Source organism: Xyrauchen texanus, chromosome 18, assembly GCF_025860055.1.
Source record: "Xyrauchen texanus isolate HMW12.3.18 chromosome 18, RBS_HiC_50CHRs, whole genome shotgun sequence".
NCBI classification, from domain to species: Eukaryota; Metazoa; Chordata; class Actinopteri; order Cypriniformes; family Catostomidae; genus Xyrauchen; species Xyrauchen texanus.
This window is the reverse complement of record NC_068293.1, coordinates 10,079,482-10,213,098: the sequence shown is the minus strand read 5'-3', so window position 1 is coordinate 10,213,098 and position 133,617 is coordinate 10,079,482. Positions and strand designations below refer to the sequence as shown.

At 38.4% G+C, this 133,617-nt stretch overlaps 3 protein-coding genes across 6 annotated transcripts; 2 read left to right on the top strand and 1 right to left on the bottom strand.

Annotated features, from left to right (window-relative positions):
• The first annotated feature begins 34,303 nt into the window (after positions 1–34,303).
• LOC127659252 (BTB/POZ domain-containing protein KCTD4-like) lies at positions 34,304–35,834 on the top strand. Its single transcript, XM_052148990.1, has one exon. The coding sequence runs from the start codon at positions 34,420–34,422 to the stop codon at positions 35,194–35,196; it is 777 nt and encodes a 258-aa protein (XP_052004950.1). The 5' UTR covers positions 34,304–34,419; the 3' UTR covers positions 35,197–35,834.
• Positions 35,835–59,079: 23,245 nt separating this feature from the next.
• Positions 59,080–127,053, top strand: LOC127659111 (TSC22 domain family protein 1-like). 4 transcript variants are annotated; one of them, XM_052148764.1, is made up of 3 exons: positions 59,080–62,189; positions 124,768–124,819; positions 125,451–127,053. In XM_052148764.1, the coding sequence occupies exons 1-3, from the start codon at positions 59,593–59,595 to the stop codon at positions 125,706–125,708; spliced, it is 2,907 nt and encodes a 968-aa protein (XP_052004724.1). In that variant the 5' UTR covers positions 59,080–59,592; the 3' UTR covers positions 125,709–127,053. The 4 variants fall into 4 exon arrangements, with proteins under 4 accessions (XP_052004724.1, XP_052004725.1, XP_052004726.1 ...); XM_052148766.1 differs by lacking the exon at positions 59,080–62,189 and adding an exon at positions 113,349–113,654; XM_052148767.1 differs by lacking the exon at positions 59,080–62,189 and adding an exon at positions 123,945–124,271.
• Positions 127,054–127,779: 726 nt separating this feature from the next.
• On the bottom strand, positions 127,780–132,095 carry LOC127659291 (stress-associated endoplasmic reticulum protein 2). Its single transcript, XM_052149040.1, has 3 exons — positions 131,919–132,095; positions 128,133–128,205; positions 127,780–127,997 (listed from the first exon to the last, which is right to left on the bottom strand). Exons 1-3 carry the CDS (start codon positions 132,000–132,002, stop codon positions 127,957–127,959), a joined length of 198 nt encoding a protein of 65 aa, XP_052005000.1. The 5' UTR covers positions 132,003–132,095; the 3' UTR covers positions 127,780–127,956.
• Between the last annotated feature and the right edge of the window lie 1,522 nt (positions 132,096–133,617).

Below are 133,617 nucleotides of genomic sequence, written 5' to 3'. Positions count from 1 at the left end.
ACTCAACAAATAGCATCAGTTTGGGGCGGGACTATCTGTTTGGTCAACCAATGGCTAACAGGGGGAGTGTTAGGCGACAGCTGTTTAAACACAATACTTTTTGCAGTTCTGTTTGGTGCCAAAAAAGTACAGAAATTACACACTTTACCATTAATTATTGTGACAATTACAATATCATTGCTTATGCTTTTATATAAAAATTCTATAATCCCTATGTGAAGCTCAAGGTGATCTGGGGACCCAAAATTCTTGCTTCTTTTAAACCACTTTTAGCTTTAAGACTGCCTGCCTAAATACCCAGAGCCAAAATATGCTGAGATCCACCTACTCAACAACATGAGGACTCTTTACATACATGTGGAATGCACATGCAGAAAAATGCATATTTGCACAGCACTGTTAAATTAGTACCGTGAACATGTGGTTTTTAGAAATGCTGGCAGCTGGCATTGCAGTAAATCAAAGTGAAACATAGACCTTATACATGGGCTTATGTCAACACTGATGAGTGTTGAAAATCAGCCTTAAGAATATCCCATCATCATTTCTGCTGATTCCACCTGCAGAGCTCATGCCCACCCAAAGTGTAATGAGAGCACATACCTCACACTTAATGACAGTTTAGTTTCCCCCTATTTCACACTGTGCAATAAAAGCCTAATGATGCCATCAAATATTTAACACCAGATAGTGGCCATTCTTTATTTAATACGCAAATAACTAAATGGAGATGATAATTTGTCCATATTGCATTTAAGATGTCAACAATAGATTTTGTGTTAGATATCAAATATGATATTATATGCAGGTGTTAAAGAGTCACATATTTGGAAGCATAATAATATGCTTCCTAATAGAGCTTCCAATCGTATAATAGTGTTTTGGATATTCATGAGGTAAAGGGTAAGAGGAAGTCAAGTAAGTGTGATGGAGCACATTCAGCTTTGGAATCTTTCAGTCTTCACATGTTTGGCTCTAATTACTAATTTGTCATTTGGCTGATGATTTTAGCCAAATTGACCTCCAGAACTCTAATCGCAAGGACAGTCCCCTTGGAGCAACCTGGGTTTCAGGTGATGGTCGTGATTTAGTCCTGTGGGATTTGAACATACAACCTTTCATTTACCAGCACTGATTTTTATCCATTAAACTACAACACCCTCACTAGGACAGCGTTAATATATTATAATGAAATAGTCAGCATTCGCCTGCATTAACTCTTAAAGGAATATTCCAGGTTCACTTCAAGTTAAGCTCAATTGACAGCATTTGTGCCATAAAGTTGATTACCACAAAAATTAATTTAGAATTGTCCCTCCGTTTCTTTAGAAAAACTAAACATGATGTTCTGATCCCTCAATATGTGTAGGAACCTTTTCAATGGAAGTATATGGGATTTTTTTGTTAATATTTTGTCCACCATACAGAACTCTATATTCTGAAATAAATTTAGTTTAGAATAAAAACCATGAATCTTTATTTGTTTCAAACAGATACAGTTTGTAAGTATTCTAATTATATGCTTTTTTCTCAAAATAAAGATAAACTGTATTTCTATTGAAACAGAATAGTACCACCATAGATGTATTGGTGGCGCTCTCTCTTTTTGTGTTTAACCTTTAGCAATATAATAAATAAAAAAGGTGCTGTACTTCTACTGCACTCCAAAACAGAAGGCTTAAAAGCGACCAATTCCTGATTGCAGCTTGTAGCATTATGGCTAGTTACTTTTATGCTAGTCTTACCAGGACTGTGCATACTTGAGGAGCTCTATTGTCACAAAATCATCTTTGCTCCATTTGTTACAAAACACAAAGAACAGATGTACCAACTTGTACAACAGTACTTTACCCCATGCATGTTCATTTATTAATTAGATTGGTTCATTTAATGATGTCAAAAAAAGTACAGAAAATGTGAAGAAAAAAAAGAAAACAAAAGGCTGCAGGCCTTATATAGTTTACTTGATAAACAATGTTAGTGAGCAATGTAATGATGAGCAACGTCAACGAAGACCTCATATAGGGTCCAAATCTAGTTTCTAGGACAAACAAATACAGATGAGACTTATTATATTCTTAGTCTGGTACAATAACTAGTTTAACTTTTGAATTAAGGTCAACAAGAGTACATACAGTATGAAATATAAACTGGCCACATTGAGTGAAATACACTATAATTAACTCACAGGCCTGACAGTTGTGGACAGCAATCAGTCTCTGATCATAAAAATCTACAAATATCATCCTTTAGGAAAAAGACAAAGACAAACGCACACTTAAAAAAAGAAGAGAAAGAAAGGGAAAGATTCACAGCAGAACATGTTGAAAGGAAGAGTATGATGAGTCTGAAAGAAGCAGCAAAGCAGACAGGTTCCCCACCCTTCACATTCTCACCAGGACACACAAACGCTTTTCTCATTCCCTTCTTTAGGGCCACTTCCTAACTTGCATGCTATGGTGAGAAAAACTATTGTTTAGAAATAAAGGAATATTCCAGGTTCAGTACAAGTTAAGCTCAATCGACAGCATTTGTGGTATAATATTGATTACCACAAAACATTTATTTAGACTCATCCCTCCTTTTCTTTAAAAAATGAAAATGTGGGTTACAGTGATGCACTTACAATGGAAGTGAATGGGGGCCAATTTTTGAACATTAACATACTCACTTTTGCAAAAGTATAGTGACGAGGCATAAATAATATGCATGTTACATGATTTTATTGTGATAAAATAATGTACTAACCTTTTCTGTGTAAAATTAAAGCCAATTTTACAACATCATTGCCATGATGATGTAATGTCAACAAACCCTAAAACGACAAATAAATTCAATTTAAACAACTTTACAGCTCATTGGTTTTGTAAATGTGCTTTTATAAAATGATAAGCTTCAAATTTCTGCATTTAAACCCTTAAAAAATATTCCATTCACTTCTATTGTAAGTGCCACACTGTAAGTGCCTCACTCACTTTTTACAGAAAAGGAGGGACGAGTTGAAAGTGATTTTAGTGGTAATCAACATTATGCCACAAATGCTGTCGATTGAGCTTAACTTGTATTGAACCCTGAATATTCCTTTAATAACACTTTGAGTGACCTGAATCAATTGACCTGTTTCAGTGACATCACGTTTTCCTCACAACCACCATATTTGTGACCATCAGCAGAAGGAAACAATGGTGGTGAATGGTAAAACACCTGAGTAAAAAAAATAAAATAATCACAAATTCCTTTAGATCCATGCCAAGATAGCATAAATGTTGCCAAATTGAACTCACAGACATTTAAAGATATTTTATCCATGTTTTTGCGTGTGCAAATACACACACACACCGGTACATCACCGTAAACATCACTCAGAAGTTACAAATGTTTTTATGTTGTTTTCTGGTCTGATTTAGGGTGTGTTCACACTTAGCAGTTTTGGTTAGATTAAAACGAACTCTGGTACGATTGCTCTGTTAGTGCAGTTCATTTGACAAGTGTGAACGCTGTCACCCGAACCTTGCTGCACACCAAACAAGCGGACCGAGACTTGAAAAAGTGGGTCTCGGTCCGCTTCCAAATGAACTCCTGTGCGGTTCGATTGATATATGAACACAACTTGGACCAAAGATGTCTAAACGGACCAAAAACAAGAAGTAATTTGCCTACTGACCTCAAGCATACCTGGTTCTTCTCATCATAGGAGCTATGTTGCCCATTATAGTTCGGGAACGCCGTCAGCCGTCCTTGCAGCATATCTTCGTTTGTGTGTGCAATGGAGGAATTCCTGACACTGTTTTGACTCCTTTACACATTTTATTAGCTCTTGGTTTGTTCTCAGCTGGTAAAAATTCCACCATATATAAATATTTGAATATAACGGGTGCATTTCACCCAGCAGCCAGCATAGTTTTGGATGATCGGCAATTTCCTTCAGAAAATATACGTCATAAAAGCTGACCAAGCAGGTTGTGACTTTTTCCTGATGCCTTTGATTTTGAATCGTTAGGTTCGATGTTAAAAATGCCAGTGTGAACGCTAAGCGAACCAGGGCTAAATGGATCATTTTCTTTTTTAAGTCCGGACCAAGAGAACCAAACTACAAATGTGAACACACCCTTAGTCACAGTATTAAAAAAGGCCTGTATTGATTCTGTCTGTATGAATGTAAGAGCTGCTTTTAACACCTGAAGAAGGCTTTTGTCGCATCCCACAGGTATATGGAATTTTGGTCACAAACATGGCAGTGCAGTCATACAGTGACATCACATGAAACAGGTCAATATACTGTAAACACAGGAGAAAAATGATTCCTATTGCTCCACATTTAACATTCCTAAATTGTATTCCAAATCAATGCTCTGTCTCTTTTTATAAACGATGGAAAGATATGTTGAATCAGACTTTTTCCAAGAACATTTATTTCTTGCCTGCGATGGACTGGCGACCTGTCCAGGGTGTCCCCCGCCTTTCGCCCAATGTTAGCTGGGATAGGCTCCAGCCCCCCGACCCTGTATACAGGATAAGCGGTTGACGATGGATGGATGGATGGGATTTATTTCTTGCAAGATCATCTCATTCTAAGCAGATTTAAAATACCTGCCCAGTCCTAAACATGTTATTCCAATTTCTATCCATCTTATCCTTGTCACAAGTGTGAATGTTAATGTGGAAATCTGAGTGGGGCTCTAGAGTCCAATACAAAGTCTCCTCCCGCAAAACTCAGTTTAACATTCCAACTGAGACTCCAGTTCTCTCCATAAGCAGTCTGTCCACAGGTCTGTGGCTTCTAATTTAGATACAGACACACGGAAAGAGTTATTCATCCAAATATGTGAGCTCTGGTGGTCTGGACGTGGTCAACTCTTACCAGCATTATAGGAAGCCCTGAGAAGGATTCCTCTTTCCTCCCTAGAGCTGAAGATCAAACATTTTCATTAGTGGTGGTTTAATCACTGTGACTCACGGTCAACCGATGAGAGGAAGCGATTCATTAGGAACTCTGCTGCCATTTGAAGGCTGCCACCTCTTTTTCTTCTGCTCGTGTCTAAACACAATTGTGGTCTGCTGATGGATGAAGTGAGCAGGTGGAAGGCAGTGTAGAACATAGCACAACATGCTGATTCATCAACTGGAACTTTCAGTTCACTCTCTCTTGATTGTCTTAAATCTAACCATCTTCTACTATCAAACCAGCTTGATCTCATGAAAATTATGAGACTGTGGTGACATTTTTGCAAAATGACATTATGTGGACCTACCTCATTACCCTAAACCTTAAACCTAACAGACAGTGTCATAAAAAGCAATTGTGACATGAAAAATGCAATTGCAAATGCAACCACGTCATTTTGTGGTGCTTCGATGACACTTTTGCCTCACATGTTGACTCGGGTGCTCATCAGAACTCGGCAAACGCTATCAGCTGATCTAATTTGTGTGAGACAGAATAAAAGTCATAGTTGTTATAGCGCCTAGTGTTTATTTCACCCAGGTTGTATCACAAAGTTAGGTTTAAAGGGGCTATATCTTACATTTTTCTTCCACTAATCCACTAATAATGTTAGTAGGGTATATTTCTGCCAAAAACAGTCACAATTTGGCTTCTCGTGACCATTTTTCCCCTTCCCTTGGACAGGATGTATTACTTTGATGCTGCCTTTATGTTCTTTTTGGAGCTTCAAAGTTCTGGCCAAAATTCACATGCACTGTATGGACCTACAGAGCTGAAATATTCTTCTAAAAATCTTAATTTGTGTTCTGCAGAAGAAAGAAAGTCATACACATCTGGGATGTCATGAGAGTGAGTAAAATTATAAGAGAATTTTCATTTTTGGGTAAACTATCCCGTTAACAAAGTCTCTGAACAATGCATGAGCACTGTTAGAACTAGCCAAGGGCTAGAACAACAGATTGGAGCATATGCATAGCTAAAATATTTCTCCACTTTAATAAGAGATTAGTGGGCACCCTCCACCTGTTTCTAGAGTTCAGGGGCTTGGCAACGGGTAGAGTGGGCTCAGTGAGCGAGTGCAGCTCCTACATCTGTTTGGCACGTTGTACTATTCAATCACAGTGCCGGGCCACAAGATTCTTGTGTTCACAATGAGATCATTGTGTCCTTCAGAGCCTAAAGCAGCCCTCAATAACCACCACAGCAAAGTAAACAAACTTAGGGGAATGTAAATTCACAACACCACCACATTTTTTAAATCTACTTACAAAGGCCAATTACATTGGAGGCTCAAAAGGGAAAAACAACTTCCATTGGCTGGTAGAGATGAATGGTACTAGACAGGGTCCAAAATGAACTTTTTGCTACAGCTTTCAACTTACAGTCGAAAAATAATTCATACCAGCCATGATGAGATGAGATGGATGCTGTTTCTGGGTAAAACTGCACCTGTCACAAAAATGTAAAGAAGACCCATTGTGATTTTGCGCTTTATATTTATTGTCCCTGGTCTTATAAATAAAGTCCTGCAATTACTTTGAAGAGTTTTTCATATTTCAACACAATGAACTTGGGAGAAAAAAACTTTAGGTATTCTCGAGATAAAAGTTTTTTTTTTTAGCTAAAAGTTGTTTGATGATGCACTAATTCTCTCATGATGGATGTTTTCTTTTGTAGACAGTTTGTACTGTACGTCTTTGATTTAAAAGGTTGAATTCTCTCATAATTTACTAATTCATCTCAAGCCCTCCCAGATGTGTGACATTCTTTCTACTGCTGAACACAATCAAAGGTTTTTAGAAGAATATCTTAGCTCTGTAAGTTCATAGAACTTGACCAGAATTTTGAGGCTCCAAAAAGGACATAAAAGCAGCATATAATTCATCCATAATGCTCCAGTAGGTAAATCCATGACCTCAGAAGCGATATAACAGTGTGGGTGAGAAACAGATCAACATTTAAGTCCTTTTTTACTCTAAATCTCCACTTTAACTTTCACTTTCAGATCATTAATTTGACTGATGGGGAGGGGGTGTCCCCTTAGTTTTTTTTTACTGTCCGACTGGCCGTGAAGTCTGGTCTCTCAAGCTCAAAAAAGGGCTAAAAAAATAACCACACTAAAAGTAATTGATGCACCTCAATTTGAAGTCTTCTGAGCCCACACAGTCACTTTTTTTCATTCTTCTTTGAGCTTGACAGACAAAGAAAGTTATACAGGTTTGGAGCCATATTACGATGAGAAAATAATGACAGATGTTCAATTTTTTAGGAGAACTGCTCCTTTAATTTTAGATCCTGACTATAATTGAAGGTTTGGGGCAAAAGTGGAAGCACAGTGCATGCCATAAAATAAAAGTCCATATTCATGATTTTTGACACAGACCCGTGCAGACAGGAGTACCAGACAGGCATCTGAAATCATTTAGAGGTTGTGGCTGAACAGCACTGAGGTATGAAGCAGTCAGAGGAATGCTGCATTGACCTTGACTACACTTTCTCACATAAAGCTCATACACCCCATGACTCAACACAGGTAAGACAAGGAGAGAGTAGAACTCCACTGTAATGTGATCATTCATCACAGGCATGTAATATATAGCACAGTCATTCATCACTGGCTTCCTGAAAACCTCCAAGGGAAAGAGGTTGAGACCATTGACCAGGCCATGCTGGATTACAGCAGCTTTAAGGTACAAGCAGCATGACATATAAATTAAGCCAAGTAGAAATATATAGCTAATTCAGATGACAATGACAAGAACAATATCCATGAATTGCTTCACCTGTTGATAGACAATTTTACCAGAATGAGAGTCACCACTATTCATTCCACAATGTTGAATATAAAACAAATGCATAAGTACAGTCAACCCTGATGTTGGCCAAATTTGTTCATTTATACCATTGTTCAAATTTTATAACATTGTTTCCCATTTTTAAAATAGTTAACTTCACAAATGAAACAAAAAAGTCTTAATTATTCACTTTCTTTCTTCCATGGAATGCAAAGGTGATTTTTTTCAAGAATATCCTGGCTGTTTTTTCCATATAATGAAGGTGAAGGGGAAAAGTTGCTCCAAAATAGCAAAAAGTACCATAAAGTATTTTAAAACTCCATTTGACTTGTGCACTATATTCCAAGTTTTCAGAAGAGATATGATAGCTTTGTGTGACACACTGCATCAGGTTTCACATCAATAACATCAAGCAACATTGATTCCCACTAGTCTTGTGAACCAGATGTCATATGAGATAAACCTGATCAGACGTCAAATCTAATGCGACTCGTCTATAGGTGCCATATTAGATTTGAGAGCTTTTCATAAATTAATGATTACATTTTTGTTTGTTCCTCATATAAAAGTATTGTATAATTTAAGTAGGGCTGTCGATTTAACACTTTAAATTAATGTGATTAATTAAATTAAAAAATATAATGTAAAAAACATTATGCAACAAATTATGCTCCCAACCTGTATGTGAATTCAGTAATAAGGAATGTTCTTTTGTTCTGAGCAAGTCAAGCTTGATGTACCAACTTGATGGAGTAGGGGGCAGTCAGCCCTCCAGCTGTTCAGACAACGTGCCTCGTCAAACCAAGGAACAGGCAGCTCAGACTTCCACAGATGGCGTGCTCTTGCACAGTTGGACAGAGCGCGACAGAATACAGGGATATTGAGACGAGTTATTCAAAGTTTCAAACTATGTTTAAGGAGGCACTGAAAACTAGTGAGACGTGACAACCCAATTTTGACGTTCCAAAAGCGTTCGTCTGATGCAAGAGTAAACAGCTCATCAATTAAAAATAGAGCAAATAGAGGGAATTAGGGTTATGTTCAATGACATGGAAATAAAACAAACAATATTTTCACTTTAAAGCCCCTTTGTATTGTATTAATGCTATAAGATGTAATGTATTTGAATAATCTGAATTACTATAATTATTAGGCATATCTAGTATATTTATAATTGTTTTAATTATTCTAAATTACCTTTCTATGGGGGCCTTTCTCAGTAAACATTTCAATGTGATGAATTACAATTAATTCAATAATCAATTCTGACAATCCTAAATTACAGAAGACTTAGAATAGAGCCCACAAATCAAATTTTATGATACATTTACAGTGCTTTTTTTTCATTTTGCAGCTTGCCAGAAACCTGTCCCCATTCACATCCATTATATGGAAAATTGCATCCAGTATATATTTCAACATTTCACCTTTTGTGTTCTAAATAAGAAAGAGAGTCATAAGGGTTTGGATTACATGAGGGTGAGTAAATGATGATGCAAACCAACCCTTTAATACTGAGTGGTTAAACGGTACCATGCCTGTATCAGTGTGCTGAGTGGGTGGTGGGGTCTCTTTTCCTCTCCTTGTCACTGACCTGCTGCTTTCTGACGGCCCCATGAAGGGTTGAATCAGCCTAAATCTACAAACTGCCAATGCTCTCCCACAGTGGTCCCACACTCCACCCTACTCCTACAAACACAACAATTGTCAACTAACTGAGTTAGAACAGACGCTGAGGTTCATGCAGGAAGTGATCCGTCAAAATCCTGTCTTGTCCCCAATTAGGCTCATCAGCTGAACCGGCCCTTAACCATTCAGCATGTGAATTTAATAGTGCAATTCATGTAACCCTAAACAGGTCTGTTGACTTACAAAATAATTTGTTCTCTCATATTACTGAAGGCATGGGCCTGATTGAACAACATATTATTGTATATCAATCTATCTTTCAGGCAAGGCTTTGTCAAGCATGACTAGCTGAGTTCAATGACCCTAAAGAATAACTGTTGCTAACCACACTAATATATTCTCATTTCATAACCCACGCTGCCACCTGCTTTAATGGAAATTAACACAGTCGTGAGAGTCAGGGAGGGCCGACATGACAGGAAGGAGGCACCTCACATATGTAAAATGTCTCGATGACGACAGGCCTCTTAAACAAGTGTCAATCAGTTGCTCTTGGAGCCAAGAGGAAGCCGAGTAGGTGAGGTGGGTGTGTGCAGAGCTGGGCCGGGGCTCTTGTCGCTCAGACTAAGATAAGCCCAGCAGGGGAGCTGATCCAGACCCTATCCCAACCCAGCAGGCCAGGCAAACTCGCAACAGCCTCTCAGTGGGTAAGCCAAGCCCTAAACAAGCAAACCTGCCAGGCCTCTGAGAAATCAACCCTGTTGCTGTCGAAGACTGAAACTGGATGGCAAGAAAATAGCGAGGTGAATAAGGGACAATGGAATTAGCTTCCAATTTGTATTACTTCCCCTATGGATTGAGATGTCTTATCCTGTTAGGAGCTCCCCTCTGCTGAGCGACACATCCCTGCTTTGAGGCATGAGAGGGATAAGCAGCCTAAAGCCCTTGTTATCCTGCTTTTTTCTCAAAGAGATTACATTCTTATCCGTGGTGCGGATTTTGGGTGGCGTGCGCATGTGGACTGGTGCTTCCCATGCTTGACTGACACCGGGACCCAGGAGACGTCAACTCTTCAGGACACATCAGCTGTCACGTCACAACTCTCCTCAGGTGCCGAGGGTTCTTTACGACACTCAGGAATCTACATTTTACGGCAGCTTCTGTCTGGTTTTAGCGCATCAGCTGGAGACAGGGGCACGAGGCAGGTGTAATAAAGAAGGGCCGAGAGAGATCGGCCCATCTGAAGAGAGTGAGTGAATGGAGGGGAATGCACTCTCTTGTGCGTCAGGGGGCAGTATGAGTGGAATGTGCGAGTGATAAAGAGCCTTGGCGGATTGTTTCTGTTTGGCTCATGCCACAATGGCGTCTTTGACAGCTGAGAGAACAGCGCTTTTGTGGGGCCCTGCCAGTGACACTACACATTGTTGTGAATGCTCTGCATAGCCGGCATTCTCCATCGGGCCTTGCTCTGTGCTCAAGGCTCATCAAGAATTCCTTCTTCTTTCTCTCGCACTTCTTTTTGTGTGGCTGTACATTGTGTTGGCAGCTACTGTGGAGGCTGACGGACTAGCACAGAATGCGGGCTCCTGCTGATGACCTCATTCAGACATGAACAGTACTGTAAAACATGGGCTGATGTGGTGCAACTCTAGAGATCAGATACTATTTCCAACAAATTACCATGGGGTCACCAAATGATGTTAAATCTTGGGTGTGAAAATTGTCTTTTTTTTTATAGGGGGGAAATCGAACAGTATCAGGGTTGCACACAAAATGTTTGACATATTTAAACAGTAGCCTACCTTTTTATATTAAAATGTAATTAATAATACATTTACTAAAAATTATTATTTTAATTATTGGATACAGTTAAGATGGTCAAGACCTCTCAGGTGGGACATGCCAAAATCAACCTACTTTTCATGCAATGTGAATTTTATGTTAACATATATAATAGTTTGCACAACAACAAAAAAAACTAAATGACCTTATGTTAAATAAGAGAGTATAGATTAGGCAAAAGGTCCTACAGGACCTAAAATGTTCACTTTCCCCATAAATTAATATACATTTTCCCTAAAATCTTGATATTGACAAAGAAATGCTCTTTGAAGTGCTATGCATGTACTAGGATTTGTGCCACTAATATTTATTTTTTTATGTATGGGCACACCAAAGTGTACCGTGTTTGAGAGAAATGCCAGACCCATTGGAGCATTTCTAGAACATCTCTGCATGCAGTGTTTCTCATTTTGCTATGTAGAAAATTAAGCTCTGTGTTCATGCTGCATCCACATCTGCCGAATGGGAAAACAGGATGAGTAACAAAATGTGGATACATTTAAACCAGTCCACAACATTGGGAAGTAGTGCAAAACACTTCAATGTCCTAATGCTTCCTTTATAACGTCTCTGGTTTTATAATATCTCAGGATATTACTGAGTTGAAGTAGATCCCCAGTCCAACCATGAGGGGCAAAACTAATTGAGTTTCCATCTCATGTCTTTTGAGTGGATTTGATTACGCACACACAGACATTTACCATTGTTCCTTATTACCTTTTCAATAAATGATGTTTAAAGTGATGCACAGTACATCTGTGAGTGGGTAGTTGATGCATATGTCCATGGGCATATTTTCATCAACGTCAAGACTTTAGGTTAAAATGTACATAAAAGTATACCTTTTTTAACTTTTTTTTTTTTTTTTGCTTAGTTCATTTTAAATGGTCCTGAGTTGTGACAGATACATTTTTAAAAGTACAAATAATCCATGTAGTCTCTTATTTAATATGCAAAATAATAATAAGGACCAAGGCCTCTGAATACAACCTTAATGAGAGTTTGTAGTGAATCGACTCTTCCCTGCTCTTGTGGGAAGACTAAACATTGTGCAAATTGAACGCCTGCCAACAGAGCTGACATTATCGCAGACTGAACCCTGTCCAAGAGGGCATGGTAATGAGGCTGAGATTGGGCCGGTTTCATGCCCTTTCACCATGCAACAGAAAACAAGCTGAAACGTGTGCCATGTTCCAGGGCCCATCCCTTTGTCCAACAACTTTCACTTGTCAATCTGCCTAGCATCTCCGCCTGTGTTCCAGAGAAGAAAGAAAGTCCTCCACCAGAATTGTCATTTTTAAGTGAACTATACCTTTAAATTCTTGCAGCACTCTCAGCATATTCTTTCAATTAGAAATTGATGCAATCTTCCACATCTGAGCATTAAGTTCATTACATGGTAACAAAATTAACAGATAATTGACATAACACCATGATCAATACACACATTAAGTGCAAACAAGTGTTTTCACACACACATGCATGTTCAATCAGACCTAATCAAAGCGCTCAAGCCTGGCAAACTCACACTTCCAGCTGGTAGTGCCAGCTTGCTGATAGGCACATTGTTTGATCTTTTATATTGTGCAGCTGTAACCTGAATCTGCTCTTATTTAGAGTGTTTATATCTCCTTCACACTCGTTCCCTGACATTTGGCACAGATGTGACAGATAACGCACACGAAAGACTTCATTGGCACCAGAAAAGTAAAAATCCCAAAGCAAACAAAAATGCCATTTTGTTTATTTTCATCTTTGTTCTCCAAACCAGAATTCTTCTAGGAGGACGTAATCAAAGCTATTATCTCATTGAATAGGATGTATATTGTTTAGAACAAGATTAAATATGAAACACTGTTAACCCCTGTTCTAAAGATGTCATGCTTGTTAATGAACATAATCCTCAAGAGGCTGTGTGTTACAGAGATTTTACCCTTGCTAAAAAGCACGAGTCAACTACAATATGATAAAATACACCAATTTTCAATAAATACTTTCATGTGTTAATACTATTAAATAAATAAGAATAAACACATTTTTAGCCAAGTTATATAGTTGATTAGTCTGACAGCAGCCTGTAGACTGTTTCTGGTTTCCAAGCAATATTGATATAATTATATATATATATATATATATATATATATATATATATATATATATATAAATTATACAGTACTGTAATGTAATATTTTTCTTGTATTGATTTGAGGTTAAATATGACCAAGACATTTTATTGACAGGTTTTATGAGACCACAGTGTACTCCTAAATGATGACAAAATAATCTTTTAGCAGATATACTAATTAAAATTTTACAGTCTTTCTCTTCTGGGTGAACGGACCAAAAAAACAGAGTGTCCAAAAAAAATTCTCTCCAGAAAGATAATGCCCCTCACCCTAATACCACCTGCCTCTGAATAGCAATACTTGTCAGATTAGCAAAAATCTACCTGCAATTAACAAGTAGCTAATCGTGGTTCTCAGCTGTTGTGTAAACTAAACGTTATAGGCTGTTAACAAAGGACAAGCCTTTTGGCATGCGACACATCTTAACTTTTTATTTCTAAAGCAGCTATTTCTTTTTACATCAAAACAGAAAAGTCAAGTTTTTCATGGGGTCTTTAAGCATCTCAGATCACAAAGTATTCTCCAATTTTCAAAACATTGAACAGCTTTTATTGCATTCGTAGGAAGAAAAGCTGCATCCACATTCAAATTTGTTTTGGCTAAAAGTCAGACAAACTGATGGAATTGATTTAGTTGATTGTGTGTGTTTTTTTTTTAAATGGCCACCAGAACCACCCAGCAGCTTGTAATCACCTTGACATTACATCCCCTCAGATACACATGATGATGTGCTAATGTTCCACTCCTTTCCCATCCTCCAAAAGCTGAATGGCCCTTACCAAAGATAAGAGCATGCATGCTCCATTAAACCTTAGGGCTGCCCTGGGACTTTCTGGAATAGTTCCAAGACGACTTTGTTAAATGTATCACCCCCCTGCCATGGGAATTAAATAATGAAAGGAATTAATTGTTGTGGCCCACCTGGGATTTGGCTTTTTTATGGCAGAGTGTCTGTTTCTGCATGGGTGACTTTTTATTTGCTATAAGACGTGTAAGACAGTATATGGAGGGATGGGAACAGTCGTTAAGACATGCCCTGAAGAGGGCCGGAGATGAAGAGGCATGCTTGGCCAATGCTTAAAGGAATAGTTCACCCAAAAAGATGAAAAGCCTGCAGTTCTAAGCTCATCTGATTTTTCAGTAACACTTTAAATTAATGTTGCCTAATATAAATGGATTTATTAATGACTAATAATTTGTTTATAAATGCATTATCATTCATTGATAGACATTTATAACACCATGCATAAAAAGGAAATCCTGCCATTTTACCTCACATGTTATAAATGGTAAATGGTGTGCGAACACACACACACTCACCAATGATGGCAGAGCTACCATGCAAGGCGCTGGCCTGCCATTGGGATTAACTTGGGGTTCAGTGTCTTGCCCAAGGACACTTCGGCATGTGGAGTCATGTGGGCTGGGAATCAAACTGCCAACCCTGCGATTAGTGGCCGACCTGCTCTACCACATGGGCCACAGCCTCCCCCTAAATACTTAATAACACCTATCCAATGAAAATGTACTTTAATGTAAAGTGGACACATGTGAGGCGTTTATTAAGAGTGGCCAACTTTAGAAATCTGTATATATAAAGTTCAGTATAGTTTAATGGCCATCAGGCTTTGTTAAATAAATGCTGTGAATGAGCATGAAGACATGATAAGTATTTTTGCAGAGGACTTTGGGTAAGTTGGGACACCACTTGTAGCAGCACCATTCTTTTGACATTAACATGACAAGAAAAAGTATGTCAAGACATTACAGTAATTAATACGCACAAAGTGGAATGTAGCAAAATTACATAAGCATTACTTTTAATCTCACTACAATAGTCTATGTTTGCTTCAATGCGACATAAATCATAGACCATAGGGCAATTTATGTTTTGATTAATGTAAGTATGAATAATTGTATTTATTAAGCATTAATTACATGTTAGTTCAAATACAAATTATTTGGCAAGGTTACCAGGATTGATTTTATATATGTTGCTATAACTGCTTATCAATGCCTTTGTAATGCATTTGCAAAATACTTATTAGCCATTAATAAACCCCTGTATAAACCCTTAAAAAAGGGAAGTGTTAGCAATTTTGTTTCAGTCTTTCCGTAGAACACAAAAGAAGATTTCTAAAAAACAAATGACCAGGCTGCTCTTTATTATACAATGAAAGTGAATGGTGACCACAGCTGTCAAGGAGGTTTTCATGGCAAGATTTCAGAGAATAACGAGAGTGTTCAGTCTCTTCCTCCCACAAAGCTTTCATATGCTTTAGACTTGGAATATGCCACATGGGTAGGACTACTTTTATGGCGCATTTTGGAGTTTGAAAGCCTCTGGTCCCCATTCACTTTCATTGTATGGAAAAGAGCAGCTCAGACATTCTGCTAAATATGCCCTTATGTGTTCCCCGAAGATAAAAATGAGAGTGAGTAAATGATGACAGAATATTTGCTGTGAACTATCCCTGTAAGGTTACAGTGGGAGAGGCTGAGGAGTATATCTCCACTGGTGCCTACAGTACACTTTGCCAAAGGGCATCGCAAAGCTGGCCGTACAACAAGATCATCAACAGCAGTGTCCTCCCTTAAGCAGAAAAAATAGCTATCTGAGAAAAATTATGGACTTAACCGTTAAGATTCATAATGGAAAATTGCACAAGTGTGATAATGGCTATTCTTAGAAGAGTTTCTCCTTATTTCATACTCCTCATAGCTGCTTGGATATGATGGGAGGAGAATGATGAAGATCAGCAGTACCTGCCTCCCATCTGTCTGGGTGTCCCTGAGAACCTGCTATCCGGCCCAGTTGTCTCAAATCAGTGTTGGCCCTGAGCCCACCACACATTCCACAACTTCCAGACAGCTCCAACTTTATTTTCAAGCAAATCGGCATCAGCCCTCTCACATGACATTCCCAAAAAAGGCACTGCAGCCCCAGACTACCCTGATTCTCTATATGACTTAACCATTGAGGAATTAAAACAATACGAGTTATGTCAACTCCATTAGAGGAAAGGGACCGAAGTCCCCAGTACACTAATTATACAAGTTAAAGGGATAGTACACTCTGTCATCATAACCCTCTTGTCGTTTCAAACCACTATGACTTTCTTCCGTGGAAACTGCTTAATGAATGAGTGCAATTCCTTGAGGTGTACATTATATCCTGCAGATCCAGCTGTCTGGTAATTTGACACTTGCTAAAACAATTCTGAATTCACAGGTTGTGGTTACAACAAATAAGATTTTAATTTAGCCATCAGTACTTACTCTAAAATAGCTCATCACTCAGTCAGTCTTGTTTAATTTTTGTGCACTTGAGAAGCCACAGCAGGATTCCGACAATTCTTTGATTCATTTATTTAAGAGTAGCCTACTAAGAGACACTGTAAACATCTAAAATAGCTTGAGAGCTCTTTCTCAGAGCCAAAATTCATTTTCTGGCACAGATACAAGATGAGTGCACCTGTCATTCACATGATTTCCATATGTATCTTTAAAATACTCAATCCAAAACCAGGTGTGTGCTGACTGGAAATGTACAAATGTGTTATTTTATCAGTTCAAGACAGATTTCCAGAGCAAATGTAATGACTCTGATGAGTGAATCATACTCACCGTAGTTAATAATATAATGCATTTAGCATTCGTGCACTGTACCAATGATTAGCCTCATATAAAATCCCATGATTTTAAAGTTTAACACTATAGCCTTTCTAAAGTCACTTTGTATTTCTGTGATTAAAATAGCATTTTATAAAAGTCCCTTACAGCTTAAGGGTATATGCTATGCATTAAAATATTAATATTTCAATTAAATACAGTAAAATTACTGTCATAAATATAACACAGCAGCATTAATGAACATCCAATATGCATAAAATTGGTCCAAGTAAATCTTTAAAATCCTTTAATATTGCTTAATAAAACTTTAATTTTCCAAATTCTGCATGAGTGCTCAGCGTGATTCCCAGTGAGGCACGATTTTATGCCGTCTGCAGAACGTTTGAGCTTCAAGCAGGATTTTGACTGCATGTACAGTCAGAGTTTATATGATGATGGTGAGAAATCGCTCATTGTCTTATCCCCTGTTTGAAGACTTTAATTGCACTGGGCAACTATGTCCCACTGCAACTCATTAGCATATGCAGCATTTCTCTGAGGACACACAAACCAACACCGAGTGAGGAACAATAATGTTAATCAAAAAGTGTTTGTAAGCATTTTTACTGTAACTGAGCCACTTATTGTTGTATCAAGGGGCAACAAATAATTGTATAGGCAGCTGAACATGTTGGTGATTTGAGAATTTGATTCCTTTTCTTGTTATCTCTAAGTCCTTGTGGACATGCAATGGGGTGTCATGAAATGACTGGTACTTATTGTTACCTACAATGATTTCACTGTCAAAACATTGCAAATCTATTGTAAGTGAAAAAAGCTAAGTTCACATAAAAGCAGGGGATGATCATTTATCATTTTCTGAACAAGTCAAATGACTATGCTACTTACAAGTGCAGATATTATTTGTAAAGGCCCACTATCCATACATTTTAAGGGATCCAGTCCAACTGTATTGGTTACAGATGTGAAATTCCTTTTTTAAGAGGCTCATTCAGCTTTATGCTCTCTATGTAAGTTCTGTAATGTGCTACTGCCCTCATCTGGCTTGTAGTGCTGCTTACATGAATGAGAAATGCAGATTGTGTTTTGTTATCTGTTATCTGAACACAACCCCCCCCCATACAAAACCATAGGGTCCATTTACTTTATCTGTATCCCGAGGGAAAGTAAAATTGGTTGCAAATGACTTAATTTTGCCCAGACACTAATTAGACCAAAAGGGCCAACATTAATCTTTAGTCCCCCCCCAAAACAAATTCTTTCAGCTTTAGATTACAGTAGATTGCACTTACTGTAGTATATAAATTATTGTAGTATTGAGGGGATGGTTGATTATTAACATTATTGAAAGCAGTAGTCTTGTAACGTGTCAGCTGAGGTTTATCTACAGGTGTATATAAGATTTCATTCTTAATTCAGTTACTACAGTGAGTGTTGGGATCCAATGTGGCATGATCTGTCCCATAGCTTGTTGAATAGCACCACCTGCCGAAGCTCAGGGCACAGGCAGGCCTACAAAACACAAAGTAACTGAGGACTTTTGGGGCTTTAGCATTTTATTGCTCGAAGTTCCAAACACACTTCTCCAAAACAAGGTTTTTGTCAAGTGATGTAAGATGTCATGCGTCCATGGAGGATTGCGCAATATACTATTTTACTGCTTTGAGAGTTTAAGAGACAACGGATTTTAAAACTGAATGCAGAATCTAGATTGTGTTTATTCAACTGCCTAAAATGTCTAGTTAAAAATATACAATATCTTTAAAAAAAAAAAAAAAATGCAATACATTTATGGTGCATTGTAAGGTGTAAGGTGGGCCATAATACCCTCCGGGTGGACCAAACAGTTGGAGTGCTTGGTGGACGTGATTTTCCCCTAACCTAACCCATACCCTAACCCTAACCATGTGTGGAAGTGGAATAACCCCGCCTCTTCTGGAGATTCAGCACCCATTTGAAGATCTCTGGCCTGCAGCTATACTTATTTTGAATGACTTACAAAGACTTCATATCAGGTACACCAAACTATAACTACAATCATTAATGCATTTGAAGATTATCTGCAGAGAGTTAAATTAGGCATAATGTATGGAGCTAAGACACTGACTAATTTGAATGTGATTTTTTGTAATTGTGTCATTTGTACTTTTAAACAGTAGATTTGTTATTTTATGTTATAAATATTCTGATTAAAAAATTACAGGTTATACTAAGCAAATTCTCAGACCATACCAATCCAAGTGAACAAATAGAAAAAACGAACTTTTAATTTAAACAAATTAAGTTTGAAACTTTCATTATTCGTTTTAACCACTTCATGCGTTGATACATTTTATAATTATACGTTTTACTTTTTCTAAATTATGACTTCAGACATGATTGTTTTGAATAAATTATTTAACCAATTTTCTATTTTTCCATTGTTGTTTCTTTCAATTTGTGCAGTGGGCTGTACCATTTTGGGCTGCTTACAGCCAGAGATAGTTTAGCCTGAGACTAATCACTTGCATTGATAAGAACAGGAGAAATTTTAACACCTAATATGGTGGACGAAGACAAGACGAAGTCCCACCTTAGAAGTAAAAAGGCCCATCACCATTTAGAATCAAACATCGCAACTCGAATACGTGCAAATACATTTGCTGGACCGGTCTGAAAAATATAGGTTTTTTTAAGAGTGATCTGAGGTAAAAAAGCACAATTTATGATACAATTGTTGTCAGATTTTACTGCTGATTTTAAATGTTTGTTTTTAATCATAATAATGACCAGCCTTTTTGGAAAATTCGATCTTTCCCATTAAAGTATATAAGAGCTGTACTTTTATACAGCTTGTATCTATAGAAAATAGCTGCCCGGGAGCGTTCCTAAGATGGCCACTGAGTGACCTGACTTGCCTTGAATGGACATTGAGAAGTATTTTAATAGGCTAGCCCAGGGGTCAGCAACCTAAGGCACGCATGCCACCATTGACACATGGAGGGATTATCACTGGCAATTGCCAATTGGGCAATAGCGAGAGAGTGGACAAACAGACCACATGATCAAATGTGTCACTCTATCAGCCACTTTGAGTCCATTTACTAAGCATACTCAAGATAAACGATGGTAATCTTTCCTGAATTGCTACTTTTAAATGTAGGGTTAGTGGTATTTTCTTATATGTTAAGGCCTTTATACAGAGCTTCCTCACAATTTACCAGGTCAGTTTCTCCTTGTAAGATATTCAATCCTAACTGGAAAAAAAACTTGTCGCTCATGGGGGCCTTCACGGGAGAAAATAATGTGCAGAAGTCTCGAACAAATTGACATGCTCATGTGGTAAAATGGCTGTGAGGAATAGATCATTGGGCTGTACTGCAGATTAAAGTGTTTTTGGATTGTTCCACTGACAAAACATTGATAAAATATCTGTACAAGAACAATCAGTATACAAAAAAAGATGTGATCTAGGAGCTTTATACAGCTTTATACCGGTCATGCCAATGAAGAGACTGTAGGTCTTTCCCTTACAGCCACGTTGTCACTCCCATTAAAACTGAAAGATGGCGCATGTGTGAATAAGGTGTCTGAATGTCGTTCCTCTGGGAATCTTTCCTCTCTTATATATTAAACTTAAATATTAATAAACATCATTTTTATTGTAGGTGTAAAGTTGAGCTGACACCATTTATCGATATTAATATGAATCTCAATCTGGTGTTCAAATGTTTCTTCTTGTTGCTATTCATTATTTTAATCATATTTTTAATTACTTTTAATTATTAGTGACATGGCATGCCAAACAAAATGTAAAACAAAAACAAAAATCAGAAGATTAAAAAAATACAATTTTAAAAAATACACCACAAAAACACTGTTGACAAAATACTCAAGGATAGTTCACCCAAAAATGCAAGCGATATAATAGGTGTGGGTGAGAAACAGATCAAAATGTAAGTCCTTTTTTACCCTAACACCGGGTTCACACATCCTCCGTGAGCAGGACGTGAGCGAGGCGTGAGCAGCGCGTTTTCGTTTCGGCGCCCATACTAACAGATGACACTGTTTCACTGCAAGTGTGAGTCACAAGGTGACGCATCCCAGAAGCGTCCCAGACGCTAGATAATTTTGGCGTTGAGCCTATTTTTGCTGCGTGGCTCTCGTTAAGCTCAGGAGCTCTGGGTGCAGTACATCACTAAAATAATCAGGATATTATAGAAAAGACTCAAAAGCAAAAAACATTATTCAAACCAAACCTATAGTACACTACAATTTATATGTCTGCATGCAAGTAAACTCAATAAAATAACTTAATAAAGGAAAGAATTAATAAACTGCCAGACCTTTTGCCATTCTGTGTAGGTGTATAGACACAACATTAACCGATCACAACCAAGTGTTCTGAAAAAGATGAAGTGCATGAGACTGCCCGCTGGTGTCCTTGAAGCAACAATAACCTCAGCTTATTATGACTTTATTAAATAAAAAATGGGCATAGGACCCCATAGATAACTTTATGTGCAGAGACGCTGCTGTTTCTCGCGGAAGAGACAGCCAATGTGAACGTCCATCGCGACCGCACTGATTGCGCCTCGCTCACGTCACGCTCATGGAGGATGTGTGAACCTGCCTTAAATCTCCACGTTCACTTTTACACCTGAAAGTGAATTTGAATGTGGAGATTTAGATTAAAAAGGGCTTAAATACTGTTCTGTTTCTCACCCACACCTATCATATCGCTTCTGCGGATATAGATTTTAATCACCGCGGTCATATGGGTTACTTTTATGTTGACTTTATGTGCTTTTTGGAGCTTCAAGATTTTGGCACCCATTCACTTGCATTGTAAGGACCTACAGAGCTGAGATATTATTTTAAAAATCTTCTTTTGTGTTCTGCTAAAGAAAGAAAGTCATGCACATCTGGGATGGCAGGAGGGGGAGTTAATGATAAGAGAATTTTCATTTTTGGGTGAACTATCTCTTTAAGTCAGTGTCCTAGCCCCATTATGGTGGTCCATAATATCTAGAAGGAATATGAAGTTTGCTAAACTTTAGCTGGTTTGTAGAGATGATTGAACTCCTTGATGACCTGAGGTGAAGTCATCTATAGATGCTTGACACCATTTTATCAACAAAGTGATAAATTGGGCCAAGCGAGAACTGCTTTGGACCTGAAATCAGGAATATTTTAAAGTGTTTACTTTACACTTGTTGATAAATGATCATGCATCTGATTATGGGGGATGACTCATTGAACGAATGGTCTATGTAATAACTAACTGACACTTAACCACCCTCCTTTTCCTCACTTAGATGGGCTGTAGAACACAGGATATACATGGATCTCTCATTGGGGTCAGTACATCAGATGAGAGCAGGTGGATGGATACTTTTAAATGAAAATGCATTCAAATGTATTAGAGACGGCTGTTACCTGTACCATCAAGGACTGCATTAGCAATGCGAGTGTTCATAAATTAGTTATGTCAAAAGCCCTTGTGCCTCATCGTATATACACATTACACCTGATATTACCCCTGTTTGGCTCATATGATGGTGAATAAGCTTAATACTGTACTTTATGTTTGCAAAAGTAAAGCCAAGAAGCCAAAAAGATAATAAATAATTCAAAGGATTGTAAGGTATGATGATTTAAACTTTATCTTAAATACACATTTATTGTAAATCGTTTGTCAATATGGAGTAGATGTCAAAAAGTTAACACGGTAAAGATGAGCAATGATGAATACAAACTGCTGAGGTCACGACCAGTAGGCTACTCCTATATAATAGCGTGTAATATCTAAGCACACGATTTCTTTTCAGGTTTAAAGGTTAAGTTCTGAAGGCTCTATTTTGACTCATGTTTCCTCACCAGTTTTCCACTAGCTCAACTATAAGTCCAAATGGAATGGTGGTGAATCAGCCCAACCTGAAGAAAAATAAAAGCATTTGTTTGAGGGCCAAAAAGAATGAAAAATGTATGAAGGTGGTGATGGGATAAAAAATTCACACCTACAGCACCTACCACACATGGCTTTCACACATCAGATAGGGCTTGGAAAGAAAGCCCAGATGAAAAGCAATGTTAATGCACAATTTCAGTATATATATATATAGATATATATCTATATATATATATATAGCATATATTAGATAATTATATAATTGTCAAATGCTTTGTTCTCCCACTATTATAAATTACCAGTTTCATAATAAACATTTAAGGATGTGACTGTTGTGTGAAGAGATTGCTTTATGTTTGTTATGAAGAAATAAATTACTTTGTGGTCATAATGATAATCGTAATGCATCAGCACAACCTCTCCCTCAACGTCAGTTAAATCAAGGACACAGAGAACACCGCCCCATCACCATCAATGGAGCACTGGTGGAGAGAGTCAGCAGCTTAAAGTTCCTCGGTGTCTACATCACTGAGGAACTCACATGGTCCGTCCACACTGAGGCCATTGTGAAGAAGGCTCACCAGCGACTCTTCTTCCTAAACGGCTGAGGAAGTTTGGAATGAACCACCACATCCTCACACGGTTCAACACCAGTACTGCAGAGAGCATAAACCGCACCTGCCCACAACCGCAAAGTCCTGCAAAGGGTGGTGCAAACTGCCAGACACATCATCGGAGGTGAGCTTCCCTCCCTCCAGGACACATATAACAGGCAATGTGTGAAAAAAGCTTGGAGGATCATCAGAGACTCCAGCCCCCTGAGTCATGGTCTACTCTCACTGTTACCATCAGGCAGGTGGTATCGCAGCATCAGGACCCGCACCAGCTGAATCCATGACAGCTTCTTACCCCAAGCAATCAGACTTTTGAACACTTGATCTCTCATGATCAATAATCAGCACTGCACTTTATTAATCTCACACTGGACTCTCATAAATTATACTCTCTCACACTGGCAACTGACTAACCGACAGCCTGAATGTCAATACAGCCCAGTAAATCTGATGTTTATTGTAGATTTGTACAGTCTTATTACTGTCATGACTGCTATGTTGCTCGGAACTGCACCCAAGACTTTCACCCACTGCTGCACTTGTAAAACTAGTAACAAAGTGACGAAGTCAATTATCAAGGATCTATGCATTTTTATTTCACTATGTTATTAATATGGTTCTGTGACCATAGTGCAGAAGTGCTCTTTACTCCAGTATATGCAAATTACAGTATTCATTTCATAATGCTCTCAGACAAACACTTCAGTCTTATGCAGCCCAAGAAAAAGTATCCTGCTGAATATTACAAAAACATATAAATTATTATAATTCTGTTCTTCCTGAATGAACAAGTACTCAGAGATCAAAAAAGATCTGGCACAGAAAGAAACAATATGTGGGAGAAATAACTCAACCTAGCATTATATGAGCAGGAAACAAATATTCTGCATTATTCCATCTTTTCCTCCTCTTCCTCCTGTCCTTCCTCATAGTGGTAATACTCTGGCTTCAGGTCCCAAGTGCTCTTATGAGGCCCTTTGGAATTGTACACTCCAATTTCTCTTAAAATCGCCTTCAAATAAATCTAGAGGAAAGGTAAATCTATAGGCTACCAGAATCCAATCAAGCATTGAACTCATTACTGTGAAGTTTGTAATTCTGCATCACTAGTGGAACCAAATGGAATAGCAAAAACAGCTTTTCTGAATACTTACCCCATCTAACAAACAGAGAGTTCCACTCCCACTGTGGTAGGTAGAAATGTACTTATGTCAATTTTTGTACTCTGTTCTGTTAAGTTTCTTTCACTTATACAGTTATGATTTATCTTACTTCAATCACATTTATATTTCGCCAGTCTTTCTGAGGCAGTGATTAAGGGGCATGTATTCAAAGGAACATCAAGCTCACTTATATAAAGTCTGATAATACAATCAACCATGCATAGCCTCCAACACCAAACATATAGAGAATATTTATGCTTTCTTGTTGTCGGTTCATTATTACCAATTTATAATGTCTGTAATTAAGATGATTGCAAATGCAAATTTAGAAGATTAAAAATTACTAACTAATGCTGCATTCCATTCCACTTGAAAAGTCAGAATTTCCAACTTCCCACTAGGAAAAGTGCAATGGAACGCCCCTTGAAGTTGGGCTTCCAACTTGGAAACTCGTGCAGAACTCTTCAAATCTGATTTCGCCGAGATGCAGGTGCGTGACTTCACACAAACTTGTTGGAACCCAGAAATGTGCTAAGTTAGTGATTAACATTCACTTTTATTAAATAAAATCAATTAATGAGTCAAAGTTCCTACTTTACATGATATTCAAGCTTGTTTAACAAATGATTGCAGAGACAGGTGTACACAAGATAGTAAATTCATATTTTATAATCGTAAACCTGTAGCACAAATGCTCGCAATGTAGCATTGTTTATCAATTGGGTTGCTAGGAGACATCTTTGGTGACAGCCAAACACCTTCTAAGCAAACAGGAGTGTTGCAGTTTTCTTTCCTTATACGTCATCGTCTGAGCATCTTGCAATGGAATGCCTTTATGGACAGAGATTGAATATATGAAGTAGGAATTTACCACACTTTTATTGGAATGCAGCATAACATCAACAGAACACATTTCAGGTTTGCATCAGGGCATAAGCTCTTAAACATATCAAATTGTGTTTTTATAGCATGTCCTAACAATGTGCAATATGACAAGTTTCCAACAACAAGCAATTTGTCCAAACTGAATGGGAAAATGGTGCACAGTGTGACACAATCACAGCCTAGCAGAAGCTGTTTGATATTTAATGTACAGTTATGGAGTGGGATTTTAAACCAATGAGACTTCATGGTGGGAGGGGCTACCCAGTTCAACGGCACATAAATATAAACCAAGTGATGAATCAAATGGACAATTCAAGATTTACATGGGAAAGAGCTTTTAGTGATTTTCACTTTATCAGGTCACAACTAGTTAGGAGTTTACACTCAGCTGGTCAATCTCCACTGGTTGCTTTGTGATTTCTACCAGGTATTTAATGTTGTAGTCCTGATGCTTCTAAAAGGCAGAGAAGAGCATTTCCAGAACCTTCTGCTTGTCAGCTGTTGCATGCTTGCCTTCTGCTTTCTTTCTTTTTATCATATTCCACATAAGCAAAATGTTTTAATCTCACTGTATTTCAACCATCATCTCTCTCACATCGAGCATGCACTTACATTATGGCTGTGGTTGGACACAGTTTTGTAGTTGGTTGTAACAGCTTACTCAATATTCTGGGACAAACAAAGAGGTTTGATGGATTCTTCAAACTGCTGCCTGGGAATAAAAACAAATAATGTATTTGACAGGATCAGATTATTCTGATTGAAGACAGAAGCTCATGTTAGCTCGCTACACAACCATGCTTCCAAGAGCCAGCTTGCCTGAACAACAAGGACATTTGATTTGGTTATTCTTTACACAGAATTAGAAGAGTAGCTCAGCCTAAAATGAAAATTCTGTCCTCATATACTCACCGAAATGGTGTTCCAAACTGGAGTTACTTTTTTCCAGTGAATACAAAATGAATACATTTTTATAGAACATCCGGGTTGATCTTTTCCATTCATAATGAAAGTGAATGGGGATTGGGTCTGGCAAGCTCCAAAATTAAAGATTTAGTTTTTTTAAAGTGGTCCATATAACTTACATTCCAAATCTTCTGAAGCTACATAATGGCTATTTTATATAAGGAACCGAGATAATTTAAGTATTTATTCACTGAAAATCATCCTCTCTGTCAGAGGCTTTGGGGCTTGCTTATTCACTCCACAAGTTCACCACAGAAAAGACTGCCGGCTGAGTTTTACAGCCCTCATATTTATAGCCAGCTGTTGAACACTACATGTTCTGGCCTGTAGGCGGGACTTTTGTCACTCAGTAAGTTTCAACAATCTGTCATTGTTTCAAAGAACTGATGAGGTAATATGCATGAGTAACCATGCACTATCCAATGTTCAGTGAAATTGAGATCTTATGTCTAACTTCTATGCTTAATAATAGTTCTCAGTTTATAATGTGACCAGACAAGTTAATAGTTTGAGCTTTTACATTATTTGGAGGACAGAACTGGTGTAACTGACTCAGGTTTGTAGGCCTCCTTGCTCGCACACACTTTTTCAGTTCTGCCCACAAATTTTCGATCAGATTGAGGTCAGGACTTTGTGATGGCCACTCCAATACCTTCACTTTGTTGTCCTTAAGTCATTTTGCCACAACTTTGGAGGTATACTTGAAGTCATTGTCCATTTGGAAGACCAATTTGTGACTGAGCTTTAAGTTCTTGGGTTATGTTGCTTCAATGTATCCACATTATTTTTCTGCCTCATGATGCCATATATTTTGTGAAGTGCACCAGGCCCTCCTGCAGCAAATCACCCCCACAACATGATTCTGCCACCCCTATGCTTCACGGTGGTTGGTTTATTGCCCTCATGCCATCAGTATTGGTTTATATGTATGTTTTTTACTGTTATTTTTTTAAAAATGTTTTTTGTTTTCCATTTTTATTAAGGCATATTGTTCATTAAATTTTTTTCCCAAAAGAAGAGCATAGTTTGTAGAAGTTATCTTATTTTGAAGCCGTTCTTGGTGATGTTTGTCAATAAAACAAAATATAAGATTCATATAGGTGTCATACATGTTATTTTTAAAATACATTTTAATTTATTAGTAACTGGGTACTTGTCTTTAGTGGGTCGAAGTACTTGAGAGTTGGTCATTTACCTGGTCAGCTGGCACAGTCTGTTGTGATTGGTCAACTGCTTAGAGAGTGTGTAGGAACCATAACCGAGTTTCAGCTCCCGAGGCTTCCTGAGCAGCTGCAAACACTATATTAACTACGGCAACAATGGTGTCGGTTTTGCCGTACCAGTTCTAGCACGAGTCTGATAATGAAAGTTTGGGAGAACAAGCTGATCAACCCGAATCACCTTCGCAAGCACGACTTGAGCAGGATGTTTCAAAGTGGTACATTTTTATTTTGTTGCTCTCTTACATTTCAAGTTAGCAGTGGACTACCGTGGATAACGTCCGTAACATTGCAGCTTGTAATTATAAGTAAACCTCCACACTTTAACACTGATAAAGACTCTTTGAGATTATAGTAAGAACGACAAACAATCTGCATAATTCTACACAATTGTAAGTAAAAGTGGGCCTGCAGATGATTAGCAAAACTATTTTAACACAATAACTTTAGCTAGAAGGTTAACAGAGGCCTACAACTGCGCACTGGGTGCATACCATAGTTACAACACAAAACTCCACATTTGAACTCTCGGTAGCAGATAAATCCACAAATAATCAAGCATACTTACAAGTTGTTATCTTGAAGCACAAGATTGTCCCAACAAATTGGGAACTTCCCCATCTTTCAGGAGTAACCATCTTAAAAATCTGGCATTGAACTCTGCACGGTTCAGGAAGCAGTCCTCATTAAAATGAAGCAAACACAACAAAAGGTTGTGGTTGTACTACTGAGGAATAGTGGTAAAAATGAATTTTAACCACTGATTCTTCAATTCGTCTGACTTTGGAAGTCCATACAAAGGGGGTTTGCTTTCGCAGTGAAGAAAACAGCATCTTCTCGACATGGTGACAACACTAACCCAACTCATCCTGGCCTTGGCTATAACTACCTTTCTTTGAGGGCAGGCCAAAGTAGCCATTAGGTGAGCAATAAGCAAATGTGTTACATAGTGTCATAGCTAAGTCACAGAAGTAATGGCTGGACTGCAAACCAAACGTTTCAGGCAGTTCAGCAGCAGTGTTTTCTGTGGGAGAGAGTGACTCCCTTTGGCATGGACTTTGTGCTTTGTAACTTTGCAGATATTTTACATGCACACACAGCTATTTTACACACTAAAGCAAAGGTAAAATCCCCAAAAGCATAAAAGGGCCTCTTTAAGTTTTGCAAGTATTCATGTTTAAATTATGTAAAGTGAGGAAACCACACCCTTTCATCAAATGTATGATTTCTTTCAAATCAAGAAAGAGGGTAATGACCACTGATTAATAATATAATAACAGTGAAGACACTTCGCTGTCATATCGCTATGCCCAAACATTCCAGTGTGCCTATTGACTTAATAGAAAATCATCTAATTTCATTGAGTAAACATTAGTCATTCAATTGTCAATTTTATATCTGAAATCTGCCTGTTCATCCCTACTACGCAAATGTCCTAGACATGTACATATTTGTTTAAAGTTTCTTCACAGTCCGAGCAAGTTATGTGTATCTATATAAAACAGTCTACCTCTAACAAACTTCTGTGGCGAATAGATCAGCTGAATGTAAACAAGTTCCCTGAAACTGAGGTAATATCCAAACAGACATTTTCAGATGCATTTATTGCAAATTTCCAAGTGTTTGTTCAGAGTTACTTGTTTTATGTTTTCATTAAAAAAGCAGTCACTTGAATAAGACACTCTCTAGAGAGTGAGGGAGACACGCAAAGCAAAACTGGTTAAAATTTTAATTGAAAATTAAAAAACACCTTTCTGTTTTTACTGTCAACTTTATTGATTTTTAGGGTGCTTTTTCATTTGAGCTTGGCAGACCTCTTTCAATTTTATTATATTCAAAAGTACAAATTCCCCTTTTGAGTTTGAAAACTGAGTTTGAGTTAGAAGTGTTTGTAATGAAGGATAGGAACGATTCCAATAACATTACACAGCTCACACACAATTGTTGCATGCTTAACACTATGATTCAGTACAAATGATAGGCACAAATGTGTTCATTTTGTGCCCAGCACAACTAATTGCTCCACTTGGCACAAAATGTTCATGTACTTCAAAAGTAAGCCCTCTTTAATGGAGCGTTGGCACAAAAAGCCCCCGTTTACAAATTGAACTTGACATTTAAAAATGTATGATTAAGCCAGGTTGTTTGTATGCCTTTGTCCTCCTGAAGTGTTAAAACAGAGGTTTGGTCAACCAGCAATGACCGATTGTACAACTGACGTTGTATTGCTCTGCCATCCCATTTATTTGCACACTTTGAAGTCATCTTTATGGCTCAGCTTGCTCCCATTGATTGTATTAATTGTACAGCAATGTCTGTAATACATTGCGGCTATTGTCCCAGAGACCTTTTAAAAGGGCATAAATATTTCACTCACAAAATCCATCAGAGCTTTACTAATGCACACAATTATTGTCAATTATTGCCAGATGAGTGTTGGAGCACTTGTTTGAGTAAGTCCATAAAAAATGCCCACTTATGTTTTACAACTTCAACAAAGCATCAATTTTACTTGCAATTACCTAGAGGCTATGAAGAGGGGTCAGAGCAATCCAAGACCTCAAGGTTCACATCTCCTCCCTAAACATCACGTGACCCCTGCATCTTACGAGCCCTGCAACATTACATAAGTATTTCCAGAGGAACAATATTCAGATCAGCGGGAGATGCATTAACATGCTCTGAATGAAGTAGGACTGTTTGGGGGTGGCGTGAGTTGCTCAACCTGTTGGTGGGCTGTAGATCCGCTGCTGAGATGATAGCGAGGTTACAGGGGTCAGTCTTCCACCTCCTCAAAAGATCCCACCAGACTGCCTTCCACAGATGCAGAGAAAAAGAGCAGTAACATCCATGGCCCTCATCAGGACACAGCCTCTCTTCCTCCACTTACACACCCACCTGCAGCCTCAGCTTCGTTCCCCAGATGCCTCTTCATCAGCATTGAGCACAAAAAAGAGTCTTTTCAATGCCTCAAGGTCTCTTAAGCTCATCACTCACCCCAGCCCCTGTTGATTTGATCATTTTTGTCTCCTGGCAGCTTTCGGCTCAATTTTACAACACCGTAGCATTTAATTTATGCTTTTCGATTAAGATTTTTCATTAGTTGTGACACTCATGGCTTGTGAGTAAGAATAAGTGTCATTCATTCAACACTGAAATTTGTTAGGTGCCATAACGCTGTGAAGTTTTGCCAAAGCAGAATAACAGCCGTAATCTTTTTAAATAATGTCTGTGGCACAATTTCTCCCTGCTCTACCTCAGTTGGCTCTTAGTTAAATTTTTTATGAACTTGATAAATCAGAATTGATAAATAAAAATTTTGCACAGATAGTAAACAAGTGCATTTATGTTTTTTCTCTTATGGTTGCCAATCTAAGAATTCAACACTAAATAACGTGTCATTTTACAGTCATGGGTGTAGTAAATACACTACAAGGCAACTACAAGTATGTGGACAACTGGATACCCCATTTCTCTGAAGAGCAATGTGCTAGATAAGCATTCACACCACCCTTTACTGCTGTATAGATTCAGCTCTTCTGTTAAGGTCTTCCACTAGATGTTGGAACATGGTTGTGAGGATTTGCTTACATTCAGACACAATATCATCAGGCACTAGTGTTGTGCATTTGGCATTCCAATTCATCCCAAAGGTGTTTCCTAAGCCTATTTACAAGCACACCAACACACTGATTACAACCCAAAATAAGCTTATTTAAAAAAACAGACAAAGCATGAAATCTGCTTTTTTATGATATTTGTAATATTCATGTTGTTCTCAGCATTTGACGACAAAAAGTGAAGAGGCATGCGCACAATACATGCACACATCATATAAGCAGGTAAGAATGCCGTTTAAAGTGTTTACATGTGATGCAAATTAGGTGTAATTGGCAAAAATCTACCCATGTTGATTTGTTTATTGACCGTTTATGACCTTACACCAATAAAGGAACGCACTTTAAATATGTTTACATGTCCACACACGTTAAGAAAAATTAGTGTTAGAACATGCATGTAAATGCACTCAGTGGTGTCCTGATCTGGACATTGTGCAGGCCAGGAAACTCTTTTACAGCAGACTCAGGCAGAGTCGGAATGGCATTTTACACATCCTACTCTGACTACTTCTGCCATATGTGTCTATGGCAAAAATAGTATTAGTAGTATTAGTAGTATGGTAGTATGCGAATTCCGACTTGTTCACAACATGCTGGAACAGAAAAGGACCCTCCCCAAACTGTTGCCACAAAGTTGGAAACTCACAATTCTCGAGAATGGTATTGTTTGCTGTAACAAATGGCATTTGTCTTCACCGAAATCATTGGAAAAGCCAAATCCTTTAATTAGGGGTCCGCACTTACATTTGATCATGCAGTTTGACGTCCATAAATATGCACAAAAAGCACTCATTGAGAATAATTCACAGGCTAAAAGCACAGCATTTGCTCCATGTCGCCTCCATTGATTGACTCTGCATTTGTCAATACGTCATATACTTTTGGCAGAGTATAAATAGAGTCTCTCTCATTTATGAGCTCTGATCTACATTAGCTTGCTTGCGCAACTTCTCCACTGGTAAACTAAAATGAATTTGGGCCTCCTCAAGTTGCTCAAACAAGTTAAATAATTAAAATAAAAGCAGATATGTGGAAAAGCAGGTCAGCCTCCCACTCTTCTTTCTGTTTAATGCCTTTTTGCAATTCAAATGTAGCTTAATAAACCCAGCAATTACATGGTGATTGAAACCATGACTGAGCCAGTCTCTATGACGTAATCAGCCGTATAGGACTATAATGAACTGTCACTGAATCTATAATCAGATAGCTACGTGCATGTGCGTCACTTTGTTTAAAAAAGTGGTGGGTACAGCGGAGCTGGAACAATTTGTGTTGTTTATGTGGCTAAGCTCATGCATATTAATTAGGCTATCTTCAAATATTTTAATATGATCCTTTATTGCCTTTATTAAAAAATAATATTGATTCAGTGATCAGGGTTATTTTTGTGTGTATCACTAAGTTAGCTGGATTTAGCTGTTGGGCATTTGGCACAATCCTTTATTGTTCTGTTCTTCGAAGCTCATCTTGGAGTTGCTGTCACAGCAACAGGTCTGGATGTTCAAATTTTTTAATAAATCAATTTGTAGCTGCATGTTAATAGAAGTATATCAGGAGCAGAGATTAATTTATTCACATTTTGTTTTTGTTTTTTCTTTCTTTCCCTGAAACATATCGCTATCAGAAAAGCATTAAATTAGAGTGTACGTCTGACAGCGTTTACGCCACAGATGACAACCAAGACAACCACTCAGACAAAAACATGAAAAATAATGACTTCCAGTTCCAGATCTCGTTATAATGCACACTAGCAATATACAAACTCTTGAGCCATTTCAAAAAGCATTGGGGATGGTAAATGATGGCTTGTCTATCTGGTATTTTACCATTTATATTCAGTGAGTCCTTCACCGAGAAAGTGATAAGAATGTGTCTTGGGTGAATAGACCCTATTTAAACAACCTGATAATTAAAATCAAACTGACCCCAACACGCTGGCTGCAAGTTAGCCTCCAGCCCATCTCAGCTCACAGTGATGTACATGACACAAACATTGGCTCAGATGGGTCCATCTCCCCTGGTCTGATGTTACTGTATCGAGTTGATTCGAGTCAACTGATGAGATGCCAACTTAACATGGCATACTTCAAGAATGAATGGCAGGCTGTGTTAGTGTTAGTGATATGACTCAAAGAGATGTTGCAGCAATTCTACTGCTGTTTAAGGGCATTTCTTCCTTGAGACAGACAAAGGCTCAGGCTTGTTTCTGCAGGACAGCCCACCTTAAGATGGGGCTATAATAAGAATGACCAATATTATTAAGAATCTCTATTCCAGGTTCTCATCCCAGGTTGGATTACTTGGTGGCACAGCACCATACGTCTCGGTTTCATGTCTAACACCCTTAAAGATGGCTTGAGGCCAATTACGGAGACAGTACATTACACATACAACATTGATAACTGGGTTGCTCAAAGCAAACGCAACCTTTCTCCCCCAAAGAGAGTGAGAACACTTCAATGCATTCATCCCTTTTGAAATGAAGAACCAACAAATCATTTACATAAATACACCTACATTGTATTTCATATACTCATAATTTACCGATAATGCTGCCAATTGTCTGCACAATACACAGACAGCTCTCCAGAGAAATGACTTCACAAGATAGACATGAAAACATCTCACACTTCTCACGGTTTCATTTGAGGTAGTTCATTATGTGGGATCCCTGTGATTTGGCCCTCTCGGTGAGTTCACGTGCCGCCACCCGACGAGGAGCCCTTTCATCACAGGGCAGCAGCACTAATTGCCGAGCCAGAGTCAGAAAAGGCGCTGAAGTGGAAAGGTGATTAAATTCAGCATTTAGAGTGCAGGGCAGCGAGCAGCACGCTTTCTCTTTCCTGAGCCCACACCACTGACGCAGTAAAGCCCACCCTTAACACCCCCCTCCTACTGCAAGTGTAAGAGTGCATGCGCACACATATATGTATGTGTGCGTGAGTGGCTGTGAAAGGCTCAGACACTGCTGGAAGCGCACACTGCTCCCGTGCTCCATGCCAGCACTGCTCAGCTGCACTCCTATTTGTTCGCCCGCCCGCTCACACACACGCTCCACACACACTCCATCAGGCTGGGTGTGAGGAACGGCATGGAATGGAATCTCAGAAGGATGGAGAGCGAACTGAGACAGATCAACCCAGACTTGCTGCAGCCCAGCAAGAGCTTTAAGAAACCTTCCTCAGGCACCATCACCATCAACGTGGGGGGCTACATGTACGCGGCACAACGGCAGACCCTGTCCAAGCACCCTGGCTCTTTGTTGGAGGAGATTGTGACTGGGAAGAAGCCTGTGGTGCATGTGGACTCCATGGGCAACACCTTCATTGACCGCGATGGCCCCATCTTCCGGCACGTCTTAAATTTCTTGCGTTTGGGTCAGCTGGTACTGCCCGATGACTTCAAGGAAGCAGGGCTGCTCCGGCGCGAGGCCGACTTCTACCGGCTGAGCGAGCTGGCCCAAGCCTTGCAGGACTGGGAGCAACAGAAGGCCACGCAACGAGAGCCCGCCTTCCTTGAGGTGACGGACAGCCATGAGCGCTCCCAGGGTCTGAGGATCTACTGCAGCGACACCAGCATCATCGAGAAGGTGAAGAATCGCCTGGTGCAGATCTCCAAGAGTCGGCTAGATGGATTTCCGGAGGAGTTCGAGGTGTCGTCCAACATCATTCAGTTCCGGCATTTCATCAAATCGGAGCAAGGCTCTCGGCTTGTGTTGAAGCAGGACAGCACGTTTTTGTGCACACTAGAGTGCCTGAAGCTGGAGACGGTGATGCTTGCCCTGAAAGGAGGCTTTCGTCTACTTACCAGTCTAGACAGCAGTCGTGGCTCAGTGGTTCAGTGCGAGGCTCTGCATTTTGTCAAGTGACCCAACCAGAACTGTCACCACTCACCACATGACCTACTGGAAACCATCTGCAAACACCAGCGTCTTCAACCGACAACCTGTTCTGAAATCCTCCACTCTGCTTCTACATGACATGCTCCAACTAACAGCACTGAAAAACAAGAGACGATGTGTATTGTGGGGTTTGTTTTGTGTTTTGTTTTTTTCTGTTTGCAAGTTGTTTTTACCAGAAGATGAGCATTTTATAATGTTGATGATGCTTGCAGAGTACTGTACAATCAAAAGGCTGAATGCAAGTGCAATGATCATTTCATTTGTAAGCAAATGTTGTGATTTCTGGCAATTTGATGAAGTGTTGTGAACAATAGGTTGTAATTTTGAGTCTGTGAGCATCATAAAAAAAAGCCACAATATAACTTATTCAAATTATTATTTAAATGTTTATGTTTATAAATAAGACTATGATTCATAATCTAGGTGACAATCTAGACTGCAACACTTTGGTTTTGTCTGTGTAACTGTGTTAATTCTTATGGCTGTGCAATGTTACTTGACAAATTACAGTATGCTGTATGAATATAGCTGCATTTATTTTTTCTTATATGCTGTGAAGTCAGCTTGTATGAGACCACTGTCCTTAATTAAAAGTTTTCAATATTATGCAGTAAAACATGACCTACAAAGCTCTTTTTAATAGTTGTCCAATTTCCTCCAGCATTGATCCAAATTCTAAAGGGTATGAGTGCAATTTTAGAGCACATGACATACATAAATATCAATCACAGATATTTCAGTATGACTGCACTGCTTCTGAAAAAAAACATCTGAAACAAATCAAAGATGTCTTCATTTACTCACCCTCATGTCTTTTTAGGAGATTTTATGTAGAATGGCTGACTCATTTACCATTCACTTTCATTCCATAGAAACATATGCAATAAAAGTGTGACACTAGTGGCTGAGACTAGCATGCTACCAAATATCTCCTTAGTGTTCCACAGAAGAAATACGTGTTTAAAAACCTATGAGGGTAAGTACATTTTTTTTATTTACCTCATGTTTAAATCAGGCAAAAACACATTTAATTGGAGTTACGTAAATCAGAATGAAGAATATTTATGAAAATAAATATGGGATTGTATCAAGATTAGAACAGATTATTCAACCAGACAGTTTTGCAACCAACACATCCGTACTGCAGTCAAGAGCAAAACATCTCTGTTTGACACACAGCTAAATTAAGTTACAGTTACAAGTTGCCCCTTTCAGAGGCGAGGCAATGGCGGACATATGGTTACACTCACTTTGGATTAGCTGACATCTCCACACACTAGCATCCATCTGTTTTCATCAAATCTGGCATGCAATCTCCCACTAAAATGAATCAGAAGCACATTTCTGACATGGGGACACAGAAACATCTTCAATCACCAGTTGGTTGTGTGGACATCAAAAATAGGGTCCTTTTTAATTGCAGATATCAGTCATTCATTTTTGATGAGACACAGCAGGGCTTATTAGTCGTCATCTCTGGCTGATGTGTTTCAAACCCAGTACCAGCAGGGAACTGGAAACCTTGCAGGAGGGTGCTGGCAAGAGGGAGCATTTATTTAAAATGGAAGAAGCCTATTATCAGCTGAAATATTCATGGATTGGTCTCACATACAATTGTTGCCAGGCAAATGAGACTCCTACATACCACAAAGACGCCAAAGATTTTCATCAAGTGCTCCCAAGGAAACATGACTAATGGCTCCTTCTGAAACTGATCAACATTAACAGCCAGGCTAACATGTGACTTCCAAAACCGTCTGCCCTGAAGAGACCAATTTCTCACTAACCGAGAAAATATTGAAGAGAAAATAATTAAATTCCTTGGTATGTACTTAATCAAAGTGTGAGCTTGAATGGTGGCACGCCGCAATGTTCAAACAAATCAAAATGGGCAAAAGTCAAAGCCATCTGTAAAAGGAAGGCACAGTTGGATAAATCAAAGCAATGCAGAGTTTCAGAGAGAGGAGGAAAAGAAAAATGCATGCGTCCAAGGCTGAGCCGAACAAAATGAAGCACAAATAAAATGCCTTCAATTGAACATGTACCTTGACACTTGCAAAAAGTTGGACATTTTAAAAATCACGAAGATATTGTACATGTATCTACACAAATCAACACAAGCCTTTTGATATTTGCTCATCGTTTGTCCAAAATTATGTCCATTGACAGCATTTGCTTAATTATCATTCATAAAGTATTTTAGATTCTCATTTACTAAAGATGTATCAACCCATATGTTACAGTATCACTAAGATTCATATTAACAAACAGTGAAACTACTGATTTCAAAATAAACATATTTGCCACCTAGTGTTAAGTACAGTGAAATAAATGCTTAAATGACTAATAATCTTTAATTAAATAATAATGCACTAAACATGGCTACATATATGCAACTGAGAAAAAATAAATCAACTCTTCTTTACCTCCAACATTCAGCCCTGATTACCATGGTCACGTGATTCTTTTGTGCAAACTCAAAGGCAACATTTCTATTTCAAGCCACATATGGAAAGCTGCACAACTGTACACTAAGAAAAAAAACATTTGAGACTTTCAAAAGAGTAGTGAATGTGTGTACAATGGTGTCCAACTCTTTGGGTCTAACTTATCCTGGCAACAAGCTTTAAGTGCCATGACAATCAAGTCAAGCTGCCTCTCTTCAACCTTGTGGAGGACTTTGTGGAGTTAACAAGTAAGAAAAAAAAGTCAGACCATGACAGCTTATCAAATTCTCAGCATCTCCTCCACACATCACAGCACCTGGTACATACACTGCTGCTTTCTGACAGACCGACTGCTCACAAAAGAACATGGATAATTCTTTGGAAAGCTTTTACTAAGCGCCCTTTCTCTCAAAACGAGTAGGTAGGAGAAGTTTTTACATTTTCAATTTACGCTGCCAAAGTCCTTTTCTTACTAAGCAATTTAATATTTTTTAAATATCCTTTACATACATTTTAGAAGCAAAATTACAAAAATATAAGTCTTGTTTTCAGAGAAATCTAACAAAATGTACTGAAGTTTAGTGAAGTAAAGAATAGTTTGCCCAAAAATGAAAATTCTCTCATCATTTACTCATCCCAGACTTACTTTTTTCTTCAGAACACAAAAAAGATTTTTAGAAGAAAATTGAAGATGCAAGTGAATGATGGCGAGAACTTCTAAGGTTTCAAGGCGGCATGAAAGTATTCATACGACTCCAGTGGAAGTGATATAATAGGTTTGGGTAAGAAAAAGATACATATTTAAGTCCTTTTTACTATAAATCTACACTTTGTTTTTGGCTTTGTGCATATCACCATCTACTTGGCAGGGAGGAGAATTTATAGTAAAAAAGGTCTTCAATATTGATCTGTTTCTCACCCACAGCTATCATATCATTTCAGAAAATATGGATTAAAACACTGGAGTCATACAGATTAATTTATTCTGCCTTTATGCCCTTTTTGGACCTTCACAGTTCTTGTTCTTATATACCAGAATATACAGTATATTCAGTAAATATAATGGGTTAAGTACAATTTGCCTAAATCAAAAAGGAAAACAAGTTTATTTGACTAAATTGTGTTAGATGTCTCTTAAAAACAAGACTTAATATTTGTCAGTTTGCTTCAAGTAAATTTATCTTGTTTTAAGGATGTTGTATACCAATGAAAAACCTAAAACATGATACATTTCTGTGCAGAGTCCCTCACGTAAATCAGTGAGCGAAAAGCTAAAGACACATGTATCCATGTCTGAATCACATGTTTTAACCAAAAGAGCCATTAAACATGACTCTTGCCCTCTGCTTGCCAGTTCTCCTGAAGCGTTCAGAACTAAAAATAAATTGATGTGAAGAGCAGTTCAATGCAATCACTGTTCATGACCTTAGATGCAGGGTTTTTTAGTTTGGCCTTTAAGACACAGACAAACAAACACGTCCTTCTGCTCCCTAGTTGCACAATATGACCTCAGTCCCTCAAACAGCTCCTCCATATCCTTTTCAATACCAATGACAAAAAATAAATAAATACACAGCAGCCAAATGTTTGGAATAATGTACAGATTTTGCTCTTTTGGTAAGAAATTGGTACTTGTATTCGCATTTATTATTAAAGTGGCATTCAACTCATCATCTCCATTCAAAACAATGATTGACTGGACACCATGCGAAGAGCAGATGTGTAAACGGCGAGCTCTGCACACTTTGCTAGTTTTTTTATTATTTTCATTTTATAATCCGGTGAAATTCGATTCACCCAGCTCTGGGTGCTCTTTGAGGTAAACATGGCACAGAATTCAGAATCCTCAGGCTCTGGAGACATTAAAAGACACTTACGTGCTCAAGCCAAAAACTCTGATGGGCCTGCAGACCAGGGACTCGATTTAGATGGTGCGGCTGGGGATATTCAGTCAACTGTCCAACATGTAGGTGATGCTGACGAAAGTTGTTGCTGCCTTGGAGGATCTTGCTCTAATATGTCGATCGAGTCATCGGAAAGAGAAACATCCCCTAATCTGTTCGCAACCAAAATAGACCTGGAAGACATCATGAAAAAACTGGATGATTTTGAAAATAGGAGCCGAAGGAACAACATACCAGGTTGGAACACCTGAACATGAAAAAGACAGAGATATGTTGAAATTCCAGGATGAGCTCTTCCCGAGTTTGCTGGACATAACAGGTTATAAGCTGAAAATCGAGCGAGCTCACAGAGCCCTGGCTTGCAGACCCACTGAGGGAGACAGGCCCTGATCAATTCTAGCCAAATTTCTGAGATCATCCGATAAAGATCTCATGTTGTGCCAGGCGAGGAGCAAATGAAAGGTTTCTTGGAAGAATCACAATATTTTCTTGTTCCCGGACTTCGCGAATTCGACAAGAGAGAAACACAATATGTTCAAGGAATATATGAAACTCGTACATCAACAGAAGATCGCTTTTGCACTTGCCAGCCAAACTGAGAATAGACACCAAGGATTGCCGCAAAGTATTTTTATGCCCAACACAAGCACCCGCACAAGCACTGTCCTTCATAGAAACAATGGGTGAGTTCTTAGTGCTTATGTCTCCTGTTGGCTGGAGTTTGTTTTTGTGGAGTATTTTTGTGGGACATTGGAATAATTACGTCATCTGCTGCACTCATAAACAGCCGGCTCACTGAACACTTTCTCCACGTGGAGTGTGAACGGGTTGGGGCACCCCATAAAAAGAAGGAAGGAAAAATATCTCAAATAGATTAAAGATAAATTAGGGAGATTCGTTATTGTTTAAGCAGAAATTCAGGGACAAAGGATGGATTTGGCTATATTTACGCACCTAACGTTGATGATCAGGGCTTTTTTATTGATCTTGAAGGGATGTTGCAAGCCGCTGGCACCACTCATGATATAATATTGGGAGGAGACTTTAATCTTTTGATGGACTCAGTCCTTGATCATAGTGAAGCAAAAGTGTTCCCCCAATAGCAACAATGATGCTTCAAAGGATGTGTACAATTCTTGGTCTTGTAGATATTTGGCAACTTTTGAACCCATCTGGTAGGGACTATATATTTTTTTCATCAGTCCACAAGATTTATTCTAGAATACATTTATATATATATATATATAAATCCCACATTTCATGTATTGTTGATTGCTCAACTGGAAACATCTTAGTCTCAGATCACGTCCTGGTGAGTTTAGAAAAAAATTAAATCATATAGTTGGCACTTTAATGTATCCCTGTTGCAAAATCCTGATTTCCAACAAATGTTAAAGACTGAAATCAATGTTTATATGGAGACCAACTGGCCCTCAGTATCTTCTGTGGGCATAGCTTGGGAGGCACTTAAGGTGGTTCTTAGGGGTTAGATTATACAATATGCCTAATTTACAAAAAAATCCAAAGCACGAGAACTTGTGGAATTGGAAGGGAATAAAAAGTGCTGAGGCAGAGCTGAAACGCCAAGTGTCATCTGATGGCCTCAAGAGAATTGAACCAAGTGAAATACAGATATAATGTAGAAGTAGTTTGTCGTGGAAAGTGGAGTTTTGGTTATTCAGGGCAAGGCTCGGGGGACAAAGCAGGGAAGCTTATGGCTAGATATATAAAGCAGAGAGAGCCTTTCTCTACCATTCCCTCAGTGAAATCTGCTGGTGGGGAAATTTGTACCTCTGCCATTGATATTAATAATGCCTTTGACGAATTCTATATTGATCTTTATAGTTCCACATCTTCGTCTACTGATGAAGATATTAGAACATTTGTGAAACCATTAAAACTCCTTAAATTAACAACTGAACAAAAAATTATCTGGATTCTGAGATAACCTTAGGAGCTTGATGAGGTAATTAAGGCCTTACCTACAGGGAAGGGCCAGATGGCTTTGCTACTGATTTATTTAGATCTTATGCTACATAACTGGCTCCACTTTTGCTAGAAGTTTATACGGGTACAAGCGAGTTTAACATTTTCTTTGACCCTTTAATAAAAAGCTTTTCGAGGGATGTGGACAGGTGGGCTTCATTCAATTTATCGATGATTGGGAAGGTTAATGTTATTAAAAAGATCTGTATTCCAAAATTCAACTACCTGCTACAGTCACTCCCTATAAGATTCCCTCTCTCTTATTTCAAGCAATTTGATAGCATAGCAAAGTCCTTCATTAGGAATAGTAAACGTTCCAGACTACATTTCATCAAATTACATCGGCGACTGACAAGGTGGGATAGGCCTACCCAAGATTTTGTTTTATTATTATGTGTTCGTCTCAGTCATTTGGCTCATTTATCAATTCCAACTGAAAGAGCCCCTCCCTGGTTTTCTATTGAACGGGAAGTCCTTGCCCATCATGTCTGCATCTAGAGATGCAAGGGTGAACCTTATGCAATTTTAAGATTTTACATAGATTTGATTGGACCCCTCTCTAGATTATATAGGCTTGGTCTTGGACACATCTACCTGCTGGCGATGCCAATTAGAATTTAGAGACTTGGTTAAAGGTTCAGAATTATTTGTGACGTTTTGGGCATTCAAATTTTACTTTGCCCCGGACTTTGTATTTTGGGTGATGGGGCAGTTATAAATTTGGGGGACAAATATGTAAATAATTGGGTTCTGACTAGCATGATGATTGGCAGACAAATTAATTTAAGGGGTTGGAAGTCAGACCAGTTGGGGAGGGTGGTGGCTTTTGAGGAGATGACAGATAGAAGGCTGGGACTAGAGGACCTGTTTTTCAGGAAGTGGGGTAGGTATTTGGTGGTTTTGGGGAACTCTAGGGAAAGGGATGAGAAAAGAGAAATTTAGTTTAATTATGCATGTTTATTATATATTGTATTTTTTATTCATTTGATATATTTGTATTATTTAATGTGAACACAGTGGTGTTCTTTGGGGTTGGGTGGGCTTGGTGTTTGGGGAGGGATATTAGCGAGGGTAAAAAGTAAAATGTTGATTCGGTGTGTATATGTTGTTTTATTCTCTGTTGTGTTATTTTCTTTGAATCAATAGAAAAAATTTAATTACAAAAAAAATACAATGATTGACTGATGAGATTCTAGAGAAAGCTGTTTCTTTTTTGCCATTTTTTACCTAATATTGACCTTAAGACATGCCAGTCTATTGAACACAGTGGCAACTCAAAAACAAACACAAAGACAATGTTTAATTTAACAAACCAAATAGCTTTCAACTGTGTTTGATACAATGGCAAGTGATTTTCTAGTACCAAATTAGCAATTTAGTATGATTACTCAAGGATAAGGTGTTGGAGTGATGGCTGCTGGAAATAGGGCCTGTCTAGATTTTATAAAAAATTACTTTTTTCAAAATGTGCTTGTGCTGTTTTTTACATCAGTAATGTCTGGACTATACTTTGTGATCAGTTGAATGCCACTTTGGTGAATTAAAGTACCAATTTCCTACTGAAGCAGCTAAATCTGTACATTATTCCAAACTTTTGGCTGCCAGTGTAATACCAAAGTAGAGTGTTTAAGCCTTGCATTATCCGATAAAAGATTTTCATAACCTGAACTATGTCAATTCATAACTTACTGAGAAAAAGGCACTGCCACCCTTCCACCCCCAGAAAAAGCTTTTATCTGTACAAGCAGAGTCTCTATTCATGGCCAACTTCTGTGGCTAACCTGTTGCTTAGCAACCGCTTAATCAATACCTGGGGCTTGTGAGCGCTAAACAGACGACTGAGGGAAAAAAAATCATAAGTGAACAAAAGCGCAGAACACAATGATTGCAATTCCACACTTAGCATGTGTGAATTTCAGTCAGGCTGCAATTATTATGTTGTGCACATGAGCTGCACTGTTATACAGTAGTTACATATTAATGCAATCAGATTACAAAACAACATGTTTCATCTATGAAAAGTAAATGGCCTTTGAAGACTGCAAGTTTATGTGACTTTAAGATCCTGGGCAAACAGGCTTTGTTCAGTTTACCTAAAAATGATGGCAAAATGCACAGAAGTTTTGGGTCTTCTAAGGTGTTTGTTTGGTGATATTTCTCCTGTTCATGCTCATCCCTGAAATTCTTCAACTTGGAGAACTCTGCTAGTTGAACAGTGTTGATGATTGATTAAAACTAATCGCGGCTATGGTTTGGATAGACTGATCTCAGCATGAAATCGAAAATCGTAAGTAAGGGGTCTCCCATACTGCAGACGCAACACACTTCCAGTCATGCCACAGGGAAAGGTAAACACAACAGAGCCGATGCAAAGATGTCTGGAGCTTGCCAGTGAGTTGGCATAATATGGCCTAGAGTACTGGAATTAATGGAAACAACATATTGACCTCCCGTGTGATTATGTTGGGTTCGATGTGGCTTTTTAAATTTTTTTACCCCAATTAACACATTTTAAAACAATGCCACGCATTGTGTAAATGCAAGCCATGTTCGCCTAAGGTGATTCAGTTCATTCAGGAGAAAATGTTTTGTTCCCTTTACAAAAAGCTTCACTATGATGCTGCGCTTTTGCTAAGCGATACGGGGAACACGTCTCAGTGTGACCAGCTGTGAATATGTATGCAACATGTCAATGAACATTGACTGGAATTTATAGCCTCTGCTGATGTAATCATTGGACGCACCTGGCGCAGTGGCTATAAATAGATGCATCACCGGTGCATCATCACACATTTCGTCTTCAGAGCCATTCTGTGATGTGTGCTTTCACAATCTGTCAAACTTTCTTTCCTCTGTTAGGAGTTAGATTCTGTTAGGCAGTGTGCAGTTGATACCTTTTCTCCTTTCTGTTTCCTCTGAAAGAAAAGAATATATATATATATATATATATATATATATATATATATATATATATATATATCGGTCGGTAAAAAAAAAAAATGACTGAGAATCAAGCCAAACGGTGCATGTTTCCCTGTCTCCGCTCTATGCCTGAGACGGACACGCCTCAGTTTTGTTTCATTTGTTTGGGGGAAGAGCATGCTGCTCTTGCGTTGGGGCAGAGCGGGTGCGAGCATTGTGATCTGCTTTCGGGCAAAATCCTTCGCGCTCGCCTCGCTCATTTCCGGGAGTCAGCGCCCACACTTCATTCGTGGGGCTCTCGCATGGATCTGGCGGAGGAGCGAGAGACGGGTTTGTCCCTTTCGCTCACTCTCTCCTCAGATCCAGCCGGTCCTTCCCGTGATCTTGAAGTGTGCTACGGCGCCTCTTCAGTTCATGAGGAAGACCGTGACTCATTTGGTTCAGCGGAGATAGAGCTATCCACCTCCGGGCATTCCGGGTTTGATAAATCAACAGAGGAATTGCTCGACGTGGTTACTCATGCTGTGGCCAAGCTTAAAATAGACTGGCCACGACAACAAGAGACCCCCAAACACTCCAAATTGGAAGATAGATTTTTGTCTGGTGGCCGGGGGAAGGGAATGCCTCATCAGTCCCTTCCCTTCTTTAATGACCTCCATGACGAGCTTTCTCGTTCATGGAGGAGACCTTATACTTCCCGTATTCACGTGCCCTCAACGGCGATATATTCGACTATCGTGGGTGCTAAGGCACGGGGGTATTCGATGATGCCGCCGGTTGAAGAGACTCTTGCGGGTTATCTCTCACCAGGCTCGGCATCATCAATGAAAAGAACTTCACTCCCCACGAAGCTGTGCAGGACCACCTCCACGCTAGTGGGGAAGGCGTATCAAGCGGCGGGTCAGGCTGGCATACCAGCTGCCCTGCACACCATGGCGGTCTTGCAGGCATACCAGGCTGATCTGCTTAAGGACCTGAGTGCAGGTTCCGCGCTCGACGAGGAAGCATTTTCTGAGCTTCGTCAAGCTACGGACCTGTCTCTTCGTGCGACCAAGAAGACAGCCCGTGCTATTGGCCGGTCTATGTTCGCATTGGTCAGCACGGAGAGACATTTATGGCTCAACCTATCAGGCATCAAGGACAAAGATAAAACTTTTCACCTTGATGCCCCAATTTCGCCTTCTGGGCTTTTCGGAGACGCTATGACTACGTTATCTCCAGGTTTCAGGAGGCAAAAAAGCCATGAGGAAGCGTTTGGGCAATTCTTCCCTCGCCGCACTCAGGGGGCGGGGCCATCGGCCACCCAGTCCCACCCCGGTGCTCTTAGAAGAGAGGCTCAAAAACAGAGCGTGGCGAGTCGTGCTCCCCCTTGTCAGGACTGGGGACAGGCTCGTCGCCCCCGACAGCCTCCAAAGCAAGACCTCAGGGCAGTTATCTCAAGGAGGAAAAAACCCTGAGTGTCTTGCACTTAACCCGGTGGGGGTAGCTCCCCTCGGGACGGGGCGTGTGTCCTATTCACTACGCCCCTCCCGGTACCCTCACGAATCCTCTCCTTCCCCGCCGCCTTTGGTGTTTTAGGAAGCAGAGGTTTCTAACTAAAAGTTGGGTGTACCGCTGTTCATGCCTTATTTCAGGACTCGGAACACCTGACATCCCCTCAACAGGAAGTTCTGAGATTAGTATCCATCCTAGAAAGCCTGGCAGCGTGGAAACTTCTGCCTGGTATTTCTATGTGGGCTCTAAGAACAGTAGAAAGAGGCTACAGAATTCAATTCTCTTGCCATCCTCCGTGTTTCAATGCCGTGGTCACCACTTCCGTGGAACCGGATTAGTCATGTCTACTGTAAGAAAAAAAATAAAAAATGCAAATCTCCTGGTTAAAGGGGCCATAGAATGTGTTCCCCTTCCAGAGAGAGAGTCAGGTTATTACACCATATACTTCCTGGTTCCCATGGAGGGTGAGGGGTTGCGTCTGGCATTAGCCCTTAAATCCTGAACTACCCAGTCTGGGTGTTCAAGTCCAAGATGCTGCCTATCAAGACGATCGTGTCACAAGCCCAACATCACGTTTGGCTGGTCACCATCGATCTTATGACGCACTTCTTCACTTAGAAGTTCTGCCGCAACACAGGAAGATCCTGAGGTTCGCTTTCGGGGGCGAAGACTTCCAGTATCGGGTTCTTCCATTCGGCCTAGCCCTCTTAACCCGCACATTCACGAATGCATGATGCAGGCCGGCTCCTTTGCGACTCCGGGGCATCCGCATTCTGAATTACATAGACAACTGGCTGATCCTAGCACAGTTCCAGCAACTGGCAGTTCAGCACAGTGATACCGTCTTAGCTCATCTAGTTTCTATGGGGTTGAGGCTCAACGCCATGAAAAGTGTCCTCTCTCCCACTCAGAACACTGTCCATTGTGTATGGTGTTCGATCACTATGCGGGCACAACTGTCTCCCGCTAGAATCGAGTCCATTCAGTATACCCTGAGCAAAGTCAGGCTAGGTCAAGGTTCTACTAGGTCTCAAGGCAACTGCGGCCTCTGTGATCCCTCTGGACCTTCTGCATAAGACCGTTTTTGTTGTGGTTCAAAGCCAGGGGATTTCTTCCAAGGGCCAAACCCCCTAGGCTAATAAGGGTTACGCGCCTCGGGCTTCGTTCCCTTTCTATGTGGTTCAGACCCCGGTTTTCTACCTTGGGTCCCACTCTAGGTGTGTCTTGTTGTCGCAGGCTGCTAACGACAAACGCCTCCCTGGCCGGGCTGGGTAGCGGCCTTAAGTGGTCAGTCCAGCTTAAGGGGATAGGAGGGTCGTCAGCTCGGTTGTCACAGTCACTGTCTCGAGTTGATGGCTGTATTTCTGGCCCTGAAATACTTCCTCTGAGGCTGCCATGTCTTTGTGCGGGTGGGTAATACAGCGGTAGCCTCTCACATAAATCATCAGGGAAATCCACGTTCTTGTCAGCTGTATTTCTGACGCGTCGGATTCTCCTTAGGGCCCAGGGTAAGCTCCTGTCACACAGGGCAGTTATATCCCTGGATGCCCGTATGTGGGAGCAGATTTACTGTCTAGATAGAAAATACCAACGGGGGAGTGAAAACTCCACCCTAAGGTAGTAGTTGGCCAGAGTTCGCCAGCAAGAGGTGTTTTGCTTCTTACTGATAACACCGCGCTGGCCGAACAGGGCTTGGTTCTCGGAGCTAATCTCTTCCCTCGATGGCTCGCCTTGGCGATTCTGAACAGGAAGGATCCTCTATCTCAGGCACAGGGCAATATTTCATCCATGCCCCAAATTGTGGAATCTTTCATGTTCGGCCCCTAAGGGTACCAACTGAAGGACACAGGGCTTTCTCCTGAGGTTATCGAGACCATTTTAAATGCCGGGCTTTTTCCACTTGGAACAAGTTTGGGTGAGATCTTAGGGCAGAAGAGGACCTCTTCGCCTCTATGAATAGCGCAGTGTCTCCTCTACTTCTCCCTGAGTCACCCAGCCCCCCCTTATGTCTGGAAGTTAAGACACATACTTTGGTAGTTTGGTAGACCTCTGACTCTCAAGAGGGTTTTTCTTATGGCAATTACGTCTCTAAGGAGACTTGGGTACCTACAGGCTCTGTCTCTTTTGCCGGCCTGTTTTGAGTTGCCCCAGGTAGGACCAAAAGCATTCTTTGCACCCTCACCCTGACTACCTGCTCAAGGTGCCTTTCGCGACCCTTGGCCAGTCATTCTCTACCCCTGCCGGAGCAGCTAAAGACTACTCAGACTTTGTCCAGTCTGTGCCCTTCAGAATTATGTTCACCGCATTTGCTAGTGGCGTAAAGTCAGGGCAGCAGTTCTTCACTTTGAAGCCGTGACCGGGTTGTCACTTTGGGTGAGGGACCTTACTGCCCGGGCCTACAGGTAGCGGTCAAGCTCCATGAGTAGGTTTTAGGGCGCACTCTACCAGAGGGCTCTCCTCCTCTAAAGCCTTGGCTAGAAGTCTCCCTCTGCAGCAAGTTTGTGGTGCGGCAGGTTGGTCCTCTCCGCGCACATTCATTCAACTTTTATAGTTTGGATGTTCTTGCCACTCTGGGCTCTTATGCCCTTGAGTTGACAATGAACAAGTTTGTGATGCCGAAGGCTGGTCCTCTCCGCACACATTAATCAAATTTTATGGTTTAGATGTTTATGCTACTCCGGGCTCTTACGTCCTTGATTCGACATCTCAAGCTCATGTCTGAGACCTCTCGCGTTCTTGTGAGCACACCACAACTGTAGGGGTCCGGACAGCCCCAGTGCGGTGGCGTGGGTACTGCGTTCCCCGTAGCGCTTAGCAAAAGCGCAGCATCATAGTGAAGCTTTTTGTAAAGGGAACGTCTCGGGTTACATGTGTAACCCTTGTTCCCTGAAAAAAGCGGAACGAGATGCTGCACTTCTTTGCCGCACTGGCACGTCCCAGGACTGCTCTTCAGACGAAATATCTGATGATGCACCAGTGACGCATCTATTTATAGCCACTGCGCCAGGTGCGTCCAATGATTACATCAGCAGAGGCTATAAATTCCAGTCAATGTTCATTGACGTGTTGCATACATATTCACAGCTGGTCACACTGAGACGTGTTCCCCGTAGCGCTTAGCAAAAGCGCAGCATCCCGCTTTTTTCAGGGAACAAGGGTTACACATGCAACCCGAGACGTTTCGTTCATTGTATACTGTAAATTAGTCTTAGTAATATGGTTTGTGATACAGAATTACACACTTCACCTTTAAACGTGCATTCAGTAAGTTTTTGTTTATGCCGTCTTGGACTTACAGTGACACCTAGGATTGTGAATGAAGCATCATTCAAACGTAACAGTTTTCAGTTCACGATGCCAATGTAGTAATTCACTATTCACAATCAGCCATGCTTAATTTAATCCATAAGTGAAAGTGTCCAATAGCAGTTACTTAGATTAAGCAAGTAATATTCAGCAGGTCATTTGATCCTAACATGGCAGCCCCCATGAGGAGACCCTATCCATGTAGAATAAAACAGCTTTTATAAGGTTACTGATATGACTATCTAATGTGAGTGCTCATGATTTTATACATGTTTCAGTTGTATAATACATCTACGACGCTAACATACACCCATTTCTAATGGATGATGTCTTGGCCTGGAAGAGAGGTCATCAGGTGGTCCCCAAACTTCTCTGGGTGTTTCGACCCTTAACCACAACACCCTCCAGTTGGCGGGTCGGCAGTGACTGGCCAGGTCACTGCCCCTCTCTTCCAGGCTTCCAGCTTGTGTCCTCTCTCTTATGCCAGAGCCAACAGGAGGCTCTCGCTGATGCTTCTCCCAGCCTACGAACTGCTGCTTTCCTCAAGTGGCCTCTCAGTCCAACCTTTGTCAATAAGTTCCACACAGATTGGGCTGGGAACCCTCGACACCCAACCTCCACCGTCATCAGCCATGTTGTCCACCCTTTGTCCCGGCAGTCTTGGACAAGTTGCTGGTATTTGGCTTTTTTCCTCTCTGCAGCTTCCTTACAGCCCTCTTCCCCACGGCACCGGCAACTCCACCAGGATGATTTTCTTTCCCTCTGGAGACCACATGATGACGTCGGGCCTTAGAGTTGTGGCCAGTACCACCTCGGGGAAGTGGAGTTTCCTCCCGAGGTCAACCTCTATTTCCCATCCCTGGGCTGTCTGCAGAAGATTCTGCCTGGCTTGGCTGTGGACGACAGCCAAGCCAAAATTACAATACATTTCTGTAGAAGAAAAACTTTTCTAATAAGGAAGAAATTACTGAGTGCTCCTTTAATTCATGAGATGTACACAAAACTGTTTTTTTACGCAATATTTACTAAAAATCGCAAAACAATATTTATAATTAAAATAAAATGTGACACTCTGTGGAAAAACATTAGGTTAATTGACTAATCTGGCACGACTAATCGACAAAGTTTGATAATCTCAAAATCGCCACATATCTACCAGGGCTGCGTTTCCCAAAAGCATTGCAAGCTTAAGTTGATCATATAGTCAATTTGCACCAATAGTTTCCACGATCTACTTAGGCTTATGATGCTTTTGGGAAATGCAGCCCAGGTCAGTATATAGTTATAAAAAAAATTTAAATTGCTTACAACTATCCATTCACCTTTAATCTTGGACTGAAATGTGTTACAATTATAAATTAAAATACCTTAGTGCATCAATTTCATAATACTAATCACCAATCACAGTGTCAGAGACAATTCTTACACTCACCTGAACTCTCTGTAAAGACAGCGAGGGTCTGAGCTCTCATCTTCTGTATGGTGAAGGGGTGTTCCCTGGGGTCATGCACTGATGAAACATTCTCACCAGAGCACTCAACAACTGTCAGCTCCTTGTTCAGACTGAACGTCACCTGAGGATATAATCAATCAGTCTCTCCATAAACAATGGCACATCAAATGTTCTCTCTCCTCAGCCAGGTGTCAGAAAGGATTCTGATCATTGTAACAATGCAAATCAATAGTGACATCTTAATAAAGATGTGGAGCAAACATAAGACCTAAGTGAAAGTGTCTTTAGAAATATTAATAAAATCTTAACACAGTCTTCCCTTGAGCTCTTGAAGAAAGAAAAGTGTACGGGTGGAAATATTTCATACAAAAACAATTACATTTGTAAGCAATTGAAAATAGACCTTACTTGCCGATTTTAAGTTTACCTACTTCTCCATGTCCAAAAGCTTTAGCCCACTGCCATGAAAGGTATTTGGGAACCGAGAGGAAAGTGAATACACCTCTATTTTCTGTTCCAATGGCATCTCTGTTCAAGCACCTGTCTTTAACACCTACTATACTTTACATTTTCTGAAGATGTTAGTGTTGCTTGCCCATGCAAAACTGACCACCCCATGGTGTGGCTATTTGTTACTATGGTGTTATGTGTGGTTTTTAGCATGCTGTTATGCAGTTGCTAGGGTGTTCTAAATAGTTACTGTGGTGTTGCTAGTCAAAAGAGCCCACAACCAATTCTCAAATGATATTCTGGTCCATAGAAGGATGAGATTATCTGCTCCACATTATCCTGAACTTCATTTAGTGTAAGGGGCTGTTCACACATATTAATTGTATGGTCTCTCTGAACTGTTTTTCTTTTCCTTTGTAAACATGAACTAGGTGGATGTCTTTGACTGTTTCACAACGTCACAGTGTTTCTTATTTCAGCATCTCACGGAGAAGCTATGCATTTTTTTTATTATAATTTTTTTCCCTCACAAATATAACTAAGAGTTTTCTCAAAGGATATTCTGGCTCAATCGACAGCATTTGTGGCATAATGTAGATGAAACTGCTGTGCGATGAACATGCGCTACAGACACTTTTCATGGGTGCACACCGTCTCCGTGTCAACAACTGCATCTCCTGCTGAAAGCGTTTACACATGCTCCTCCCGCGAACACGGATAGGTGAAAATGGGGTGGCAGATGCTGCAAGCTGGGACCGCTGGGAGCTGTGGGCCCCTGAGCTTCAGCCCGTGTAAGCCTGTGCATTAATGCGCCCCTGCTTACAATGGAAGTGAACGGGTGGCCAATTTTGGAGGCTTTAAAAGCAGAAATGCATTTAAAATTTGATAAAAGGACTTGTTCTGTTAAAACTTGTGTAATATTTTATTTGATTAAATCACGATTTTTGTTGTCATTTTAGGGTTTTATGGTTACGTCGTCATGGCAACGAAGTTGTATAATTGAATATATCTCAGTAAGCAATTTTATCACACTAAAACTGTTAATACGCACATTGTTTACATCTCGTGAGTATTTTAATGTTTACGGATTTATTTCTGTGAAAATCAGCATTATGCTACAAATGCTGCTGATTGAATTTAACTCGTGTTGAATTTTAAGGGAGAGGTCTGGCCAAGTACTTCTAAAACGCGTCTCGACACACTTGCGTTCTATTCGCTGCAGTTGTCGTTTTCAGCACAAGAACACTTTCGGTTTGAACGGCCCCTAAATGTAGGCTACGGGATTTCCTTTCGCCTTTTTATTGTGCTTAGAAAAGTAAGTGCACCTCTCCTTAACAAGCTGCACGATTTGAACCATTCGTGTAATGTAGCCTGAGAGTCTCACAAGTTTAAGTTTTAGTATTATGGGTTTAAAAAAAAAACTGATCCGACGTCTCGTCCTTTGTCTGACATGATAAGTAAGCCCTTATTGAACTACAGAAAACATCCCTTTGGTTTAAAAAATAAAAATAAAAATGCTGTAAACAACATCCAGTTGACTCCATTAACTTGCTGGATATCTGAGAGACTTATATATATATATATGTATGCACCTCCATCTAGTGGTCATGTAAAAAATGAATTCTGCATTGTATTGGAATTAATATGTTAGTAGTTTCATGGATAGTTCGCTTAAAAAATTAAAATGCATTTACTCACTCTCATAACATTCCAGATATGTATGACTTTCTTTCTTCTGCAGAACACGAATTAAGAATATTTCAGCTCTTTTTGTCCATACAATGCAAGTGAATGGTGGCCAGAACATTGAAGCTCAAAAAAGCACATATAGGCAGCATAAAAGTAGGCCTAATCCATACGACTCCAGTTTTAAATCCATGTCTTCAGAAGTGATATGTTAGGTGTGGGTGAGAAACATATCAATATACTGTCTATAGCCTATAAGTCCATATTTTCTATACCTTTGACCAGTCCTGACCAGTAGTTGGCTGAATGTGAAAGTGAAAGTCACTTCCATACTAGACTGTTGAAGTTAAAATTAAAGTGTAAATTTACACAATTTATAGACTTAAATATTGATCTGTTTCTCACACACACACCTATCATATCACCTCAGAAGAAATAGATTTAACCACTGGAGTCATATGGATTATTTTTATGCTGTCTTTATGTGTTTTTTTTTTGGACCTTCTTAGTTCTGGTCACCATTCACTTTCATTATGAGGGACAAGAGAGCTGAGATATTTTTTGAAAATCGTTGTGTTATTCAGAAGAAAGTCATGCACATCTGGAATGGCATGAGGACAGGGCCGTCCTTAGGGTGGTGCGACAGTTGTGGTCCCCCCGGAGATCGCTATCACGGCCTGGTCCACGAACACTCTCTCCCCCAGAGTATATTATAAGAGAATTTCATTTTTTGGGGGGTGAACTGTACCTTTGATATTAAAAAATAACTATAACTAAGCTTAAAGTGAATATTTGGCTTTTTTTTTTTAATCTTATGTCGGTATAGGCTACATAAAGTAATATAGGCCTAACTATAGTATATCACACATCCTTAAACACGTGTGATGATAATCCATTTTTTGAATATATTTTCATTCCTCTTTTTTAACCCATTTTAATTTTTTTATGCAAGCAATTTGTCTTGATGGGAACCACAACTTTAAAATCAATATTAACATTCCAATATTCATCCATACGTTGTTGAATGGCTTTTCTATAACACAAAATAATATAATATGTAAATTCTTATTTCTTTCCTAATTTTGACTTACTTAATATGAACGTTTTGTTATGGTTTCATATGTGAAGTTAAATCTTACGAAGCAGCCACTAGATGAAGCTGTTTGACACTCTTTTATGTTTCCATAGTTTTCAAACGCTGGTCCTGTTTCTTAATGCTTTAGATCAAAACTCATTTTGAGAGTTTTTCCTGTATACTGTATGTACAGTCAAATCGCAAGTTGAACCTACTAAGGGACCACGAGTGACATGTATATACGTGACAGATAGAACCAAAGAGACTGAGAGACAATTTTTCACATCACATTGAAGGAGACTGTCAAAGAGTTAATAATTTAATATGTCAAGTATCTTACAATTTCTGTTTTTTATTTATGTAATCTTGTTTCAATTCAAGATATATCTACCTATTCACCTTGGACACAAATGGTTTATACAAAGTTAGGCTCTCTGAGGCCAAAATGCATTTCTTTCACCACATGTTCATATTTCTTATGAATTCAAATCTTCTCTGAAACGGGTAGCTTCAGGTAGATTACTTGCATATTGGACAGTGCTGAAATGTTGGGACAGCTGTCCTTGCTCACACTCTGAAGGACATCATCTCATGGGGTAGAGGACAATGGAATGAGCTGCATTCGTTTAGACACACAATTATGACTGGGCATTTTCAGATCACAACAATCAAAGTTATGTTTGAAACACTGTGAATAAGTTAACCAAACTTTGCATTACAAAAATATGTTTGAGTTACCCAGCAGGCTACACAGAATAGGAGAATTTGTCAGGTTTGCAAGCGAAAAGGATAATGTCATTTAATGCCTCTAATCCTTCACTTGCCTTGCCTATTCACGTGCCCCATAAATACACTGGCTCAAGTTAATAAACTTGTAAAACCTGCTTGAGCATGCTTGCATATTTATCAGTAACTTTCCATGCAATTAAGAAGTTATTTAGCTGATCATCTTCATAATTTCATAATTGACCATTGTTTACACCTTACACTTCCTTGAAAAGCCTGATGAATAAGACTTCAGACACTGCTTCCTTGGCCTCAAACAATTGAATAGCACACTATTAAGGAACACTATCAGTGGTTTTGTGTGCAAGATGCTTTGTCTTTAAGGTTCCTCAAGAAATGTGTGAAACTAAAGGCATTAAAACCAGGTGCATTTCTTCATTGCAACAGGAAGCATGTCCAGGCCTTTTGATGACTTTGAAAGGGGATAAGAATATCAAGCCACACACTGTCAAATGTAGTCAGGTAGACTTTCCCTCTTAGACACATTATGCAGGAGTGTAATAAACCTATTTACCAGGTGCTCCATGAATTGTTTCATCTCTACAGAGGATACATCAAAAGGAAGCAAAACTTGCTCAGCATATTTTACCTTCTAATTATTGCTGTGATATCATCTATTTTTGTTTTAACGTTTGTCCCAGATTGCCACTTATTTACAAAACAATTGGCCCTTAGTATTAAAGACCCTATGGAATGGCTTGACAAGTGTGTTGTACATACTGTGTTGATGTATTTCCTTTTGAAACAGGGTCTTTGGTTGCCAACTTTTCGTCATATTAGTCCCGGACACTTTAGCATGTTGAGCAGTTCAATAAGGGACATTTCCGTCAGGGACCATCTCTAGTGATTCGTTGTCCGACCAGGGGGACCCCTTGACCATTTCTTTGTCTGACTGGGGTAGGGTTGGAAGTGAGGTTCCCCTTGAGCATTTTGCCACTTCAATTCAGGACACAATGCTTTCAATGTGGGACGTTTGTCCAAAATACGAGATGTCCCAGCTAATACAAGACAGTTGGCAACCATATAAGGGCAGGTCAAATTGAGGGGTTCACCCCTTTTTTTAAATAACGAAAAGCCTTTAGTTTACTTCACAGCTGTGAACCATGATTTGTTATTGCTGTTGGTAGTCAGAGACAGGTGCTATTTTGGGGGAGGGACATTCTCCTCCAAAGAGCATTTTATTTTGAAACATTTGGATTCACTCCTGAGAGCCAGATGTCATTAATATTTATAATAATATTTTTGCTCTGTTTTCCTGGAAGAGAGAGAATGTGAATTTTAAACACATTTGTTACATGGCGCTCTGGAATACTCAATTCTGTTTGGTCAATGGTGCCATCTAGTGGTCTGATATCTTTGAGTAACAGCCGCATATCCAGGGATTTAGATGTATCAGACCGGTCATCTGGGGATTGCGTGTCATCTTTCCTGCTCCTATCACTGTTTGATCTCCACAAGTAAGCTTATTAATCATTTTAAGTCAAATGAAAGTTTCATGTGCATTTACTTATTTATTTGGCAAGTAGTCTCGTAATAAGATGCATAATGAGGAGTCAGACGGTCTTTATTTACTTACTAAACGACACAAGGTGGACTTCAGCTATTCAGTGTATTCTCACATAATTACATACATTTAATTTCAATGCAAATCAACCATTTATGTTCATTTATTTATTTATTTGGTTAGTAGCATGTAAACAGAGGGATAATTTACAGTCAACTGGTTGTTAACATAAAATAAATCCCTTCAGAGTAATGCAAGAACTTTTATTCCCATTTATTTTATGATAAAAACTGTCTGACTGTACATTATCCCTTACATATCTGCTCAAAGTTACTTTTGTCAACTTTTGGGACTGCCAGTACACTAGCATGTATATAGCCAAGGCTAACAGACATACATAACAGACATATTTTTCCTGCTATACCTTAAGACCTAAATGTTTACGCTCTTCAATAACGGCATTTTTGCAAAGTCTCCATTACATTTTCAAAAGTTTGCACAACAATCTGCACTTAGGTCACACTGAAATGATTAAGGACAATGTAAAAAAATTACTTTAGCTTCCCTCTCTTAACGTTAGGATTATTAGTTTTCATTTAAATGGGCCTTAAATAATACTACATAGAACAATGACTATTCTCATAAAGGATCACATTTTATATATGTATACACATGTATATCACCAAAGATACCTCTTTTAATAAGTGTTTACAAAATCAAAGCAGACTCCAGTGTATAAATTGACCATTATTGTTCCGGAGCACAATAGCTCTCTGTGTTTTTTGTTGTGGAGTGCCAGTGTACTTTAAAGCTGCTGACAGCACCAGACGCTTACATTGCAATCAGCTCTCACTGGCTCTCTCCCTCTCCAATTTGTATGGATGGGCACAGCCTGTCTGCCTGGTCTGGACATCAGGGCACATGCCCATTTTGGGACTATTAGACCCCATTTCCTGACACTTAATATGTTACATTACAATCCCTCATTCAATTCCAAATTTATGAGCACAGGTTTGGCAAGGGCATAGTGTCAAACCTTTCTAAAGATACTTACACCTTAAATTAGCAATTTGTGGATGTTTGCCATAATAAAAGACAGGATGACATGTAAGATGTCTATGGCCTTGTCAGTCTGTGTTTGACAGACACAGATTGCATATCCCCACACACTGCATATTATTCCCTATTAGAAAAAGCAGCTGTTATATTAGGATGCCAAGAAGCTAATCTTAAGTAAAGACCTTGAATATATGGAATATTTCTGAATATGATGGTTGCTTTGAAAGGCCACATGAAATACACATATATTTTGATGCACACTTGATCATCAACCCTACACATTATAATATAATAAAATAGTCAAACACATTATGTATACCCAATCCAAAATGTAATCTTTTTCTCTGCTTTCATCATAGTAACCTAGTTTTAATTATTGGCTATTAATATCTAATTTAGTAATTGTTATAATAAATGTTTTCACCAACAGTTATGTGTTACATACAGTTTCACAACTCAGCAGCCATAATGGCAAATCATTAGAGATATACATGTCTGGTGTTATACTTTTGACTTTATTCTCCTCCATACAACAAATATTCTATTTTCATTGTTGCAGCTGCCGTAAGCTAAATATAGCTGTATCAGTGCACATGAGGTACATTCCTCATCGTAATGCATTAACCTAGTTTTCTTTGTTTGACATAAAACACATATTGGATATATATGTGTATAAGTCCACCTGGAGTTAAAATGATTGTATAATGCATGGCCTATACAAGGTTATCGTGACTTTAATGTAAAACACCTGAATTAGACACATAATCTATTCTGTGTATGTGTGCTGGAACTCCCCAAACAGAGGAGGCTGACAATCAGTATGTGAAATAATTGTATCACTGCGGATGTGTTTTGTTTTTGTTCTTTTCTATCCGTGGAAATATCTGGCTCCTCTTTCAGTGTAGCTGTTTTGTAGAAACAGAACGAATCTCTGGACTATGTTGACAAAATTGTTGTCAAAAGGTCTGTTTACATCTTGTTGATTTAGCCCTGTAAAAGGCTACATGTAATAACACAAGCTAAAATTCTCTCTCAATTTTTTTTTTTTTTAAATAAAGATCACAAGCTTAAAACTATTTCTTTTGAATTTATACAATGAATTTTAGCATCCATAAAATCCTAATCCTGTAACACGAAGTATACATAATGGTTTTATCAGGCTCTGAAAACTGCCTATTTTGTACAGCCCTGTCTAGTGTCCGTACATCCCTCAATTATTGTCAAATAATAATAACTTCTGCGGACAAATTATGTTATTCGGAGTGTTTTCTGCCACAACACAAATAATGGAGGCTATAATAAGAAGCAGCTCTCAACAACGTAGCTTTTTTCGGTTCCATTCGGCATTTTACGGAACTTTTCGCCAGCCGTCTCTGTGAAACCCACCTCCCCCCGACATGGCAATGTGTTGAAGGTAACCCCCCAGCAGCCTAAGTCTCACGAGAATCTCCTTCACTGTTTCTGGGGTTAGTTTTATGTTTAGATTTAGTGGTAAGTTTAAGGTTTGGTTTTGATTTAGCGGTCGGGGTAGGTGTAGGGTTCTACGGGACTCCAAGTAAACACAGTGTGTGAACGTCGTATGCGGCTCTCGCGAGACTTTAACTGAATCGGCGGTTACCTTCTAGACACGACCGCCCATCATCCACAGACTCGCTCGGCTTTATGTCTGGCCGATGTGAACGTAAACTGCCATGCGCGGTGGCCATGTTATCGTGCCCTCCTCCCTCTTTCGGGGGACTCGTCAGAGGCTCATAGCACTAGCACAGGCTACATTACAAGGAGGCAGCTGGTGAATAGGATCAGAGTGGGAGAGAGAGAGAAAGGGAGAGAGAGTCATACCGCTAACACCGGACTAAAACAAAAGAAAGGACGTGATGGAATAAAGCAGGACCGCGCAGAGTCGCTCGGCTTCTCACTGTCATCTGACACCGGCTGAAGGACTTTGTTTTGGCTGATTTCGCGCTTTGATGACAGCTAGACAACAATTCAAAATGCGCCTGGCTTTTTGAACTGTGATGGTGAGAGACTCTGCCGTTGTAACGTTGGATATCGTTCGCCCTGCTTATCTCGTGGCCGGCTGTGTCGATTTCATCACGTTTAAACTTCACGGACATGCTGTGTTGAAGTGTTTTTCGAGGATATACGCTTAAAAAGAGCGGCTGAAGCCAATCCGTGTCAGCTAGCTGGCTAGCGGCTGTTAACTTAGCATTGACATTAGCCTGGTCCTCATGGTGGACATTTAAACATCTCAAGCGGAATTATCTTGGCAGTTATTGGAAAGTGCTGGTTATATGTGGAAATTACTCGTGTGGAGTAAAGTTCCTTCTGAAAAAGAGCTATTAAACACGGCGGTTCTCTTAGGCTGTATTTATACCTCTGGCAGAGACTATCCTCTCGACATGAATCACCACGACCGATCTGGGGACTCTGCTAGTGCCCGAAAAATGGTTCACCCGGCGAGACGGGAGAGCAGCAGCAGCAACACGGTGGGTGGTTCCTCCTCAATGATAGCTTCGTGTAGCACCAGCCTTAACAGCAATAACTTGATGCTGGGGGATGATTACTCACCACATGTGCTGATTCAGTCTCAAACAACGGCCACATCCTCACTTGGGCCTCAGAACCCTCCTCAAAGCCTGACTATTCCTTTACAGTCAACCCTGTTACCCCAAACCCTGCCCACAGCAGTGACACAGATGAAGAAGAAAAGTGGCTTTCAGATCACCAGCGTTACCCCTGCTCAGACATCTGTCAGCACCAACAACAGCATTGCAGAAGACACAGAGAGTTGTGATGACCTGGACGAGTCCCACACTGAGGATCTGTCCTCTTCTGAGATCTTGGATGTGTCCCTGTCACGGGCTAACAATGTTGGAGGACCGGAAAGGAGCTCCTCGGAGGAAACACTCAATAACTTTCATGAAGCTGAGACCCCAGGGGCCATGTCACCCAACCAACCACCCATCCCCACCCAAGCACATCCACATGGCACTATGGTAAATGGAACTGTTCACCACCATCATCATCACCAGCATAATCATGTGCATCATCTCATTCCCTCTGGAAAAGCCCTTCCTGCAGTGGTAGGTGCCAGTGGGACACAGATCGGAATACCTTTGGGTATTAAATTGACGTCAGCTGAGACCTCAAGTTCTGGAGCTTTAGCCAGCACAGGCCAGAAAATGCCTTCAAATGTGGTGGAAATGATCAAGAATGCCTCTGTTGGGACAACCAGTGTCATCTGTCAGCCTTTGGCTACTGTTGCCTTGGGAACTGGAATGATCTCTGTGGCGTCAGGTGCCAGTACTGTAACAAGTAATGTCTGTATGTTAAATTCCACCAGCGTGCCTGCTTTGGGTGTCATCGGCACCAATAGTAGCACTGTAAATTACTCCCCTGGTTTGAATAGTGTTAGTAACCAAAAGTCAAACTTGACACAGATTCAGTGTGGAGTAATTGGCGTGGGCATCACCACGGCAACTGCTGCTACCACTTCAACAGGTGCAGGGCAGGTGGGGCCAGCTGTCATGGGCCAGCATGCCATATCTGCCCCCTCTGTCCCTCTGGTGAACGCCCAGCCTCAACAGGCCCAAGTGCCTACTCCTGCCTCCACCAGCTCACGTTTCAGAGTGGTTAAATTGGACTCTACCTCTGAGCCTTTTAAGAAAGGTAGATGGATGTGCACTGAGTATTACGACAAGGAGGCCCCTGAGAACGCCCCCAGCACCAGAACAGTGGAAAGCAGCCGCCAGTTTGTGCCTGAGAGTGTGGTGTGCCCGGAGAGAGATTGTGTTAGTGGGAGCTCGGCCAGCCATTACACTGAGAGCCTGTGCAGTGGCGAGACAAGTGGCCCCTCAGCTGTGCAGCAGACCTTCCAGCAGCCCCCCTCTCAAATGCATGACTACCCATTTCCTAGCGTGTCCATGTCCCAGATGCAACCACAGGATGTAGTGAATGCTCATCTTAAGACTAATGCAGGAGCCCCAATGCCAGTGAGCATTCAACAACCAGCAGGGTCGCAGACCAATATTGGGCTTTCGTCTACCGCTGTGCCCCCTCATATGCCCAAGCTGACATATGCCCAGGCAGCACAATCATCTCCTGCTCAAGCTCTGCCTGTTGTCACCCAGCAACAGATGGGCTACCCGCCCACATCGCTGCCAGCTGCACCAGCCCAGGTTGTACCAGCAGGCAGCCTGCAACCTGACTTCCCACAATCCAAGCAGATCATGAGCTCTGTGGCACCTGGACCATCACAAACCTTACCCCACCTGGCTACATCCATCCCACCTGCAGCAGTGTTGGGGAACGGTCGGCTAAAAGCAACTTCACAGCAACCTGTGGGCACTGTGCAATCCCCTGCTCTTGCTCAGCCACTTCCTCAAGGACTTCTGGTGCCACAACAGACACCTGCCCCCCAGAGAGTCCAGGCACCCACTGGCGGTGTCATGCCACAGCTGGTGCAGTCTGCCGGGACCGGTCTTATCCAGCAGTCCCAGGGGCAGCAACTCACCTCTCATCCCTCCATGGAACAGCAATCACATCTCAGTGGTCAAGGCCATGGCCCACAGTTTGTGCCAGCTGTGACTTCCAGCCTGTCCACATCAGGCGTGCCTCATAACATTCAGAATGATCCCCAGTCAAGTTTGATGCAAAATGGCTCAAAAGAGGCAGGGCCGGGGCCCACCATGATGCCCACGTCGCTTGAGGATGCCCAGCTTCTTCTGTTACAGCACCAGGCCCTGCTCATGCAATCTAAGCCAGCCGGTGGTGAAAGTGTCTCCCAGGCTGGCACCTTGCTTGGTCAAGAGGGATGCAGTGGAGTCGATGTCCTTTCAGCCTCGGCCAGTCTGCTGAAGAGCTTACCTGTAGATGGAGAGGAAGATGGGTAAGTTTTAGACACATTTTAAAATCTTATACTCTGCTTTCCATTCATTTACCTTTGTAATGAAATTACAGTATTTAACAGCTTTGTTAAAAATGATGCATGCAGGCATTCAGAGGTATAGCTTAATCTAGTGCTACACACATAAGTGGTGGTGCTCATTACATATCACAGCAGGCAGTTCTGTACACTGTTGAGAAGAACTATAGACTTCCACTGTGGAGCTATAAGTGTGGTCTTCTGTATAGAAAAAATTAAATATGTTGCCATGCTTTATAAAGGTTCTCTGACTGCACTTAAAAGGATAGTTCACCCAAAATTGAAACTGATTTAATAATTTACTCACTCTGATGTTGTTCCAGACTTGTATGACTTCTGTGGAGCATAAAAAGAGATAAATGTTAGTATCAGTCACCATTCACTTTTATTGTATATTTTTTTTCCATAAAATGAAAGTGAACGTTGACTGAGGCTAACATTCTGCCCAACATCTCATTTTGTGTTCAATGTTAGAAATACAGGTTAGGAACAAATTATGGTGAGTAAATGAATATAGAATGTGAATTTTTGGGTGAACTATCGTGGTTAGAAGAGTGGCCTCAACCCCTAATCATTAAAGCCAATCTATTATGCATTATGGGACTAAATGCTGACTATAATAATAGGTTGATTCAAAAGATTACGAATTTGATAACTGATATTTTTGATAAGATTGCTTATAAGCTTTAACATGGTTAAATCCAAAAGAGATCAGTGATTTATTGTCTGTTTCAGTTGTTGGGTTGACTTGATTTTGTGCAGATATAGCTGTATACACTTTTAGAGGTGTGGTAGACCACAACAGCAAATTGACATACTAAAAATATTTTCTCATCTCCAATCATAACTCTGTTGAGCTTACGGGAGCCTCATACATATAGAGAGTATGAAACTGTCTTCAATCTAGTTCTCTTGGCTTTTGTCTTCTGTTACTCCAAGTGCAAAAGTCCTTAATACAGTATGAAACCAAGCTCCGTATTTACTGTAAATGTCGTAAAACTTAAATCATTAAGATTTTATTGCAGTGCCAATACAGAAATATGTTTGCACGTGTTAAGGTTTGTCTTAAATTGTTTTGAAGAAACAGATTATCATGTTTATTTATACTGTGATATGTTTGCGTTCTTCAGAAATGAAGTTTCCTGTGCTTAACAGAGTTTGTCTGACAGATGTCTCTGGGATGACAGAGTGCTTTGTGAATGACACTCCTTAATGAAACGCACAGATTTGTCACAGTGCACACATCATTCTGGCACCAAATGTTTATTCAGGTGTTAAATCCTACTGTAAAAGATTTTTCTTTAATACCTGGCTTTACTGTAATGTATAACACTAGCTATTTTTCCATCCAAGTTGCAAGTTTAATTTATGCTAAAACCATAATATTGCACAAACAAGGTACAAATCAAGCAGCGTTTCCATCCCATGTGTTTAAAAGAACAAAATCACTTCCGGATAAATTGTAGCCACCGTGACTCTCTTATTAATAAAATACTCACGCTTTAGAACACGCAGACAACACACTTGAAAGAACTTGTCACATGTCTGGGAGCGACGGTGCGTCACACCGTTTGGAAGCACTGTGTGTGTGCGTCCCTCCTTCCTTATGTCTTTGCTGTGCGGAACTTTAATATATTTTTCACCTGTTCTTTGGCACAATTTAAGTTTGTATTTTTCCTCTACAAACTCAAAGCAGGCTTTGGATTTTCTAGACAGAGCGACATTTCAGATGCAATGATTGGTTTGCTGGTTAGTCCAGTTATGAACGAGTTATTCAGTCACATTACCTTTTTGTTGCGCATCTTTTATTCCAAGTTCAATAGGAGTGTATTCAGCAAATGTGATTCCATCATAGTTTGTTTGCATTTCTAGTTATTTAATTAAAAATATATTTACCACAAGCGAGCGTATACGTTTCTTTTATGCACATTTTAGAGATTTTATTCGTATCTTAGTGTATCCATACAGCAGTTTTTATGTGATATTCCAAAACATATTTCTTTCTAAAAATCGTGTATATCTTTTGAGGATATTTGGTTTGTATTTAATAGGACAGTGAGCAACAGCTTGCCTGTTAAGTCATTAAAATGATCAGGCCCAATAGGTCTATCATATTTAAAGTTCAAGCATCCTCTTTTGTAAGTCGCTTTGGATAAAAGTGTCTGCCAAATGAATAAATGTAAATGTAAGCATGCAATTTACATGCAATATGAAAAAATAACACACCTGTTGGCATCAAGTTGGTCTTCTAAGAGTGGTTTTCCTGTGGGAATTGTAAAGCTCATTTTGTTAGGTTGTGTGTAACATAGCTGTCCATTTTGACCTGTTGTCATATTTTTTGGTGTGATTGGATGCAGGACTGTATCTCTGATTTCAAGAGAGCCAGCCATTTGAAATATGACACACTGATCGCACAGTGAAATTTGGAGTAGGTTGACTTTTCTTTTGCTAAAATATGCCACTGGCCAAAGCATGTTGAGCATATGGGCTTGTGTGACCTCAATTTTCCGAGTGTAATGTCTACGTAGGGGCACCAAAAGCAAGTTGTGAAGCGAGTTACTTCCTGGTTTTAAAACGAGATCTGAAACCTCCCATGCTGCTAATGCAACAAGCTTTCAGTCACACCACAGGGGAAAGTAAACACTGGGAGCTGATGCAAAAATGTTTGAGATGGTGCTTGTCGGTGAGATGGCGCTTGTCGGTGTGTCGGCATAATGTGGCCGATCCTAGGATACTGGAACTCTAGAAAACATGACGAATTCCTGTGTGATCATGTTGAATATGACATAGAAAGAGCCTTTTGCTCCTCATTGAGCAAACTATTCGATTTCAACTAGATTTTTCATTTTTGAATGTCTATCAGCCAGAACTGTTTTGGTGTTGAGCATGAGATCACCATAACAGATGAGATCATTTCGTTTTAATAACAAATTATGTTTGAGTTTTTTTACATGCGTAGGTTATTGTGTTGACCGGCAGCCTCGTATTGAAAGATTATCTTCTTCCTATTGCTTTTTTGGATCGTAATCTGCTCTTGGCACTGATAAAAGCGACACAGGAGTCTCTCAATGAATCACTCATTGTGTGAAGATAAAGTAGATTATCTCTCCAATTAATGACCTTGTGGAATGGGAGAGAAGAGGAAATGTTTTCACTGATTGGGCCATAGCAGATAATGTGGCAGAATTTAAAGCGGCAGTACAGAGCTTGACCATGTGTACTGTACTTTCTCTTTTGGTCCCGTAACAATTGTGCTTTTCACTGCTTTTCCAGTCTCTACAATAATAGTTTGTCCATATATTGAATTTTAATGTAATTTACCCTAATGTCATTTCAAAACCCCTTTTTGTTTCTTCTGTGAAACAAAAGGAAAAGTGTTCGACTGAATGTCCAAACCTCTTTTTTGTATATATGTATGTATATATATATATATATATATATATATATATATATATATATATATATATATAAAGAGAAGATCACAACATACAATGTAAAAAGGGTCCCTGTATAATTCACTGCATTAGCTGAGAGAGTATTAATTTCAAATGTAAGCAAAATGGACATTATAACTGAAATATACCCAAATGTATCAATCTAATCAAATAAAGAGCTTGTGCATAGGACTTGAATCAAGCTTGAATTGAGATTTAAAAGCTACAGCAGAGAGTTAGGTTTTCAGCCAAAACATTTTGTCTCCTTACAACTAGCTGTCAGATGGCTTCAGAACAATTCCTATGGAGTACTATAATTGTAAATGTACTATAATTTGTTTAGTTTTTTGGAGCTTTGCATATAAATCGATTTACATTTTTTGTTGTATGAAAAAAGCATGAGGGTGAGGAAATGGGGACACAATTTTTTTATTTTTTTGGGTGAAATTTCCCTGTAGTTTTTAGCCATATTATTAGAATTGTCACACTTAGGAATTAGGGATTTGCACGAGTAGTCAAATATTTGAATATTCGTTCTGCAATAATTATTAGAATAGTAAAAATACTATTAGAATTTTGCAACGTTTTGTTTTGCTGGCCATGTATACAGTGAGATACATGTTAAATCCTGAACACACAAACTAAAACTGGCAGTTATAACATAATACACTGGGTGGTGTTGTTGAGTGTGGACACAAGTTGATCACGTATGTTGAGCAAACGGTTCTGTCAGTACGTTCAGATGGACACCAAAAACGCGGGTTACTGTGAGAAAGCTGGGTTCCTGTTTAAATGTACTGGATAAGTGGTGTACACTTTACTCTTGTATATGTGCTGCTCATCAGAAAGCAGTGCCCCATCAACGTAATCCCCGCAATGCTTGTGTAAACACCAAATATGGCATTCGCGAAAGACTTTGCTAGCTGAGGTATGGGACATTCCATCATTTAAACAAAGTTGTGTATAAATGAGTATAGTTTACCAAACACATGGATATGCTTGTTTTTCTCGACAAAAGCATGACATAAGATACAATATAAACATAAAAACTATTATATGCTGAGTGTTTGTACTCTTCCTGTACGTTAAATTCGTCAGTCTACTTCATTAGCTGTTAAATAAATGAATACAAATAAAAACAAACAGGAAATGTATAAGCTTGTTTTGAATCTAATTAGAAACTTTTTTCTTTTTTTTTTTAATGGTGATGCAACCGTTATGACTAAAAATATAATTTTACAACATCTCTTTCTCATTAATTACCTTAATTTAAATAATAGAATATTTGAATATTAGTTTTTTATGAGCTTAAATATTCGAATACCAAATTATTGATGAATGCCCATCCCTATTAGGAATATCACAAAATATCAACTTATCGGTTATTGATCGTGACATTATTTCATTGATAGGTTTTTGAGACATTGGTACATTAGCTGACATTTACCATATTTTCCGGAATACATGTCGTGGTTTTTCATCACCTGAAAGGCTCTGAGACTTATAGTCTGAAGCGACTTATGCATTATTGAGATGTAACTGATGTTGGCTTGTCAGATGAAAACACAATTCATGGAGACGGTAGAAGCATTTTAAATATTTTGTCCATTTTAAGATTACTGTTCTAACAAACATTAGACCATTGTCAAATGCAACTTCTTACATGCTCACAACATGTTTCACAGTGGTGTAGTGGTGCCAGGGGAAGTGGGTGTACTCTTTATTTATTTATTTATTTATATAATTTATGCCCCCCATTTTTTTTTTTAAAGCAGCCCGGCAAAGGATGAACGCTCTGTGTTATAAACAGTGACATGTAAGACTAGTCGTACATATTTAGTTCACCCAAAAATGGATCAATAGTATTTGCACACTGTTACTTCACTTCTGCTGCTTGACTTCACGGAGTAAGGATCATTATGAAATAAATATTAGCCACAGAAGAGGTGCATATTTTGCAATAAATACTGGCCCAAAGACTATAGGAAGAGACAACTACATAATTATGAATTTTGCGTGAACTATTCCTTATTCCTAATCCTTAGTCCATCCACACATGAAAATTGGACAACTGTTCTCTAACCTTGCAGGTAGTCTATGCTTTTCTTTACTGATTGCTAGATTAATATTTTAATAAATGATCTTCTCTTAAACACAAACTAATGTACAAAAACAAAGTGTGCACTGCAGGGCATTATTCTGCAACAAAAATAGCCCTGTTTTAACTGGTAATCTCCATTTTACAGTCCAACAATAATTTCATTTTAATAATGAAAATTAGGGGTCACGATTGTGAAATTTGGCTGACAATTAATTGTCAAACAAATAATTGTGATTATGACTACGATTACTGGTTTAGGACTAGGATGATTAATTGTCTGTTTTTAGGTGTTTCATGAATATGATGATTAATTAGCATACAAACTCACTATGTGTGCTGCATGCACACAACAAAGTCATTTATACAAATTTAGCTTGTCACATAATAAAATAAGGGTATGATTTCCTTTTCAGGCTTCAAAAATGTATGAATGACAGTCAAATAAAATTATTAAAATAATATTTTAATTATCAAAATATGAAACTACACAACTCTACCACTGGCAAGTGAAATGTTAATTTCATTATTGAAAGTGCGGCATCATTTTATGATGCCTCACTTTACTTGTTGCCAGTAGCTAATAACAGACGTTTTTTGGTCTCTCAGTGAGTAATTTACTCGCATATGTGAGTGATTTATTCGCAATATAGAGGGCTGAGTTAACTTTACTTACCTCAAAGATTTATCGTCATCCTCAACCAAATAACGGACGGAATACTCCAGTGCATATATCTGCGAGTGCGTGAGTTTACAGCAACGGGCGAGGATCTGACTGGTGCACACACGAGAGAGAGAGCGCAAAACACAGCCTTTTATTTGATATTATTATGAAACTGAGAAGTGCAAAAATTATTTTTGATTAGAAGTGTACAAATGTTTTCGGTTCATTAAGAGACCTTGGCGGGGCAAATTAGACTAGTCAATTAATGGGGGAAACTGCGATTGCATTAGTTACTCATGTGGGTATACGCTGCATACCTACTTATACACTGCACTACGTCCCTGATGTTTCATCACACTCGTATTAAAAACTTTCAGTCAGTGAACCGGATAATTAATACATTGCTAAGAGGGTTGCAAATATAAAAAAATCCAGTTGCTGATGTTAATGAATGTATCGAATAAAACAGGCTCACAGACTAAAAGCTGTTTATTTGTGCACCGCATAGAGTTACTGATGTTATAAGCAGATGTGACATGCTTGATGCGTTTCTTTCATAAAACATAAAACATTTTTGAGAAACTGTTACACACGATTACTTAAAGCAAATTTAAAATAATCCCAAAAACATGTGATATGAGTGATTCTGAGGTACTGTAATTTTCATGGATAGAGTTTGACATCTGCTGAAGGGAGGTCTGGCGTCTGCTTCCGAATCATAGTGGCAGACTAATGCAACCCCCGTCAGTGCCACTTATACAAAGATGCGACCGTGTTTTTTTTTTTTCTCTTATCAATGCGATTGTGACCCTAGTCTAGGTGTGACTTTATTTCCAGAAAATTTGGAAAATGAGAAGCCTAATTTGTGTGCTTTCCAGTTTACTGTCAGTTGGCTTCCGTTTAATGTAGTCTGGCCATATTGCTTTGGGAGACCACTAGGGGATGATGCTAGTTGAGTATAGGACTGTGCACAGGTATCACACACATTAGGACATGCCGATACGGTGATATGCACTGATATCTAGAGTACAGGATGGCCAATATAAATGCCTATAAACATTTCATATATAATATAACAGCAAATCAAATGTACACAAAGTGAAACACACTTATTTTATGCAATATTTACTCAAATTTGTATAAAATTGGGAGAAAAAAAAACTTAAAAGGGAAGTGTTGAAGTCCCACCTGGTCAAATTCACATTGAGTGTGGGAAAAAAAACAGATACGTCGCACTGACTGAGATTACATGCGGCAGGCACTAGTACCCAGGAGCAGCCATCCACCTTCCATTCAGCCGCTCACATATCAGACTTGCTCCATGAAGAACATTACCTTAGAAAATATGCATCACTATGTTTTGTAACTCTTATGCTGTATACAAATAAACAGCTTTTAGTCTGAGTAATGAACAATGTGTATGTTGTATTCTATTAATTCATTAATGTTAGAGACTGTCTATCTATGGATATTTTTGACATAACCCTGTTTGATATGGATTAATTATCTGGTTCCCTGACCAAATGTTTTTACTACAAGTGTGATGAAACATAATTTTTTGGGCATGCGAGGAGTTTCTTTTGACAGTGGACTAGTTTGTTAGAACAGTAATGTTATGATTGGACATTTAAACTGGTTGCATAAAGTACTATGTAAAGGCAAAATATTCTAAATTGGCCACTTAAAAACGCTTTTACTGTCACTATGACTGTTTTAGCATGTGTGTTTTGGAGTGTGTGCATTTGAGCGGCCAACATCAAATACATATAAATTATGTATATAAGACACTTCGGACTATAAGTCGCAGGACCTTTGAGATAATGAAAAGAAAAACTTGTCAAAGTTGTGTTGAGAAAAATCTATGAAGAGACAAAAGACTTTTGTTCAACGAGTAGCCTTATTTATTGGTGGTCGACCGATATATTGGCAAGGCCGATATTCAGCATTTTTTATTATGTGCATCGGCCGAGAAATGTTCTAGTTTGGCCGTTTTCTTTTCTTGAGGGCATCGAAAATTGTCTGCTAGCATGTGAAGCGACTGATATATGTAAACGACCAGTCACGGTTAGTTTTTTTTTTTGTTACTTGCATTGTGTTACTTAAATAAAAGACCGGTGTGCAACACAGTGACATTTAAACGGTCTGCATATCAGAGCCGCGGTGGACACATTTGAGCTCATAATGTTAAAGTGCTCGCCTGTTTCATTCTCCCTCTCTCTCCTCAACAGTTCCCTGTAACTTTAACTGTCTTGTCCAATGAGAAAAAGGCAAATGTCAATAAGACAAATATGCGCATATCTGATTTAAACAAACATAATAAACCAACCTCACACCAAACTTCAGCAGATCCAGCAGCCTGTGGAGCACTCATTCATTTCTAGTACCTCCTAAAGCACGTATTATATCAGCCTCTCCTCAAAAGTTCCCTGTATTGTTTAATGATAAAATGAAAATATCAATACAATATCAATGTGTGTGTGTGTGTGTGTGTGTGTGTGTGTGTGTGTGTGTGTGTGTGTGTGTGTGTGTGTGTGTGTGTTTTTTTTTTTATTAAACAGAAATCAAAAGAAACCGCTATTTACCATGAAAAATACAATATAATATTTTAGATTCTGTTTTTTTTTTATTTATTTTTTTAACAAAGTCAAAGTTTTGTGTGAAATTGAGCAAATATAGTGCTAAATAAGAGCAATTTTATGTTTCTTATTTACTATATTATATTGTGTTACGTATCGGCCTATCGGTCACCCTGCTCTCTGGATATCGGCATCGGCCATTACAAAAACCCATATTGTTCGACCACTATTTATATTTGAGAATACGCCGATATAGATGGAGATCGGTAGTCATCGGGAAAATTTTGATTTCGATACATGAAAAAGGCATCAATCCAAAACCACAAAGTCACTCTTCAAATGTAATCTTAGAAAAGAGCCTGTACTTTGAAGTCTTTTTTTTTTTTTTTTTTTTTTTTTGCCTAAAGAAAGCTCTTTGTTTGCACTTCTCATTTTTAAGATAATGTAATTCAGAACCTGTCCCTCCAACCCTGAGAGCAGAGCGCATAGCAAAAGTACTTTAGGGACTGAAAGCTAATAGGGACAGAGACTGCATGAGGTCAGCTGAACTGGTTTCTCAAACATATTCGAAACAGGCATTTGCGCTTGTCTCATCTCTTTTTAGGTTTGAAGTCTGCTGGCTTTCATTCTCTTTCTCAAAGGTGACAACATACGATCCACTTGCTACATCGCTTGATTACTGAAGTTATTTTCAGATAAATGATGTTCTCAACTCTAACAGGAATAGTTCAGTAGTTGTGTTTTTAATAATAGTTTGCCGCTGTTCAGTGCCGTTCATTTGTCCAGGCATGATTTCAATTGTTGATGCCAAATTGGACAGCTGCTACTCAACACATTCCCATGTAAACATTTCATTATTATGAAGCCTTACGTCTCTACACAAAGCATAAAGGGAAGCACCAGGGCACAGCAACACATTTATTACTTATAAAAGCATATTTGCCAAGTGGATATATTTTCATCTGGCCCATTTAGCCAGCACACCTTGTGTGCTATAACAGCAGAATGGAGTGCACTCCAAGCAAAACAACCTAACTTAATTTTTATTGGTTTAATAATGTTTGTTCAGCAGTGAGGGGAATTGGCTGTTTGCTTGTTTTGTTTCATGATTGTTTGCTCTATTATCTACTGATATTATTCTAAAAGTAACAGAATTATTGTAATACAATAGTTTAAAAGAGAGCATATTCTTTTTTTTTTTTTATGTAGATTTTTCATTATCAGTCAATCATCATCTTCCCAATTCAACACGCTCAATAGCTGAATGATTAAAGGACTGAATAATTTTGTTTTACGTTAAAAAGAGAGGTTATATGTTCATAGCACATATAAAAAAAAAAAATAAAAAAACATTTTTATCTTCCCAACTTTAACACACTCGTTATCTGTCACAAAATGCATTCTTTAAATATTCAGTCTTTTTATTTAAAGGTCAGTCCTGTGTTGCCTGATTAAATTGGCCAGATTTGGAATCCAGATTGTTGCTCTGAAATTAAAAGGCTCTCCAACCAAAGCTGTTATTCATGCATCAGCTACGATCTTTAGAAGGTTTTATCCCTTCCTATTTTGGCTTTCTAAGAGCAGTCTGCACGCGAGTCAGCAGAGTTGGAAAGCTGCCTCGCGCTGTGGTTTCAGACTGGCCAGGAAATTTTGTGTGCACCCTTGAACATGTGCCCATGTCATGCTCTTGCTCTGTTAAACATGTACAATGAGATTTCCTCTACTTGTATCACCAGGCTGGATGGAGTGAAATGAGGTCACCGTGGAAAACATTGCGGCCAATGCACAAGCAAATGTTCTCACCTCGGTTTTTTAATTTCACAGCTTGACTTGACCTGTATGTTATTAATCTCAGATAAAAGCAAATCTGATGTTATTTTATCTGTTTTATTTAGTAGTAGTATGATCACTGTAAGCTTGAAATTCAATGAGAGAATTTTTCAAATATCAAATAACCATGTGTTAATGGCTATTTGTGAATTAACCAGTGAATGATTTTTTTTTTTGTTTGATTTTGAATTTTCTCCCCAATTTGGAATGCCTAGTTCCCAATGTGCTCTTAAGTTCTTGTGTTGGCGTAGCAACCATGAAGAGGTTACTCCATGTGGCTCTACCCTCCCTAGCAACCGGGCCAATTTGGTTGCTTGGGAGACCTGGCTGGGGTCACTCATTTGAACTCACAACTCCAGGGGTGGTAGTCAACATCTTTCCTTGCTGAGCTTCCCAGGTCCCCAATAAACCAGTGAATTAAGTACTTCACAAATTATTGCACATCAGTGGAATACACAACCTTTCACATTACTTCATGTTTTCTTTTGCTCTCACCTGCACATTACTGTTTGGCTTGCCTCAACTCTACTCTCTTTACTTTTCTGAGCTTGCATTTCTGCTGCAGTTTAGTGCCTCCTTAGCGTGAGTGGGATTATAGGCTGATTGTCATAGTTGTGCCGCATTTACTGCCGTGACATCATCTTAAACATGACACAAACTGACCAAAACAATAACACAACAGCTAGCTGTTAGCTACTAGCTCATTGTGCTGCATAAAGCAGTTGTTGCATTGTGATTTTACACAAGTGTAACAGTTAAATTGTCCTGGTTGTATTAGAAGCAAGCTTCCAGTAGCTGGTCAACTAAATAAAGTGAAGTTTTCAAGCAGAGTATAGAGTTAACGTAACAAAACGTACCATCCTCCATCGTTGCTGAGTCCAGGGCACTCTCCCTGCCATTACTCGCCGGTTTAGATAAGTGTCCATTTGGTCACCACTTTTCCTTGATGGTTCTGTAGTCAAGAAAACAAGTTTTTTTTTAAAAATGTTTTATACTTTTTCCTACACTGTTGGTTGGTCCGGTGGTAGCCGTGTGCATCCAACAGCTGAGACACTTCCTCCGAAACATTTTCGTTTCGCTCATTGCTAACGAGTGAACCATCTGCACCTCGTTTTTTGACCATGGCGGGGTTTTGCGCACAGCCATTTTTTTTTTTCACAATTCGAAAGTCGCGTGAACAAATTATACTGCTATCGCTGTTACTAACTTTAAAACTAGCGGGTTGGTGTCATGTGTCGGAAATCCAGTGACGCTGGTAGTGACGATTCTCCCTCACCAATCAGTGATCGGCAGGATTTTTCGTCACATTTAGTTTGGAACCTCGTCCGAGGTGGTACTAAAAAAAGTATCAGGTAACAGGTACTATCCACAGTGGAAAACCCCAAAAAAGCGAGCAGAGTCAAGTTGAGTCGAGCTGTACCGTACAGTGGAAAAGTCCCATAAATCTCTAGCGAAACACGTAACGTTGCACAAGACGGTCATACCAGCCAGCTCTGCTGTCTATACAGTTCACATTTATTTGATTGCTTTATAGTGCTCACCATTAACTTTAACAGACTGTATAAATGGCCCTGTCAGATGAGTGATTGTTCATAGTTGACAGTTTAAATTTCTGGAGCAAACTGTTTTTCCACCAGCACCTTACCTGCTTCAATAGGGCCTGTTCCATCTGTGCGGAGTGTCTTATCTCATCCCTACCACAAACGAAATGTGTGACAAAGATTATCTGCCAGTCAAGTTCTCACCTCTGCACAATTTTAAAATCCTAATACCAGCTAACAAGCAAACAGCTTGTGCATAAATAAATGGCAGCAGCAATCCAGAGATGCCGGAGTCTAGATCATCAATCATTTGGGTGCCACTCCCCTACATGGCAATGACCGTTATAAGAATAGTTCACCTAAAAATTTAATTGTCATAATTTACTTGCCTTTATGTCATACCAGACCCCACTGTAGTGTCATGCATCAAGGGCTAAGCAAGTGCTCAAGCATTAGAGCATGTGGGATTTTGTGCATGCTGCAATTTAAAAAGATTGGCTCTGGATTAATTTATGATCGTCCAATAGCTGATCACACATTTAAGACTAAAATCATCAGAACGCTCAGTGCACCACACATTTTTATTATTTACTATATTGTTTATATATATTTTTTAATTATTTTATATAATTGAATTATTATAAATGTAAATAATTTGCTGCAAGTCCCTCATACTTTTCTTGATTTGACATTTACCCCAACCTCTACAGAATATTAATTCTTTATTTTCTGCCATGTAGTCTAATAAAACCAAAACAAATATACTTTGGTTTCTAATCCCTTTTTATTGACATATTACTTATAATAGTTTAAGCAAAATTTAAATCTCCATTGACCACTAATCTGAAAAGTTGTTTTGTGGAACACATCCCACTGTGATGTTTCTCTGAACCTCAGAAACATGCAGAGGGCAAAAGAGTAATATCTCTAATTTTATTTATTTATTGATTGCTTTAGTTTCTGCCAGTCTTTGAATTTTTTCGAAGTGCTCAGGCTGATGCGTGACTCTAAAGGGGGTCGCATGTGATGCTTCTGGCAGATGACATATCTCTAGACCTGTCACGATAACTACTTTTGTTGGACGATATATTGTCCCAGAAATAATTGCCATAAACGATATTATTGTCATTTTAAGACCATTTTTATGCCACTGATATAATGCTAATATAGTAGCATAATAATGCAAGTACACCCTTTAAAAGAGCAGTTAACCTTTATAATTTTATATTTGATAATTTTCATTCTTAAGAAAATTCAGACATTGGAATTAGAATGTCATAAAAATTAAATATCTTAAAACATAAATAAAATAAAGCGCACAACCAAAACAATAAATAAAATAAACTCTTGGGCTCCGTTAATAAATATTGCACAAAACGTTTTCGATTTGGCATGAGTCATTCATTCCTTAACAGGCAATATACTCCAATCCAGTTTCTCAATGGTTAGGACCTTTGCAAAGCAACAACATGTTAGATATATGTAACAACAAATGTTTGCAGCATATTTTTAATTGCTGGTTTTTCAACCGTGCTGAATGGCTGCATCTCTTTGGCTTTATAGTGAGTTACGCTATCTGTGAGCATGCTCCATTTTGTGCTGTAATGTTTATAATTGCACTGTCGGGCAAAGGCATACGTAATACTTGAAAACTGGAGGAGATGGGTATGTTTTAGATTCACTTTTATGTTAGTTGTGTTGCAACTGTGTTGTAACAAAGTCGACATATCAAATGTTATTTTGCTCACAACCATACACAGTATGGCGTGTAGTGAAATGCTTATTACGACTGTCCGTGACATAAAATTGAAATGTTCCCACACCGGAGCTGTGGAATGCATTATTTATTTGGATTTATTTTTCCAAACTTTCTTGCTGGAATTATGCAGTCATCGAAAAACTCCTATTAGCCTCGAGTAATGCTTAATCTTCACCTGTCACTGTCCACTGCATGTGTGGAGGAGCTGCCTGTCTGAGCCCTGCCTCCTACAACGGAGAGCAGATGAGAGGACCGAAGCAGCATGACTGGCTAAAATGTTAGTGACATTCATTCTTATGTAAACAAAATGCATTTCAACACAATAGGCAATTTTGACGTCTGCAAAAATTATCGAGGTCATGTACATATATCGTACAATAAGTTTATAATGTAATTATCATGACAGGCCTAGACATAGTGTGTTCTACAAGCAGGCTTTAGACTTCTTGTACATGTTCTTTGTTGCAATGCTCCTTGTAGGCGGGAATGACCTTTTATGCAAAAGTGCAAATGGTTTAAAAGTTGTTGTTGCATATAATTTTTAAATGCGACTATAACTGTTGCACTGGACAGCTACATTTATGAATTTTGCTTTTTTTTTTTAATAATTTTGGAGCACGTGCGTGTGTGTGTATATCTCCTTCAACATGAACATCAGTGCCATGCCATCTTATTGAGTTGCCCCTATTTGATGTGATCTCCTCTGATGGAAAGGTATGCTCCGGTCACCATGGGGTTTGTCATCATTCTCTCATCACTTTTTCCAGAGTAAGTCTCTAATGTGGGGAGGCTGAATGAGTGCTAGGCTCTGTATTTAGCATACAGCATGCTGCTGTGGGCCATTAGCACTGAGTCATTGTTTCATCCACGCTGCCAGTGTCGCCTGGCCACCAGCCATCTTGCTCTTTCTGTGCAAACCCCCACATGCTTGCCCATCCCTGTCGTCTCCATCGGTGTGCCCGCTCGCCAGAGCTGCCAACGAGCTGCTATAGCAACTGACAGCCTTAAAACCCCTAATATAGCCCTCCCAGAGCCATGAATTGTCTTCATCACTCTCGCACTGCCTCTTGGAACAGCTCTTATTCAGCAGGGGCTACGAGTTGTTCATGCACCTTCGTGCTGGAAATAAGAATAAAAATAAAAAAACGTCAGTATTATTATTTGCTTTGTTGTTTGTGGAGTAATGGCAGAATACATGCAAAGTGATGCTTTGTTTTAGTTAGTGTTACAGTTTGCCAGAATGGCAGTTTCTGTGCTCTGTCATATTTTCTTTTCTTTTTTTTTCAAGGGAGCATGAATAAAGAACAGATCCCTACAGAGGGGCTCTTTTGGGCCACATCTATGCTTGCTCCTGTCTTGGACACAGTGGAAAAATACAGAAGAAAGTAGTGTGTTGATATTTAGCTATATCAAGACTCAACAATAAGGATGGCTTGGTGCCAATGTGAGTGTTTGGGGCTAGTTGGTGGGACTGTAACTGGCCTCATGAGGACAGGGTTATCTTGCATTCTTTGATTACATGCCTTGCAAACTAAGCATTTTGCACAAAATAAAAATCATATATAAATGTTTTGATAGATTTTGCTATTACGATTTTTTATTTGATTTTGGTCAATGTTATCAAATTTTTCATACATTTACATTTAAAAATATCAGTGGTCAATTCAGAAGGGAAAAATATATATCTGTATACTTGATAGATTTTTTGTGGAGTCGACTAGTCTTATAAGAAACCAACCTTCAGGAAACCGTAAAAAAAAAGTTTTATAAACTATGTTCAGGAGGATCAAGGTAATTTGAAATGACCAATCTCATCACCAGAGTAAGTGTAGGCCTATATAAACAGCCAATTGCCTCTACATGGTGTAGATTCTTCCGGCATTCGGCCCTGTCCACGAATAGACCTAGGAACTGACTCAGATCATCAGATGAAACTTTGCTGCAAAGGATTCGCCTTCATCAGAACAGCTCTTCCATCCAAACTCTCATTATTCAACAGAAGCTACCACAGCAGCTCGTTTGTTTTTTCAGTATTGACCGCTACCATGTTGTTTTATTTTTACTCTCTTTCTATGCTCCATTCGCCAAAGCAGTTTGTAGCGTGAAGTTGCTTCCGCAAACCGGCTGCTTCTGCACTGTATGTCAAACAGCTCCCTGTGACTGCTCATATGTTCGTTCTCCTATCTAAATTTCCCACCCATAACGCCCGACTGCGTGAAGCTGCAGGCTGAAGGGCTCGAGCTCAGGTCACGCCTTGAACACTCCACTCAGGACAGCGTTCCACACACGTTTACAATATCCTCTAAGCAGGATTGCATTAACTTGCGAACTACAGAAATATAGAACATGACCCAATCACTGAATCAACATTAGCGTATACAGGCATATTTATTAATAACAATTGAATGAATAGTGCAAGACAAATAGAACAATCCTAATAGCCTGTTCTAAACATAATTTACTAAGTAAAAGTTACTATTAAAACTGTTTATTTGTTGAAAATAATTAACTGGCCAGCCAAATCTAACAGAGAAAGAAAATGTGCTGAAAAGTTGCACGTATTTCATGAGGTGCAGTCGTGTATTAGCTATTGATCTAATATAACAGCTGTTCGGTAATGAAGGTTTACCAATAACAGTTACAATGTAAAAAAATCAGCTGTAGGATAGAAAAAAATGGGCCTGCAATGTAGCCTACAGTAAACCAAATGTGTTCTAAACATGTTCTCGCAGAATAAAAGATAGTTTAACCTGTTAAGCACTCGACACCTTGTTGAAAATAGCCTTCTTAACAAATACAAAAAATAGCATTCCTAGCCTAAAACAGTCATTTTCTAGGCTACTTAAAAGCATAATTTTTTTAATGAGAAAAATGAACAGGCGATTGTCCTGCTGGCTCAGTGGAAAAAAACTTAAAAGCACGCACAGATTTAAAATATGTGCTCAAATGTTAAAACATCCATAGGGACTCGGAAATCCGCTTCCCACACCACCACCGAAGTGATTTTATAACTACTATACTGAGTTTGCTTGTCTTGTGAGAGGACATTTTCCTGCATGCTGCGAAGCATGTGCAGCCTACGGTTGAATTAAACTTTGTATCTGCTCAAGATATAATCGTTTTTCAATAATTGTATTCATTATATTTAAAATCCGTTACATGTCGTGGCTTTTTTTAGCCTTCACGCGAACAGCATCTGAGATGTAGATGCTCAAAAGTTCGGTTCACTTATAACATGCATTTAGAAAGCCACTGGAGGTGCTTTTTTATTCTTTTTTTCTCTCAGAATTTGAATAAGATGCGAATCAAACTGCTGTGAACTTGCCTACAAAAAGACACATACAGGACCTCATGGAGAGTTCAGAATGTCAAAATAAAAGCGTGAGGGTTTAAAAGTTAAAGGTGCACAATTGAGATATATTACTATTATAATAATTTATTATTATTATTATTATTATTATTATTATCATTTGATTACAAATTATAATAATATTTAAGTTGAATGTATTACAAAACATTACTTTGAAAAGTGAGGTGATATCTGCACTGGTTCATTCTAGTGGTTATGTCTGATTGTTGCTAATTTCCTTTATCCTTTTAGCAAGAATTTGTGAACATATTTTTTATATTTGGTACAAAAGCATGAGTACAGAACAGCATGCTAATTTGATGCCCCAAAAAATACTTTCTAGCCTCAGGTGCACATTTGTTTACAGGCTCCACACATATTCATAAGTGTACACAGACCAGCTTTCTCAGAGTAACAAACACACAAGGCACGGATCCAGTGACAACCATGCACTATTGATGGACAACTTTCCTTTGGGTCCACACACCATTCACCTAGCCATGGGGCCAAGTAATGTGAGAGTGTGTGTGAGAGTGTGTGTGAGAGTGTGTGTGAGAGTGTGTGTGAGAGTGTGTGTGAGAGTGTGAGTGAGATGCGCACACACAACGTTGTTCTTACATTTCCTCACTTGTGTTCCTCACTCTGCTTGTTTGTATGTCACATGCAGCCCACAATCACATTGTTCAGGACTGTCAATACAGTTATAAGACTAGTACTTCCCTGAGCTCAATCATCGTAGTTTACCATGAATCCATTCATTTTAATGTCGACTTTAAAAAGGAAAACCAAAAATCTGGGTTTCAGTGAGGCACTTTAAATGGAAGTGAATGGGGCCAATTCCTAAACATTAAAATAACATTTAGTCTCCAAATCAAATAATTGTTTGATTTAGATTGTTGTTCAGAAACAAGAAAGGAAATGGAAGAAAAGACAGCTGAAAACCCATTCATTGGTATTTTAATAAACCGTATATATAGTTGAGAAGACATTCAAGTTTGCATTCCCCTTTTGTCTCCTCAATGTTCACATCCCTTTCACAATTTACACAAATATAAGCGATACAATTACAGTTGAAGTCATAAGTTTACATACACCTTAGCCAAATACATTTAAACATTTCACAATTCCTGACGTTTAATTGTAGAAAACATTCCCTGTCTTAGGTCAGTTAGGATCACTACTTTATTTTAAGAATGTGAAATGTCAGAATAATAGTATAGAGAATTATTTATTTCATCAAATTCCCAGTGGGTCAGAAGTTTACATACACTTTGTTAGTATTTGGTATTATTGCCTTTGAATTGTTTAACTTGTGTCAAACATTTTGGATAGCCTTCCACAAGCTTCTCACTATAAGTTGCTGGAATTTTGGCCCATTCATCCATACAGAACTAGTGTAACTGAGTCAGGTTTGTAGGCCTCCTTGCTTGCTCACACTTTTTCAGTTCTTCCCACTGTTGTTTATACAGATGAAAGTGTTACCTTCAGGTGTTTGAAAATTGCTCCCAAGGATGAACCAGACTTTTGTAGGTCCACAAATGTTTTTCTGTTGTCTTGGCTGATTTCTTTTGGTTTTCCCATGATGTCAAGCAAAGAGGCACTGAGTTTGAAGGTATACCTCCAATTCAGTACATCATCTGTCAGAAGCTAATTTGCCTAAAGTCTTGACATCATTTTATGTTTCGCAAAGTTTTCTGCTTCAGTTGTTGTGGTGTTGATTCACATTGTTTCTAGATTATTGTGCAGAGTGATCAGATGCATTTTAAATAATTGCAAAAAGCATCATTGGCATCATATTTTATCACAAAAACCCAAATTTCACAGTTTTTTGGCACTGGCACAAAATTACCTACTAACATATTTTCACTAATCATATGAGCAGCACCTGGGAAAGTGTGAACGAGTACTAGTCAGGTGAAATCACTATCTTTCTGATTGGATTATAAGAGCAGACTTATTGCTATAAAAGGAGGGAAGTGCTTCCAATCATTGTGTTCTTGTTAGCAATGGTTACTTCTAAAGAAAGCTGTGCAGCCATCATCGCTTTGCATCAAAATGGCCTTACATGCAAGGAAAATGCTGCAAAGGACTGTCTCCTACTGAGGAGTCAGCTATGGAATCATGTCACCACCAGTGCAGAGCTGCTCAATATTGGCAGCAGGTTGGTGTGAGTGCATCTGCATGCACAGTGAGGCAAAGACTTTTGGACAGTGGCCTGGTGTCAAGAAGGGCAGCAAAGAAGCCATTTCTCTCCAAGAAAGTCATCAATAACTGACTGAAATTCTGCAGGAAGTACAAGGATTGGACAGCAGAAGACTGGTGCAAAGTTATTTTCTCTGATGAAGCCTCCTTCCGACTGTTTGGGACATCTGAAAAATCGATAGTCTGGAGAAGAAAAGGTGAACGCTACCATGAGTCCTGTGTCGTGCCAAAAGTGAAGCATCCTGAGACCATCCATGTGTGGGGTTGCTTTTCATCCAAGGGAGTGGGCTCTCTCACAATTCTGCCCAAAAACACTGCCATGAATAAAGAATGGTATCAAAACATCCTGAAGAGCAACTTCTCCCAACGACCCAGGAGCAATTTGGTGATGATCTGTGCATTTTCCAGTGAGATGGAGCACCATTTCTCAAAGCAAGAGTAATAATGAAGTGGCTCGGAGATCATTATATTGAAATTTTGGAACCGTGGCAAGGCAATTCCCCGGATCTTAGTCCCATAGAGAACATGTGGTCAATCCTCAAAAGGCGAGTGGAGAAGCAGAAGCCCACAAATTGTGATCAACTCCGAGCACTAATAAGGCAAGGATGGATCGCCATCAGTCAGGATTTGGCCCAGAAGTTCATATCCAGCATGCCAGAGTGAATTGCAGAGGTTATGATGAACAAGGGTCAACACTGTAAATATGGACTCTTTGCATATATTGAGTGTTTTTCCCAGTGAAAGCCTTTAAAACTTATGAAACAATTGTCATTGTTTTCCAGTATACCATAGAAACATGTGAAAAAATAATCTACAAATACTAATAATATATATATATATATATATATATATATATATATATATATATATATATATATATATATATATATATATATATATATATAGGGCTGCTGATTTAACGCGTTAATTAGGTGCGATTAATTTTACAAAAAATAACGTGTTCAAAAAAATTTACGCAATTAATCGCAATGCCCCCCCCGTACCATAATAAGGAAGACTCCTGAGGAATGCAAGCTTGTAGTACCACCTGTTTACTCCAGAGGGCAGTAAGTGAAACTTCAGCTATATGAGCAACGCGCAGTTCATACAGTGAAGAAAACACTTCAGTAGGCAGAACAACACAAACATGCGTTACGTTCTTGCGTTCAAAACACTTGGAAAGCAAATGTGAACTAAGGGATCTGAAGATGTGTTTAAAGATTGAGTATTAAACTATATTTAACTTGATAAGTACTACCCCACTAATTATTTTCTTGTAGAGAGATTTAATTGTGATGTCGATATATTCTGTACATTTTGTGGTCTGCATGCGGAAACATTTTTTTCATTTATTTTGGAGTTGTCCCTACTCTACTTGTTTTTGGTCTGATTTCTGCAAGATTGTTAGCGATCATATCATTCCCAGATTTCAACTTTGTTTTAAAAAAAAAAAAATGTTTTTTTATTTTTAGCTATGACATGTCTCTTCATAAGGAATATTATTTGATTTAATTTTCTGCTTTTGTTGGCAGTTTAAAATTCATAAATGTAAGTATGGTAGTTATAAACTATTAGTTTTAATTTTTAATTCAGAGGTTCAGCAATACCTAAGAACAATTTCCAATTTGAGTAACAAGAAAGCTGAAAAGTTCATTGAAATATGTAAACAATTTGATATTTGTATTTAAACTGTTTATTTTTTTTTTCTTTTTGTTGTTGTTTGTTTTAATATACCTCTTGCCTCTAGATGTAAAACACAGACATAGAGGTGTAAATTGACGGGTCCTTAAACAAGCCTTCATAATAAATCTAGAACTGATTGACAAATTCACTTGTGAAATGGATTGCTGTGAACTGTGTTTGCTGTGGCTTATGATCAATAATATGGTAGTAAGAAATACATTGTATTCTAAAGCCACTTTTTGTATTGTCTTATCAATGATTAACGCTTCCGCTCAGTGGTCCGAACTGTCCATTGTAGTCTTCTGATGTCCAATTTCATAGCTGAACCACACTAGACATTTATTGAAGTGCAGAGGACTGACTCCGTAACTGCTGAGTAGAACTGGATTAGCAGTGTCTATGGCAGGTTGAACTTCATCAAAAGGCAAAGGAAGGACAATCTCTGTTGGGCCTTTTTCATAATTAAGTCAATGTGGGTCTCCCATTTCAGGTGCTGTGAGATTGTAGTGCCCAGGAACCTGAATGACTCCACTGCTGCCACAGTGCTGTTTAGAATGGTGAGGGGCAATGTTGGGGTGTTCCTCCTAAAATCTTTTTGTGAATGTTACTCCACAATTCACTCCACAATCATCTCCACTGTTTAGAGCGTGTTTAGCTCAAGGTTGTTATGACTACATCATTGAGCCTGAGTAGTGTCATATGCAAACTTCAGGAGCTTTACAGAGTCCTTGGCGGTGCAGTCGTTGGTATAAAGGAAGAAGAGTAGTGGGAAGAGCACACATCCCTCGGGGGCACCAGTGCTGATCGTACAAGTGATAGAAGTGAATTTCCTGGTGTCGAGCTCCTGTCTGTCAGAAAGCTGGTGATCCATTTGCAAATAGATGTGGGAACAGAGAGCTGGGTTCATTTATTCCATAATAGAGCTGGGAAGGTCAGAGCGGGTGTGGGGTATGAAACTGAGCTTTTCAAATCTACAGTAAACACATTCAAGTCATCAGCCAGTTGTTGGTTCCTACAGTGTTGGGGATGGTGTCTTGAAGTTAGTAATGTCTTTCAGGCCTCTCCACAATGATGCAGGGTTGTTGGCTGAAAACAAAATGAATCCAACAGAATAAACACAAATAGACATCAATGAATACATGCATGTCACTTGATCCATAAATACACATTCAATACTTTACAAGACCATTTTGTTTTATATTTGGAACATCTTTTTTTGGTTGCATATACATATTTTGATACATTTATACAAAAGGGAACATTTGAGTTCACAAATATGTCTCTATTTGTGCAAATCCCTGCACATTAATTTTAATTTAGAATTTTAGAGACACAAGTTGAAAGGCATTTGTCTGTGGTTTGTAAGATACATTTGCAACATTTATCAAATGGATGGATAAGTATGCACACATTTGTTAATAATTTAGTCTAATGTCATCCCATAGTAAACCCTAAAACCTCTATCTATATATATATATATATATATATATATATATATATATATATATATATATATATATATATATACACAACTTTACAGCTCAAATGATACACGTTTTAACAGAAGCATTAATGTTAGTGCTTTTACTAAGCTATTATTGAGGAATCCATTTTTTTTATTCCAGATTAAGCTCCTCAAAAAAAGTGCAGCAACTCCGTGTTTATAGCAAAGATTCCTTGTTTTTTGTGGCTGAAATTCTGGCTTGTTGTGAATGGACCTTTAAACAGAAAGTTGCAGTCGCTTTAATGTCTGTGTCCCTGCTTGCCTCCTGTGCCCTCAGCATCAGCACAGAGTCTGTGATTTGTTGAGACAGTCACACAAACACAGACTGTGGCTACTGAATAGACAGTGTTGCATAAGGGTGCTAATGAGGACTGGATGTGACCGATAGGCACTCTCAGGCCACCGCGATGGCCAGGTCAGACCACTCATTCTATGAATAGATTTACCTTTTTTATGCGGTCACATTATAGACTCTTCCTTTAAGTTTGTTCAATTAAATCTTTATATTTTGGTGTAATTATGACAAGGGTACATTTTTGTAGTAGTACAAGCTAGATATACATGATTCAGGTTTATAAAGTTATTTTACACAAACTCGAAAAATGTGTCATCATTTACTCTTTGATGTTGTGCCACATTCATGATCATCTTTGGAACACTGAAAGTGATTTTTTGAAGATTATCCTGTCCGCTCCATGTTTTTGTAAATATGTTTTATAACATATAATTAAATAATTATATTTAATTTAGTGTACAATAGCTTTGTGTGAGGAACAGACCAAAATTCTATCCCTCTCATAATCTTTCCCTCCACATAGCTCTAAATTGGACTACAAAAAATGCAGTTTTTTTTTACATCAAACCTTACACAACACTTCAAATGGTACTATCTTTTATTTCAGAACTACATCATAAAGGAAGATGTTTTTGTGATTTACGGCTTACATTTTTTTGTCTGTTTTGGCCTAGGAAGGCTTGAACTATCATATGGACCACTTTTATGACATTTTTATATTTATTTATTTATTGCAATTTTCGAGCTTGACAGACCCAAGTTACCCCCTCCATTTTTTTTTTTATGGGAAAGAATGATCAGGCTATTCTTTTCTGTAAGCAGAATAACATTCAGAGGGAATTCTCTCAAAACATCCAGCTAAATAAATTTAAACGTGCACATTTTAAAGCAGTTTGTCATTATAGCTACTTGTGTGGCAGGCTGCATAGTTTTCTAATGACAATGTCTGACTCATATCTTTCATTGCTGAGGTCATGAAACAAGTTTTTACCAAAGCATTGTTGTGTGACAGTCATCATGATGGCATCAAGGTCACATTCACATGAATTTCACCTTTTATTAAAAATGTGTAAGCTTTCCTACATGTCTGTCTGCAACAAACAGACCAGGATTCCTGTTGCATTTTGTGATCCAACTACTAGAGCCGGGAGGCTTGTTTTAGGGCTGGTTGTTTCAGATTACCTAGAATTAACTCTTCCAGAGCTGCCACTGCCTTTGTTTATGTAATGGAAGTGAGAGGGAATATTATTGGAAATGGTGGACACAATGATTTTGGCTGTTGATAAATGGGAGTTTTGGCACAAAAAGGTCAGTGTTGTCACAAACTGTGGATGTGGCAGCATTGAGGTGTGTGTGTGTGTGTGTGTGTGTGTGTGTGTGTGTGTGTCAGTAGCTCTGTCTTCACAAGCCATGCTTGTATTGCCCTCTATTGGCCAGTTGAAAATGGTTCACACACACACACACACACACACGATGCCACACCTGCAGTGTCAATTGAGAAGATTCAGTTGCTAAAAATATTTATTACCAGCCATTATCCTGTAGTTTGCGTTAAATTTTAATTAAGAGGATTTTTTTTTATCCTCTGAAAATGAAGTTATTTATCTTTTTATTTTATTTTTGTATATTATTTCTGTTATGCATGTTTGCAAAAAAAAAAAAAAAAAACGAAAGTTCTCTCATTCAAACTGCACCTGTCATAAAAAAAACCTTGGATATTTTGTTTTTAATAAATTTGTTTTGGTGACTCGGTAACAGGATTATTTCACATAAATGACATCATAACTGGAGAGACTCCTAGATAAACTTTTGTATGTTTGTATGTCTATCACATGCTTATTACATCATGAGCGAGGGCAGGGATTGACTTTAAGCATGGTCATGTGCTTGTCCTTTGACTAGTAAATTGATCATTCACTTGTCAGAATAAAAAAAATACTTGTCCGGAAACAAGGACGTAAGAAAAAAGCCTCCATCTTCATCATTTACACCTAAGAACCATTAAGAACACAGTGCAGAAAGCTAGTAAATCATTACTCGCCCTCAAGCCTGTATGATTTCTCTCTTTTAGACGACACAGAATTCGATTTTTGGCAGAATGTTAGTCACTATTCATCTTTTTTTCCCCATAAAATAAAAGTGGACTGAGACTGAAACTAACATTCTCCCTAACAATCTCCTTTTGAGTTACCACGGAATAAGTAATGATATAGTTTTTGGTAACACGTTACAATAAGGTTCATTAACATTAGATAATGCATTAGCTATCATGAACTAACAATGAACAATATTTTACAGCAGTTATCAATCTTAGTTAATGTTAGTTACAAAAAAAAAACAAGTTCAATTGTTCATTGTTAGTTCATAGTGCATAAAAATATATTCCTTTTTATTTTAAAGTGTGAACATTTATTAATATACTGTATAATGGAACTAACATTAACCAAGATTAATAAATTATATAAAAGTGATGTTTATTTTTAGTTCATGTTAATTGATGTAGTTAACTAATGTTAACAAACGGAACCTTTTTGTAAAGTGTTACCATATGTTCATTTTTGGGTTAGATATCTCTGAGAGTGCAAGTCAGTTCTCACAAGTTGCATTAAAAACGACTGTTTAATATTGACAAAATGTCACAGACAAGCGTTAATGTTGAGCCCTGAGCGAGGGTCAGACTGTTTTTTTTACTTAACATGTTATATTTACTTAACATGTTTGTGTAGTTATTAAAGCTAGTTTTAAACGCCATTGGCGAGTGCTCATTTGTTTAATTGTAAATCATGACCTGCACTGTACACAACTAGTATTGGCATTGTCTTCACACTGTTTAGCCAGAGGGGAACTGGCCCCTCAGTGAGCTCAGTGAGGTTATTTTTCTCCATTAACCAACATCTTATGGAGTTTTGTGTTCCTTGCCACGGTTGCTTTCACCTTCTAAATACAATTATTATTTTATTTTTTTATCAAACTACACAATGATCACTCAAAGACTTTATAGATATTATAGTGTCATTGTCTGTTAAAGCATGATTTTCTGTAAAGCTGCTTTGAAACAATGTGTGTTGTGAAAAGAGCTGTACAAATAAAAATTACTTGGCATTTTCCTTTTGTTCTTAATTCCATTTAGTTGCATATTCAGTTTAATGTTTATTTATTTCACTTCAAACACAACTCCAATTTTTTATTGTTTTATTTTTCTTTAGTGAAATATACACTTTAAAAATGCAGCTGTAACATATTCCCATTGCCTGCATTTCTTGGACCTAAGACAAGCACCCTTGTTCTCACTGTAACCTTTATCCAGTGGAAAGAGTGCATGAATTACTGTTGCAGCTCATGTAATCATGTTGGTTTATAGTCTACGCTGATTAATGAGAGATGCAGTGCCTGATGTCTTAGCACAGAAAAACTTCTAGTGGTCAAAGTATTCAGTAGCAGAATCACATAAAGTGTTATATCGCCATCTAGTGACAAAAATGTCAAAACAAGCTTAATCTCATAAATAAAAGAATTTACAGAATGTTCAGGAATGAACAAAGAAAAAGCTTAATCTTGTTGAATGACTATAGTTTTCCTCTTTTTGTCTATTATCAATTAGGGATGTGCAAAATGACAATTTCAAAATTGAATAGTCGGTGGGTTATGTCGACATTTAGTTGACTAGTCAGTCAATAAAGCCCTGTATAATTAATCAAAACAGAGAGTTACAGATTATGTTTGAAACAACAGAAAAAAAATTCTGAGCCAAAAAATACTGTTGCGACAATGTTTTCACCCTTAAATGCATGTTTTGCCAACACATTTTGTTGTTTGTGTCTTCATTACATAATGAGTGAAATTAATACATTTGAATGTAAATGAAGTAAAAACAATCAAACTAATAATAACACAGAATGCCCAAAACATTAAGCTTGAAATAATGGAATTTAATGAGGCGCAAATTTAGCCTGCCTTTATTTCATAAATGAATTCCATTAGCTAAACTCTTGTGTTTTGATCTTATAATTTAAACTACAGAGTATTTAAACCTACACTTAAAAAATCTAAATATAGAAATAAAATGACACGTCAAATATATCAAATATTAACTATATTAGAACAATCCTACCAAATGCAATTACAAAAGCTAGCCTACCTTTTAGATTAATTGACGATTGAGAGACTTAATCAAATTATTAATGACAATTAATCCATTTTTGATTAATCACTGACATCCATAGTTTGAAAATTACCAGTCGATGTTACTACTCGAATAGTCAGTTGTTGAACGAATAGTCGACCATTTTTGCACATCCCTATTAGCAATACTAGATCATGGGAGTGTTGTCTGTTCAGTAAGGCAATCTGAAAATTATAGCCCATAGACTACAAGTTAAAATCTCTATGTGCTGTACTAAACATTTGGATAGTCTGAAGGTTTCGTTCATCTGAACATTGTGACCGCATTATGATCCAGATACCCGCTTTGACTTTAGGACTTCTTCCAGAATAGTTGTCTTTCATATGTATATAATAGGTTGCTTTAATACAGCCCTTTTCTGCAAATTAAAATATTAACTATGTCAGTGGATTGTGTGAAGCAAATGTGAGCGGTGCTTACCTGTGCAAAAGTCACTGCCTTGATGCTAGGATGTGAAAGTCCTTACTTGCTGGAAACTTGCTATTAAAGAAACCCAACAAGTCTTTATGATATTCCGCTTTCTAAATATGACACTTGTCCCTCCTTCATTCTGTGGAATTTTATGCCAGTTTTATCATCTGGCAGGTGAAAATGTTTGTCAGATTGCGTAAAAAAGGAAATTGCTTCAAAATAGATATATGCAAAAGTTTAAAATATAGGGTTTAGAAAAACATAAGGTTTCAGAAAATCCCTCAACCTAGGTATGAGCAATAGTAATAGCTATGTTTTCGTTTGCAAGACCACCATTTTTGTTTTATTGATGATAGCTGCTGAACATTTTCTTATGCCCTTATTGCCAAGAAATTTGTCATTTTCAAATGATCAACACAATAACAAAAATTTGTACCACAACACCTACAGTATCAATTGTAAACAAGGAATTCTGTTGTTGACTACTTCATGTTTGGCTGTTACAACAAATGAACTGTAGAGGGCAAAATATGACCATTCAAACTGATTGTAAATGAACACTTAGCCTTGCTGCTTTTTGTTGTAATATTAGATATGTTTTAAATATTTTTGCTGCCCTGGTTAAATTAATCACAAATCTGAGATCCTTGTGCTTGCTTCTATACCTCCATAAAAGATTAAAATTATATCAGAGATAAGACCATGCAAATAAAACACCTGCATGGTGAGGTTTGTGAAGGTCAGCACCTGGTTATGAATGCATGTGTACAGGTAGTCCACAGACTTCTCAAGATTATGGAAATATCATGGAATTTTTCAAAATGTGCTTTCCAGGCATGGAATAGTAATGGAAATGAATGAATAACATAAAAATAATTTCTATAGTGACAACATATTTTTCAAGTTATACTACGCTCTTGCAATTTGTGAGTCCAATTTTGTATAATATGTAAATTAAAAAGTTTATATCATAGTAGTACTTTCTTGGCACTGTCATTGACTTTAATTTAAAAAAATAATAGTAGAACAGAAAAAAAATTATTGCCGCTCACTGGGTAAATTCTAGAGACTGTTTGTGTGAAAATCCCAGGAGATCAGCAGTTACAGAACTACTCAAACCAGCCCAGCACCAACACTCATCCATGTGATTATCTAATCAGCCAATTGTGTTGCAGCAGTGCATGAAATCATGCGGATATGTGTCAGGAGCTTCATTTAAGGTTTACTTCAACCATTGTAATGTGGAAAATTTATCTCCGTGATTTGGATATATATATATATATATATATATATATATATATATATATATATATATATATATATATATTAGTATTGATTCGAGGTTAAATGTGACACTTGACCAGTTTTGTGAGAATCGCACTAGTCCAGACAACAACCCCATATAAATGAAAAAAGCACATCTGCAATGAAACCATGTGACTCATCAGGCCACACTCTCTCTTGTCTATTTTCTCACTTTTGTTTAACTTAATGTCAGATTGATGTTATGTATGGGAAAACATCAGTTGTTTTTCAGTGTTTAACTTGCATCATGGCTGAACCTGATTTGTAGGAGTTCTGTTGGGTAGGGTGGCAGATTAATTAATGTCCTGCTGAAAGATAATGGAATAAGATGTACAGTTTCTTTTAAATTAGCCCAAGATTTGTTTGGAAAAATGCATCATTTCCTGAATTTTTTTGTACGAAATTACTAATCGCACACTCTTACCAAAGATTACATTCTACTTGTTTCACCAGTTACGTGAAATGCCATGCCGTTTGGAAAGTTTTTCCATTTGAAATTAAATAACTCTCACATTAACAAAAGAGTGACTCCTATCTGCCCTTTTACGGTTAAGGTATAACAGTTTGATTGTGGTGTTTTTGATCTTTTGCTTCCAGCGCTCAGTCATGCAGGAAGAATAGTGTAGATGTTTTTGGGAGTTGAAGTACCAAATTAAAGGTTACTTCTTCATGGTCACCTTTTATGACCAAAAACAACAACAGTTATTTCACACTCCCATCCTGAATGAATCCATTTAACAGGTGCTGTTATCTACATCTGTTTCACTATTACATACCTGCCTGGGACCATTCCACAAAATCATATGGAATTCCAGTTTAGTCTTCAGGGAAAACATCTTCTGCGTAGTGATGCCTCATTAGACTAGATTTCTAAGAACTGAAGTGCTAACTTGGTGGGGACAGTTTTGCCACTCACAGTATTTTGCATGCTTTGAGGGTAAAAGAAAAAGTTCATTAGGCCATGATAGTAAAATCATATTACATTTATATAATTTTAAATTCTTGAACTAAATGAATCTCCAGGAGTCTTGTAGCACCTAAGCCATCATTAGGTAACCACTGCAATGAACATTTGCAAATTAAATGTGTGCAATTGTTTCCTAAGGTACGTAGGTAATTATTAACAGACCTGTATGTACTTCTGTTTCTTGTTTTAATTAAATTAAATTTGTAGGTAGGAAGTACTACTTCATCAATCATTTCAGGGCAGTCAGGTTGACTATATAAAGCCTTTGTTGTATCGTATTGTATCCACCACACAGGGCTCCATACTGCGACTAAAATGGTCACAAATGCTACCAAAAATAATTGATTATGATAATTTAAAATTAGTCGCGACTGGTGACTGTTTCGTCACATAGTTAATGAATACATTTTTAGAGGTCGCTCCACCCCTGTGTTTCGAGTCGCTTTTCACCAGTTCTGTTGTGGTGAGCTCGCAGCAAGGCCAGCAACAACAAACCCAGTGCGACAGATCTTTTTCATGAATCACTTGAATCATGAGTGTTTGAACTCATGAGCTCAGGTTAGCAGTTTGAATCAGATTGACATTCTCAGTGAATCAGCCGTCAGTGAGCTCACAACTGGGAGTGCAGACTTGTCAAAATAAGAGTCCCATGTGTATTTCGTGATTCTTCAGTCATGTATTGTGTACCAGTTTTTGTTTTTTTTTCTTTTTTTCTGGTAATTATTGTTTGGGATTGGAGTAGCACAATAAACGGTATCTGGGATTTCGTTCCATTTGCACTCTCCATTTGTAGTCTCTGTGTCTGGGCCATCCAGTAACAGTAAAGAAAGTTTAAGGCAATATTTTAAAAAGCTAAAATTATGTATTTATATGGGTGTATATACTTATTTATAAAATCAAGCTTTTGACATTTAGGACAATTGATGGACTTCCACACAACTATTACACAAGGTTGAAACATTCATTGATGCTCAAGAAGACAACACACTACTATATGCATACTACACATTATGTAAATATCTGTAATGTAGATTCTGAAGAGCAGTACTACATTTTTTTTATCTCTTATATTTGTATAAATTCTGAAAGGGGTGTGAACATTTATGAGGGAATGCAAATTTATATTCTCAACTATACATACTGTTCATAGCTCCGATTAATGGGTTATCAGCTGAATTCATTTTACTCTGCCTTGTATCTTGTTTCTGATCAGCAATCTAAATCAAGAAAATCTGTGATTTGGCTACTAAAAACAGCCATTTGGCCAGGGGCAGACTGGCCATCGGGAGAACAGAGACTTTACCCGATGTGCCGGCCGTAAAACGAATGGGCCGCGATAAGCTGAAATGGGCCACCGCGTTATGCAGAACAGGCCACAAAACGGCGCCGCGATATGCAGAAAAGGACAGCAACCAATCCATCAATCCACTTTGAATCTAGGGTTTCTACCCATCCCATAAAATAAGGTTAAATGTATGGGTCCCTTATCGAATCGATGCGGGCGTGATTTCTTTAAGCCGGGCCCAGATGCACCCCGTATTTTTTATCTCTGAAGATGGCAACCCTATTTCAAACTAAAATGTATAATATTATAAAACACATAGTTCCAACTCTAAATTTTGATTGAATGAGCCACATTAAAATTTATTGTAAAATAGCCAATATATTCATATCTGTGACTGCACATCAGTTAATTTTTATTTTACTGCGGCAAACTGTGAAGCTGTTCGGCGACTGTAAATAACTAAATTCCGCTTCACGTTGGAAAACATCCTGATCTGTTATTTCCCATTACTCAACTCCCGTTATGATTTTCTATCACTCTCACATGTAAATTATGAACAGCATTACTGTCTACTGATGGCCAAGCCAATATGTCTGTTTATATAAATGAGCGCAACAGCAAAATCTCTTCCAGTCCACACGTTTCTACCATCAAACTGTATATATGGTCATACAGCCTAACCCTGCATCCATAAGCTTTGTTCTTTTATTTGTTACTTTTATCTTCAGTGTTGCTGTCATCAACTAAGCACAGCTATTTGTTTGGCATTTTGTTGGGCCGTTGAGACCCTGCAGTCATCATAAATTGAAGCAAATAGAGATGGGTGTAAATGACAAAGACAAATAGAAAAGTGAGAAATGTATTTGAACAGGAAAACCCAGCTGTCTTTTTGTAACTGTACTATTGGGACTGTGAGCTCCTTTGAGTCGAAGACTGGTTATAACCGGCTGGGCTCTCCCACTCCCCCTCCATATGACTCTGTCTTCCTCTCCCTAGCTATCGCGTCTAGGTCTTTCTCCCAGTCCGACACTTAGTGAGCAGCCAAAACATTATAGGTTTAACATCTCCTTACAACGTCTGCTATACATTTAAGAGCATCAGAGGCCAGTAATTCAGATTTTTACTTGCCCTTGACTACATTTTCACTGGCCTTTTCACATAACATGATACTTTTTATATAAATGGACATATTTATATAAAAAGTATGTTCAAAACATATATAGCAATATGTTTTTTTTTTGTTTGTTTATACAAAACGACTAGTTTTTTATTTGCAGTAAGGACTGGAGATGTTACAGTTTATATTATATAAATCCATGACGTCTATTAATACTCACCTTTCCAGAAAAATTATGGCTTGCAATACAAAACATTGTAATTGTTAAGTGATTCTAACTAGACTATTCCAAGTCATTCTATTATCAACAAAATCACATCTTAGGTAGCCAGATAGATTTGTAGATTAGCGGTTTCCTTGGTGACACAAGTCAGCAAAATTCACAACAAAGTTCAATACATCACAGGAAACCAGTTTTGAAGGCATATAATCACATGCATTATTTAAACCATGCAATGTAGTGACAATGCAGCAAGTTACAGTTCAGTCAACTGGACACCACACAGCCAAACAGCGATTGCCTAGGACAGAGCCCAGAGATTAAGACCTGATTACAGTAAATATACAGTGTACAGACGTCACAGATTTGCATCTGACTTAAACTAGTTGTAATCTTGGATATTGTTTTCTCAGAGAGAACATTTAATAAGATGCAGGGTTGATCTGGGTGCGTGACAGGAAGAGGAGAGTGAACAGAGTAAATATAGCCAGGCTTGAGCCCTAAACTAAATTGGGTAAGGTTAAAAAGTTGACTCAAACAATGCCTTTAAAAACTTTCCTCTGAAACTTCCTATAGTTCATCGTGTTCAGGTCGAAGGTTGCCTTGACAAATGCAGTTTACTTGGCACAGTTAACCTGCTAGGTAAACTAAATTCCCAGTAGTAATGTTAAGCATTACCTGAATCCCTCCAATGCGCTTTGCATGTGACATGTCTGCATGCATACTATTGGAGCACAGAGTGATGATACGGGCATTTTTCAAAGACCAGACATGCTATCTAGTAATCACTCACTCCATGTGGTTCCTGAAAAGTGTTTTATTTTTAAGTGTTTTTGACTTGGGCTTGAGGCTGTTTTGCTGAAAAACATGGTAAGCTACAGTGTCTCTCTGTAAACTGTAGCACTGTAGTCTTGCTTAACTCAATCTCAATCTAACACGGATCCAATCACAAAACGTTTTACACCCCATTTACAACTATATTTAGCACTGACGTTTTGCGATCAGATCATCCAAAACGCGTCTAAATACCAGCTAAACAGGGTCTAAAATGACTGCAGCCGTAGCTAGCGAATGCTATAGAACGACTTCCAGTGGAAGTCGAACCCACAGTTGTTTTCCCGATAAGACCCCCAGGAAAAAGGTGGATAAACACCAATATAACAAATTTTTTTACATAATTTTTACTAAAATATTTTGTATAACGTATTAATTAAAACAAAATAAAATGACAACGCAGAGCCTTCTGTGATGACGCAAATTAATTGTTGAATACGTTTTGAATTGATTCATTGAAATTAACAGTTTGAACTGATTCATGGAAATGAATCAAACTTACCAACTTGTTAAATCAGAGACACTTTCAAAACATCTGCAAGTACTGAGACCAGAAGGGAACGCAAAATTAGTCTATATTCTTTAACTGATAGCAAGAAGCATCTAGGCCAGGGTATGAGTAAAGCGGCGACTTATGTCTCTGACCGTGTATTCCCTGTATAATGACAGCCCTCCTCTCCTGTGCACACAATACGTCTGTTGTGGTTCCAGCCTTGCGGAAGGAGGTGGCGTGTTCCTTTGCCATGTGCCATGCCCCCTTCCTGTCTAAACAAAAGGGCAAAAGAGGAGGATGGGCTGAGGGAGTGGAGCTGTATTCCTGCACAGCGATTAGTGTGAATGGGGATCCCTTTGCTGAAGAAGCAGTGGTTATGTAACACAATGAGCACAGGCTGGGCTGGAGGCTCCCTCAGGTTCTCTTCCACTTGAGTGAAGAACAGGGGTTAAGGGAGAGGGGTACGTGCCATTACATGAGAGATATCCGCAATCTCCACAGTGACAGCAGCTGCTCTGGCCTGGAAAATTGGGCCCCTGCACTGAATTCCTCTGCTGCTTTTTTCTGTTAACTTTAAAATAACAAAATTATGGTCAGGATATTTTGTCTATGTTGACTTTATATAGCTCTGATTCAGCTGAATGGTAATACATATGACCATTTCATTTGCTAAAAATTAATTGTGATTCTAATTAATACATTTCTAGAGTTATAAAAAAAAAAAAAAACTCGTGGGATCTTTACGATTTACAGTCTCTGGCACCCAAACACTTTTAGGGCAGAACAATAAGAAAATCAGTACAAATACAGTAGAGTTTCAGCACTTAAGTGCTTCGACCACAAATTATGAATTTCAGAGCTTTGCAAATGTACATTTCTGAACTCCAAAAACAAGAAATTTGTGGTAGACCAATATATCAGTTATACCAATTAATCAGTGCAATAGTTGCTTTTTGGAACTATCAGTTACCAGCAAAAATCTATGCCAGTAGTTGCCAAATGTTTTTATTTTATACATTTTTTTTATTCCTCCCTGTTCCTCTGTGGCCCACGCTAGAGGATTCTATAGTGAAAACGGCTTGGTTTTACATAATTACAGCAGACTCTAGAGGTGAAATAACAATGATTACCTTGTAGGTATTTGCTATATCTTAATTTGTTATCATTGACTGTTCATCCATATTTTTATCCTCCCTCCAATGCATAATTTGTTCTATTGATTACATAATCTAAGAATTCTAAATTGAAACAAGGGCATACAAAGAAAAAAAGCACACACAGTGTCTCCAACTTCATATATTTTTAATAAAAATCAACCTTATAACTAGGGCTGTCAGTCGATACATTTTAATCAAGTTAATTACATGGTATGCCTATTAATTAATCACAATTAATCGCATATATAAGTATTTGCTGAGAGAGCCCCTCAAAAATATTATTCGATATATATATAATGATTAAATAATTATAATTAGTAATATTTACATTATAAATATAATACATACAGTGCATCCGGAAAGTATTCACAGCGCTTCCCTTTTTCCACATTTTGTTATGTTACAGCCTTGTTCAAAAATGGATTAAATTTATTATTTTCCTCAAAATTCTACAAACAATACCCCACAATGACAACGTGAAAGAAGTTTGTTTGAAATCTTTGCAAATTTATTAAAAATAAAAAATGAATATATATATATATATATATATATATATATATATATATATATATATATATATATATATATATATATATATATATATACACTCACCTAAAGGATTATTAGGAACACCTGTTCAATTTCTCATTAATGCAATTATCTAATCAACCAATCACATGGCAGTTGCTTCAATGCATTTAGGGGTGTGGTCCTGGTCAAGACAATCTCCTGAACTCCAAACTGAATGTCAGAATGGGAAAGAAAGGTGATTTAAGCAATTTTGAGCGTGGCATGGTTGTTGGTGCCAGACGGCCCGGTCTGAGTATTTCACAATCTGCTCCTTTACTGGGATTTTCACGCACAACCATTTCTAGGGTTTACAAAGAATGGTGTGAAAAGGAAAAAACATGCGGCAGTCCTGTGGGCGAAAATGCCTTGTTGATGCTAGAGGTTAGAGGAGAATGGGCCGACTGATTCAAGCTGATAGAAGAGCAACTTTGCCTGAAATAACCACTCGTTACAACCGAGGTATGCAGCAAAGCATTTGTGAAGCCACAACACGCACAACCTTGAGGCGGATGGGCTACAACAGTAGAAGACCCCACCGGGTACCACTCATCTCCACTACAAATAGGAAAAAGAGGCTACAATTTGCAAGAGCTCACCAAAATTGGACAGTTGAAGACTGGAAAAATGTTGCCTGGTCTGATGAGTCTCGATTTCTGTTGAGACATTCAGATGGTAGAGTCAGAATTTGGCGTAAACAGAATGAGAACATGGATCCATCATGCCTTGTTACCACTGTGCAGGCTGGTGGTGGTGGTGTAATGGTGTGGGGGATGTTTTCTTGGCACACTTTAGGCCCCTTAGTTCCAATTGGGCATCGTTTAAATGCCACGGCCTACCTGAGCATTGTTTCTGACCATGTCCATTCCTTTATGGCCACCATGTACCCATCCTCTGATGGCTACTTCCAGCAGGATAATGCACCATGTCACAAAGCTCGAATCATTTCAAATTGGTTTCTTGAACATGACAGTGAGTTCACTGTACTAAAATGGCCCCCATAGTCACCAGATCTCAACCCAATAGAGCATCTTTGGGATGTGGTGGAATGGGAGCTTCGTGCCCTGGATGTGCATCCCACAAATCTCCATTAACTGCAAGATTCTATCCTATCAATATGGGCCAACATTTCTAAAGAATGCTTTCAGCACCTTGTTGAATCAATGCCACGTAGAATTAAGGCAGTTCTGAAGGCGAAAGGGGGTCAAACACAGTATTAGTATGGTGTTCCTAATAATCCTTTAGGTGAGTGTGTGTATATATAAAGTATTCACAGCCTTTGCCATGACACTCAAAATTGAGCTCAGGTGCATCCCATTTCCACTGATCATCCTTGAGATATTTCTACGACTTGATTGGAGTCCACCAGTGGTAAATTCAGTTGATTGGATATGATTTGGAAAGGCACACTCCTGTCTATATAAGGTCCCACAGTTATCGGTGCATGTCAGAGCACAAACCAAGCCATGAAGTCCAAGGAATTGTCTGTGGACCTCCGAGACAGGATTGTATCGAGGCACAGATCTGGGGAAAGGTATAGAAAAATTTCTGCAGCATTGAAGGTCCCAATGAGCACAGTGGCCTCATCATCCGTAAATGGAAGAAGTGTGTTCTCTTTACTCTTGTACATGAAACTGGTGTTGAGCGGGTAGAATTCAATGAAGCTTTCAGCTGAGGATATGTGAGGCTTCTATTTCTCAAACTAGAGACTCTGATGTACTTATCCTCTTGTTTAGTTGTATATGGACCTTCCAAATCTCTTTCTGTCCTTTTTAGAGCCAGATTACCCATACCACTTCTTTTTGTGCTTGGGTAATCGGTAGGGATGACTACGTACCACTACCCCTGGGGTCGTTTCGATATGGTGCTCTGAGATTCGTATGACTGGGAAGATGTGAAAACACGTCTGAGAATTCTCCTTGCAACCTGCCAACCTCCATGACATGATGGTGAGAGGTGATCTCCGCAAGTGACTGGGGTGACCCAATCAGTGGCTTTTAAGTTCACCTGCGGTCTGAGCTCCTCACTATCTGGAACCACCATCACCAAACCATCATGGTTTTATGAGATTTAGGTGGTAAATCTGATGCATTCCAACCTCATAATCTACTTCCCCAACTCGCAGTGTGCCCTCAAAGGGTCCTTGCCACTTGGCGAGTAATTTATAAGTCAATGTGTGGGACAATACAAATACTTTATCTCCCGGTGTAAATTCCCATAGCAGAGTACCCCTATTATACAGCCGCTTTGATGTTCTTAATACTGGAGCAAATTCTCCTTTGTTAATTGCCCCAGTGTGTGGAGATTTGCTGTCAGGTCAATACAATAACTTAATGAATTTAGTTTTTGCTCTTTGAAGATCCCTCCTCCAAATTTTCACTTAGGACATCGAGCACGCTGCACGGTCGACGCTCGTACAGTAATTCAAATGGGGACCCCGTGGAGGCTTGCGTGGCCTCTCGTACTGCAAATAATAAGGGCTTGAGTCACTTGATCCAATTTCAAGCCTCTTCGTGCACAAACTTAAGAATCATATTCTTTAGTGTCTGATTAAATAGTTTGACCAAGCTGTCCGGTTGGTGGGTGGTAAAGTCTATATCTATTTAATCCCCAATAATTGGTACAGTTCACGTAGTGTACGTGACAAACTCAGTGCTCTGATCAGTGAGGATTTCTTTTGGGATCCTCGGGAGATTATTCTGAAGAGTTCCTCCACAACACTTCATGCTGAGATGTTGCGCAGATGAACTGCTTCTGGATATTGCATTGTGTAGTCCACCAAAACCAACACAAAGGCGTGCGTAAGGGTCTGGTCTAGTGTCTGCTCCAGAGGGAAATCCCCTGCAGAGTATCCTCTAAGAGCAGGGAATGACACCACAGACAAAGGGAGGCATCGTGAAGGCAAACTGGCGACCGCATTCACTGTACGGCAGCGTACGGTAGAGCTGCCGGTGTTGTTCTGGGCTTTCTGGGCGTCGTAAGTCCAGGAGGGCTTGATGTTGGGTCTGGTAGATGTCGGTAAGAGACTTTGGCTAATGGTGAGGACTCCATGATGGCATTTCTGCCTCATCATTCAGGGTTTCGACACCACTGTGACAGATCACTAACTCTCTTTGAAGGATGAAGTGGGGTCCAGGTGAACAGTCCATGTAAAACTTTATTTTATTTTGTGTTAAGTTTTTCAGCATAACACAAGACAGTTTTCTTTTCAGCACAATGTAAATGCACACACAATCAGCTTCGTGTGTCTATCTCTCTCCTCCTCCGGTTCTGGCTGCTCCTTTATCTCTGTCCAGCTCTCACTGTAAACACAAACAGCTGTTAGAGATCATTTACCACAGGTGTCAATCCTTACCGTTCTTCCTCTCCCGGCCTCACTCTCCACAGACATCGCTCGACCACGCCCACATCGACACATTTCTATGAAACGATTTTGAAAACTCAAAATGAAAAGAAATTAATTTATTACCTAAATTATATAGGTATTGCACTGAAGAGCTACATGTCTCATTTTGGGATTTCATTTTTAATGCTTTGGGAATAAATTAAGGTACATTTCTAGTTTCAATATTATTTTTACTTCAAACTTTTTGTTTTGTTGGACAAAAAATATTAAAAATAAAATGTGACATATATTTGGTTTTCAACTCTTTTACTATCTGAGATTTAATCAGATAACCTTAAGTATGAATACACCAAAAGGAAAGTTTATTGTGACCCAGAATCTGAAAGGATATTAAGATGCATTTAATTCTTCTGGAGTTATAGGCACTTTCCAATTTCCCAATTTTTAACTCACAACATTGGCATGTAAGGCAACTGAGGGTGCTCAAGTCAGCTGCTTTTAATAATACCTATATTTGTTTAAAAATTTAATTATGACACTGCCATCTTTCTAAGAACTGTTGTTTTGCTCCAGATTATAGGTGACAAACTGTCATTTTGATTCCCCTCGTCTGTTTATCTTCTGAACATTTTTTACAAAATAAACTATTTCAGATGGGAAAGTTTTAGAAATTGTATTGGTTTGACATGGAATAACTCAACTGTATTGTGATATACTGTATATACCATGACGTGATCACTCATACCTTGATTTTAGGAATGCCTCATTACTATGATGAGTCGATACATTTTTGTGGTGTATTGTCGATTGATCTTAACCTGTGTTATCAGAGCATGTGTGGAACACTAGGCCATGACTTCAACTGGGATGTAACTTGTAGTTCTAGCAAAGTGAACTTTGTGCTAAATAAATCACAGAAAATAATTTGATATAAATAATATTATAATTTTTATAATTATAATATTAATATATAATAATATTATATTATAATTTTGCCACGTTGTATTATGTCTTGTCAGTCATTGTGGTGAAAACTACTGCCGTACTACATGGCAACACTAAGCCAATGTCTCTTGTGTTTCTCAAGCCGTGGCAAGTATGCTGCCTTACTCAGCATTGCCATATTCGCTCACCTCTTATTGCCTAACGTTTAGACTGTGATGCTGCAGGTGTGATTGCTCACACAGGCCAGCACATGACTGCAGAGATGCTTCTGATGATTTCAAGCACTGTGGAGGAGGGAGGGTTTGGAATGATTCCCATCTCATTGCCCTGACGACTCTGCACTCTCATCGCGGCTCTTTTCCATAGAGCAAACTGGCTTCTACCGGTTGGTGCTGAGCATATACGTTCTTCTCAGAATTAGGGCACAGCAGAAAGAGAGGAACGCTTGTCACAGACTGACATGACAGATGGAGAGAGGCAGCAGGCGGGGGAGTCGGCTCAGTGAATCTAGAAAAACAGGCAACACCATTTAGTTTTGAGAGAAAAAGAGACAACAGGGACAGAGTCAATTATTGGGTGAATACACTGTGTGGATTTCATAAGTTGTTGTGTGCGTGCATATACATAAGGTTTTCCTAGCTGCATAACACTTTATTTTAGGGGTGGACCATTATGGAATTTTTATGGGCTGATACCAATATCAAGTGGGTTGCCAATGGCCAATGTAATACCTTTATACTGTGACCCCAAATAGTATTTGGATACTTATGGAATAATTTCACTGTCAAAAATAATCGTACGTAATTCAAAACATTTGTGTGTAATTTTAATATACTCGTGCGTAATTTAAAACTATTGTATGTAATTCTGTTTTTTGTCAGAGTTGGATTCCAAAATCTACGACCACGACAGTTTACAGATAGCGATTTTGTGAGTTTTTTAGAGTACAACTCTAAAATGTACGCATGTGACAGTTTACAGACACAGCTCTTGTTTTCACAACAGCTCTGTTACACACACGACATGCGAATTACGACCACGAAGTGCGGCGTGCGAAACGACTGTCAAAAATACGTCATCAAGGTCACAGGCATTACTATCCGAGGGAAGATGAATCGATTCAACGAAGTGCGCATGCGCCCCACCAACTTTTTAAATCACTGGCGCCGAGATGGCGGATCAACAGCCGAGCGCTCACGCCTCGTCTCAGGTAAATTAATTTTTTGTGTGTTTAAGGGTTAGTTATCACTAATAACAGAGAGGAGCAATATTACAGAGATATTATAGTAGGTAAGAAAAACTCTCAGAGTACATGTAACGTTAGGTGCTTAAAGAAGACAGTTTAGGAGGTAATCACTGCAGCCTGTAGCGCGATGAGATAGGGCTACATAAAAGAATGAGCAATTTTAAGTGTTGACTTCATAACAGAAGAAAGAAGGTCCAAGTCAAATGTGCAGTCAGTTCAGCAGGAAATGGCTAGGTGTGAGATTCAATGTAATTGTTGTTTTAATAAACTGTGTGTATGTCTGTACTGGTGGAATATACAGTTTGTACAGTATAATATTTTTTATTACATACTGTATATAAGTTTCATCACACATTAACATTACACCTTCTTTCTTCTCCTGACTGTACACTGATATTGGACTGGTTCCCCACTTTCGGTTGTCCAACACTTAAGGTGTTGGTCAACATCGATACCAGATTCTGGGCTGTATGCAAGATGTCACCTAATGGAACCTGATGAACAATGAAATATGACTTCAATACGTAAACAGTGAACACTTATATTACATTATATTATTATTAACCTGTGTATTACAGTGCATGTAAGTAACACGGCTGTTATGAAGTCAACACTTAAAATTGCTCATTCTTTTATGTAGCCCTATCTCATCGCGCTACAGGCTGCAGTGATTACCTCCTAAACTGTCTTCTTTAAGCACCTAACGTTACATGTACTCTGAGAGTTTTTCTTACGTAATATCTCTGTAATATTGCTCCTCTCTGTTATTAGTGATAACTAACCCTTAAACACACAAAAAATTAATTTACCTGAGACGAGGCGTGAGCGCTCGGCTGTTAATCCGCCATCTCGGCGCCAGTGATTTAAAAAGTTGGTGGGGCGCATGCGCACTTCGTTGAATCGATTCATCTTCCCTCGGATAGTAATGCCTGTGACCTTGATGACGTATTTTTGACAGTCGTTTCGCACGCCGCACTTCGTGGTCGTAATTCGCATGTCGTGTGTGTAACAGAGCTGTTGTGAAAACAAGTGCTGTGTCTGTAAACTGTCACAGTCGTACATTTTAGAGTTGTACTCTAAAAAACTCACAAAATCGCTATCTGTAAACTGTCGTGGTCGTAGATTTTGGAATCCAACTCTGACAAAAAACAGAATTACATACAATAGTTTTAAATTACGCACGAGTATATTAAAATTACACACAAATGTTTTGAATTATGTACGATTATTTTTGACAGTGATTTTATTCCATAGATACTTAAGCTACACTTAAGAATGTGCAAATGTCTTTGCATTACAAAGATATTTCAAAGAAATGCAGCACACTTTTCTAGCAAAACAAGCAAGAGCAACTTCATAAATAGAAGTTTGTTAGTTTTCAAAATATGTAATGGTATAGTAGTTAATATATTAAAATATTAGTTAATAAAAATATATATATATATGTATATATATATATATTATTTATTTTATTTTTTCTGTTGTGCAAAAGTGTCCAAATACTTTTCGGGCTACTGTAAAATACAAATAAATAAATTGTTGAATTTTAAAGATAACGTATTTTTTCACAAGATGTCAGTAATCTCTGCTAGTCTATAACTATTTTAGAAGACTGATATACAATTTATTAAAAAAATACATTAATTAATGTACATTACTTAAGGTGTTGTTTGCCCTGCAATTGTGCATGAAATTGAACCAGAATGAACAATGTGCTAAACCGTATAATTCATGGGCTGAAATGGCTTGCCTGTTACCTCTCTCATTACACCAGGGTAATTACTGCTCAGTCTGTGAACTTGAACCCTACTTCATCCGAGAACCATGTGCTTTTGATCCTGTGCTGTTCACGCACTGTACACATCCTATAGAGTTGCATTAAGAACATTGTGTTCTCATATGCAGCCTGGAGAAGATACCCCATGCTTTTTTAAGCTTCAGTATAACTGTTAGATAGATGGAGATGCTCAGAGATTTTCAGAGTCCTCTCAATATCCTAGTGCTCATACTCAAGTCTCAATTAAATCATGCACCAGATGCTTTGTGCTATGTCAAAGATGAAATAAAGTCATTATAAGATGGATGCTTGTCAACTTTCCCCTATTCAATGTTAGTTTGTCTTTGGCTGATCTTTTACTGAGTTGTATTACACATCTATTTGCTTTGAAGCCATATGATCGTGTACACCTGAAAGCTGACTAGCCTTTATTTACAGATTTACAGACTTTCTCTACTGGGAATAACTAGCAATAAATATTGATGTCTTAACCTTCACTGCGCTGATTTTGTGACCAAATAAATGGTCTTAAAATGAGAATGTCCCACCCTCTAATACCTCCTGCAACAAACTAGCAAGAAACAAATCATAGCTCATGTCAGTGACGTAACTAAAGCCCTTGGCTATTTAAGAAATAAGGGACGAGCCCTTTGGGATATCCCACAGAACCTTTTGTTTCACTAGAAAGTACGTCAACACAGGAAAGAAAACCGCTTTTCAAATTTTCAATTTCATAGGCTCATAAGCCTTTTTTTTTTTTCCTTCAGATTTTCAGAATGAACAAGGTTAATATTTAGATTTTTAGCATCTTTTGTGGTTATTATGAGGATCATTTTGAGGTAAAGTTTTTTTGTCTTAATGGATATTTCAACCAAAAATGAAAATGTTCTTGTTATTTACTCACCCTCATGATATCGCGGGTGCGCATTACTTTATTTCTTTACCAGAACCCATTTGAAGGAAAATAGAAAAATATCTTGGCTCAGTAGGTCCTTAAAGTGCAATTGGATGGCAATTTTTCTTTGAAGGTCCAAAAAATCACAGACAGTCAGCATAAACATAATCCATACAACACCAGCTATTAAATGAATGTCTTCTAAAGCAACACGGTCGTTTTGGTGTAAAAAAATCTATATTTAAAAACATAATACATAGTCACATTGGCATTTGAAGCACGTGAGAACTGACGCATGTGCGTCACACGTGGAAGGACAACTGAGGATCGCTGTACAGTAGCTTGGTGATTTTATCTGTTTTTTAACTCACAATGGTGCGTTTTTGTGGTTAACCTGGATGTCTCAACCTAGTGGAGAATGTGAGATTACGTCTGTATCATGGTAACGTGAATATGTCAAACGAAAGGCTGCATGATTTCAGCCCTCTTGTGAAGCTTACCGGAAGAGGATAGTACTTAATTACTGATTTTTTTTTTTTGCACCAAAGTGATCGTATCGCTTTAGAAGACATTAATTTAACAGCTGGTGTCATATGGATAACGTTTATGCTGACTGTCTGCGATTTTTGGTCCTTCAAAAGAGAAATAACCATCCACTTGCATTTTAAAGACCTACTGAGCTGAGATATTTTCTATTTTTCTTCAAATGTGTTCTGCTAAAGAAAGTCAAATAGACCTGGGATATCATCATTTTTGGTTAAACCATCCCTTTTATAAAACCTAAATTGTTCCATTTTTGTTTTATGGATTTCTGCAATTTTTAAGGAGTAATTTTTTGCTCTAGTTGACAATCATAAAAGTAGGATGTTGAGACCACTAAAAAATTTACATATATGATGGCAGACCCACATAATTTTGCCATTCATCACGTCGTTATGGTGTCTGCAAACATACAGAAAAGTCCACAAATCGCATTAGGAGCTTGAGTGGAAGTAATGCTTGTGCTTGACTGGCCATCTGTATCAAGAACATCATGTACAATGTAAACAACCCCCCCTCTGGGATCCCCTTCAAATCACCCACATCCCAGCTATTGCCCCACTCAATCAGCCCCAACGAACTGGAGCTTAACCGCACCATATCAATAGCTGTTTGTCTCTGTCTATACTGTACATCTTTTGAAGTGTTCACTTGAGAAAAATGTTCTTAAATAGATGTTGATCCATTAATACTAAAATATGTTGCGTGCAAAGAAGCCATAAGTTTCACACAACAAAATAAAATGGGTGCGTGAATTCCCAGAGTCTGATGTCTCTACAGTGCCTCATCTGTCACTTTATATAAAGGCTACAGTGCTTCCAGACAAAGGGAGAGGGCGGACCGGTGCAGATTTGGTGCGCATAACAGCGGCAAGTCAAGAAGGCTTCTACTATTCTAGCCACGGGCCTTCATGCTTTCTGTAGTGGAAAGTAATTCAATTGACTTGACCCAAGACTTCACTGTGGCTGTTTTTCTTTTGGGTTAATCCTGCTAATTCTAGGTTTCACTCATTATTTATACCTGTGTGCACACTACTAGCACAGTTACATAATCACAAATGTTTGAGGAAGTCTGTGACCATTCACAGTTCCCTAAATGCTGGAGGCAAACACCACGCTACAGAAATTAAGGCCCAGCACGCAAACCTGCGGGACTCCAATGATATCAAGCCCCATGCAAGATACAAAAAACAGAAGGAAGAGGTTATTTCATGTCATAATTTGCCATTTTTATCCTGTATTTATTTATAGTATTATTTAGAGTATAGACTGAAAAGTGGGGGTGAGAGAGGGGAAATCATTTTCCACTTTAATTGAAGTACACGATCATTTCCTTTTAAAGAGTTTCATTGAATTTTTTAATATTTAACATGCACACCCATCTGCTGTCACTACCTTGTTAAAAAAGTGCTGTTGTATTCTAAGCAATAAATGTGCAGAAATCACCCTGAGACTATTCTCACGTGCTTCTTCTCTTGCTCATGGAGTGAAACTTGCTGAGGTTGTCCAGTCTATTCTGTGTGCGCTGCACTGTCAGAGTTTGAGCTGGAGAATACAGGATGGAGCTCTGTTGTGCAACCTGCTGCTGTCAGCCCAATTGGCTAAAGGCACTTTCTCTCATGCCGTGGCAACGTGGCCTTCGTTTGTCTGTTGAAATCCCACAATGTGTTCCCAATGATCTGCACTCTACCGTAGATTCGTGAGATGTTCCTCTCCACTAATCTCTGGGAATCCACTAAAAGCATTGTTGGCGCATAATTTTGGATTTATTTTACATAATGAGGATTAAATCGTTTTTCATTGATTTATAATTCCTATTTATAACTGAATATGCAGGGTAATGTCTGTAATTTGTGCATCACCAGCATTACCAAGCTGAATTGCAAAAATAATGACTTCATAAATATAAAATATCTACCATTGTTTAATCAAACTGATAGTTCTGCCCCAAATTCATAGCATTGGTTGAGCCCATATTGCTGTGTTGTATTGGTTGAGAGGCTGAAACTAAGAGCAATGTTTTGATAATGCTACAGCGTTTTCACTTTTCAGGGCAATCGGCCTACAGTTGGCTTTCTCAGTTGTCTTTTTACATTAAGATGGCTTAAGAGAAAGCTTTTTACCATTGGAAAAAATACTTTAATTTACTAATCAATACATTCAAATATATTTTCAGGAAGGCTGTCACCTATAAATTTAAATCAGGAATATACTTCAATCTTCATTGACTACATATTTAATCCAATAATATGTATTAGGCTTTGAATAAAATACTAGGAAATGCATACAAATGAATGAAAAAAGAATATTAAAAGACAGCATTCATTACAGGGACATTTGTTGGCCCTACATTTTGAGTTTTTGGGTCATTCTTTGTCACTTTCAGTGGCACTTTTACCCCCCACTCCCATACATTTTTTTCTTATCTGACATCTTCATCTTAATCAGGCAAAAACTGAATCTAAATTAGGCAAAAACTAAATCTACTGTGGTCAAGTTGAGTGCTGTGTAGAGAATGTCATGCACTCTCTTACTTGCAGATAGGTTACATTCACTGGAGGTTGACTGCTGACAGAGAGGTTGCTTAGAGACAGTCTTGCCTGTTTAAATACACTATTTTAAACAGGTAACCTTTCTAAAAAACAATTGTGGCATGGAAGACTCCTGAGTCTCCACATAGGTGCTTACTGCAGGGCTTCTGTATGCATCTGTAGCAGAAGCTCCAACACACCTGTTTAAACAGTGTCCATTTCAGCTGCTCGCTTTACGTAACTATTAGTAGTCTCAGCAACTATTCAAATCATGTTAGTCTATTTTACATGTAAATATTGTGGCCAGGCCGCCCAGGTTTCGGGTTAGGGATGCCAGGATTTACATTTTGTCTGGCATTTTAATTGTCATACAAACACACACACACACACTAGGAAGTAATTTATTCACATTAAACTTTGTTCATTTGGGCTGCAACGGTACACAAAATTCACAGTTTGGTACATACCTCGGTTTTGGGGTCATGGTTCGGGATGGTTTTGGTACAGCAGGGAAAACTGAATCTTCCTTTTATTTATTTTGAAAACACAGTGGCTGATGGGCAATATTTCTTATTGTAAAGGATCATACATACATGATTGCATTATGCATATTTCTTCAATGAAATTACAATACAAAACTTAAGAGCCTCCAATGTGCACATTGCACTTTTTTTACTTCTACTCTTTATGTTTTTATACAATTATAATAATTGTCACAAAATGAAGACGTTAGCAGTGCAGATTTCGGTCTTGTTTTTCATGATTTAAGCTCTTATTAGTGTACAAATTCCATGTAGTGTAATTATGAAATTACTTGTCATGTCAGGTACACATTTTAACACAAAATTCACAACATTTTAGTGCCTGTAATATGTAAACAGTGCAGTTTAGCTGTCTGAATGTGACGTTGTCTGATTCACCTGTGGTGAAAATGTACATTTCGCTTACATTTTCACGTATTACGCAAATTAATGGGATTGGCTTCTTTCAGCTCATTGTTGAAAAAGCATTTGCGACTGAAAATGACTGTGTGTGTGGCTGTTAACAAATATTTAGGCACACCTATGCGAGTGATCTGATTGAAGTTGGGGTGAGAGAAAATTTATTCTCCGATTAATCGATTCTGGGATCAGTGGCGCTTATGCATGTGCCAGAGACAGATGTTAGAACACGTGCATATCCTCAAGCAAGAAGCATCCTAAAAAACTGATCGCAGACTGGATGTATCAACCACACACCAATCGTCTCTTAATGAAACTATGATCCCAAGAATAATTCTCAAACTTGCTCAAATGACAACGGGAGAGTTGATTTCATGATTACGTCAACAAAGAACATGAAATACGATCTCACGCCTGTTATTGCACTAATTTGCTCAACGGGGGGAGGTATTGATGAGAGAGTAATTTTTTTTTGTCTGCCACTTCCCAATGTTTTTTACTCCATTTGCTGTTGCACATTGCCAGTCTCTCACTCGTCAGGAAGAGTGCGCACCCCGACGGCTCGTTTGATGAATGTTAAGCAGGTGAGACTTCTACTCGCAGAGCAAACCGATTGAACAGCGCATACGAAACACTTGATAGATTTTTTTTTTATTGTTCTGCTACTTGTGCCGTTTTATCACCTGTGTTGAGGAAAGGAGAAGCTGACATCTGCACTCACAGAAGCAGGTGTATCATGTATTCAACCTGTAGTTAAATCAAAAGGCCTCGGATAGATTTATTCTAATTAAAAATGTAATACAATTAAATAAAAATGATTAACAATGCTTTAAACATATAAAGGTTATTTAACATAATCAATTGAATTATTTAATTTAATAGTATTGTGTTTTGAAACCAGTATGCATATTTATTTTCTTGGGTCAGTGTTTATCACTTTTTATAATGACAATACTGCCATAGAAAGGCTGTAAATACACTGTACTCCAACAAAACAGTTACTTAATTTGAGTGTGGATTTTGAAGTTACTGCAATTTTTTCAAAACCTGGTTATAGTTGAGCGAGACCTGTCAGTCACAGGACAACTTACAGTCTAAGAACCAAGTTACTGTGTTTTGCCTTTGCACAGCAGAATAATCAATAAGAAAGAAATGTAGATGTATCAGGAATAATTTTGAAATTGGATTGTGACTCCCAGAATCAGATCAAATTGTGAGGTGCCTAAAGATTCCCGACCCTAGATTTGAAGCTCATGAAGTGTCGTATAGTACGATAAAATATTTAAAAATAAATAAATGATCTACACCACGCAATAGTTATGTTTCACATTGCGATTGGCTGCTTTTCATCACTTTAGTCAACCAAGTAAGCATGGAAAAAGTAGTTTGAGACATATTAGTAAGCTTGAATGAAATGAAAAGCATCAAATTTTACTTTTAAAAGTTAAAAGCCTGGCTAACTGAAATCTGCAGCATTTTATTCAGCAGTGCAGATGTTAATACTTTTAAGAGGACCACACTTCAAAGACTGAACATAGTGTTTTTTTTATTTTTATGTTCACAAGGTGAAACAGGTTTACATGAGCTACTGTTGTTTTTTTTTTTTGCAGACAGCCTGTTAAATTAACTGGAAATATTCAATTTGTTTTATAAGAATTTGAACTGCTTTGTTATTAATCACACTATGTTCCTGAATTGTGATCTAATTGATGAGCTCAGTTTTCTCATGCATCTTTGTGTATGATATATTGTGGCACATTAATTTTACAATATCTACAAAAATCTATCACTATAACTGTGCTCCTACATTTTTGACTGTGCTCCAAAACATTTTCAATAAGTCAAATCAAGACAAATCATTTTTATTTGTATATTTTTTTTTTATTTGTGCTTTTCCCAATACACACATTGTTCCAAAGCAGCTTCTCAGAAAATCAGCTGTAATGTCTGTAACATCTCAAAAACATGAATAACCAACACTCATGGAAACATGATAAACATTTTGATTAAAAAATAAAAATCTGACTTTCTTATAGCTTGGTATTAAATATTTCATAACTTAGTCCTGTTGTCCCCATATAGGACATCTATTCTTAGGAAAACAAAAAAAAATTTTCTACATATTTAATCCAATAATATCCAATATTTTTTTTTTTTTGCATGTTTATTAGGGGCTAATAGTTACAAATCAAACAGGGAAATGGAAAATGCACACATCAGTCATGCTCTGGTCTTAGGAGGTTAAAGTTGGCTCATTTCAGATCTGTAGAAATGTTGTCATCTCCTCTAAAAAATGCCTGTAATGGTCAAAAAAATTTAATTGCCTAAATGTGAAAGTGAAACAGGACTGCATTTTGTTCATACCATTATGCATAATGCAAACTGTTCTTAGGCCACACCAGTCCATTTTCATTTGAAATCTTCAGTTTCAGTTTCTTTACCCATTACTGCATATTTTGGGAAACAATGCTGTTGTGTTTTTAAATGCTCCATTTCCAGTGGGGGTTTCCACTGTTCTTGTGTGGATGAGAGGCATAAACATAGCAAAACCAATGCAATTTCAAATGAAAATATATTATTGTGAATGTGGTGCACTACTGCACTCCATACAAATTGTCTTACTTGGATGACACTTTGTGATTAAATTCCTATTAAACTGATTGCTGTTATTGCGATTAAGTCACAGTAATTGGTATTACGTAAAAACATGACTTGTGACATGACAGACCTGTTTCAGACAATGAAATTAAGTGGTTTAAAACAACAGTACTTTACTCAACTAGAAATAAAGCTCAGTTCCTTTGAGCTCAAGTATTATGAATCCATCGCTCAAAGCTCTGAGTCAGTGGAAAGCTACAGTCAGTGGTGTGGCCGACAAGTTGAAGTTCAGAGGGTGTGTATTCCTGCTGATGAGCTGTTTATAGGCCACAGAAAGACATGCAAGCACATAAGCCTCACAGTGCCATTCAAAGCCCACACTGAGTGTTGTTTGAACAGGTACAATCCCTCCCATTGTTACGATCCATATTGTTTTTTCACTGCAAGCAGCCTAAGCCTAGGGAGACGTGTGTGTGCGCTTCACCAGCCGTGTATGCTGTGAGCCTGCATCGGGCTGCAATACTGATGAGAAGTGACAGGATAAGTCCCGGCTCAAGCGCAGGGGCCAATCTCTTCTCTCCACAGGGGAGAAAGTCATGCTTCTGTGTCGGTAAAAAGAGAGGGAAAATAAAAAAATATTGGGACTGGATCATTTTGATTGCCTTTGAGGGCTGACAGCCCTGCGCACGGCTGAGCAAGAAAGAAATGCTCACTGGGAATAGTTTAATCTCCGTTGCTGGTTTATGTAACAGTCACGTGATCTCGTCAATGACGTGACATCACAGCTTGCCCTACTCTTGTTTTCACCCAGTCATTCGCGAGTCTCCCTGTAAGATACACAAAGACCTTAGAGTGGAGACTGGCGAAGATTGGAATACAAAGCCACTGGCCTTTTTTGATGTTTTTTTTTTTTACTTTACTACTGCTGAAGAGGATAAAAGGAGGGAAATATTGGCCATGCCTCTTTGTGCATTGCACGTGTGTGCATCTGTGCTTTGTGAGGAATAGAGGAATAAGTTCTGTATTTGGGGGACTGCTGATTGACACATCAATGAGAGAAACAGTCCTCAGAGTCCAAGGCCGAGACGAAATGTCCATGAAGCTATTGTTCTGGGAGTTAGAACAGCATTTAAAAAGGTAAAGTGTGTTTTACAGCTAAAAAGAGGGCATGCTTTTGGTGGTGGCTAGTCTTTAATTTTTATTTATTTATTTATTAGCTTAGGTTTCTACAGCATTTCTGTTCAGATGCTTACAGAATCTTGATTAGAAGAAGTGTAATGCATAAAAAGATAGAAAACGGATGTAAATACAATTTTACATTATGAATGTAAGGCCTTTTATTTGAGTGTCTCAGAAAGGCTTTGTTCCTCTAAGCATCATATATGTGTCAGATTAATATGACCATTATAATGAGAAAATTATATTCAGTCTTTCAGCATTTTCATTACAAGAAGATACAGAGGGAATTCAAGTATTTTTAGATTTTCAGAAAGCAGGTTTTAACCTTGAAACTCCAAATACACCAAGTATAATTTGGTGTAATGATATGCTGAAATGCATGTCAAAAGTCGTCTACTTTTTTATTTTATATTGTCTGGTGTCTCATTTGTCATTTTAATTGGCAGAAGTGATCTCCAAGGGTGAAGAGTAGGTGAATATTTTGTTTTGTAGACATTTGCACCAATATGGAGTTGGTGTCTGCCGTGGCTTTGAAAGTGGCTTGTGGTCTTTGTAATTGTGGTGATTTCAAGAGTAAGATGGCAAATTGTGATAAGCGCACAAAGGTTGCATTCAATGAAAGGTTGCATTCATTTGAGAGCTCTGAGGTCAGGTCATGGACAGCAGAGATATATTTGGATTCCGTAATTGCTTAAATCCACTTTCAGTCAAAAAGCCTGGAACATCTAACGGTGTCCTGAGCTGTTAAGGTTCCTGCTTCATTTGGTGTTCTGCTACACTTAATTAGGATAAATGTACTATATATACTGGATGCCAGCAAAGACTTGATTTGAACATTTCAGCAGTTCAATTCACTTGTGTGTTCAAATTGTCATTTGAAAAGATTCGATAAACAACTCTGATTATGTTCTCAATGTGGCATTTTTCATATATATTTTTTTTTAGTAAAAATGTGTGTAGTGGCATATTGTTGCTATAAATGAAAATCAGTGCTGCACCGATCAGGAAATTTGAGGCCGATACCAATCACCGATATTTTACCACTGTGATTGGCCGATACTGATCTTTATAACAGATTTTTCTTTTTTAAAGTGCCCTTTGCCACACATTTGCAAGTTATATGCTGCAATTATATGTATATGCCCCACACTGAAATTATATTCAATTTACATTTATTTGAATTACAACAGTTACGAATAGTTTTGTTGTCGCTGTCAAAAGTCATTGGCATACTGGCAACCAGAAAACACCACGAGAGCATCACACACAGCAGAGACCGATTCAAAAATAAAAGCACTGCCACATATATTTGCTCTGTGAAATTCTGCCAATGGAGCTGGCATGGGTGGATGTTGAGCCCTTGTGAAATCAGCAAAAAAAAATAACTGCCAAGCAGCCTCTTTTTAATGCTGCATGTTAGTGTTGTCATTGTACATTTAACAAGTGAAAACCTAACTTTTTAACATGTCATTGCATTTTCTTTTGCCAGTATTTTACTCAACCGCAGTCTTGCTTGTGATATATTGCTTATTATTATCAATACAGTGAATCTTACATTTTACTATACAGTTGTAATATTTCTGTCACAATGTCAGGGCTCTAGCTTATATTTTGAAACGTGCATTTCGGAAATACAGTTTGCAAGATAGAGACTTTTAAATCACATCTGAAATCTCATCTCTTTACACTGACTTGAGTCTGACAAATTAAATTCAGGACACAGTTTTGGAGTTTGTATTTTGTGTTTTAAATTACTGGTGTTTGTATATGTGGTCATTTTATTACTTTGAAGCACTTTTATTATTTTATTACAGTATTGTCAACTCTTAAAAACTTTTTTTAAATGCTATATAAATAAAGTTGAGTTGAGATTAAAGCTTAAATGCTGTGATTTATCTATTTAAATATTTAGTTTACTTGTGCTGTGTGGTTTGCAGTACATTAGTGCTCTGCTCTGTCATCTGATACGTCATGAATGATTCTCATTATGCATGAGCAGTAGAATTTATACATTCATTCAAAGTATGCATCTCTTCCAAACTAAGATTGCACCCTTTAGTGGTTTAATAAATCACACTATGATTTTAATTTGATCAGTTGTCCATTTCAGTGCAAGGAGTAAACAGCACATGCTCAAAATGAGCATTTTAAAGCAGTCGTGTGTCAGTCATACTGCGCGCTGGTACCGGATTGAGTCGGTGCTCTGCAGTACTGCATAAACACTGGTATCGTTAAATCTTTTTTCACACCGAGGTCGCTGCCAAACCAAATAACTTTTGGTCATCATGGCGAAAATTAGCTCAAAGATCACCAAACTTAAATCTGTGTGATGAAATTCTTCGCCATCAGAAGTCCATTGCACAAAATTCACAATCGCGCGAATTCCCATTAAGATGACTGTATTTTGCCCACGGAATTTCACCATTCAAAGGTATGAGTGGCCGCACCTAAAGAGAGATATACCCACTACAAGCTCCAAAACCACCCCAATGAGAAATCATTAGTATCTATGTTTTGTTTACCATCTTTGGTGTTACCAATTATTAAGCAACTGCATGAAGATGTGGTGCCATTATTGAAGGTTAAACTGATATTAGTATGTGACAAACATGTATATATCTCTCTGATTTAACTCAGGGTTCTCATAGAATAGGGCTGGTATGAGTGACTGATGAGAGATTGAGAGCACACATGTACAATTGACACCGAAAGCTTGCATGTTGGAGGTACTGAAAGAGTGTATAATTGCTTACACTGTCTACATCTCTCCACACACTTTATGATTTTCGTGGCTCACATTACATCATGTGCAGCCATGGCCAAAAGTATTGGCAGTGACATACATTTTGTGTTTTGCAAAATTTGCTGCTTCAGTATTTGTAGATTTCTTTTTCCACATGTTTCTATGGTATACTGGAATACAATGACAATTGTTTCTTAAGTTTTAAAGGCTTTCACTGGGAAAAACACTCAATATATGCAAAGAGTCCATATTTACAGTGTTGACCCTTGTTCTTTATAACCTCTGAAATTTGCTCTGGCATGCTGGATATGAACTTCTGGGCCAAATCCTGACTGATGGCGATCCATCATGCCTTATTAGTGCTTGGAGTTGATCACAATTTGTGGGCTTCTGCTTCTCCACTCGCCTTTTGAGGATTGACCACAGGTTCTCTATGGGATTAAGATCCGGGGAGTTGCCTGGCCATGGATCCAAAATTTCAATGTAATGATCTCAAAGCCTCTTCATTATCACTCTTGCCTTGTGACATGGTGCTCCATCATGCTGGAAAATGCACGGATCATCACCAAATTGCTCCTGGATTGTTGGGAGAAGTTGCTCTTGCAGGACGTTTTGATACCATTCTTTATTCATGGCAGTGTTTTTGGGAATTGTGAGAGCCCACTCCCTCGGATGAAAAGCAACCCCACATGTGGATGCTTCACTGTTGGCACAACATAGGACTCATGGTAGCGTTCACCTTTTCTTCTCTGGATTATCGATTTTCCAGATGTCCCAAACAGTCGGAAGGGGGCTTCATCAGAAAAAATAAATTTGCACCAGTCTTCTGCTGTCTAATCCTTGTACTTCCTGCAGAATTTCAGTCTGTCCTTAATGTTTTTCTTGGAGAGAAGTGGCTTCTTTGCTGCCCTTCTTGACACCAGGTCATTGTCCAAAAGTCTTTGCCTCACTGTGCATGCAGATGCACTCACACCAACCTGCTGCCAATATTGAGCAGCTCTGCACTGGTGGTGACACGATTCCATAGCTGACTCCTCAGGAGGAGACAGTCCTGGTGCTTGCTGGACACTCTGAGATGTCCTGAAGCCGCCTTCACTGCAGTTGAACCTCTCTCCTTGAAGTTCATGATGATCCGGTAAATGGTTCTTTCAGGTGCAATATTCTTTGCAGCAATTTCCTGGCATGTGAGGCCATTTTGATGCAAATCGATGATGGCTGCAAGTCTTTCTTTAGTGGTAACCATTGCTAACAAGAACACAATGATTGGAAGCACTTCCCTCCTTTTTATAACAATCAATCTACTCTTATAATCCAATCAGAATGATAGTGATTTCACCTGACTAGTACTCGTTAACACTTTCCCACTTTGCTGCTGATATGATTAGTAAAATGATGTTAGTTGGTCATTTTGTGCCAGGGCCAAAAAACTGAAATTTGGGCTATTGTGATAGTTAATTTGTTTGGCCAATTATGCTTTTTGCAATTATTTAAAATGCATCTGAACACTCTGCACAATAATCTAGAAACAATGTGAATCAACACCACAATAACTGAAGCAGAACACTTTGTGAAACACAAAATGTATGTCACAGCCAATACTTTTGGCCACGGCTGTATACTCAGATTTGTATTTGCATGTTATGTTGTTTAATTCATTGTTACATCTGTTTGCAGTATCTTTGTCCTATCTGTGTTTAACTGTACAGCGGGTCAGAATTACTACAGCAATGGAATATACAATAGTAATATTTTACAATATTTATATCATTCATGGGCAGTACATGAAAGAACTGAGGCTATCAGTTGTCATTATCTGGCAGGAAATAATTTGTCTTGTAATTTTGTAGTAGTGAGAGTGATGAAGCATTCCTCTGTGGACACAGGTTGGGTGTTGCAACACCATTATTATAATTTTCCTTCTGTGCGGATACACACCTTTTAAAGCAGGTCAGAAATATTGTGGACAGTAGCCTAACTTCATCGGTTCAACATTGTGTTGAAACTGCAAAGCTCATGTAACTGTGGGTTGTGATATATATTCTATTCTTTTCTTAAATGCAAACTATTGCTTATTTCACAACTCTCTGGAGTGCTTGATTCTGACTGGTCAATTGTGGCACTCTGCAGTCAAACAAGTTTGCTTATTGACCACTAAATAATAATTGCCCGTTGTCCCAGGTACCCCATTCCCTACATATATGCTAGTTTCTTACTTCTCCTTCCATGTTTCTTGTCACTTCACATTCTTAATTTCAACCCCAATCAAAATTTCATGTCCATATACACTCACCTAAAGGATTATTAGGAACACCATACTAATACTGTGTTTGACCCCCTTTCGCCTTCAGAACTGCCTTAATTCTACGTGGCATTGATTCAACAAGGTGCTGAAAGCATTCTTTAGAAATGTTGGCCCATATTGATAGGATAGCATCTTGCAGTTGATGGAGATTTGTGGGATGCACATCCAGGGCACGAAGCTCCCGTTCCACCAAATCCCAAAGATGCTCTATTGGGTTGAGATCTGGTGACTGTGGGGGCCATTTTAGTACAGTGAACTCATTGTCATGTTCAAGAAACCAATTTGAAATGATTCGAGCTTTGTGACATGGTGCATTATCCTGCTGGAAGTAGCCATCAGAGGATGGATCCATGTTCTCATTCTGTTTACGCCAAATTCTGACTCTACCATCTGAATGTCTCAACAGAAATCGAGACTCATCAGACCAGGCAACATTTTTCCAGTCTTCAACTGTCCAATTTTGGTGAGCTCTTGCAAATTGTAGCCTCTTTTTCCTATTTGTAGTGGAGATGAGTGGTACCCGGTGGGGTCTTCTGCTGTTGTACCCCATCCGCCTCAAGGTTGTGCGTGTTGTGGCTTCACAAATGCTTTGCTGCATACCTCGGTTGTAACGAGTGGTTATTTCAGGCAAAGTTGCTCTTCTATCAGCTTGAATCAGTCGGCCCATTCTCCTCTGACCTCTAGCATCAACAAGGCATTTTCGCCCACAGGACTGCCGCATACTGGATGTTTTTCCCTTTTCACACCATTCTTTGTAAACCCTAGAAATGGTTGTGCGTCAAAATCCCAGTAACTGAGCAGATTGAGAAATACTCAGACCGGCCCGTCTGGCACCAACAACCATGCCACGCTCAGAATTGCTTAAATCACCTTTCTTTCCCATTCTGACATTCAGTTTGGAGTTCGGGAGATTGTCTTGACCAGGACCACACCCCTAAATGCATTGAAGCAACTGCCATGTGATTGGTTGATTAGATAATTGCATTAATGAGAAATTGAACAGGTGTTCCTAATAATCCTTTAGGTGAGTGTATATATTTATTTGGAAAGTTGCAGGTAATTAATGGGATTGTATACAGTCAGTCTGTCATGATTTTAATAAATAAATAATGGGGCCTGGGTAGCTCAGCAAGTAAAGACGCTGACTACCACATCTGGAGTCGCAAGTTTGAATCCAGGGCATGCCGAGTGACTCCAGTCAGGCTTCCTAGGCAACCAATTGTCCCGGTTGCTACGGTAGGTGTGGTCACTATAATGTGGTTTTCAGAGAAAAAAAAAGAAAAATAAACCCATTCATGGGAATACATGATGATACTGATCACCTTGTTAGGGATTATTTTGCATTCATGACCCATCTAAATGTACGTTACCAGCTTATAACATAGCAACTTTGAGAAAGAAACCTAAATTCGAGCAAGAGAGTGGTAGATATACAGACTGAATAAATCTGTATATAATACAATAATTGGAATAAATCATCAAGTTAGTGTGTGACAATTTTTTCCTAAAACTGTTTAAACCAGATTTTGTTTAATTGAAAGATTGGTGGCGTTTTTTAACTATCCTATGGCGTATCATTCCTGGTCATCCTTCAAAAAGAGTGATAAATTGATGCATTCTATCATGCAGCTCCTTATGCAAGATATTATTTTCTTTTTGATTGTCATTCTGTTAGAATTATTAAATTTTTTCTAATTTGCCTCTCTGTTGTGCTCCATTATGCCTGTGAATACATAAACATTTTAGCAATCAGAATCAGAATGAGCTTTATTGCCATGTATGCTTCCACATACAAGGAATTTTTCTTGGTGACAGAAGCTTCCAGTGCACAAACAATACAACAACAAGACAGAGATGATAAAAAATAGAATAAAAATAAAAAGCGAATAGAAATATAAGCACATAGAAATAAACAATAAGACAAAACACTATATATATCTAAGTGTGTACAAATACAAAGCTGTTATATACAGTGCAAGGGAATGTAATGCAGAAGAGGTAGGATATGTTAAATAATATAATTGACTAGGCTGTGTATTTCATGTTATTTTAGTAATAGTTTTAACTGTTCATTAGATGGATAGCCTGAGGGGAAAAGACTGTTTTGGTGCTCAGTGCTCTATAGTGTCGGCCAGAAGGCAAGATGAAAAAAGGAAGGGCTAGGTGAGTGGGGTCCAGGGTGATTTTTCCAGACCTTTTCTTCAATCTGGAAGTGTACATTTCTTGAAGGGAGGGCAAGGGGCAACCAATAACCCACTCAGCAGTACGAACTGTCCTTTGTAGTCTTCTGATGTCAGATTTCATAGCTGAACCAATCCAGACAGTTACTGAAGTGCAGAGGACAGACTCAATGACTGCTGAGTAGAACTGGATTAGCAGTTGGTTGCAAGAAGAACCACACAGTGATCATAGTGTCTCAAAGCTGCTCTAGGGACAGAGTGATATGCACATTTGATGTTGTGTAGCAGTGTTCTGGTATATTTCTGTCTTCTATATCTTCTTTAGTGTTTACATCTGTACACCAAATTTCATTGATGGAAAAGCATGTTCCACTGCCTCTTGTTTTCCCTGTTAACTCTGCAATGCGATCCACTCTGGAAGCCCGGCAGATGTAATGGGCTATCTGGAATGGCTTCACTCAGCCAGGTTTCTGTGAAGCGCAAGGCAGCAAAGTTTGAAAAGTCCTTGTTTTTACAGGTGTGGAGATGTAGTTCATCCATTTTGTTAAGGAGAGCGCGGAGATTCGCTAGATGAATACGCTGCAGTGCTGTTAGAAAGCCACGCTGTCGGATCTAGACAAGCGCTCGGGCTCTCTTCCCTCGCCTGTATCTCATAATGCGCTTAAACAGATCAGCTGCGCATCCAACTAAAATATCCAGAAAAATTTTAGAATAGTCAAACCAGGAAAAGATTGTCTGGTTTGTGCTGTCGAATATTCAGCAGTTCATCCCTGGTAAAACTGATTGAAAAAAAAAAAATGACAAAACAGCACAAACTTAAAAATAAATAACAACAAAAGAATTGGAGTGCTCCACACCGAGGCGGCCATCTGCGGAACCATCTTCAAGTTTAAAACACAGTAACGCATGATAAATAGTTACGATGAACATCATCCATTATGTTAAAGATAAAGATATATGTCCTGTTTTTTGACAGCTGAATCTATGCTAAGGTTCAGGAGCAATGCAAACCATGCATGTGTTGCATGTGATCATTTGAAGCATGCTAATATGCAGTTAAACATGTTAATTAAAGCTCACATGAGATTAGTTAGTTGCACCTAAATCTTATGGGACAGAGTGTTTTCAAAACAAGTGTTAGATCTGCTTTCCTGATGCTTTCAGGCCAGGGTTTTCAACCAGGGTCCGAGGACAGATATAAAAAAAAAACTAAAGCATTTTCTTTACAAATTTACAAATGGTCAACAGATTTTAAACTTTATTTGTATATGTGGTATATTAAAGACCCCCTCCAGTGAAAATCCAGTTTTGAACCTTGTTTACATATCCATATAGTGTTTTTTATATGCGACATACCATGAGTGAAATCGGCAGTCAACGCCATGGCTGAGCATTTTCGCCTTTGATTCAGCCAGGGTTTCATACGTCCCAAACCTAAGGAAACAGTCCAGTCAACTTGCGGGGTGGGACTTTCCATATCAATAGCATACCCTATGGCGAAGCAAGGGGTATCAGGAGAAGCCAGGTGTAGAATCATATCTGTATTTTGCAAGATATGTTTTGTTTTCGGATGTAAAGTTGCGAAAGGACAAATGGTGAGCCTTCGTGTATTACCTAAGTATCTGAAAATCAGAGATAAATGGGTGCAGTTTATTTGGAAAAATCGTAATGTCCCAGCAAATCTTCCAGAGAAAAGTTTCCAGAGTTTGAAAATTGTATCCAAAAACATGGGTTTTGCGACTAAACTTACCTTGAAGCCCAACGTGGTTCCATCAATTTATCTGGGGACACAATGAGCCCTAGCTGCAGGCAATTGGTGCAGGGGTTAGTGGAGATAGAGGCAGGGACTAAATTGCATATTCATAGATCTGCACATACTAAATGAGACACAGAGTTATATCTTAGGGTGTGTTCACTCTTGAAGTTCGGTTCTCTTGGTCCGGACCAAAAAAGAAAATTATACATTTTGTCCTGGTTCGCTTGGCGTTCACACTGGCATTTTTAACACAGAACCTGAAGATACAAAAAAGTCATAAGGATAAGGTCCCAACCTGATTGGACAGCTTTTATGACATACATTTTTTAAAAGAACTTGCAGAACATCCAAAACAATGCTGGCTGCTGGGCTAAATGTGTCCTTGGACCCACTTTCCCTTAACCTATCACTGAACATTTTGAACACCAGCATTTTTGTTAATTTTTTCCGGTATACTGGAAATATGCTCGTCAGACCAAATGTTAACAAGGAACTTTACCTCATCATTGCTCCATGTTTGCCCTCTGATCATTTTGTTTTGTTTACACAACTTTTACCCACTCTTTCTATGTTATCAAATTATGTGATTTTATTTTTAGGGTCGCATCTTGTGACATCACATCCTGTTATTGGTCCGTTTAGACATGTTTGGTCCATGCTGCGTTCATATATCAGTCGAACCACACCAGAGTTCATTTGGAAGTGGACAGAGACCCACTATTCAGGGGGTTTTAATGTCATTTTTATTAACAAAGATGAGTTTTAGGGGTTAAACCAGTGACTGGAGAAAGACTGTAATGATCGGAACATTATAGAATGTGATATTAAGTTACTTATGAAAGTGTTACAGAGGAAAGCTTCTTCCAAAATGTTTTTATTTTGGGGGTCTGGATAGGGGATTCTTGGATCTGTAAAGTTTGGGATAAAAAAATCTCTGAGGGAGTCCTCTGCTCTCCACTGAAGTTCCGCTCATTGCCGATAAGTGGCGACATGTAAACAAAGTTCATACTCTTTTTTTTTTTGTTTCGATTTCGTCAGTGTTTTTAATCAAACAAAACAGCCTAGATAACATTTTGGCAAACATGATATTACAAAATAAAAAAATAAAACATGGAGCTCCATTTTTCTTTCTTTTTTGGTCTGAAAGACCATGCAATAACATCTTGACCAAGTCGGAATAGATTAGTCAAATGTGCCTTGCTCTCCGCCAATGGCGCGCTGCGCAGTGCTGCGTGAAATAAATTATGCAAATACCACAGACTGCAGATATTCACCAGCTCAGAGATGAGCTGACCTTGGAGTTTCTTTGTGCTTCTGCTCTGGATGGACGGTCTCCTGATAAAGCGAGCTTTTCTGCCGGAGAGTCAAGCGTTCACCGCACAATATTCCTGCAAACGTACACAAAGGATGTAATATTCAAAAGAAAGACCTCACGTTTGCTTCCGCGCTCGATTTCATATGGGTGAAATAGCATGAATTCTCCATGCTATTCCGTGGCGATGGATCTTGGTGTTTGTCAGCTTAGAAATTTCTCCATATCTTTCCTCTCGTCGTTGTTGGGGACCGAGACTTCTTCCGTCAAGATCGACAATAGGTATAATGTCTAAATTGTTATATGTGCCAAAAAAAAAAAAAAAACACTCCCCGGGTATAACGCTTCTATCCTGCACGCAGTGTGTGTTTCGAGGGAAAAATCACCGAGATGAAAACATGCGCGGTTTTGTTTTGTAAAATTCGCCTCTACATTGCTGTCTGAACGTTATATTGCTAATATTCGTGGTTTTGTAAGCAGCTCGCCTGAAGTTTTAGTCTGTCATATAAAAATAATAAAACAATGCAGCTTTGCTATAACACCTTTTACCTCTGAATGATTATAACATGTTTATTAAGGCCACAGAAAACGATAGCGTTTGATCTGTTCTAGAAATTTCCAGAGAAAGTCGTGTTTGTACGATGTTGTAGATGTGGCTTTAAACGATGTTTTCGACCAGCTACGGATTTGGAATGATGCATGTGTTATTGGCATTGCTTTATTTGGTGTCAGTTATGTATTTAAGCAGTGAATTAACGATTGCTTTTTCCCCTCACAGCTCATCGGGTGCCAGTGTTGTAGCTATAGACAACAAAATTGAACAAGCAATGGTAAGTCATGTTTTTCCCCCTCATCATAAATACTATTACATATTTCAAAAGTGACGGGGATCATTTGTTTATTTGTTGTAAACAGACTGTTAAGTTGCATCAGTATCAGTGAAAATTATTTTGCAATCATTCTCAAATGCATTGTTGTTGCCATTTTATGTACGCTTGGTTTTGCTCGAGTAAATCACTTCATTTTGCTTAATTCATGTGGTAAGACATTTCGACAAAGGTAAATTTAGTTTGGGGGATAAAGCGATCCGTGTTTGTTTGCTGACTTGCCTTGGGTTTTGCCTGTGCGTACTCACGCGATCCGTGCGCCTTGTTACTGTTGCTAGGCAAACCCCAAAGCTTTTACACCCAGTTAAAAATATCTCTGCTTCTGATTGGCCTGACGCAGTGTGGGACGTCCATTTTGTGCGTTGCTGACGCTGAGCAGTTGTATAAATAGAGGGAGGGACTGTGGGAAGAGAGTAGAATAATGTAGGTAGCTATTGCATATATTTGCTTTATTATAAACTCCTACAAGCTGTAGCTCAGTTGATTTGTTTTTCCACATCATAAATCTGGCCCACCAATGTTTTAATAAAACAAAAAGAAGACCTGGAAATAACTGTTTGTCATCTATTCTCAGGATCTGGTGAAGAGTCACTTGATGTATGCAGTTCGGGAGGAAGTGGAGGTGTTGAAAGAACAGATTAAAGAACTGATTGAGAGAAATTCTCAGCTTGAACAGGAAAACAACCTACTGAAGAACCTGGCCAGTCCGGAGCAACTTGCACAGTTCCAGGCACAAGTTCAAAACGGTTCGCCGCCTTCGTCCACACAAGGACTGCAGCCGCCTGCACCGTCGGCCCAACTCGCAGCACAAAACTCTGGACCGTCGGCATAGCATGGAATGACTATCCTGTTAAGGCAAATGAGTGGCTTCAAAGCGAAGCTTACAAGCAAACATGCCTCGCTCACATGTAGACTGACAAAATTTGCACACTTTTCAAAACTTGACACACCAATGACAATCCAGTTGGCCGTTGACCAATATTGGACGTTGCCAAAAACCCTTGGAACTGCAATTGTCAGGTGGAAGAGAATAATCTGAGAGGACACAACATAAAGAATCACTGTGCCTGTGTCTAAAAGTAATGTTGTTTTTTTATTAAGTTTGTTAAGGCTGTTTTCAATGTCTCGCTTACCTTTGTAATGTAAATGCTGACTGTGGTCTTTTCAGACTGAGTTTGTAATAAAGCAAGCACTTTTATGGTGATGAATGTGATGAAACTTTGAACATCTGCTAATCTGGCATAGGGAAGGTAGAGGCGATGACGACTTAATAGTTGCATTGGTGTAATCAGGAAACTTCTTTGAAGAAAAATAAGGAGGTATGATCCAAATGTCCTCATTCGTTTTCTTGCAAATTCAAGGCTGCTTATCGGCACAAGAATTACGGATGGGAAGTGAGCTGGATTTCAAAGTGGACAGGCTGATGTATATTGTTGTATGATTAATGTAAGTATTTTGTAAAATAGCGACATCGTGTGAAGCGGTTTCAGACACCACATAGTTTGTACAGACTTAAAGGGTAGAAGTGGTAGTTGTTGTCTTGCTGAGAGAAAACACTTTTTTTTTTTTTATGCTGTTAAAACAGGATCAGTCTTGCGATTTAGTTATCTGACAAATTGAAACTACTCGTCTTAACACCTACTGTACACTACTATGTTCACTTGAAATTATTTGAAGTATTATTCCCACGTGTTTTCAGTTTTGACAGTGAAGTATTCTGGATCAATCCAATTAACTTACAATTACTCTTCTTGACTATCATATACAGTAGCTGACATGGATTTTGCATTGTGGACAAGTTGTATGCTTATGTTCTGTGCATGTTCTCAAACCAGGAGATAAGTTGTAAAATACTGTTATTGCACTCGCCAGTTGCACTTCACAACTCTCAATAAAGTTATGTTTGTGAACATTGTTGTGATGCTTTGTTTAAATTGGACTGGGCATAGAAATGCTAAAGAGGTTGCTATAGGATATATTAGGATTGTTAAGTGCCAGGCTTAAGCATAGATTGGTGAGTATTTAACTTTTGTGTCTTTGGTTGGCTGATTGTAATGACCTGTCTTTCACTTCTAGTTCAGAACTCAATTACAGATATTTAGAATTTATTTCTTACTGGTTGAAATTCCAATGTCACATATCAGCAATGCATTTCTAACTAATAAAAATGATGCATTTTCAACAATATTTTCATTGTTACTATTGCAGATGTCCATTCATGTCTGGAATGTGTTTCTCTGAACAGGCTCCAATGATGTTGATTTTTTGATGTGTCCAAGTGATGCTCTATGTCTAAAATTGGTCATTTTTTTAAATGACCTTTTATAGTACTCTGATCCTTAATTTCATAATAAACCTATTGTCTTAGGGCCTTTTTTAAGATAAATATTTTAGCAGTGACACTGGCACAAATCTAAATGACAATGATTATATTTAAAGTGGCCTCACCCTTTGCTGTCTCAAACAACAAAGCTAGCCAGTAAAAGCTCTTTGTAAGGGTAGTAGTGGACGTTCAAAGAATATGTTTCAAGACTTGAAAACCAGGTGAATCATAAACTAAAAAAAATATCCCTGTCCAATATCATCAGTTAACTACTGGATGGACGGATTCATTAGATGTTTTTAACTATTATCTCTGAAACATATTAATCAAGGTCCAAATTGAAAAAAGTGACAAATATGAACACCGTTAACACAAATGTACATTTTTGAAAAAGCAGAACGTATACGAGTCAATATCCAAATGTGTTTGAGGTTTATTTGAAAAAGATTCGCACAAACACTGTTTAGAGAAATAGATGATAGCACGCAATTGGTGATCACAAATAAATATGACAAAAGTGATAAAACGTGGAGAGTCAACAACAACAATGGCTCTGTAGAAAAGCACTTGTTCCCTTCCAAAGACACTGTAAACATGTGTGACAATGTCATGTAGTATTGTACACTTGATCCAGCTCCGCATAAAACCTTTAGACCCACAAGAAGGATTTTGACCATCTGGTCTTCCATCAGTTTGTGTCCAATCACCAATAAATGTCATTCAGATGCAAGGCAGATTATGTGAAGAATTCTGGGACTCACATTCCCATTCGAATACTTTGAATGATCTGAAAAATGGCTGAAAGAGGAAAAAATATCAACTCTAAAATACCAGATTCAGTCCATTGTTTGTTATTGTTATTAAGGTCGATAATTGTAAAAGCAATCGGCACATTACTTATAATTACAGGGTAAATACAAATTCTAATATTACCTGATCCACACACAACAAATACAAAGAGTGCCAAGAGCCACGGCCCCACAGGATATTTCTCTTCTTGTGGTCGCTGAAACAGAGCAAATAAAAAATGAAGGACTACGCATTTTTTTCTAGTTGTGCTAACCTCTTAAATATTTCAATGGCTACACAAAAAATTGTTTTAACTTAAAATGTGCATCATGTGGTAACATGGCATTATTCATGTCAAAATATATATTTTTAAACATCACTAAATCAACTTGAATACACTACACCTACAAAGAAATTAGATATGGTAGAAATAACTTATTAAAGGAATATTCCAGGTTCACTATAAATTAAGCTCAATCAACAGCATTTGTGGCATGACATTGGTTACCACAAAAATATTTTCAACTCATGCCTTCTTTATTATAAAAAAGGCCAAATCTGGATTACAGTGACACACTTTTCAAATGGAAGTGAATGGGTTCAATCTGCAAACGTGAAATACTCACACAAGATGTAAACAATACTCAGAAGGGCCCTTTCCTCCCGGAAGGGCGAAAACAGAAAACAACCTAGGGAACAACCTACCACAACACCCCACCCGCTGGAGGCAAAAATGGCCTGGCATGTATATCTATAACAAATGGATTAACAAAATGCCCAGATAGTGTAAATATTTCCATATACTTTCAAGACAATTATAAAATAATTGAATAAAATGTATTTTCATATATTTTCATGTTTTGTTTTTTAAATGAAATGTCATGAAATGCAACTGGTTGTCAAACACATTGAGCTACACAAAACACAGAAGCTACACACAAGTATTTATTTTGTCTGACACAACTTACATAATTTCAGTAGTACACACAAATGACAATAGTCATATCATACTGATCATGTGTTACACTTGCTATAGTTAGATTCCATGTTGCTTCTTCATCAAATAGCAGTGTCAAATGTTAATCACGTCAATCACATGTTTAATATGTGTATATGCATTTGGGATGCTGATCATTTACCATTGTTGCACAGAAAATCAATGTGATATAGAAGTAATTTGCCTGAATATAGTAATCATTTGTCTTGTAATGAACAAAGCAATAGATATCCTGTGATAGTAAACTTACAGTATCTAGATATGAAATAAATAATCATAAAAATATAGAAATACAATTTACGGAAGTAAAAAGAATGACACTACACTGCATGCCCAATTATTAGGCAAATTGTATTCCTCAGGGTTAATTTTATTGAGTACTTGGATACATGTGATGGAGCATTGTTCTACAGAAAGATCATGGACTTCTTTAATGCTGAGGACTTCTTCCTGTACCACTGCTTGAAGAAAGTACTTTCCAGAAACTGGCAGTAGGTTTGAGAGTTGAGTTTCAGTCCATCTTCAACTCGAAAAGGTCCAACTACCTCATCCTTAATGATAGCAGCCCATACCAGTACCCCTTCTTCACCTTGCTGGTGCCTGACTTGAAGTGGTGCCCTGTGTCCATTAGTGATCCAGCCATGGGCCCATCTTTCTGGTCCATCAAGAGTCACTCTCATTTCATCTGTCCATAAAACCTTTGAAAAATCTGTCTTCATGTATTTCTTTGCCCACATGAAACCTTGTACTTTTGAACAATCCAGGTAGGTTGCCATTCTGGAATATGGTAGCACTGGAGGATAATGGGTTCCTGGTAGCTTCACGTTTAATTCTTCTCAAGTCTTTTGCAGTTAATTTGCACCTTTTTTTGTCCATGCATTTTTTGCGCCCCAGTTGACTATTCACAGCAAATTATTTGATTATCCAGTGGTCATGCCTCAATAGTTTAGCTTTTTCAAGAGTGTTGCATCTGTCTGAAAGGCATTTTACAATATTTGGCCTTTTAGTGTCAGTTAAATCTCTCTTTTGGCCCATTTTACCTGAGGTAATGAAGCTGCCTAATTATTATGCACACCTTGATATAAGGTGTTAGTTACATAGTTAGTTAATTACACAAATACATATCACCTGAAAATGATTTAATCCAATAAGCATTCAAGTTTATGTGGTTTGGAGTTGGAAAATGTGCATGGAAATAATGATAATATCGGAATACTAAGTTGCCTAATAATTGGGCATGCAGTGTATTTTATACATAGGGTCTCTAATGATATGACTATATATTTTTTTCTTTACAATATTTGTAAGAGAAAGATTGAGGAATACTAAAGAGGTGTGGACATAACTCCAAAAAGTTGATGTTGCACCGAATGAGTCCTGGTTACTAAAGATCAGAAATATGCATTTAAAGTTAAAGGGATAGTTCACCAAAAAAAATTAAATTATCTCATCATTTACTTACACTCATGCCATCCCAGATGTGTTTGACTTTCTTTCTTCTGCAGAACACAAACAAAGATTTTTATAAGTATATTTCAGCTCTGTAGGTCCATAGAATGCAAGCGAATGGTGATCAGACCTTCAAAAATCACATAAAGGAAACAGAGAAGTAATCCATAAGACTCCAGTTGTTAAATCCATGTCTTCTGAAGCGATATAATATGTGCGGGTGAGAAAGCTCAATATTTAAGTCCTTTTTTACTCTAAATCTCCACTTTCACTTTTACATGTGGTGCCTGTTTAGTTTCACATTTACATCTGAAAGTGGAAATCTAGAGTAAAAAAGGACTTAATTTTGATCTGTTTGTCACCCAAACTTATTGTATCGCTTCAGAAGTCAAGGATTAAACCACTGGAGTATTATGGATTACTTTTATGCTGCATTTATGAGATTTTTGGAGCTCCAAATTTCTGGTCACCATTCACTTTCATTGTATGGACCTACAGAATTTAGATATTCTTCTAAAAATATTAATTTATGATCTGCAGAAGAAAGAAAGTCAAACACATCTGGAATTGCATGAGAGTAAGTAAATGATGAGAGAATAAACATTTTTGGGTGAACTATTCCTTTAAGGTAACAATTGCAGGTTGACACTTTTTACACTGAAATGGCTCTTTGTGATTGCAATATCTATACAATGATTTTTAAAAATGATTATCTTGTAGTTATGAATGACTGGGAAAATTAATTGGAGAAAAGGTGTGGGAATATAAAACTTAAGCCAAGGCCACATAAACAAGTAATTCATACATGAAATCCCATCTTGTCACGCTCAGTTATTTGTAAAGCCATTCTGCTTGAATCAAAGGTGGCAAAAAGCTCTATCTAGTCCACACAGGACCAACCATTAAACTTCACTTGGCTCCACATGGATGTTGACACAAGCACTCTTATCACGATGGCTGAATTCTCTGAAACCTACATCATCTTCAGGATTTTCATCAAGCATTAAACCTTGCTATATTCTCATAGCACAACACCCTGACACATTTATGAAAAGGTGACAGTCCACAAAATATTTAATTAAAGCCTCAGGCTGAGCCGGTTAAACTATACCTTTACAAGGGAGGATCAACATGGTCAGGTCAGTTTTGTACATCTGCCATCACTTCGTGCAACAGTGGTCATGGAAACAACATAGGCGTCAACGTTAAATCGGTCTGCGTTACACAAATTGACTCATATATAAAGCACGTAGCGAGAGAGTCAATGTGATTATGTAAAACAATACCGTGTTACATGTGAATTAAGCCAGCAGTTGTACTGGATTTAATGGATGTTAATAATACTCGCTTTATATGAGGGTTATTACAACAGTATCGCGAAACACTGATTAGGTCTCGAGACCAATTACAATAACACCAAAATCAAGCGCATGTACAATACATCGGTTCACGATAATCATTCCGACGACGATTGACAATCTTACCAGAGTCTTGGCCACGTTCCCCCTCTGAGTGATGTTTTTGCTGTGCTTCTCGTTTGCCATCCGGATTCTTTGTTTTGCTACCATCTTCCGGCACTGTAAATGTGTTTAAACTGAACGCTACAGTAAAATCAGATATATTGCTTTATCTGCGGTGATGCTTCAGTCCCCGTTTCCCTGTACCTGCCCCCCTAAACCGAATTATGCGGGACGGAAGTGCGCCTCCAAGTACCCTAGTCGAGCTCCATCTCACAGCTTTAGGGGATCCCGGGGGCTAGTTGTCACACTCTTTACTCCACTCAATAGGTAGGTATGTTTTTAAGTCAACTTCTGTTTAGGCAGATATCATAAAGTCTTGACTACTAAGAAGCTTTTAAATATTTCCACCGTGATACACTTCATTAAAGCCTAGTTGACATTTTTTGTGACAACAAGATGTCCCAATTGTCAGAATGGAACCTGTCATTAAACAGTCTATTACAGACTTTTCAGCTAAATTTAAACAGTAAAACAGTTACGAGGCTCAACATAATTTATGAAACAGCAAAACTGTAAAGTGTAAAAGCACAAAACTATCAAACCATTGTTTTGGCCAACAAATATTGTAATTAACAAATTTGATGTATTATATTTGACTTATTATAGAGACCTAGTGTAACAGAATTGCAATGCTTGTTTACAGTAATTAAGCAATACATATTTCTTTATTGAAAAAAATGAAAAACTATAGCCTAACAGTAGCCTAAATTATAAAAAAATATATATACATACACACATAACAGAGGCAAAATTATTATACACTTATCTAAATTATACACACACACACACACACACACACACACACACACACACACACACACACACACACACACACACACACACATAACAGTAGCTGACACACATGGGGGGCATGTGGAATTTCAGAGAAGGCCACATTTTGAGAATGATAAGACCCGGTGAACTGTGAATCTCGTTATATTTAATTAATGCTTGTCATTAGCAGGACCATACACACTGTCTTCACTGGTCCTGGAAACTTTCATCTCGACCAACAGAGCAATCTGAGAAAACGAAATATAGAAAATGCACACCTGATGAACGAAGCAGCGACTATAATGAAGTTACACTGACGAGCAGCAATATACGGACACTTTTCAGCACCTCGCACATGGACAGCAACTCAAGAAGCACTTATGTTAAGTGCAGCTTTTGGGGAAAAAAATAATGAACGTTTGAAAAATTGCTTATAGAAAATGCTCTTAACAGCTAAGATCAAGATTTCATTATTGGGGCCCAGATCAGTCCAGAGCCTTTTGCGATACAGTTTGGGAGTCAAAATTCAAAACGCACCATATAACTAGCTAATCCTACCCACATATCAGACTAACCAGAAATAATACGGTGCAGTTGTTATGACCTATAGTCCTTAACACATGTTTTACAATGTATTCCCACTATTACTTGAATACAAATTCCATGCATCCTGCCTTGAGAATCTCTGCAAATGATTTGTAAAAGTCGTATGTTCACCTCTTATCTATTGAAATTACATACAGTTGGGGGGGTATATTGGATATAGAATGTCACAGCTTGCTTAAGTCACATAATATGGAGGACCAAGTCTGCTATAAGTAAAATAGACGCTTCATAGAAACATGCTCAAAAAATGATTTTCCTATTAACTGCCATTGTTGTTTGAAGT

Bases quoted from the DNA above. Each gene is read 5' to 3' on its own strand.
- LOC127659252 (XM_052148990.1), top strand. From the start codon at position 34,420: ATGGAATGGAATCTCAGAAGGATGGAGAGCGAACTGAGACAGATCAAC.
- LOC127659111 (XM_052148764.1), top strand. From the start codon at position 59,593: ATGTGGAAATTACTCGTGTGGAGTAAAGTTCCTTCTGAAAAAGAGCTA. The intron at 62,190-124,767 runs GTAAGTTTTAGA...TTCCCCTCACAG, and splicing joins GTAGATGGAGAGGAAGATGG to CTCATCGGGTGCCAGTGTTG. The intron at 124,820-125,450 runs GTAAGTCATGTT...ATCTATTCTCAG, and splicing joins ACAAAATTGAACAAGCAATG to GATCTGGTGAAGAGTCACTT.
- LOC127659291 (XM_052149040.1), bottom strand. From the start codon at position 132,002: ATGGTAGCAAAACAAAGAATCCGGATGGCAAACGAGAAGCACAGCAAA. The intron at 128,206-131,918 runs GTAAGATTGTCA...GCTCTGTTTCAG, and splicing joins GGAACGTGGCCAAGACTCTG to CGACCACAAGAAGAGAAATA. The intron at 127,998-128,132 runs GTAATATTAGAA...TTCCTCTTTCAG, and splicing joins ATTTGTTGTGTGTGGATCAG to CCATTTTTCAGATCATTCAA.